Genomic DNA, 144,179 nt, shown 5'->3' on the forward strand with positions numbered 1-144,179 from the left:
CTTCATAGAATATGATATTTATTTAACATCCTAAATATTTTTGGCATTTTCTGTGCTACTTATGACTGGTTTTGTCAGGGTCACATATGTAGAATCACGTTCTTCTCATTGTCTCAGTTTGTAAAAGACAAGATGCAAAAGCATCCCGTAAACCGTGGGCTGATTCACCACGCTCTTTCAAAAAGGCAGATTCAGTCCCATTTTGACACGTCTGACTGTTTGACTATATATTTCTCTGTGTGTCCTGTGCAGGGATCATAGCTGAAACCTTTAGTGACCTCCACAGCGGCCACAACAACAGCAGCCCTGCAGGACACTCTCCTCCATAACATCTGCTTCTAATATTGCTCATATCATCCTTTCATTCACTTGCTTTCGCCAAGGTCCATCTGGACACACGGGAGTGTGGGATTGGGCTTGTTGCATAACACTTTGTGTGTGGTTTTCAAAGGTCCCCTCGTCCATCGACCTCACCCATGTTTAAAGTTAATTATTTTCTTAACTGAAAAGGCAAAAAGTGGATCATTGAGACATAAAAAAATTTAATGAGACAAAGTGCATAAAATATCAAATTTCTTTTGCATAATATATAAAACAAGTCTTCAAAATATCGATTTGCGTTCTAATACGATTTAGGTTACAAACAAAAATAACATTCATACACTACAGATATTGACATATTTACAACTGGGTAAAGGAATTAAGGTGTTTACTTGACAAATATTTACAGATTTTGGGAAATTAAATCCAATATATTATAATGTACACTGCTTTAACTCTATAATGGTGATTTTGAAAAAACACACATCACCATCAGTTTAGAATATCTAAAACGATTTGTTAAAGGGTGAAAGTAAATGAAGTTTTATGTGAAAATCAGAAATAGCCTAAAGTACAATAGTTTTACATTTATTTAACTGCTGGAACAATTAAATACATCATAATGTATAATGAACCTGCATGAGGTGTTGTGGTCCAATTGGAAAGTGACCATCTACCGGTCAAACCCCTCTATAAAGACACATGACTCATAGCAGACGTTGCTTTACTCAGGCACCAGGCTGCATCTTTGTGACACTCCTGGAGGCATTCTTGAAGAAGCAAAGGCAGATTGTGTTTCACCTTTAACCTTTGACCTGTTCCATTTAGGTGAAAGGTCAAACAAGTAAGAACAGGATTAGGATGAGACTTAAATATAACAATTAGAGAAATGCATCGGTCATTCTTAATGCATAGCCTGATAGATCACAAGTTAACATTTTCGATAAGACCGTGTCTTTTGATCGTTGACATTTTCAGATAAATCACTTTTTTTCACCCATTTTTCCCTCTTTGGGAATGTACTGTACTTATCTTTATGCACCGAGAGCGGGTAAAGAACACATGGAAATACTGTGTTCAACCACACAAACTACAATTGAAGAAATCAATAAAACAAATTATATAGAGTCTGTCATCAACTGCTCCATTTTTGTGCACTGGACTTGCTTATTCACCATTGCCAGAGACAGCCCACATAAGGCTGTCAGGCCGTGCCAGTTCCACTGAATATCTCACACCCACACTGGAAAGACAACACACATTTACCTAGTGAAATTCTTGGGACGTACATCCAAAAAGGAAATCCAAGATGGGAGAACTCTAGATTACACCAACACTCAAAATGCAGATGGACTCAGACACAAATGACAGCGAAACTCTAACATTCTGTGACTCTATAGTGTGTCAGAAATCTCACATTACCCATAAGCACTCAGCTCTCCCACAACAGAGCAGATGGAATCAGCATCTATCTCCTTCTGCTCAATGATTTATTACAGGGGTTCAGAGAGAAAGTACTTGGAGACTTTCTGGAGTTTTAATTATGTTTCTAGAATTGCTAATGTGATCCGCTTTGGATTGAAGCTTGTCATACAAGCAAACATTGAGAGTGGTCAAACAATAATTTAAAACCAGGCTGTTTAGACTTTACAAATCTTACGATTTTAACATGGTGGACAGCTGCTGTGCTCGGCGAGGGTGCCAGAACAGGCGGGGGAAAGCAAAGGGTAAATAAATGTATCCCGAATCCCCGACAGTCAGGTTAAGACAGGTTAACTGCAATAAAACGTGCTAACTAACTTATCGCTATCTCTTTCTCTATGTCGATATGCTGCCAAATCCTAAATAAGACACGAGAGAAGCACTCGCCTTGTCCCGCTGTGCAATCGCAGTGGGCTCCTAACACAACCCCATCGTGTCTGACCACCACCCATGGCTTCAATGGAGGCTATTTTGTTTTTTTGGGGAATGTTTAACCTGCAAGATCACTGATATACTGTATGTACAGTATGTATATATGTGTGTGGGTGTAGGTGTGCATGTGTGGAAGCATCATGGAGAGAGAGTACTGTAGTTTGGGACTCGAAACCTGTCACTCAGCAATCTGTGTCCCTTTCTGCAAATTACAGGGTTGAGTGGTGTGAACACAAACACACAAACACACCGCACCACTGGCACACCGCAGGCACACACTTAGGTCACTTTCCAGTCAATTTCAACTTTTTTTCCTGGAACTCTGTGTTATGATACTTATACATCCTAGGGGTTTTTACACAGAGCGGGGTCCAGAAGTCTGACGCTTGAAATTGCTAGTATTTTCCATTCCTTTCTTTATATTTGCATTATATTTTAGTATAAATATTGAAATATAAAGTTTAATTTAAAAAATTACATAAATTAAGAGTTTCTTACCGTTTGATATTTTCCCCTTTTGCTTACATTATTTGTTTAAATTTCCATTGCACTTTTCACAACGTAGCATTTTTACAAAATGTAAAATAAATGTAGGCCTATTAAAATCCAGACATATGTAAAAACACAATGAGGTAAAAGTAAAAAAAAAGTGATCAGGGTCAAAGTCACAAACTATGTAACCTATAAGTTGGCTATTTGTTACCCTGTCTGCGAAATACAGGATACAGGATACACTCAACTTCCAAGGTTCTTGATAGCCATTTTGTTCCAAAAAGAACCTTAAACACCACATTTTCGTGGTGAAAAAAATGTCTTCAGATTATATAAAGTAAGAAAGAGACGGTTCTTTGTGGAACCATAAATGTTTCTTCTTTGGCATCGCTGTGAAGAACCTTTTAAGCATCTTTATTGTAGTCTAATCTAATTATGATATTAGGTGAATCGAGGTTGCCATAGCAAAGTTTTTTGCCTTAAATTATAATGTATATGTTGGATTTTGGTAATACATTTTTACTTACTTAGTATAGATATTTAGGTGCCCTTACACACAACAACATTTTGTGTATTTGTTTGAGCAGTCAAACATGCATAACATCATCATAAAATGTTTGTTTAATTTCCAGCTTTAAATAGTAAAAAACACAGTATTTAAAGAGGGTTTTTTCAAACATCCCACAAACACATCTAAGGCGACACATGTAGTCACATCACGCAGTGCTTGTTCTCAGTCAGTGAGGTGTCTCTCCTCAGTGCCCTTAACATTAAGTTGAGTTGACCTCCCATTAGGACTCTGGACACTGAGTTATGACTGTGGTAATGGTGTAAGCAGCATTTAACCGCTTCCTTCACTGCGCACTATATTTACTGACCATTCTCATGGGTCACACAGTGAGGGGAGTGACCGAGTACAAAGGGGAAAAGTACAGCAAGAAATAACAGTGAATGAAAACAAGAATGGAAATGAATGAAGGGAGGATTAGAGATAATGAAAGTGAGTGAGAAGCAATTGAGTGATTGTGAAGGTAGATGGTGTATTTTTAATTGGGTTTCAGGCCAGCACAGTCCACAGTACTTGAATGGGGGAAGGCAGATATTTTTTAATGGCTGCCTAAAATCACAATTAAACAGCATTTTTCAAACCTGACATGAACTGAGCCATAACTTTGGTTTGCTACACCTAAATTGAGCTATTTATCCCCCTTTTCGAGGTCACTTCATCTACTGCATACTACTGGCTCGTGTTACTGGAAGGTGGGACTTCCTTCGCTAGAACGGCCATATTGAGCGTCGCATTTCTCCCCATTCATTGTAATAAAAGAGTGCTGCATCTTATATCTTTGATGTAAGGTTTTGAAGATTCTTGCGAAGCTTTTCTTTAGTTAACCTTTGTTGCTTTTTCACTGCATTGTCTATATACTTATATATATATTCAGCATCAATAAAAGTTCAAATGAACAAACAGTACAAATTACCTAAATGTTTGTTAAACATCGCATTTGAGCTTCATTAGTAAATCAATTCCCGACTACATATTTGTGTGGCAGTAATTTTTTTGAGAAGGAAATGACAAAAAAACAATGATGCTCAATAAAGAAAAATTTTACTGGATATATAAGTGGATTATTAAGAAACACTTTTCTTGAGTTTGCGGGGGTATAAAAATGGAAGTGCACAGGCAAATCATCACTTTCTGTCAAGATCACAGGGGTGAGACACGTACAGAGGACCCAGGTGCAGACAGCAGGTAAGGGGTTTTAACAGAAGACTTTAATAATAATAATAATAATAATAATAATAGTACAAAACAAACATCCACAAGGGGGTAACAGAACAAAACAGGGATGGATACAATAACATGACAGGACTAAGACTAACTACACTTAAACAAGACTAAAAACTCATTACAAGAACTACAAATACACTTAACTAGACTAACAAGTCACATGGACTCACCACACAACCACAATGAACCATCACAAGACAGAAGAGACAAGGGCATTAAATAAGGGACCAAATCAAGAGGGGAACAGGTGTATTGCATGAATCAATAATGAGGAAACGAGAGGATGGGAACAGAGATGAGACCGGAGAGAGCATATGGCAAGCCAAATAAACAATAGTCGCCTCTCTCCACATTAAACATGAGGTTCTGTCATGATCCTGCCACTAGACCAATAGAAACATGACATGATGTGGCAGAATCATGCCCAATGCCATTCAAAGTTCTACATAAAAAATACGTTTTTATTTGGCTACATGTTTTCAGGCAATAACTCACACTATATAGTAATAAACAGACTAAGGATGACAAATGATACTCTGTGTTCTTTTGGTTAGATATAAACATGACCGCTGCTTTTAAATGTTCAGGTCTTGACATCAGTGGAATTTACTGTAAGCCGCGGTTAGCACGAGCCCCCACTGTTCTCACACAAGGTACATTCTCAGATGTGACCGCAACTACAAAACTGTGGTACGTGGCTCAAGACACGCGAAATGGCACAGACACCTTGAGAACCTAAAGGTCACAAGACAGGAGAGAGGCAAACCAAAACTTTTGGTGTGTGAAGACACGAGGGGAATTTAGATGTGCGAGACAACGTTTCTATCTATAAAAATTATGATGCTGAGTTGAGGTCACACATTTTGCGTTAGTCAATTGTCAACAACATGGCTAAAGTCAATTCACTGAATGACAAACTGTGGCAAAAATTAAGCAAATACAAGCAAAACACTGGGAAATATGACAAATTATGTTTAGAAAAGCATTATTTTTAGGATTTCAGTTGAAATTTGTAAAGTAGATGTGGTCCCCAAGAGATTGTCCCAGTGGAGTTCCCCAGGGATCAATCCTTGGACCTCTACTCTTTAGTTTGTATATAATTGACCTGCCAGAGGTCTGTCCTGATGCACATACTCCCTAAGCGACGCCATTCGATGTTCCCTACATAATTTCATGTATCAACAAACAGTTCGTCTTCGCCATGGTACCATATACAGTTTTTGTTGTTTAATTTATTTTCTAGAATTGTTGGCATCTTTCTTGTTTCCCGTTCAGACTCAAAATGTGTTTTCTAGCTTGAAGCCATGTTGTTTGCCGTAAAACGAAACGGCTGTCCACTACCGTACTCTTGCTAAGTGCTGCGAAAGTTCCTTTGCGCCAAGTTGTGTACATGTCTAAACCGCACTTCGATAATGGGACTAAAATAGGAGTACTCTACCCGTCTTAATTCGGTTTGTGTTTACTACGATTATCAGTGTAGACGGATTAAGCTAATCAAAAAGCTCTGTTTACATGGTCCATTCTTAATCAGAGTATTGTCTTAATCGTGTTAATATTGGATTGTTGTTGTCCATGTAAACGTGGTTTATGGCGGCCCAACGCCGTCTAATTGGTTTCGCCATAGTTTCAAAACGAACTGAACATCTTTTGCACTTTTTATAATAACACAGCGATCTCTAACGTTGTTTGTGGTGTTGTTTCTGGATCTGATTCTGCAAAGCATACATCTGTCATTCATCTGCCTCTTGTCACGGGTTCTCATACACACACAGGTAGGCACAAACCAGTGGTGCAGTGTTTAGACAATTTTTTCCTTCAGAGAGCGATGGGGACCAGCGTCATTTTGCGTCAGATCTTTCTGCGTCTTCTCCTTTCATTTCCTAACAGCAGCTTAAAGTTACTTGTAAGTGAATAAATGAATGATTACAAAACCGCGGGTACAAGTACCTGTCATTGTCACTGACTGGACATGAACATTTGTCTGTAATTATTATTTTATGTCTTAAAACAGAAACATAAAATATGTAAACGACTTCGGCTTTATCGGGTTCAAAGAAAGCATGTACGTTGCGATGACATCACATACATGCTAATTGGCACGTAATATCACATTGCACCATAGTGACGGGTAAAATAGATTATGGCCTAATCTATCTATAAAATAAATAGAGCCTGTTCTTAAAAATGACGGACGATGAAAAAGTCTAGCATAACCTCTGGGTGGCACTAAAATTAACTTACATACTGCTTGTTTGCATTTTACAACTAAAAAGGACAAGGTCTTACCAGATCTTTTAGTAAAAGTCGACAAACTGCAAATTGTACAGGATATCTTGGAGTAATCAATCAACACTCGCATCTTAAAACAATAGTTAGTGTGTTGTCACTTCAACTTAGAAATTGTAAATGTATATGGAATCAATTAACCACAAATGCTGTAAAGGTGTTTCTGCATTCTTTAATCTTTTCTCATTTTCCTTATTGTGTTACAACATGGTCACAAGCGGGGAAATGAGTACTGAAACCATTGCATAGTTTGTAAAAAAAAATTACTTTTGACAATTTTATTATGTTTCACAAAGTATAAAATTGTATAATCTTGCACCCTCTTCTCTGAATAAATTTGTCTCCTAACATGATATAAATGTGAGAAAAACATGAGCTCCGTCAAGACGCGACTGTGTAGGATAGAGGTACTAACTTTGTTCGTTCTGTAAGAGCTGCTGTCAGCTGGAACAGCCTACCAATTAATAAGACAATGTCCTACTTTTGCACAATTTAAGCTTAACTCAACTTAACTAAACTTAAAACTATGGTTATGAGCGAAGTATGTGATCATTGAACATAGATTTTAATGTGTTTTTAATATGGCTTTAATGAATATATTTTTTTACAAATAATATATGCTGAATATATAAGCTTTATACGATAACTTCCAATTACATTGTTCTGGGTTGTCTGGTGTATTTGGGGACTTTTTCTTACGGAAGGATGTTTGTTATAGCTGCAATTTGTATTCGATGTCCCGCCCAGGGACTACGGATGAAATCGAGCTCTCTAGCTAATTATTGGGCGGTCATTGACTGTCCATGTCCCTGTTAAATAAAAATACATACAAAATTAATATAATAGTACTATAAAAGACAAACACAACTATCTAAATCATAAAATTATAATGACTCCTTTTATATACGAGGCAAGTTCACCTACTATAGGTTTAGAGTAACTCTTGGCTCCAGACAGAGGCAATTAGCATTCTTTTGGCTCCAGTGTTGATGTGGTTTAAGAGCCTAAGAGCCAATAGAACTAATGTGGTGGAGATGTATGCAGTGGGAGGTTAGTGTCTAAGTAAGAGTTGAGAGGAAATTGGCCTATTTAGAAGAAACTGTGTGTGCTGTAAAACCAGTTGGCCCTAAGAATATTCAGCCCCACATTGTGACCCCAACACACAAATGCGCACACACTACTCTTGCACAACTCCATTAAGAGTAGAATTTATTTTCACATAAACGCTAGCCGCACTTCAAACTTCTCACAAGAATGACTATAACCAAAGAAAGTCCAAAGCTTTCACCACCATAGTTTATGGAGGCCAAAGTATTTTGATCATAAACAATGGCTCCAGCTAAGAAAAAATCTGAGTGGTTAACCGGAAATATGTAGATGTTGAAACTACAGAAAAAATTACATCCGTACACAAGCCCACCCAGTATTTATTTAGAATATCTTACAAAAGGATTGCAGTTGTTGTTATGGATTCTTTGTATGTGCGTTTTAACCCAGTGCACACACCAACAGCCTAGATCACATATCACAAACTGCAATTCATTTAGGCGGTGAATAAATGTCAATGTCTACCTCTAACAAAATTATGATGTAGAAAACCTGACATAATAATGTTTCACTAAGAACAGGCCTGATGTTATTCCATAACTTTACATCACAAGGCACCAAAGGATGCTTTAGGTCTCAATCTACATTCTTTCAGTCATACACAAAGACACACATTGCCTTTTGTGTGCTACTGCCAAACTATTGTTTGAAGGCAATTCTAAATTAATTTACTTGTAAATTTACGGTAGGAAATTAAATTATCTTCCCGGAACATGATCTTTACTTAATATCCTAATGATTTTTGTAATAACAGAAAATCAAAAATCATTTTGACCCATACAATGTATTGTTCGCTATTGCTACAAATACTGTAATACCTGTGCTACTTATGGCTGGTTTTGTGCCCCAGGGTCACATATGACATAAATACAGTACAGTAGGGGGACATTTTTATATACAACACAGCTGACAAAGCTTTGGAAAAATAAGTAGTAATTTAAGAGTAGTAATGAGAAATATTAAACTGTATTTTGGCTATAGCTTTATGTTAAACAGGTGAACATACAAAACAACACAAGGTACAATCCTTCACTCACGATATAATGAAGGTACAGTGTAACAAAAAATAAAACTTCAGCCATAGCATGCGACAGCCAAATACTGTAGTTAATTCAAAAAATTTTAACTTAGATTTAATGAAGAAGAATTTTTTATGTATTTTCCCAGTAAATGGACATTGTTGTTTACCTTACTGATATATTCACATTTTAAGAAAGGATTTAATGTGTGGGCCTATATCAACACAACAAACGTTTGATGTATGATAAATTGCTCAAATTTAAATGGTGACTTACACCTACCTAATATTTTCAATATGATATTAGGACAAAAGATACCGTGTTGATTTTTTTATTTGATCTGAACATTCGATTGCCCAGTTCCTGAAGCAAGACTCGACATCCACATTAGGTCATTTGAATCAAATCAGTTTTGAAAGAAAAGTTCTGGAAATACACAGGTCATTCCTAAAAGTCTGTTGGCGTTAATAAATAATAACAAAATATTAATAAATAGGGCACAGGCCTGTAAAGAAAGATTGTATTCTTATCACATGTAGCTTTGTACACTGCTGGTGTATATGATTTTGATATTTGCACCCCTCAAAATCCCACACAGAGCCCCGACACACAACAAATCACAATTTAACCCTTGTTAAGGGAGGCCCTTATATGGGATACCATAACCGAATAATCCTAAGAAGTCTCAAAAATTCATGTAAAGCATTCAACCCAACCTTCCACCTTTTTTATCTACCCTTTAATCTTCCCTCTGCCAGCTCCTTCATGCCATTTCTTTCTGTGACCCATCTGCTTAACCTTCGTACTAAATCACTCCTCTCAGGACAGATCTGTAGGATGCTTCAGAACTGGCCCACTGGCTCAATGTACATAGTAAGGTTGAATGAGCCCTAAGCATGTGATGTGGGGCCATGTCCAAGATGTGAACCAAGATATGATGGTACTAAGAGCATCAACATTTAAACAGACAGGCATGACAAGAGAAAGCTTCTAACCAGTATTTACAGCATATGAACCATGGAAGGGCCTCATCACAGCGTGAACATCATGGAAAGAAAACAGAGATCTCAGCATTGCAGTGTTGGCTAAGCTCAGGCTCTGCTTACTGTTTGGATGCAATGGAGCTCAGCCAGGGCGTGAAAATATAGGAAACAGCACATATGGCCAAAGGTTTGATCACTGTTTGAAGCTTAAACACAAAGCAGGCTTGGAAGTAGTGACTGCATTCATTCAAAGTCCCAAAGCTGGTTGGACATTACTAAAGAGTTTGCCCATTGGAAAGGAAAGTCAAATAAGAGTTCTCTTTATTATATCAATTGTTTCTACTAGCCAAGAATGATGCTAAGTGGAAATGTTTGCTTAGACCTCCTGCTTTTCATAGTTTACTACTGACACTGAGAACCTAGTAATCTCATGTGGCTCTTTAGGAACAAAACTAAACGTCTCAAACTGTGGTCAGATTTGCCAGCATATCTGGAATGATATGTCACATTTAAGAGCAGTAAAAGAGGAGACGCTAAGCAACCAAAATGTCATCTATGTAGATACATGTGAACAGAGCTCAGTTAAATAGTTCTAAAGGAAATATTCAGGGTGACGTTTTCACATCTGGAAGCTACTTGTGTCCCTAAATCCTGTGTCCCCAAACATGTGAGACTGCAGATGTTGTTATGGCTGCAATGCCAGCACATAAAGCTCACGTTCCCTCAGGCACTGAAAACATGCAATATTGCATAACGCGTAAAATAAAACTGACATCACACCGTTGAGACTGACAGAAATGGATAATATCACTGGTGCGCTAAGACGTGCTGACATGATTCAGAACATTAAATGCACTATAATGTTAACACAACTCTTACGATCTCATTTAAGTTTCCAAAACACAGAGCTACCGATGAACATATGGCAACCACTTGCTCTCAAAAAACAAAGATGAAGCATAAGAGAAAGTTCAGTTTTACATACATATATGACAGCCGTGGAGACGACTGTAAACCATTGTCTGTCTTTCATCCTCCGTATCCCTCTGTAACCTGGAGACTTTTGACCTCCACTCCGACCCCTGAGTTCTGGTGTTGCACAACCGTGTCTAAACTTTGAAGGTTACCGTATGGAGCATCTGGCAGTGTGCTCCCAGCCCTCCTTCAAAAAACTTAAGGCTGGATTGCTGGTCAGGTTGGTGTTGACCATTTTCAAGAGTTTTTGAAGACCAGCTAAACCATCTCAATGCCAGCTGGGACTAAGTCAAGAATTTAGTGTGTTGTTTATATGTCTATGTGTTGTTGACTTTCTTTCTTCTGCAGAACATAAAATAAGAGATGTTTTGAATAACCAAACAACGGCGGTACCCATTAGCTTAAATGTTGGTATCAAAACATAAGTGGCCCTCATTGACTTGCATTGACTGTTGACTGTTGAATGTTTATTCAAGATATCTTATTTTATATTCCGCAGAAGAAAGAAAGTTATATAGGTTTGAAAACGCTAGAGGATGGTTAATTTGTGACAATTTATATTTATGGGTGAACAAACCCTTTATATCCTTTAAGGCAAACCATAAGTGACTTTAAATTCAGTGATATTATTACTTATTAACATTAATTGACTTACCTATTTTCAACTTTTCTGGATAAAGAGTCAGTTCAAAATTGAAGAGAAAAAGCAAAAGAAGAAAAGCTTGGGGAGAAGTTTGGCATGACATTCTTATGACTCATAGAAAAAGATGAATGAAGATAATAAAACAAATGTTTTGCTGGATATGGGAGCAGCGAGGGTACGAGAAGGACATGACTCGTACTTTTGTTGTATGCGTGAGTAAGATGAGAAGCAGATGTTAGCGAACGTGAGCTGGAGAAACATGACGTCCATGAGACAAGACTTCCCAATCGCACAATGACGTGCAGGAGGCCCTGCAGACAACATCGTAAAGTCAGACGTGCATCACTCCTCCACAGTTCGTGATGCAGAAATTGGGAAAAAAACAAGGTTAAAATCACCTTTCAATTGGTATTCGTAAGCTATTGCTCAGCAACATCCTGCTCAAAAGCTTGGCATAAGTTTACATGCTGGCAAAGACTGGTGGATGCAGGTTAGTGCTTGTTTGGAGCTGGCTCATAAGTATTGTGCCTTTAAAACTGGAATACCAGACAAGAACAGAACCGACACTCAAACTTCAATAAAGTCTCGATAAATCCCTGATTTTGGTGAGCCACACATTCACATGCAAGTTTGAAGTGGTAGCTAACAAACAAAAACAGTCTCTAGCGTGATTTATGATTATTTGCCCGGGTCTTGATTTGACTGTCGTCAATGGAGAAGCAACGTTTCATTACTGTGAAACTGGCAGAATTTTACTAAAGGAAAATTTTGATTACAAATGTCATTAAGCGGCTGCATGCAAACATGTCATATTAAAAATCAAAGACTACAGATTTTGGCTCATAAGAATCTTTAAGCATTCTCAAAATTGGGCTCAGACAACCAAGACGGCAGAGAAAGCAATGCATGATTATTTTTCTTTTGACAACATTTGGTGGCTTCCACTGCCAACGATGAGTACAAACATTCAGTGAGATGAATGCAAGTAAATGTCAAGTTTATAAATCAAGTGATAAGTTCCGTGTTTACGGAAGATGATTGTGTTCTCCAAATGAAGCAAATATTTCACTTGTGTGGTGTTTTGTTTTTTCTCTCTATTTAAATATATTTCGAAATCTGACATCATGAGGTTAAACTATTTGATACTTTTAGCAAAAAGAGATTGAGCAGTCACCAGGAATTTCAAAGTTCATGAGAACATTCTTTATCATACTTATCCAAAAACGAACCAAAAAAACAACAAGCCATTTCATATAATTTGCTCGTTCAGTGGAAATCTTATTTGTGTGAAAAAGAGGCGTGAAGCCAAAGTGTCAGCCAGCCATTGTGCATGAGATTGTGTGTGGGAAGATGAGAAAATGGGCCTTGGTTAACTTTTTGCCCTTTTCTGAGGCAGGGGAATGCTGGGAAAATTTGCGGACAGAAAGTGTGTTTTGTTCCAGGCCACCCCAAAGCAGGCGTGAAATTTGGTGTGAAAAGTATGAGCCACCGTCCACAGTCATCTCCTATGGAACCACAGTGAATCATGACAGTCACAATTCAACACACAGCGGTCGGATTAATACTTTTAGGGTAAAACGTTAAATAATTGTGCCGAATTGACCTTCTGTGGAATTGAAGAGGTTGAAAGAAAACCTCCAACAATCTTTTTGGCACATCAGAAACCACCTACACACATTTGACATGCTATTTTCTACTTGGTGTGTTTTGTCTGCACCCGCTAACTTGTTGAAATACTAGTCATAACTAGTCTTTTTTACCACTTTGTGGCCTGCCTTTGAAAGTAGAATTTGCATGGATAAGCTTTGCATGTCAACACACGCAAACGCAAACTTTTAAATAATCTTTTTGAAATGGTGGGATGGTTGTGGTCAAGCGGGACTGGCGTTCCTGTAAATGGATCTGCCGTAACTGATGGGTTTCATCCATCGGCTTACTCAACAAAATGAACATCAGAATCCGTACTTTTGTATCCATATCACTGCACGTAAGTAATCTTACTTAATGAAGATATTTTTTACAGAATATTAAGCCATTCTACAGCTGGCATGTTTTGATTTATCTGTGTCTAAATCCAGCCAGAACAATGAGATCAGCTTTGGCTGGCTCAAACCAGAGAGGGGAAGAGAGAGCACCGGCATCAGTAAAACGCCAATGACTCAGTGAATTTTAGACCGTTCACTCCTCTGTAAATCATTACCTAAGTTGGAGGGCATCACAGAGCTCACCTTACAACACAACAAAGATAGGCGAGCAATAAATAAGCTCTGACTTTAACAGTAAGTTCACATGACAATGATGGAGTATAACTTGCAAAAGGTCAGACAGACATATTTTTTAAACAATGGATGCTTTATAAAAGACCACGTTGACCATGTGCAGCTCACCCCTGAAACTGAATTGTTTGCATTACCTCCTTTGCAGCAAAGCAGTTTAATATTTACTTGAGTACCAACATAAATGTGTTGCTTGGTCTGTGGTGTAAAAGACGCCAAACACCAATGTCTACTTAACTTTATCATCTCCCTCTGTTGTGATTACATCCAACTGCCATTTCACATGCATGATTCTAGTCATCATATGCATTAAATTATGCATCTGTGTTGACTTTGATAGAAATAATTTAATATGCGATTATTGACTGTTTTATGACCATTCTTGTTATCACTCTAAGCTGTGACAAGAACTATTGACTCAATGATACATTTCACATTGACAGTATCGAACAAAACACAAACTGGCTCATAAAACTGCTGAGATCATTGTTAAGAGTGGTTGAGAGAGCTATTACCACACTGCTATATCTTTTCAACCTTTCTCAACAAATCTTTCTACAGTAAACACTATGATTGAAATGGTGACTGACATAAATTGGGAGAGAAGATTGAAAAAATAAGAACGTGAACATGTGTAAGACATGCAGGAGGGGAATGGTGCAGGCCGCACAGGGTGAAAGGGAAAGCAAATGAGGAGGGACAGAGAACATCACCAGATGAAGAAGGATGGATGAGTGTGTATGTTGTTAACATGGGGGAGTGGAGCTACTCTGATGCCATCTGACCTATGATACAGTCAACACGTGTTCCATATACAAATAAATCCAGCACTCTATTTATCATGCTAACGCTGAGAACTTTTACAGCGGTTAGCAATCTGAAGGTCTGAGACCTTGGGATTTGAAATGTAACATGTCATGTGTCATATAAAGTTTTAAAATAAGTGTAATACAAAGAATAAAGCTGAAGAACGCACGATAACCTCAACATTCTGAAATCTCGCTGGTGTAACACAAAACGTGTGGATGTGTCAGCACAAATGTGTGATGCGCATTAAATCTAAATGGTGACATTCTCAGGTCCACTTTGCACTCAAATTAGGCAGATAACCTAAATGCATTAGAAGAAAACTGCAAAACAGAAGCATTTTACCAAGTTTTGCCAACTACGCATACCAACAAGAATTTATCATGTACTCTCGTACACATACGCGCACAAAACAAGACTTCGTATGACCTCACCTTGATGTAATTCACTAGTAAAAGCTAGATGTAGACAAACCCATTTGTCTCATTTATAGGAGTCTTCCTAGCTGTCTGGTGTTGATGTGTTCCAGATTGACTCTACAGTACGTAATTCTGCCTGTGTGAGATAGGACACAGGTGTCCACCAGTATCCATGCATGCGTATATACCCATTCGTTCACATCACGCAAAGAATCATCCTCACAACACCATTAGTCACAGATTCCAAACGTGCTTCATCTTATTACTGGAAACTGAATAATGTTCTGTCTTTAAGGGAATCGGACACAGTACAGAGATGGATTTGGATCACCTCCCAATTATGGCTAATGCACCATGAATGAGAATTCTGACCGGCTGGATGACGACCATTCCACTTCTCACGAGGAAGCAATATCTCCTGACTGAGATTTTGCAACAAACAAAAGCAAACCAAAAGTGGAAACATCGCAAAACAGCTCGGCGCCACCAAATTTCTAGTGCAACATAAACAAATTCAGAAATATTTAAAAAAGACGTTGAAAGCTAAAACAAACCATATGCTTGTATAACCTGCCTCAGTTTTGACTCATTTAAACTAATGTTTTTCTAAACTCAGGGTAGTTTTTAAAACAGGTTTTAATCATGTTATGAGACATTCAACTATTTAATTAAAAACATACATCATTGTTAGCATTTGCATTGTTGTTGTTTGTGTTAGCGTGTGTCAAGATTTTAAACATAGCTTTGTGTAGCCTACTATACCTATTGTAAGCTCTTTCTGACAGACCACTGAATGCATTAAATAAAAGCATGGGCTTAATGAATACATTTATTTGTATTATAAATGTATTATAAGGCCTGATTTACATTTTTCACGATTTTACGTATGCCTTTTGTATATTTGTGAAAGTTTATTAAATTATTGTTAATTATATTAAATACTGTTATTACACGTAACACACGTAATACACGTAAATATGTTAGTTTACTTTTTCTGGCATTTTTTTTATGTAGGCTACACACTTGAGATGATGAATGTTTTTATATTTTATTGTGCTATTAAAAAGTAGTTTTCATATGCGTGTAAGCATTCATCCATTTAGCTATTATTATGCTAACTAATGTAAAAGCGGCAGCAGTTCTTTTTTATGTTATGTTATGGTATTTACCTCAGGAATGTTTACGGCTGCACCACATAGGGGAAAAAAGCAAGATGAGACCAACACACATCTTCACATTGTTGACCAAATGAAATAAAATAAAAATAAACAAGAGTTAAGATTATATTCGTTGGATACATAATACGTGTTATGTTTATTACATTTATTTTAAATCTAAAAGTAAAGTTACAATATTTATTTATATTATAATCTGCTCAACAATGCTGTTGCCTTTCTAAGAGTGCCACATGGTTTCCAATCAACGTTTTTGCATTCGCCAGTTCCGTCAGCTTAATAAACAATTCGCGCGGGGAAGCATTTACAGCGACATTATTTACAACACTGGTAACAGACATTTGCGCTTATCAACCACATGTGGAAACCCTTGAGCAAAAGTTCTATTGTGTCGCTTTAACCTCATGAAAAAGAAAAGTGTAGGCCTACTTTAAGAAACTGCAATTTTATTTTTCAAACAGAGATGGCGATAGAGATGAAAAAGTTATAAATGGTCGTTTTAAATTGATTGAAGATTAAAGAAAGGGTTAGGTAGTTTAAATAAGTATATTTGACTACATTTACTAGGAAGAAATCATAGAAAACATGTTGATCTGGAAATGAGCTACTTTGCAAACCATGGTCGTCGTTGTATATTTTTTATGCATCCAAATTAGCGTAAAATAAAAACTAGGCTAAACTCGTAATATTCTTTGATTTGAATTGTAGTAGAAGATGTGTTCTAAAATACTTTATCACTTCATATGACTTTGGGTCCCAGTTCCTGGCATCAATCAAACAACCAAAGGACTTCAGCCGAGAGTTGAATCCACCTCAGATATGTGAGTCTTTCAACATGCTATGTCCATGTGATGATCCGATGAATCCCAGACGCACACAGATCAGACGGAAAAGGAAGGCCGTCTACTTACAGAAGATCTTCAAAGTTTCAAACAGCTCTCCGCATACATTTAACTTTTGGTCATTTCGCAGACGCTTTTATCCAAAGCGACTTACGGAGAGTTCAGGCAGCGATAAAGCGATATGTAATACAGGTGCAATAATTCAAAAGGTGCTAATAAAAAGTTACTAATTTCAACAAAAAACAGACCAATACCCGTTGAAAGAAAGAGAGAGGGTTGAGAGAGAGACCAAGGTCCAGGCAACAAATTAAAGTCAGTTTACATTCATCACATAAGAACTTACATTACTGTTGCGCCATTGGTAGTCTAAGAGTTTTATTCAATCTCATCTCTAATGGTGTGACATAAACAGCGAGACACTAAAAGCATGTAGATCGACGACGGATGTTCGGTACTGTAAACCAGAATTGCATTTAGCCTATTCAAGTGTAGCAATAACAATAAACAAGCTTTTCATTTTATTTTTGTATGTTTTCCTGAACATTGCAGTTCAAGTGTCCCAGTGAACAGTATTCATGCCTAAAAACTAATCAGAACTTTGGGAATGAAAACATTTTGGGGAAATTTGTTTTTTAGGTATTCATTTCTAGAGATATTAGCTAAAATCTTTAATTTCTGAGCAGCTAGAATAATTGTTTAATAATCTTAACTGAATAATGACCAGTAGTAATTTATAATAATATCTTAAAATATTTCAGTGTCATTGTTTTGTGAAACCGGGTCAAATGGTTTTATTTCTTTAATGGCTTTGCAAGACTTAGCAAAAAAAAGCTTTTGGCAGTAAAATGTTTGTGTGTGCAGTCATAACCCTGCTGTGTTGATCTGCTTAACCCATCTTAAGTGTGATGCATTTGCGTAGATTCCTTAACACAAAGTTAAATTTCACACACACACATTTCAACATCAGCACTTGACACGTGTTTCTTAACAAAGAAAAAACGCTTTTACTTTTTCCAGCAACATGACATGTTGTATTTAGCGATATGTATTAAAAGGATTTACGCAACACAAAATTCTAATAAAATCCAGGCATACAGCAGGAAGTATGAACACAGAGCCTATTAAGCAATAGATGACACATTTACCTGTTACTAAGAACACAGTGTACATATGATAAATTCATCAACCCACCCCCATCTGGCCTAAACCATACACACGACTCGGTGTACACATTGGTAATTGTTCGAAGCAACAAACACACACTTGTGCCCATTTCTCACCGACTGTTTATGATTTTCTGATTAATATGAACCTTAGAATGTAGTCATGCTTGTTTTAATACCAGCTCGTGTGGCAAAGTGTTCTGGATACATAAACCACATGGACTTCCACTCAAAAGCTGATCATTTGTCTACTGTATGTTTATAGTGAACATCTTTGAGGATATGAACCATTACATTTGACTTATTGCCCCAGGCCCATCCTCACCGGTTCAAACAGGATACGTTTGGAAAGCCAAGCAGACGGAAAATGACAAAAACATCTTAAATGCTGTTTTAGGGCGAACAATATGAAATCAGATTAAGTTAAATTAAAAAGTAAATAAAGATGTTTACTTTTACATTCACAATACATGAGCAACGTCTTTTTTATGTCTGATTTCCCAGCAAACCCCAACATAACCCTACATAACAAAAACCGAGGACAGCCTAAAGTGGGCCGGTTCTGTCTTTTGCAATTAAAAGGATGTTCTTCGGATTGCTTTCGAATTATACCTAAAGTCAACCGGATATTCTGGGATATTGTTTTAATGCTGCAAATCGGACAAAATTCAAATTGAGCCGTAGGATAATCTCTTAGAAGTCTGAGTTTGATTAATTCCTGTAAGACCCACCTACACATGCAGAGGCACATAGAGATGTGAGAAGGTAACAGTAGTTATAAATGCTGCTGTGCATGGATTAGAATTTGACATTATTGCCACTGTATATAATGGATTTACCACCCCCATCCACACACACAGCCCTTTCATCTTATATGAAAAGATCAAGGCTGGTTGTCACATTTTTTATCCGCTGAATATTGACATAAACCCGTTCTGTTTCTGTATGCCTTGCCTGATAGACCTATCCACCATTTGAACAAGTATGAAAAACTAGATAATTTAGGTGACAGCAAAAAAATCACAAAATTTCAAAGGTGCCTAGTTGCAATTCTTTTGAGGATCTATTGACAGAAATGCAATATAATGTACATTACTATATCTTCAGAGGTGTATAAAGACTTTACATTTAAATGCATGTGAATGCGGCAGAACAGAACCACAAGCTTTTTGGGGGGAAAGAGTGTTTCCCTGCACTCCGAATGTGTGCAAAAACATTATTTATAAATTTGTTTCGGGTTGGTGCCCATATACGCAGGGCGCTGTCTACATTTTGCATTCTACAGATCTAGTGTGACTGTAGAACTATATAGCAGACATACTGTATGTCTGAATCTTTGCTAGGATGACTTCATTTATCGTAAAGGTTTAAGGGGATCCAAATTAGTTCATAATTTACAAGTGTCATTGCAAAGTTGTTTGGTTTTATTCTGTCGAACACAAAAGAAGATATTTTGAAGTGCAGTATGTTGGTAACCAAACAACATTGGACCCCTTTAACTTCCATAGTGTGGAGAAATTTCTTAAAATATCTTCTTTTGTGTTTCACAGAGGAAAGCGTCACATACAGATTTTGAACTATGTGAGCATGAATAAACCTATAATCAGATGACATTACAATGAATAAATGAATGTACAGTACAGTAATGTACAGTAATATAACTTAATCCTGACAGTTCCTGGTATTTGGCCCTGTGACAACAATATTAAGCAATGGTTTAAGAAGACACTTAAAGTTGACACATTGCAGGCATGCCATCATCGTTCACTTATTCATTCAACTTTGACATCTTTGTTAGATGTGCAGATAAAAACGACCCCAACCTCTTTTCCCCCCGTGTGATTATACCTGTGCATTTCTAAGGTTTGATTCAGGAATGCGCTCCATTTCCCTAGGAAGTGGAAAGCGGAACCCAGCCCTGCCGCCCCTCCTCACGTTGGGCCGCGGAGTGAAAAGAGGCTCTGAGCCCTCGGACATCCTTCCTTAGGGGTCCGCCCTTCGATTCCCATCCACACCACAGCGGCTCGTGATTGGACAGCAGCTCCATAATTGACAGTACAGGTACAGTGCTCCTCTTGTACCTATGAGCCATTTTATGGTATACAGTGTGGTTTTACCATGTGCCAAGGGTCCCATAAAGCCTTCCACATACAGAACCTATAAATCAATTAAATGCAAGTAGAAACAGTGCATGTGCAATGTTCAACATTGATGTTGATTTTACAGAAATATCAGGTCAGCACAAGTATTTGCCTGATACTCATAAACCCAAATGACTGATTATTTAATTGAAAGCTGAATGTAATATGTAAAAGCAGTGAAATTGAAAAGGAATGAAACATACTTGCTACTAAATCAATTAATTAAAAGGGAGTATAATGGTCAGGACAACAAAAACTTTCCCGCACAACTTCTAGACGGCCTGCAATCTGTTTCTGTTTGCTGTGTGGACCAACCTCCGGATATTAACTTTGCCTAAGCTACCACTCTCTTTCTTCATTTGGTCATTTACATTTAGCAGACACTTTTATCCAAAGCCACTTACAAAGAGTTTGGGGAGCAATAAGCGATATGTCAGAGAAGAGCAATAGTACATTAGGTGCTAATACAAAGTTACTAGTGGTCAGGGTTCGGCCAGAGGCTTGACAGCCCGCTGTTTCAATGACTCTGTTAAATAAAGCTGTTTTGCATTATTCTGCTCTTGGGTCCTCTCTCTCTATAGAATCTGACAATAAAATACCTGATTTTCAAAGTCAGCAGTGAACACTAATGGCTGGCATAAATGCACAGCCTGAAGGGAAAACCCAGTTGGGTATTATAGTCCAAGCTTTTTTGATGACCACAGGTTACATATATTTTCAGTTTTGAATGACAAAGAATGTTATGTTTTTGTTGAAAACAAAAGAAAATAAAAAAGGTTTTCTTTTTGGATTTATGTGTCAAAACAGGAAAAACTGGTGAATATAACACATTCATAAGAGCATATGATTAAACAAAGCGATACTAATGTTTTTCACGTGTATGTTAGGATCAAACATTTATGTATGATGGAATAAACCAGATTTTTTTCTAAACTTCTATGCATCTTTGCATTCTCTCAGACTTTAGGTGACGTTTTATGTCAGTCCTGAGGTTTGTATCTGATGGAATTGCAACAATACATGCAGAAATGCTGATTAAGGTAAAACTAGACTGGTGTTTTAATTTTTGAAGGGCGGTGTACTCATGTATGAATGGTTGATAATATCCAAGTTAAAATTTACTGTTGAAAAATTAATTTCACACCAAAGACTTTACCAGGATACACAGCAGGAACCAAAATTGATATTATGTACAATATTTATTCTTAATGTCCGTCAGGTTAGAGTCAAGCCTAAAATATAAAGTGCGTGTTTTAGAATGGACAAAACACTCAACTTTTAAGGTGCAAGGTAGTTGTTAGGTTTAGGTATTGGGTAGGATTAGGGGTGTAGAATATGGTAATGCAGAATATGTGCTTAATAAGTACTAATAAACAGCCAATATGCCAATAATATGCATGTTAATAAACAACTAGTCAATAGTGAGAATGCTTTTGAAAGACAAAGTAATTGTGGAGTGGTCTCTTCATTTTTTGCACACTAGTTTCTGTGTAAACATTTCCATTTGTCATCAAAAATGTGTTTATAGCAGCTGACTACAATATAATCTACTTACAGATGTACATAAAAGTATAAGTTACTTGGGCAACATTTCTGTCTGAGCTGTTCTAAAGTGATGGTCCATTTAAGAATCAGGACTTATTTTGGTGGCTTGGATGGCACTCCATCTCCGGTGAAATGTAGTATGGATGCCAACATACTGTAAAAGTCCCACATGGGGTGGTAAGAGATCCCCCCTGTGCCTGCGGCAAGAGAAACCCAACCGTACTCAAGTTTTGTAAGACATGTCTTTTGTAAGACACGAAGTTGCCCAACTGTCATCCCGGAGCCAAACATGACCACAGAAACATCAGCTTCTTCTAGAATTACTCTCGATGGAGCCACGGCAATCCATCAAGAGCTCAGCAACACTGGCCTGAACCTATAGCCACAATTCAACACACACCAACCTGTGCAGTCATTTTACAGATTTTCCTGTAAAAAAGGTTGTTTGCATTTAATAACGAATTGTAGAGATGGCTAGAAATCTCAGGGTGGCTTTTACTTGGAATGTAATGTTTTACTAATATAGTTTACCCGAAAAATTTAAAACAATATTTACTAAACCTCATGACCCAACAGTACAGTTTCTAAATCATCACAATAAGCTTAATCGGGGTAAGATAAGGAGCTTTAACAGTCGTGGTCATTAAAAAATGCGTTAAAAAAAGATTCTTCAAATATTATTTTGTGTACATGGAAATTGCAGCATACAGCTTTGGAATGACATTGAGGGCGAGTAAACAAAGACGAAAAGTTCATTTTTGTGCGAACCATCCCTTTTATGCTGAATAGACGTTTACAATGGAGAATGTGACCACCGTCATAGGCCAAAACTAAAAACAATGATCATGGCGACTGCACGCGGCCAGAATATGAAGTCATAGTTTTGTTAGGAAAACAACATGGACACCCACCCATGATTGAAACATTCTGACAGTACTAACAATGAATTATTCCTTTCCAGGACGTTCTCTTCATCTTTCTCTCCCTTTTATCTTCCGTACTAAAGTAAGTAATATAAAATGCCTCATATAAACTTTCCTTTTGAAACTTTGATATCCTCGCAGAACATTTGGAGAATGGCGCATAGATAGCAATAAAGAACCTTACAATAAGACAAATTTACATAAAGAAAGCAAACAAGTTTTGTTTATAATGAGCTTTTATTTAATAAACACATGTATTAGAGTACATTTAGCAGGAAAACATTTGCTATTATTTCTTTGTACAAAATGAGACAATACAAAAATACTAAGTGAATTTTGATACAATTGTATGTGTTTATTCAACAGTTATTAAAAACTTACTATCACAAATCTACAATATTTTAGTTACCTAAATACAAAAATCTGTCAATCAATGCTCGTAAAAGCAGCACTTTGTAAATAACACAGGTCATGACACATTGCTTTTTAGATTCATAGTGGATATATCTAAAAATGTTGAGAAATCATATTTTACATAGTTAATTTTAGTGATTTATACATTATTTATATATTTCTGAGAGAGAAATAAAACTGTCTGTTGAAATGATAGGACGGACTATACATTGGGAGGGATGTGCAATACATTTGGAGCTTTAGTTGCGTTTTATGGATGTGTTTTCTGGAATAATCCGGCAGTTCTGTACAGTCTGTTAGTGGGAACAGTAGACATGATCAAGAAACGAACATAAAGGCTAAGAATAGGCATTTCGAAAAAGTCCACAGTTTTCTTAAGTTCAATATTTCTTCACATGGAAACGGTCGGCTGCACCTGGACCAGGTGCGGAAACAGCGACTCAAACACGCTCACAGGCTCACACGGACACGGACAAACACATGGGATAGAATACATCTGTGGAGGGACCCAGCATTCCCGTCCCCCACCAACAAATGCTGGGGTGTGGGTAGCTTGACTCATGCCAGGATAGGCAGAGGGCACAGGTGGCATTATGGGTCAATCATGCAGTAACAAGGGATAGAGATCGTACCAGCCAGCGGAAGATGCTCAGTCCCTATTTCAAAAAGAAAAAAATGTGCCAGTGGGAGTCAACCCCAACGACTGGGGTGACCTTACGCCATGCTCCCCAACTTCTAACCCCGCCCCTGCTTTAGCGCTGACCAATCAGAAGACAGCGAGGATGCATGGCTCAGCTATGCCTCCAGAATTTAGGTGGAGACTGGTGGTGGCCATCGTGAAATCGTCCTTCAAAATCTAATTTCAAATCAGCTAACTCACCCAACCACCCACCCCCTAAACCCTGTTACTATGCTTCTTCCCATAGAGTTTGGCCAGGATCAGCATTGTATATCAAACTAACTTCAGGGGTATATACTTAGGGGTGTCATTTTACTTCCCATTCTTAAAGGGGAGGCACAATACCATATTGTAGGAGCTTAGTGGCACGCAAATGGCCATCTCGTCTGTAACCCATACCTAAGCTCCACTTCTCATATAGTGGTGACATTAAACAATGAACTTGGATATAGTGCTATAAGTTATTCTTTATATTGTTAATATATCTGTGCTAATTACATCGCAGGTAAAAAAAAGAATCTTTCCTATTAATAAGGAATTTGTTGTCCTATATTGTTGAAAGGCCACAGAGTCAAAGGACCAGAGGATAACAGGACCAGAAAAGAGCTGTCCTGGTCACGTGACCAGCCTCACATTCGGTCTCTCCTTAAGTTGTCGTTTATCTACGCTGTTGTATATAAATTCATAACTTTTTGTTCCCCAAGTTCTATCAGCTGGGGTGGTTTACCCGCGCTCGAAAAAATCCCCCCAAAATTCACAAACCTGATCCACGTTCTTTTAAAAAAAACATAAAAATCGAATACGTTTTGTTTGATTGTTTTCTTAGTTTTGTGTGTCCGTTTTGCTTTCATTGGGCTCAAGGATCGTGAGGTCATAATAAAGAGTCATCGGGATTGTCTCTGTTCCTACATTCTACTGTCAGATGAGAGAGAGAAGCTATCAGCTAAGCTGGAGCTTCTCTGTCACAGGTGGCTGTTCTGGTTCTTCAGGGGAATGGGGAGGTGAGGGAGGGTGAGATTACAAACAGATCTACCCGGCTCCCTCACCTACACAATGTTGTGGTGGTTGTTCCTCTCTATGATGTCAGAAGAGGGGAGGAGCTCTTTCTTGATTGGCGACGGTGGTGGAGTGGCAGTCTTGGCTTTGGGTTTGAAGAGGTCTGATACATAGAAGACCTAGGAGAGGAAAAAGAACATGAACGTTAGATGATTCATTTGCGAGCCAAATACGATTACAATAAAGCAAAACAGACTTTAAAAAAAAGATAATTTGAAATGGTACCATTCACCAGCCTTTATAATATGCCTTGACACTTGTGTCATTTATTGATAAGAAAAGTCAACATCCGACACGCCTTTAAAAACAGTGAGTCAGGAGAGAAGATAAGAAAGTCCTTTAATTCTTCAGCTTTTGTCCTTCTCAAGGGCGTGAGGTCACTTTGAATGGTCTCACATGGCGTGGGAAGAACTCTGTAGGAGGCAAAGACGCCTGGCAACCCTCTCTCTAGGTCCTAATGACATCACTGGCAAAACAGGAAACAAGGGAGGGGGAGACGGGAAGTGCACCCATGGCATCAGGCTAGGCCTCTATCCAATGACTTGCAAATAGCCAAAAATAAGTCTGAGTCACAGAAAGAAGGTCTGAATGGTTTTACGGTAATACGGGCATAGGTGAGCCATCTACATGCTAGGAATATATCCGAGGCATGGAGAACAGCTGAGCTTTTCAACAGCAGTGTGGAATCACAGATTCCAGAAAGCCCGCCAATGCGTAAATACATACTCACACACTCTCTATTTATACGTGTGTGAAGAGTATGAGTCCAGTGTGTGACAGGAAAAGAGGTCAGTGTTTGGGGTAGCAAACAGCTAAATTGTCCTGACACGTTTCCGACGCTGCTGTCAGCCGTGGCACCCTGGAGCTTAGGTGCTGCCCTTGGGCGATGCCAAAGGGAAAATAGCCCTGTATATGTAAGCGCACACAGATTTACATACAGAGCAAAAAAAAACATACTGTATAAGTACCTTTCCTATTTGGTTCTGTGAGGGACAAGCGTGATGTAAGGAAGCTGTAAAATGGGTCTAATGGGACGTAAAATGATGAATTGAAATGGCTAAAAATGATATTGAAGATATTTTCGTTCACGGGTACTGTTATTTCGAACATACAGTCTTGTTTTAGGAAAGATTCTAAATGTAAGAAAGTATAACAGTTATGACATGTTTTCCATATTCTGTTCATTAAAAAAAGACATTTAAATGAATAGTTATATTGACTTGCATACATTTGATAGAAAACATTATAATATTTAAAATGCAACAGACAGAAACTTGAGTGAATAATTGACTATTAAATTGAGTCGGAACGGACAATTCAAATTAATCTCAAAATGTTAATATTTATATACTGTAATAATAATATTTTACACACTTTATAAATATATAAACAGTGATATTTAATAATACTATTAACATGTTTATAAGTGCTATGTTTGTGTGTATAAAGAGAGAAAAGTGATCCGCCTTTGGGTGATCCATAACTTTCTGGAAATATCTGTCCTGCAGCTGTTTCTTCAATATCTACTTAGTAAAAGAAGTGACGCTTAAACACAAAGAGCGCTTTATGCGAAGGTTACAGAAGATGAGTTCATTCAATAGGCCCCCGAGTGAGTATCTTCTGCCCACGAGTGGAAGTGCGCCACAAAGGATCATGACATTTCCAGACTGACCTTTATATTAAATGGCAATGACATCAAGGACCAAGAACCCCCGTACCTCATGCTTGTTGATAATTATAAATACATTTACGGTAATTCCAAGTGAGTCAGTGAATATATGACCAGCAACTGCATATAGCTTGCGAGAATCTGAGGGAATTTTGGGAATGTGATCATGAGCCTGCTAACATGTGCTATCGCAATGTGGCATCAGGCCGGCATTACGTCCAACGTGACTCAGTCCGACGATTTTCAAGTTTTCTCACAATAGGCTACTTGATGCACTACAACCTTTGACCTATAATCACAGGCCGCTAATGGTCCTCTGTCATGGGGTGAGCTCTTCCTGTGTCGTCACCCTACGTCTGAAAGTGCTCTTCTACAACAAACTCGCTCCATTGTGTTTAAATGCTCAGTCAGCACCAGGAAGCCGTTTTATGTGTTCATTTAAGCATGTGTGCGTTTTGACCTTATCGCCGTTCTGTTAACAGTGTATTAAGGAACATGCATCTTAAGGTTCTGTGGCGGCCCCTATGTCGTACGGATTAATTCAGAGACTTAAAGGGGATGCACTGCCATTCAAGTTTTGAAACACTTCACTCAATTGTTTCTCATGATCTTTTAATGGGAAGTTGTGTGTTTAAATGGTTGAAATGACCAAATGGTTGTTTGGTTGGTGTGCCAACTTATTAATTTTTATTAGAAAACAAATTTATTTTGGACCAAATAGTGGAGAAAAAGCAGCTAATAGAGCCCATGAAAATTCCTTAAATACTTTTTACAGGTAGGTGTGACCTCATGAAACGTTTTTGGCAAATTCTTATTTTTGTTTTCTTTTGGTTGCTTTTATATTTTAATAATATTTAGATTTTCTTTTATTCCTAGATACAGTTGTGTTAGTATATAGTTTTTATGAGTGTACTATTATTAAAAAATGTGGACAACAATATAAATAAAGGATAAATGTTTCAAAACTTTTGAATGGTTGAGTATATTATTTACTTTTTGTATAATGTAAATATTTTATGTTTTCTCCAAAACATTTATTTAATTTTATGTGAACATTTCCCACCACCTTGCCCCCTAAAATCATAAGATAGAAAACTGTTTGATTTTACTGCTGTATCTTTAAGAAACCTATGTGATATTGCAATGTTTATTATTTTGTATATATTGTTTTATATCATTTTCCGATAAATGATCTGTGTGGATTTGTAAACGCTAATGTGCTTTTGCGGTCTCCATCTCAACGTGATTTTTTATTATGATGTTGACATCATCTAGGTGGCAAGCTACCACCACCAAAGCAACCCTCCTCCCACACATTTTTCAGACAGGAAATTACATCAATAATTTGTCACCATCCATTGATTGTGCCTGAGTGTCAAGGATTACAACATAATGGTCTACTTGGCTTTCAGAACTGGGAGGGGACACCAATTCTATCCAAACTTTATAAAACGAACTTCACTGAACCTCTGTTCTTTCACTGATGGCAGTATTGGATACAACTGAACTGTGAACAGGTTCATACAAAATCCATCTGCGTGTATTCACATGTGTGTGGTCTTCCACTGGCCTGGGTGTGCCCAATCCTCAAAGTGCCAAACACAGCATATGATTATGTGCCAGAGTGTTTTGTTTACGTTATACTGTACATGTGTCTTAAACTGCAGCTCAAGTATTCTGCCACATCTGCATAATAATCGTGGAGACCTGGTAATGTTTTGGCTGCTCTCTCAGCTGTGTAACATTAGTAACGTTTTAATACCACTGTTAAACCACACTATTTCTGGTTAGAGGCAGCCTCCATTACCACGGCGACACACAGAGGACCAAGGCAGCCAATGGAGAAAAATAACCTAGCCCAGGCCTGATATATAGGAAGACGTGATAGGCTATCAGGACACCATCTTTGCATCCAATCCAGACCAGAAGCACTTTGGGCCATTATCTCAGAGAGAACTGGAGACCGTAACACCAACATGACCCCGGGTGCTCCCAAGGAATGGTGGTATACTGCTTGCCAGGAACTGTTTTGGAAAAACTGTTTAAGCAGTTTCCAGCTGTTTCCAGCACGGCGCTGCATTCTGCCGGAAACACCTCTGCAACCAAACGGCAACCAGGAGCCGATCTCTCACACGCTCTCCATCCATGTCAGCGGCTTGGAAAGTGGGCCGTCTTCGATTACATGAACAAACATCCCATGCCACTCTCCAACAGGAAGTACTGGAGGAAACGCCGTGGCTGCAGCCGAAGGAGAGTTTTGTTGAAACTTGAATCTCAGGGGTAATTCTGGTTCTGCATCTGGCATTTCAACACATGCCATGCTGCTTGCCTTCAGCAATCATAGCAGCGATAGTGAATCCCTCTTAAAGTTTGGATATAAACCAGACGCTATGTAAGAAACCGTGTATAGCATCACAGACTTCAGAAGTCTCATTTTCGAGGTTCCAAGAAACGGATGGCCTAGTAAAGCTCGCTCTTCTCGTTTTTTGATTCTCATTGGCATGCTGACATGAATTGCAGAGATCAGTGCTTTCTAGACATCACAGTTCAAGAGCAGCATACACGCTGATGTTCTTTAATATGGAACATGCATTAAGTCAGTAATCAGTTTTTGAAAGACGGCCAAAACTCACCGAGACCCATAACTTTCCACATCTCTTAAAACCCAGCCAGTTGGACACCACCCCAGAGCGCTTACAATCTTAAAACGTCTTTAAACACAACCCCTTCAGGCAGTAATCAGCACCTTAAGCCAAGCTTAGAAGAAACGCTACTTCTCTACACCGTGAATTTCCGGAGACGGCTTGCTGAGAGGAGTGAAGTGAGTTCTGAAGGCTTTGGTGCCAGCCAATGTGTGATGTATGGGGACATAACTTTGGCATCTCACCATGAGTTGAAGTTATGTACCTTGCATTACCTCTGTGGGCTTCATGTGAGCTTCGGTTATTAGAGATACTCTAATTGGGCCTCTAAAGCGTTCACAGATGTGCGTGTTACAGCACAGGGGGAAAGACTCCAAATGTGGGCTTGTTAAACACAAGTACATGTGCGCTTTGATTCGCTGTGGTGTGGATCTCGTTTCTGTTCTTTCTTATTGTACTTATCTGCAAATAGACTACTATTTTATATAGGAGAGAAGCTGTGTTAGAGACATCAACCTATACAAAGGGGTCAATGATGATCAAGAGGATGAGATTAAGAATGGATATATAATAAAGAAAAATAAGATAAAATGACTAAAGATGTTGATCTTAATGAGGTCATAAAAAGATTGGTGCGTGCCTATATTACTCTTGGAAGAAATACTGTTGGGTCTACATGTTTAAGAACTGAAATGAAATGTTGAAGAAGATTATGATATGAGTGGAGAAAGATGTTTGGCCAACATCTGCGTACCATCAAAAGTATGGCCCTGTCACAACCAATTAGACTAAAGGAAGACATCAGCAGATCTCCTTTCTAGGGCATTCTGGGAATTGTAGTGTACGACAAATAGGACACGACATAATCCCTAATCAAATTGGAAGAATGGGGGTACATCTCGTTTCTCCAATTGCATGGTCCGTAAACCCTTTTGTCTCCCCCTGCTTGTGCAGATAAAACAGATACAACGCAAATAAATTTTCTTCCAAACAAAATCGTTTTCTCGTCTCTCTCTCTGTTCTTAGACTAAGTATTCCCAGGCATGATCCAGCATACCAAAAATCTGGCACCAACTGGAGTGACATGTGCCACAATTATGAAGTGTAAAATAGCTTTTTCCGCTACCATCCCCCTTCAATTTTCATTTGAGGATGGATAATGGTGCAATCCAGGCAATATGCTCCTCATTAGCCAAAAACAGATTGTGGATCATTTTGTGGATAAAGGTGAAAATGAGAGAGAGGGTGGGGTTCTGAGAATTCCTCTATCTTTACTTCATTCCAAAGACCTCAGATTAAATCTGTTTCTACTGGTTCCAATGGGAAAGGAATCTAAAGAAAATCTGGCTCAAAAAAACCTCTAATATAAAGGACTACTGCTTAACCATACTGAAAACAGTTAAAGAACATCTAATGTTTTCAAGAAAACATTTTGTAATTCTAAAGAGAAAACAAAAACAAATTTGCGACAGGAACATTCAGTTCTGCTAATGTCTCCATAATGTGTTAAGCGTTTGTTCACCAATATTAGTTAAATACTTATATTACTACTAGTAACTTTGTATTAGCACCTAATGTTCTATTGCTCTTTTATGACATATTGCTTATTGCTCCCCGAACTCTGTGTGAGTCGCTTTGGATAAAAGTGTCTGCTAAATTACTAAATGTAAATGTAAGATCATTTATGGTATAGCATTAACAGAATGCACTGTATTTAAGAGGCTTTAAGGGATGGTTCACCTTCAAAATAAAGATTCTGTCATCATTTACTTACCTTGTTGTCATTCTAAACCTGTGTGATTTTCTTTCTTCTGCAAAACACAAGAGAAGAAATTACAAAAAATGTTGGAAACAAAAAACCGTCGGTCTCCAAATGGACCAAACGGTTTTCTGTTACCAACATTTTTCAAAATATCTCCTGTGTGTTCTGAAAGAAAGAAAGTCATACAGGTTTATCGGGCATGTAAATAATGACAGGATTGTCATTTTGAACATGATCTATTCCTTTAGTATACTGCTATATTGTATGCAGGTTCTGTAAATGTCTGCGCTTTGAAATGACAGGAAATCGTATTTAAAACATCCTGGAATAGATCAGATTAATGAGGACTTACTATGCAGTATGCCACCAATGCTCCCTGGACGAAACCAGCCAGGACATCAGTGGGGTGGTGCTTGTGATCGGAGACGCGTGATAGGCCAGTGTAGAAGGCCATCATCAGCAGGGTGAACTGGAGGAGAGGCCTCAGAAGACGAGCTCCTCGCCACGTGAACCGAGACTGCAGGTAGAACTATAGGAAGAGAGAGAAAAAGCAAGTGAACAAAGGAAAAATAATAAAATTTGATGCTAATAATGCATGTTGTTAGATAAACGGTAAAGTCGTCCTCAAAAACGCATAATAATTAAATGAATATCTTTTTGAGTGAAATATAACAGGGACATTTTTTGTCATTGAGATTCCCCCTATTAATAAATAAAAAAATCCCCTCCTGCAACCCAGAGTTTCTTGTATAGTTGCTTTCTGGGAACAGGAAGACTCATTAGGGTAAGAAAACAACTGAAGTGACGGTTAGAGAGATGAGCGGAGGATGGGGGTCACAAGGACAGACTGTTGTCGACGGTCCGACAACACATCACGTCCTGAAATCTCTCAAAGCGGGTCAGTCAAGGACCTGCCGTTCATCACCCACCCTTAATCATCCATCACCACAACAGGAAGAAAACTTCCTGCTCAAAACCGCAGCAGACGACAGCGAACTCTGAACGCACTCATACAGATAAACACCCCCACAGACGAGGCCCAAATCGATCTGTTAGACAAAACAAGCAATAGCCATCTTGAGCTTTGAGCTCCCCAGTGAAGGTGCGTACAAGGTCATTGACTGCTTTCCTGAACAGCTCTCTCAGCACTCTGAAGGCATTGTGTGCGTACAGAGGAAGGAATCCCTCCCTGAGGATGTTTGGGAGTTGGAGTTTCCTTACTGGACAAAGTTTACAGATGATGTGAGGTTGGGCGCGCCTTTCTTAAGCGGATTGACAGATCTTCAAGTCTTGACAAGGAAGTACATGCGTCCCTTTTGATGAATAACTGGAATTAAATTGATGAAAATCAATAAATTGGTTCGATTTCTACCGCTGGTTTTTTATGACCCTGACACCTCCCGTCCCTCAAACAATCGCTAGATACGTTCACACTCATTCATTTACAGTATGTCTGTCTGCCCTCTTCACAATTTCAGCTGATTTTATCTGGCAAAACACCCCACAAGAACGGAAAGCTGATAAGCATCTTTGTGCCTCAATCTGATCAGAATCACATGCACGACCTGCTGTCTCATTATTTATATTTACATTGTTGCTCGAACACAGGAAGCCTGTGGAAACGTTCGCGTAATTCTGCAATGTATTCTCACTGTGAGGTTATTGCAAATGAGCTGCTGAAATCAAGACTTTTGCTTGAGGTAAAAAATATCAAATCATTGTTCTATATGCTTCAGCTTGGCCTCGGTTTTGGCAACAAGACAGCAGTGAGAAAATTGCTAACCTTAAGAAACTGTGGCCATTTCAGCCACAGAGTGCTATAAATGTGCCGTTCCTGTGGACAACTTACAAACATGTCAATAATGTCTTTACGCCTAGTAAATGGAATGAGATGTTCTTTAACCAAAGCATGAGCTTATTGAGTCAGAGGTCTGGCTGAGTATACTGTCTCTTTCTGACTCTCACTCACTCGACTGTAAAAGCGCATCTCAATTATGATTATATTGTAATGACACACAGCTATATACAGTTTTCCAGTATATTTACTGTAACTGATTCTCTGTAAACAAAATGATATTTTAATGAAGGGATCTTTTTCCGTTCAGTCTTATTCTGAATGTGCTTGCTCATTTTTATTGCCTAATGATTCACAATGTTTCTCCTACTTGTCAGACAAGACAAATGGTGAACAATATTTTGTTATAGTTCTCATTGTTTCCGAAGCCTTGCGATATGTCTTCTCACAGCAGATTTCTGGCAATGCAGCAGGTTTCTTGATACTGACTTTTCAAAATAGAAAATTCTGTCATTCTTGCTCAGCGGGAGACTTCTGATATTAGGTTAGCTTAGGCTTCTGTAAATCCCATTAACATTGCTTTATTAGAATGGTATTACTCTTTCTATACCATGTACTGTATTGTATTTGACCTTTTCCTGTATTTTTTCTTTTTGTTTAGTTTTCTCCCATAAAGCTGGCTTGAAACAATCCAGCGTTGTAGCGGTATATTAATTAAATGGAATTGCATTGATGAACACAGAGAAAGATATTTAGAAGAATGCTTGTAACAAAACCACCATTGACTACCATAGTAGGTCAAATTACTATGTTTGTCAAAAGTGCCGCGGAACTGTTTGCTTTCGTACATTTGACAAAATATATTTATTGTGTTCAACAGAACAAAGACATTTATAAAGCAATTTTGGTAGTCAATGGTGGTTTGGTTACAAGCATTCTTCTAAATATCTTTCTCTGTGTTCATTAGAACAAATAAATGCATACAGACTGACCACTACATGATGCCACACAATGCAAGGAATGCTATTGTTGTTTTCCTTCGAACAAGTGACCACAACACAGACGGCACAACGACATTTACGCTTGCAAGGAAAACAAAACGAAACAACCTCTCAACCTGCGATGGTGTGTTTTGTGAACTAAACTCTTATGTTTATGAATCCTCTTCTTCATTTAACAGCTTCAAAAGCATGATGTTTACATTTTTCTCATGTTTTGAAAACTCGTTATTCAATAAATACTAATAATAACAGGAACAGAAACATATATCCAAAAACCAAAAACTGCTAATAAAATGTCAAAATATTTTATACATAATACTGAAATATCTGAAATCCTCAAACCTAAAAATGCAAAGTTAATTACGACTGAACTAGAGAAGACTAAAAGGAGACAAAGGGAGTTCTAGTCTATGTTGGACTGTGAGGGGTCACAGAAGGGTGACGTCTGACACATAAGAAGCCTTTCTGCTGCTGCGAGCTCTTAAGCTGCAAGCCAGCAAGTCTGTGGCTGGAGATGTGGAGATTCTCCAGACTCTTAAAGTGGCTTTATTCCTCATGGGCTCTCCACACATAGACATCCAAGAGCTGATAAAAACAGCAGAGCCCGAGGACACTCAGAGCTCAGATAGATGCCTCTCAGCGTCTCGCTATCAGGGGTTAGATAAGCCAATCGTGATGCAGACGTTGCCATCGCAGTGGTGTGTAGGTGTCTCTCTCATCTCTGTGCTTTGTGAGGTGGTGTGTGAGTGGTAGACGCTGTGTTCTTAGATATTCCAGTGTCTTCCGAACCCAAAACACATACACACCCTCTATATGCCCACATGAGACGCAACACACCCCTGTGCAGATAACATCCTCTGTCATGCTGAGTGTCTCCATCCATTCCCTCCCTGCAGGCAACCTGTGTTGTCCCAGCAGATGTGATAGAGTGGTATCAGATGGGACAATGGCAAAGGTCTTGGCAGAGTATTCGCCATTAGGATCTTAAGGGTATATGGTCGACCACGTAATGACCTGGAACGCATTTGTATTATGATCCTGGATCAGAACTTTTTGTTGGTCCTAAAAACAAATTGCCAATCTATTAAAATCGGGGGAAACAAAACATATTTAACAGGAAAACAGGAATTCAGCATTTCCCTTGTCATACGCACCATGTAAGGCTTTCTGCCGTAGAACACAAAAGAAGATATTTTAAAGAATGTTGGTTACCAGGAAACACAGGCCCCCATTGACTTCCACTGTATGGACATAAAACCACTCAGACATTTCTCAAAATATCTTCTTAGTGTTCTACAGAGAAAAGAGTAATATACAGATTTTGTATGACATGAGGGAGAATAAATCATGACAAAATTTTTGTTTTTGGGTGAACTATTCATTTAAAAATGATTTGCACAAACCCCACAAAGTTTAAATGCAACCCTACCTGACCGTCTTTTCAACGTTTTGATGAGAGAGGTAGCTCCCTTCCATATCACTCTTCATGGTTTTGTGCGTATTTCTAAAGTGTTTGCACTATAATCTTGCCAAATTTGGCAGCAAACAGATTTACCACAAAAGACTTGCATTCCCTGACATCAGATCCCAAAAAACACCCAAGTCACTATAGTGCCGCCACATGTCAATGGCCACAACATGCTGTGAAAAAAAAGAAAAAGATTAACCCCATCACTAAACCTCTCTCATCGTAACAATTTTGCACACTTTAAATAGTTCCGCTGGTTTCACTACGCTTGTGGCCTTGTATAATTTTAGCGCCTGTTCTCTGGTCACTATGGAGAACTTGGAGGAGCAGCCTCATGTGTAAAAGTGCGGTCTGAGAGGCGCGGTAATGTCTCAAGGCCAAATTCGAAATTATGAGTGTGGAGGTCAGAAAGAGGCTAGAAAATACCCAAATTGCTACCCACAAAAACTCAAATACACTTGACCTCCAAAACAAACACCTACACCATTCCAACTCATTGAGAAATGTGTGTCCCACCAATATATTGTTGAGCTGCATGGACGATGAGTCACTAGTGCATGGACCGTGTTTTCAAACATCTGGTACATAGATGGGCTTTTACACCACCCCTAGGTGCTTTTATGGGTCTTGTGCCACATTGCAGAAGGTATGCCCTATTGTTCTTCAATGTACAAGTAAACTTTACTACAGTAACAAAGTGTGGTTTTCAGCAAAAGGTCACTGGGCAATAAGTAAACTGTGCTTGCGTCATCGTGACAGTCTCATTTACTGGCTTCTCTGCAGGATGCAGCTGGCAGAAATAATTCAATGAAAAAGAAAAGTGTGTGTAATGGGTTGCGGCCCAGCTTTGACCTTGATCCTCCACTATTTTTCTTGGATCTAAATATGAATATGACCCCAGTCCCTGAGATATAATATTATATACAGCCACAGAGCAAATTACCAATTGTAAATAGACAGGAAGCGGGCCATATGGACCCCCCCCGAAAAAATAAAACATGTATTCAAATTCCTTCTATGTTATTTCTAAACAAAATTGAATGAGTTGAATGTGTTTAAGTGGGTTGTTTATTTGGCATAAACTGTAAAAGGTGAACGTATTTAAGTTTACTGGCCATTGCACAGATCATGTTTGATGCATTATTAAATAAGCAACAGCAAATCTTGGACAAACTGCATAAACCAGGGTTGCCAGGTATGTGTAAACAAAATCATTTGCCAATTAAAACTAGCCCAATGACCACCTAGTCACTGTTATGCATTACATAAAATTTCTTCTTGAAAATATCTGTATAGTAGAAGCACAGTTCATATTCACAAATAACTCTCTCTAACCTTAATAATGACAGCTAATGAACAAAATCCCTCCACCTTTACGGATTAAAATAATTCTGGGGAAATAAAAACAGACCTGGCAACCCTAACATGAACTATGATCAAATGTGTATAAAACAAAACCTAACAACCAACACTGGTGTGATTGAGTCTACCCAGACAACTTTCTTAATAATTCTCTTTTCTCTGACGTTAATTCTGTTTATTCTCTGTGCTTCAATATCTCAGTGTGTTCTATTAGTCTATTTGCTTTTCTCTGAAGGTCAAAGCAAACAGAAATGATCACACAGACAAACACCCTGTCTATTAACATAATAGTCTTTTCGCACACTTTTTTTCTGAAGAAACCAGTCTAAATACGTGACATAATTGTATAATGCTGATTCAATAGCGTTGGCAAGTGCAGGCAGCACCGTCTGAGAGATGTCTGGCCAGGGTTTCTGATAACATCGGAGGGAGATGATGAACAATTTGCCCGTCAGCATTGGAGAGAGACAGCCAGAGACAAAGCCAGGTTCTAAAATGAAGATGGATATTCAAACCTAAAAATCCCCAAACACCAAGTGACTAAGACATATTTAAACGTCTTGTTTAACAACCTTTGAAACAACTTGGGGAATTTAGCTTTTAGGGACTTGTTTTTCTGGACAGTATTTTAAGCTTGAGTAACACTGTGTAACACTGGCTGACATCGACTTTGCCTTGTGGCTAATCAAAATGGTTAAAATACAGCGGGTCTTCGTGTAAAAAATAATCTCTTTGGTCACAAAACACTCAGCAAGACTGGCCGGGGGTCTGGTTCTTAACATACTGTTTCCTCTGGTGAAGGAAGTGTTAAGACAGTTTTTTGGGCTTTAGGCCTAGACGTCAAAGTCACACATTCATTTTATTGCCGTTTTGAGAATTGAGAAAGAAACCAGCGTGATTTTTAACAGATTGGGTTTCACTGGTCACGGACAAACTTTTAAATCGTTTTACTTTGTGAGCGTTGAAATCATCCTTCTGTCTTTCTCCTCTCTCAAAAAAATCTCTCAAAATACACAGCGAGAACATCTGGCCTCCTCCATGAGTAAAGCGGCCATACCACCGGCCCCCTGAGAAGGTCTGAGGTGGAGGGGCCCCTTGAGATGTTGATGATTGAGATTCGGGAAGAAGGGATTAGAAAGAAAGGAGACGGGAGGGAGGAGCCAAGGGCCTTGCGCATGAAAAGGAGAAAGTTTGAAGCCTTTCAAAGGGGCTTTACATACAGTGAAGCTGCAGGGCGCTATGCAAAAACTGTCTTTGTGTCCGTGGCTATAATGGCGATTCTGCATAATCAGTGCAAGAAGAGTGAGACCCTTTCAAACGGAGAAGAAAAATAAAGCATGAGCGAGAAATGAGGGAAAAAACTTCAGAAAGAAAGGATGTCTATACAGCTGCACAAATAAAAACAGGTCGAGTGTGTCCATCCGGGAGATGGACAGGGAAAATAACAGTGACCCACATATTTTCACAGAGAGGGGTGAGGGGTGATAATGTCCCTGTCTCCAAATGACCAAACACAACAGTCAAAAAGTCAAAAACCGAACATGAATAAAACATCAACAGCCTGAGAGCCCCAGTGTATGTGTGTAGTTGACAAAGTTCTTACCGCCAGGTACAGCATGGTGTACATTGAGAATGAAGCATGTCCAGAAAAGAAGGATTTCCTGCAGAGAGAAACAGACATTTTTTAAAATGTTTAAAATTTTAAAAAAATTTTTTTGAAATAATCTGAATTATTGCTGTGAGATTTAAGATGATTATGTTTACTAACTAAAAGTCTATTCACTCAGAATGTTCAGTCAGCTGTTCAGTTTGCGTCTCATCACACAGCTCTTTGGAATTCTTGACTCCGATTGGTCAATTATGGCGTTTTGCTGTCAAGTATGTAAACTGTGATGCTAAACTATATAACTGACGGTTGACCAAGACAAATGATTCCCTACATATGACATCAGATAATAATTTCTACCTCAAGGCAACATTTTACGTCAATTAAATTAGCTTATTGGTTTGTAATAGCTGTATTCGGTAACTTTTGCCTCTCTATCGCCACCTCAGTATATAACTTAGAATTGCAGGCTACTGTACATGTCTTTTTACGGGATTAGATCAAATAACTACATTGATAACTGACAATTACCGCAAAACCGTACCTGACATCTCGAATTATAAAGCATTATTACACTGACAAGAAATCATAAATTTCAGGTGGCTAAGCGGTAAGTGAAACTAAGTTATATGTTTTGTTGGCAACAGCCATGTACGTGCATAATGTAAACAACATGAAATTATAGTGAAACAACAGTTATGCAGGGATAATGCGATGATGTATTGCGTGCTCGTACGCATCCAGGAGCTTGACTTTTTCCAGAAATAACCGTAGGCTACAGCTTTTATAAATATGATCAAACTAAAGACTCATCGAATGTACGAAGTATGCAATACTACTCTATAGGTACTCAATATTTATATGAGATTTGCAGAAACTGCGTGTGTTACCTCATCTTTAAGTTGTTTTTTAACAGTGTATAGACTTATTAGAAGTCGTAAAGTCTTGAAAGTTGATTTTTAAGTACTGCTCAATAACTGATTTCTGTTTATATTGAACAAAAAAGTGACAGATTGCTGTAAGTATTAAAGGGTTGCTAACCAACTATACACAAACACAACTATATTTTACATTTTACTCATACACATTGATTTTGTGTTCCAGACATTTGAATCGCAAACACATAACGAAAGGCAAGCATTAAATGTGCTTTTAAGATCATCTCACCTGGCCTCCTGAACTTTGCTGTCATCTCCACGGCATGAGTAGTTGGTAATATATCCCAGAGAGCAGTTGATGGTGGAAAAGTCCGGATTGCACACATCTATGAAATGTGGCCTCATGCGCCCAACCGAAACCTTGGCGATGTCAGTAAACGATTGGCTGACGGCACATCCGAAGATGAACACGCCCACTTGTCTATAGAGGATGGAGACATATGGGTTTCCCAGAAATGACTTGGAGCCCTGGTTCAGGTAATGGATCCTGTAGCATTCGCCAATCACGATCTAGAGAACAGTTGATTTGTAAAACAATGACTTTTAGTTTTGAATAAAACGGCATGTGCTCTGTTTCAAAGTAGCGAGCTGCCTGTGGATTGCTAAACATAATCTAAGATCATTCAATATTTTAAATATTCAATATTATGAACCAGTTTAGCTTCAAATTAATTATTTTTCCCAATATTTGAGTTTTTGTTTGCTTATGGCAGTATTGCACTGCTAGTTTAGCGTCATGCTAACGTACTACTATAGAAATCAATTGCCAGATGTACAGATTAGCTGCCTACATAGGGCATCTCAAATGAATTACTTCTTCAATTTCATGACGGGATGCTGACAAACAGCTAAGGAAGCAACAGGCAGCTAACTCGATTCTGAAACAGAGTTTTAAAGTCAACAACAACATAATGTGATGCTAAATCAAATCTCAAACATGAATGCGTTAAGTTTGATTACATATTTGGTGTGGTCAGGTCAGAAACATGCAGGGTGAGGTTAGTGATACATGCCGATCATGTAGAAGTTAAAAAAGCACAACGCAAGACAGAAACGAAGGAAAGAGTAAAAATTATGAAGAGAAAAAACAAGATGTTTGAGTTTACGACTGAGCATGGCCTGCTCATTTTGAATGACGTTTTAGTGATATGGAACATATGATGTTCTTGAAGGGTATATGGGCTTTTATGTGAGCAGTTTTGAGCGGTCTGCATCACTTGAAACCACCAGGACGAAAATTAGATGAGAGAGGCTCTGGGTCATGGAGTATATAAACCATGCCTAATGAGATATTTGCTATATCTTGCTGTCTGTTTTTTGTCTCTGTTAAAGCTGTTGATGAGGGCCGTTGTGGAGGCAGTTCGTTCCCCGAGGCCTAACCAAACTGAGACCGGAGACACTGCTAATTAAATGGAGTTGTGTGAGGATTGCCAACACACGCACACACACACATGCGTACACAATCCTTGTTTTAATCAGGAGATTTGCTGAGCATGGGAACACGTCTATCCCAGACAGTGAGGCAAGCATGTCTCCATACGGGATCTCCACGGAGTCATGGTTTGGTTCTATTCCAGCGTTTAGGGGCTTGCGCTTTGAGACCACTTCCCTCATCTCCTCAACTTTATTCCACATGGTCTTTCAAGTCAAGTTTTTTGCTTGGAGACAGTGTTCCACAACAGCTCAAAGTTTTGATCTTCTTTGGTTCTCGACTTACTTATCGTGGGGCAGCTGTCACAGAGGCTGAATTAAAAACCTCGAATGCAACATTCAGCAGTGGGGTTATGTGACCTCCCATTCAGATCTTTGCAGAATTAGATTGAATTTGGTTGAGGGTTTTTAAAAAAGTTCAAAGAAGTGTGATATTTCGTTATATTTGCTATTTTTATATGTTAAATTGACTACATGATTTCAGTCATATTGCCCCATTCCTATAATTTCATTATTGTAATGAAAATTTGTGAGGAGCAATATGTCTAATTATCCTTAAATAATTATTTGAAGAACATTTTCACGTGATCACATGTGAAATGCATTTGGCTTTTCCGTAAAGGATTTAAAAGCAAAATGATGTCATTTTTGACTCATCCTCTTGTCATTTCAAATCTGTATGACTTTGTTTCTTCCGCAGAACATAACAGAAGATATTTCTGAGAATGTTGGTAACCGAACAACAGCAGTAGCCATTCACTTCTATTGTTAAAACAAAAACAATGGGTATGGTCATTGTTCGGTTACCAACATTCTTCAAAAAATATTCATCTGTGTTCTAGAGAAGACAGTCACCCAGGTATGAAATGTCAAAATGGTGATTCAATGATGACAGAATAATTTTTGGGTGAACTATCTAACCCCAACATTAAAACAATTAAAATATTTGTTTTCATTATGCAAAATGTTTTTCTTCTTTCTGAACACTGTTGTCATACTATTTATGATTATTATTATATTATGTTACCATCAAACTGAATTTTTCATTTGACTTTTATATAAGTAACAACAAACACAAAAAAACAACACAACACACAAACACAGCAATTTATGAAAACACATGCAAACATAAGACACCAGAGCAAAAAGAAATACAGAAGAAAGAGAGAGAAAAAGAGAGAGTCAGCCCTGACCACGATTAACCCCTTGATATGAGTCGACTGGGTTACTTTAGATATATTAAATGGAGAGATGAGATGGGGAGAGCTGGTTAATGGATTTAAGGGATCATGAGTATGATTTTGTAATTATTTATTTCTACATTTATTCCATATTATACGAATCTCTACACTTTAATGGGGGATGAAGGGTATGGATTGGAGGTTTATAGGAATAAGTGGTATATATAAATATATATATATAAGAGAGTAACTTACAGACAGGATGGCAATTAGAATGCCAGCAGCACAGAGCACGGCATCGCTTATGGTGTCCCCGTTTTTATATGGGTACTTGATGGACTGGTCGCTGCAGTAAAACCCGCGATGGTACGGCTTGATTGTGCTAGTTTCAATTATCAGGAAAGGCAGGCCAGCTACAGCGACACACGCACACACAGAGAGATAGAGAGAGAGAGAGAGAGAGAGAGGGGGGGCGAGAAAGAGAGAGAGTTTAGGCCAGTCACAGAAAGACACACGCAGGTAGCAGCATAGCACAGCACAGCACAGCACAGCACACGGCAGCCGAGGATTATGGGAAATACCAGGCACGGGAGGGGGTGTGACATGGTACTTTGGTTTCGGAGAGAGTGTACTACCACACATAACTATCGTCTGTCTATGACTGGCATAAGGGACTATAATTAAAAAGCAGTCTCCATTATATCACGTCTATAAACGTGTATGAAATGTCTCTGCGTAACACTATAAAAACTCTCTCAGAAGACTTTATTTCCCATGCAATGGCCCCGCTCGCCTGGCCCCATGTCCCCTGTCTGAGGCCCCTCTGTGGGGCACTTACGCTGGCAACGGGCAGGAGGAGGCCCACAGCTGTCAGCACAGAAGACGGCACAGTGCTGTTTTTAAAGGTGAAGCGGATAGTGTCGTCTGAGCAGTAGAACCCACGCTGGTATGGCTGCACTGTCGATTTATGCAACACCATCGAGGGCAGCATGACTACGCAAAAAACACACACATACCGGCAATGGGTGTCAGGATACACACTCACCTGAGAGGGTAGGACTGTTTAACATTACTTTGGTTTGCAAAACAAAAAGACTTCAAGCGTTAAAGACCCTGTGAAATCAATTAGTTCTAGAGAGCAAATGATTGGACAAAAACCTGTGTAGTGCAAGATGAGTCATCAATTGTTTTACACTGTTTCCCTCTAAAATAAATGCTAAATACTCTTAAAAGTAGTTCATATTCAATGTTCAGACATATGCTAGCATATACATCAAAGCAAACTGTTTTAATAATCTAAATTTTTTATTTCATAGGGTCTTTAAGGGAAATGGAAGGAATTGCGCAATGACAATTGAAGACATTGTTGAAAGACATTGTATTGTTCACTTATCCCGCAAACAGGCTAAACATAAAGTCATTTGTTCTTTATCTAATGTTTAAACAAAACACTACCTTAAAGTGCTGCTGCTACTACAAGAGTGGAGTACACAAAACCCCCACACAGCGCACAAAATGTATTGTGTATCCAATAAACATAGAATTCAAATAACAGTTTGCACGTTTGCCACTTAAGTAATTTGCGCAAGCAACAACGTAGCAAGAGAAGCTCCCCTTTCCCTTCAGCCTTGGTTTAGGGCCATTGTCAGTGCAAAGTAGCTTACAGCTAAAGACAATGCAGCAAAGCTTTTTTGCATACAACACTGTATAATCAGATTATTTAACAAAGAAGAGACCTTGTATTGAACATCAAACATATCAATAGGTTCAGTGTAGTTCTTAGTGACACAGAGGCAACATAGCATCACATTGCCTACCATCTTGTCCAATTGGAGGTGCACCTAAAATGTTGTTTTGGTGGACAGCTTACTGTGTGTTGGAATGGAGCTACAGAATGTGGCTTTTTGGAGACAATGTGGAGTTTTCACTGGTGCTTTAACCAAAAAACTTTCACCATTCTTTTGTAAGTGTGGGCCTTTCTGTTTTAGGTAACACGATGGAGAAACTTCATGGTTCAAAGACAAAAACCACACACACACACGTATACTGTGAAGGTTTTCCTGTGTATAAATAATCCACGAACTACACATACATCAGTTGTATATATATATCGAAAGTTCGAAGCCAGTGTATTTTTGTGGAATAAATGGGTAGATGCCAGGCTGGGAGCTCAGCCCAAAATGGCCGACTCATTAAAATGTCACACCTCCTGCAAAACGCACATCAACTGTCAACGTCCAGCCAACAGCAGGAAAAATAAATACATATTTCTGAATCAAAGCAAACTAAACATCAGACTGAAACTTGTGGTGGGACTTTGAAAAGTTCCCCTTGAAGGATTGTAAAATGTGCGAATAGCTAGAAAAACAAAGCTTCGCTTACGCTGACCACCCAAATTTCTGGAACGTTGTTTGGAGCAAAAAAAGAAGGAAGGGGCGTTGGGTTTTTGTGGTTAGTGTGAGCGAGACGACAGCAGTCTCGATAACTGGTGCCTTTTTTACACGCCTACATGCATGCAGTTAACCAAACCTTTAAGATGTAAGATCAGACAAGCTTTGGGAACCAGCACAATGTGTAAAACAACGTTCCTTGGTCTACCCTCAGGACCTCTTGGCTTTTCTTCTGCAACAAAAATCTACATCTGTAACCTCAAAAACTACATGACAATGCACTTAGGTAGAGTGCAAAATAACATTCAAACATGCTGAAAAGAAAATGTTGTGGTTTCAAGAGACAAAGTGGTGTACAATGTCAAGTGCTACACCTCACAAGATCAAAACGTTTTCTACAGCTGTACCCCAACTGGTAAAGCACAGTGCAGACAACTGCAAGGTCGTTGGTTTGATTCCCAGGGAATCACATGAACTGATAAATGTATCCTGAATGCAATATGCAAATGGCAGTTCCAGAATTAAAGACATTAGACACTTTCCACACCTGCACAAATAAAGACGCAAGGCTTCGGGCTGTAAGAGTTTGTGGGGTTTTCTCACAGGTGCTTGAGCGGCGGATGTTATAATCAAACGCTATATGAAACATTAAGTAGGCTTAGCCAATTCAAACCCACGTTATGAGAATGTGTGGAGGGAACCCATGAACCTAGGTTACACCGTCTGGAAACGCACACAGACGCAGACGCACATTCCTCCCCGGCGCTGCTTGTGATCTTTTCAGACCCACTTTGACCACAAGGTCAAATATACCTAGCGGGTCTGGAAAAAACGAATCAAATTTCATCACATGTGCATGCATGTTCGTGATTAGACAGCAGATGTGCGAATTCATTTCTGTTAAGGTGTGTGTGTGTATGTGCCATGTGTATAAAGAGAATGGTAAACAAGCCTAAATCATGGGGTGTTTACCGGAGCAAAATTGGCCCAGTTTTGGTGGTCACCATAATATAAACTCCTTAAACCTAAACAAGTCTGAAATTTTCACGCGGGTATGTGTGTGTGGATCTAAACATTGCTTCCATCTTTTTGTGAAAGGACGTCTGTCTGTGCCCAATGATGTTGGCCGAGAGCCCTCATCACGCCAGCGAGCTGTTGTTTCTACTGCCCATGTCATCACCATGAGAGTGGTCTGGTATGCCGGCCTCAGCCCATTCTTCTGTCGCCCTCTCTTTCTCATTCTACAGCTTTTTGGATCCATTATAATGGGCATCTTTGTGGCAACTTCTACAAAGAATCTGAAGCACAGTTTTACTTAAAACACTTCTCAGTTTTGAGTGAGAATTCACTGGATTCTAGAACTTAACGCTCTTGCCACAGACATTTTAAGCTGTGATGCTCATGGGGTAGACTCAGGTTTGAATCATATGTCATGCATCGCTCCCTCTATAAAACAAATAAATTATACCCAAACATATAAGTTCAATAATTATTTAAGAACCCTCATGTTCCAAATTCATATTAACTATAGAATTTTCATTTTTAGGTAAACTTATTCATACACCATTATAAGGTAACTAACAGTTCCACTAACTGTGACAGAAAAAACAAACAGAGCGAGAGAGAGAGGAAATGGGAGGAAAACACAAGTCGGTTGTCTTTGAAAAGTTAATTAAATAGAAATAAATTCTTATTTACGATGGACCCACGGCCATACCTAAAGACTCACAGCTACAGAGTGATGACTTGCAAACACAAAGAGAGAGTAGTCCAAAGTTAAACAGCTCTTTATCCTTGCGGAAAGGAGCCATGTGTAAAATCCTGTAACTGTATGTAAAACAGCAGCATGAATATTATTATTTTTTGCAAAAACAAGTTTGTAATACAATGAAAAAAAGCCTTTAACAGTCAGAAAGGTGTCAGTGTTGAGAGGCGCTGGGTTCAATGTGAACGAACTCTCTATTCGGCCCCTGACTTAACGCTCAATAAAAGCCTAATGAAAAACAACCAGGGGCCAAAATGGAGCACCGCACACATACAGAAAATCTGTCAAAGCTGGGTAACCGTGTGCTGCATTGTGGGGGAAATTTTTCTATTTGCGTTATCAGATGTGGGCATGCATCCTTTTCGGTCTCGCACGGCGAATGGCCAGATGCCAGTTAGTTGCTACAGGCAACCTGATGCTCATAGAGGAGAATGGAAATCTGTTCTAAAAACTGGACGATTGTTATCGGGCCCAATCTACCGTGGATGCAGGCATGTAGCCTGAAGGATAAAATTTGTCTGTTCATTATCACATTTATGTACATGTGCTTGTGTGAATATGTGTAAAATGTGTTTTTCTGGGTTAGTTTCATTCAACTGGGTCACGGCACCCAGTTAAAGCCATTCATTCTTTTTTTATCCAGTCTGACGAAAGCAAATTTCAAGATTAAAGGAGTCATCGCCACAACACCACAAAGAAATACACATCGGTTTATACTTATATTTAAGCTAAGAAAAGTTGTTGATATATCTAGAATATCTAACCACCGACAACACATTAACCTAAACATTTGACCTTTCTTTCAAAGCTCCTAGACGATACAGCTATAAAGGAAGTTGTGGTATTGACTGTGTGAGGGAGTGAAAGTAAATTGCATTGAAAGCAGAAGCTCTCAGAGACAATTAAATACTGAATGTTGGAAAAAGATACGACCGAAGAAGTCAAAAAGCCTTGTTAAAAGATGTGTATAGAGGAAAGGTCTTCCTGTCAGGGGCCGTGGCCCTGTGGACATTGAATGCACCGAGAGGATGATACAAAGGTCAAACTCTCCTTCTGAATGAATGGTGCCTACGCACACTAAAATAAACAAAGACAGCATACTAGAGAACCTCTTAAAGACAAAGATTTTCATATAAAAATATATATTTACTTAAAGGTCCAGTGTACGTAAATTACCTGCCTCTAGTGGTGAAGTTGCGAATTGCAAACAACGGCTTTCTCCACTCCTCCCTTTAGAAGCACTACGGCAAATGAGACAGGAGTAAGACGTCATCAGGTGCTGCTTTGTCGAAGGAGATTCGTATTTACGAAACGCACTCTGTAGAGCAATTCGTCCGTTTAGGGCTAATGTAGAAAATACATGGTGAATTCCATGCAAGGGGACCTGCACTGAATGTAGATAGAAATAGCTCCCTTAAGGTTATAAAAGCATAATGCTTGGTTATGTAAGGTCTTTATACACCTCTGAAGACATAGTTATGTATATTCTTTTTAATTTCTGTCAATAGATGCCCCTAAAAAGTACACACTGGACCTTTACTATTGGGTAATACTGATACTGCAGCTAACCCTGGCACAGATGACAACTCATTTAAAGGTTATAGCGTGACTGTGTCTGTGCAGTGGAGATCTGAGGTAAGCGTGCGCCGATTACGAAGACAGAAATGCGTCAGAGTGTCTTTCGTTTCCCCCATCAGCAAACGCACACATGCATGCTAAGGTAACTTCTCTGAACTAGAAACCACAATTGTACATGAGCCACGTGCCAGATGAAAGGCATGGTGGTTGTGTCAGTTAAAATGACAGCTAGCATCTTCTGGAGTTGCTCAGAGGGTCGTACGGTGTGTCCACGGTTTAGGCATCGTTGCTCTTACAGACATACTTAAATGACAGTGAAAACTGTTCTTGTAGCTTGACTGGTAAATGACTAGGTCAGCAGCGCAAAGGTTATGGGTTTGATGCCCAAAAAACACAAATGCTAATACCTTAAATGCACTTTATGTCACTTTGAATAAGATTATCTGCCAATTGCATGAATGTAAATAGAAACTATTAATTTAGTGCAAGGTAAGCGCCTCTACTGTATATGAGGGGCTTGCACCCCACCGCGCACCTTTTACACAACATCCTAAATGAATTTAGTGATACAACGAAGGAAATGATTTCCGATAGGGTGTACAGGAAGGCATCAGTGAATGACTCAAGTACTGGATATTTGTTTCACTTGTACAGTAGGTGCCTGTCATGCCTTTGTTCTCTTGTTTCTAACTGCACAGCGTTTTGTGACTCTTGGCTGGAGAACATGTTGGTCACAAACCCTTCAACAACCTCAAAGTGCAACCTGAGCCCCAACAGGACACAATGAGTCTGGGGTAAACTCGATATGAGGCAAGACCTTTCCAACTGTTCATAATCCACAATGGCAGCAGTCAGGACTACACCTTCAGGTAACAATGCACGCATGGCAGTACCCAATAATAGAATCAATTTAGTGTAGCATGTTGGCGGTCAGGGATACAATTATGTCCTCGGAGGCCATTGGGGGTATGTTGTTTAGCGCTCAGATCCATTGATGGCTTTATCATTGGTGATCTGCCGAGGGCTTGTGGCCAAGACCTTCACACAATGTGAGAGCATGTGGAGGATGCCGAGTGAGAGAGAATGGGCATGCAGCCCCTGTGGGAATGGCTCTGTTACCAATGAGTGGCTCATTGCCAGCTCTCATGAGACTCTCATTGGTTGAAACACTGAAGGCCAAAACAAAAGAGAGAGCCACCCCCGCTGGGAACAGGGGAACCGTTAGTAGAGGGCTTCATTAATTACTGGGAGAAAGGTAAATGGAGGAATGGAGATGAGGACTGGAGGAGAGAGTGTGTGCCTCTTGAAATGCAAAGGAGCGTCACAATAGGAAGCTTTATATTTAGATTACTGTGTGTTTATGGGTGTGTGCGTGTTTGTTGTAAATCAGAGAAGTGTTTAACCGGGTAATCGATCCTGTGAGTTTGGTGTAACTAACGGCATGTTTTACGATACAGAAAGCATTGGTAAGTAAACTGGGAAACAGTGTCACCAATTCTGAATCAGTCAATTCATCGAATCAATCCATTCTGATGGTATCTTTTCATCCTCGTATCGTTGAAAACCTGCATATGACTCTTGCTTCTGTGGAACACAAATTAAGATATTTTGAGAAATGTCCCAGAGGTTTTGTGTCCATACAATGGAAATCAATGAGGGTCCGTTTTGTTTGGCTATCAATATTCATTAAAATATTTTCATTTGTGTTCTGCAGAAGAAACTCATACATGCAAATGACATGCGGGTCAGTAAATAATAAAAGATTTGTCGTTTTGGGTGAACTTTCCCTTAAATTTTCATTTTTTAATTTACAACCCACTGTTGCCTAATAAATGTTGGAAACATGTTTTTTTGCATACCTCTTGTGGTTGTGCCATTTATAAAAGTTTATGCACTTCCTGACCGGAATGATACCGCTCTGTTTGGGATTCCTCCCAAGTCAGAGGTGTATTTCGAACTTGATTGACATTTCCAAACAGACACACAGGTCCATTCTGGCAGCCAGACACATAATCTACAAAACTCACACAGACTAAACAGTAAAACACACACATGCACATACACACACAAAGAAGATTAACGTTCTCCATGACCTCTGACCTATGAACTGTGACCTCTGGAATGTGTGGTCTCTGTGGCACTCTGCTATCTACTGCCCACATTGGGCACAGAGGCACTGACCCACATGCTAAACCCAAACACATGATCGATCATTTACAGCTTTTCATGTTAGAAAGAGACCAATACTCATGAACACAATGGCCTTGACCAATGTGGGTCAACCCAAGCCTAATGACCCCTTTCTGTTCTGACCTTCCCAGTCCCTCAAATCAATACTCTCTTTCTAGGGCACATGTTCAACTAGGGCACATGTTCAACTAGGGCACATGTTCAACAAGACGGCAACTTTTTGAGCATCAAGTAATTTGTATGATGTCGACAATGGCCGGATGCTGTCGCAAAGTGAAGCAGCTGCAGTCAGTCAGAACAGGTTTGATGTATGTAGAAATGTGAGCCAATGATATTCCCCTATGGGTGGGGCACCAATCAAAACGTGAAATATTAAGCAAACAACAAACAAAATGTCTGAGAAAATATTAGACATCTTCATGGCCTAGATATTTTATTGTTTTTAGTACTGTGTGGCTAAAAAGACCCCTGCTGGCACATCTGTTTCTCTCTCTGTATCGTTCCATTAGCTTTGTCTGTGCAAGCTGCTGAAGTCAGCATAGCTGTGCACTTTGGCCACCCTACCTTTCTCACTCTCTCTGAATACATCAGATAGGCTCTGCGACCGGGCCCCAGGTCAAAACATGTGCTTACGCTCAGCAATTTTTACTTGCCGTAGCCAGAGCAGTGCCCTTTTACACGGGCATCTGAGTGGGCAGCCTGTTGTCTTGATACCACAAACCTCATCATCATGCGAAAGAAATGCCATTATTAAAATTCACTATTACTTTACTGTCAGTGTACTGCATGTAACACCTCTTGAGGTAGGTTCTTCCTGGCATTCGTCTGCTCTTTTCTTTGACCAATGAAATTAAAAAAGCTTTAAGAACTTACAATGAAATCTGAGGCCACACTACTTCTTATCTCATATATTATTTGGAATAGATAGTAACTGTGAACCTCACATGTCCCAAACATGTCAAAAGTGTTTACTACAGGAGAATTATTAACAAAGCATCTGTTCATACGGTCCTCTTAGAGTTTAACAAACATTCCCGACTGAAATGTTTATTAAAAAATAAACATATCATTGCATAATAGAAACGTGTCAAAGCTGTTCTGTTATTTTACCTTAAAGATTGCATCCCCACCCACTCCACACAGCCTAGTAAATTATATATTACACCAGAAGAAGATTTGAGAGCACATGAATGAGATTTACAGCGGTTTCTTTAAAGAAAACAAGTGTTTCGGCATTTATTTAAATCATGCAGTAAATGGGCTCAACATGTCAAAATAAGAATCCAGAGATTTCAATAAATCAAGCAGCAAAAAGTCGTAATGCGCCAAGTGTGTCACGTTCATTGCTGGGTTTGCTTGTTTTGCCTTTAGGCGAGGAAATGTTGATCGTACTGTACAACTGCTACCTAGTTCTCCAGGTTCAAAGGTCAATCTCAGTCTATTTCTTCCCACGGAACAGTGCATTTAAAAAAATGAACAACATCTCCTCTCTGCTTCTTAGTATTTCGTCAACAATAAATCGCTGAAATCCCTGTAGCTTTGGAAGAGAATCCTTTTTGGACAGAAAAAATGTCCTTTTCTGTCCATCAATCTTTCCGTCCCTCCGCCCACTTCCTAAGTCAGTCAAACCCTGGAGGTGCATAAGTTTAGGGGTTGACCACCGACCTGCCTTTGAGCATCTTCAGTAGGGTAAAGACTGCTCCTTTCTCCCACCCTGCCCTGAAGCCAATGAGAAGCAGACGGTCATGGAGTTAGCACTATAACTAAATATTCTTCACGTAGCAATCAACACTTCACCAGAGAGCTGCATTTAGATTTGTCTTTTTCTGTGGTGTGTCTGTGTGAGAGCAGGACTTCATGGAAATGCATGCGATTTTGTGTGTCCATTACAGCATTCTAATTTGAGATTTGTTTTATCAGTGTGAAGTGTGTACGTATACAGTAGGCTATATAAAATATGGTTGTGTGGACCGAAGCTGTTATTGTATCTTGCTTGGCATTGAATTTTGAGCTTTATCGTATTAAGGTTCAGCCCCCATTTAAGGTTCATTGAACAGTGTTTCATCTAAGTATTATCCAGTACATTAGAATATTAGCTTTAGTGACACAGGCCTTATTAGCATATGAATGACCAGAGAGTGACTGCCCTTTAGGGGCCAGCTAGGCTTACAACGAGGAATGCCGAGCACCCTGGACTTAATCCATATGACCCAGAAAAAGTTAAAAGAGAGAGAGAGAGAGAGAGAGAGAGAGAGAGAGAGAGAGAGAGAGAAAGAGAGAGAGTGAGGTTTGTGTGTGAGGGTGGCAAGGTCATCCTTGGTCATTGGGCTTTTGGTTCTAGATAAGGTTTAACACATGCCCACAGGATTTTTATAAATCCCATTGCAGAAAACACATGCATGCTTTTGAACACAGACACATTCCAGAAAAAGTCACATTCCTGTGAACACCCTGGAATTACAATCAAGTTGTGTGTGCCGAGGATGAACGTTCTGTGGTGTGGATTAGAAGAGCTATGGCGCTAACAGCTTCTGCCGTTGACTAGCTGATACTCGTACACACACAATGCCTCATTTGCCGAAACAATGGCTGACAGGATACAATATAGACCAGCGAGAGGAAATAGACTACAATTACACAGAGAATAAACAAACACATCATTTGTGTGTTTACCGTGAAGAAAAGCATACAGAAACAGCAGGGGTCCTTCAAACTTCGTTCCATGCTTGCGGAGATCTTGCGCTATTGTTACCACATTTAAGACTATACCAATCACAATACTGAAGTGTGGTAACCATGGTTTTTGGTGTATTGTTTAAAATTCTGGTAAATAAAAATGATCAAATTAGCGGTTACAAATAAAACCAAAAACAATGGTGACTATAACCATAATTGTTATAATGGTAATGTTCTCCTGATAAATAATACCCATTGCGGTGAATACCTCCCAGACATGAAGATAAGGATATCTACTACACCCTACACTTAAAGGCAAAGTTCACCCAAAATAAAAAAATATGTCATGGTTTATTTACCCTCCCGTCATTCCAAAATATTTCGAAAAATGTAAGTAGCGTAACAACATGCCTATTGACTTCCATTCTATAGACAAAACCAGACATTTCTCAAAATATCTTCTTTTGTGTTCCACAGGCAAAAAAGTTGTACACAGGTTTTGAATGGCATGAGGGTGAATAAAGAACCTAACCACCCTAAACCTAACCTGCACAGAAACATGTTTCCATTATTAGCAAATAAGGACGATCTCGCTCATTTTTGAGTTCTTCAAACAGGGAGGACTAAAAACTAAGAACCTCCTTACAAATCAGCATTATGTTTCGCTTCATTTGTGTGGACGTTTTCAAAGTATTAGGTTGAAGTATGGAGAACACCGCCAACACACACACACACACACACACACACACACACACAGTCTAAACAGCCAAATGATGGTCACCCATGCTCATGTCTGCCTGTGTAATTGCTACCTAAAGCAGGCCACTTTGTCATATAAACTCTTCAAGCATATAATTAACCCACATGGCATACAACCTCAGAAACCAGCCTCTCTTACATACACACACACGCACTTAGACATACACAAACACCCTGACAGGTTCTTGTACAAATATTCAGACACATGCTGCCCTCACAAAAATGTGCCCTTATACCAACACAAACACACAGCTTGGGCACTATGTTTTGACAGCATCGTCATTACTAGTGGTGAGGTCGAGACAGTGTATTCTATGACTGCGTCTGAGCCCCAGACAACTCTACTGTACACTGAGAGCACTCATATGGAACACATTCCTACGTCATATTGTAACCCCTCCAGCCCTAATGCTGACTATTCGAAAAATACAGCTCCCTCCGGGTCTGAGCGACTCTTTACATCACTTTCCAGAGATTTGCGGAGGTGCGGCAGCCATTAGCAGCTTCTGAGTAACTTTGGAAACCCTGTGTCAGGTTTCAAAGAACACAGCTTGACTTTACGTTAGAGGCAATGTAGGCTTTTTTGTATCATCTTATGTGGCAAATCATTATGTAATGGGCTTGAAAATGTACCATTTACCAGTTAAAATGATATTGTTGTTTTTCAACATGATTCTCAAACACTTCCTACATCTGCCCTAAAGGCCTGCTCTAAACTTGAGGCACATTTGGTAGGTCAAGATGCTCAAAGGAACCGAGCAATGTTTGGTCAAAGCCACAGCATTTAGAGTTCCGGAAATGATCCTTACTATCAAACAACTTTCCACATGATGGGACAGGAAATTACACTTTACCATCAAGTTGCCATTGGACCCATGGCTTAGTGGGTAGCGAACATGCTCCAACACATTGGCTGTTATGGTCAAAACTCAGGTTACGCTACTTTGAATATCTGCTCTAGAAAATATAGGATGTCAGATATACAAAACTTGTTCAAATAGATGTCTGTCAACTGAAGCATCTTTAGAAAAAGTTCATCCAGTGGAGTGTCTAATGTACAAAATAGCTGCTTCAAGAAAGTACAGCTGTGTAGACATCAGGGAGTCACAACAGAAGAAGATAATGTACTATTACATCAAAATGACTTTATCAGCCTGTCTGACTGACAGCTACAGCCAGTCAAAGTCTTTCCTGAACAGACGGTCAACTTCAATTACACCCTGTGAATGACAGAAAAAGGGAGGGTTTGGGACTCTGGGAAATGGCCTAGAAAAAGAGGGGAGATTACATTTCACAGCACAGCTGGCCACACCTAGACGAAAGAGTTGGAGGAAGGTAGGAAAACGGGAGAGGGGTCTAGCGAGACTACCTTTTCCTCTTCCCTCCCTTTCCTGAGCTTACCCCGCATACATGCCGACTGCAAATTATGCCAGATGTCACTTCAGTGGAGGCCGCCCTTGGTCGGCGATGAAGAATTCGAGAAATTCTGGAAAATATTTATAGAGGTGGGCCAGACCTTCTCAGCTTCAGAGGTGGAGGTTAATGCAGTCCGACCCAAACGAGAGAGACTCCCAAAGGGTTTTCTGGCACTCCATAACTCTACCATCGCCCTCTTGGAATGCCATGGATGAAGGAGAAGTTAAAAGCGGCTAAAAACAGCCAGATTTCATGCGAGCCGAACCATTTCCTCAGCTTTGATCTTCTCACGAGGTTAGTTAGATGACAAATATTGAGAGACTTAGGGCCAGGTAGTTCTCGCAGAGGTGAGTTTAGACAGTGGTGATATCTTGTAGTGTGAAGTTCTCTTTTCCATCCCAGCATGTAAACAAGAAAACTCTTTTAGAAACTGAAGCCTCCCAGGAGAGGCTTCAGGAAGCAGCCTGGCCGAATCTTTCAGACCAGCTGAAACTGTATTAAATGTCACGAGCAAGTCGTGATGTATGCTTTGCATCTGTGGAGTTTAAACAATGAGCCAATGAACACGCATCTAATTCCATTACTAACATCCTAAAACTTATAGGATGCGTATTAGGTTGAATCTCACAGTTCATGTAAGAAACATGTCCAGTTATAATTTAATTACAAAAAACATATTTTTCATACATTTTACACAAAAAGCCTGTTTTAGGATTTTTTACATTATTTTAATGCCAATTGAACCACCTGGCAAAATCTCATTACTGTAATTTAAAGAACATATCCTTGTGAAATTGTGAATTACATATGAAGAGTTTGGTTCCAAAATTATATAGTCATGTTTTTTTACGGCGCATTCCAATTAATATAAATCAAACTGCGGTCGGTTTGTTTTGATTTAAGCCATAATAACTAATAACAAATACAGCTAACAAAATTTTTGTTATCTCATTTTGGAACCAAACTCTTCATATATATGTACTGTTTACATATACAATTGGAAAATATCAATACTAAAACATGGCAAAAAATGTTCTCCTGAGATTCACACATGAATAAAAAGTCAATTTGAATCACAACTATTTACACAAGCCAACCACTGACATCCCAAAAGCAAACTTAAGTAAAAACAGCTTCTCAGCCACCCACAAAGAATAAAAGAGAGGGTGAGAGAAAAGCCTGGGTGGGTGTTTGTATCTGTATGTTAAGTATTTCAGCTATCAGTGGCATGGGCAGGAATGCGGGCGACCCGCAACCCCAGACACCCTCAGGGGGGAGTGACATAAGGGGACACGCCTCCTTTGCGTTACTATAACTACTGTATGCAAATGAGCTGGGCTACAGCTTCTCTGCTTAATCTCAACAGGAGACAACGCTAAACATACTACGATCCGTCTGGCTGCTCTCTTAGGGTTCATTAACATTCATAATGCATTAGGCACACTGCGGATACAATGCCCATAGTGATAAACTACCAATGAGAAGGAACAAAGCATCTTTGGTCTCAGTGAGAATGTATCGCATGTGTAAAGACTAATGTTGTAGTAAATTCCTGCAATAAAGCGGTAACTGAGAGCCGGCTCTGAGGTGGTTATCAGACATCATAGAGACAGACTTTGATAACACGCAGATCCCCAAAACAGATGGAACCTGAAGTGGCTGATCTCTGGATGGGCCGTATCGACACCGCTAACAAAGCCCATTCAGTAACAGACATTCTTCACCCATCCTTTTCAAATCCCTCCAAATGCGACTCCACTCTTTCACATGCACCCCCCACCCCAAAGCCCCACAAAACAGACCAAGCCCTGTCTTAAACATGACATGTCGGATTATGTCTTTCTAGATGCAAATAATTTGATCCAACAGGAGGAATTTTGTTCTTAGGTTATTAGTTCCATATGCAGTGCATGTTTATGTGTCTACATCAAAGCCACATATGACTGCACGTCTCATTTTGGTTGCGCTTTAAAAAGGGCTGCAAAACACGCACAGGAATCCCTGGGTGTTCATTTTCATTAAGCAGCGGCTTTATTGTACAGAAAAGGGAAGTTATTAGCACAGAACTTGCATTAAACGTCTAATTTGGGAGCGCAAGTTCAAAGAAATGCTTTTAAACACCCTTGGTTGCCATCGTATCGTATGACATCGCTCAGCGATATTTCCCTGCTTCTATTCCCACCTGCTGCAACGTGTCATCTCTTTCTAAAAGCACGACAACCGTAGTTCAGTTGCCGTCAAAGGTTTGCGGGCGTTTTAAGCCTAAGACTCTAATTGCTTACAAAAGCTTTAGCATGTTTCCCTAAAGCGGCATGTTTAAGCCATTCGAACCCGCATTCTTGGGAACAAAAGGACCGGGACTTGTTCTGCCTCCAAAATCGTGAGAGAAAGTTGATATGATGCCGTGGCCAGAGTTAAATGAGGCATATGCCAGCTGGGGGGGGGGGCTTGGTGGTTGGTGAGAGGGTTGGAGGGTCTCACTGAAAGAATGTGTAAAATTGAGAGCTGAAGTTTGTTAATCCCATCATTCTGAAGGAGGGTTTGAACTGACAGGCTTTGAGGAAAGATGAGAACCCGATGCTGTGATTGTTTCCAGGCATCTGAACGAAAAGCCGTTCACCAAGAAACAAAATTAATATTAACGTTTATATTGGTCAAGTGTCTTGCTCGAGAGCTCAGATGATCAACATCTGCGATTTGAACCTACAACCTTTGGTTTCCAGTCTAGAATTGTAACCACCGCACATCATAACATAACACTGTGCCCCCAACGTACACCTAATTTTCCAAATTCTCAATGCCGTGCGAAAGACGATAAACTTAAATCTTAAGGGGGAGCACAATAAACACTTGACCAGATTAAAGCATGTGTCTGTTTCTCTTTAAATGACTTCGTTTTTGTGCCAAGAACAAAGATGCACAAGCACATGGGAGCGATTTACATATATCACAGTCAGAATAAACCTCACAGCTGTGAGGATTCAAAAGAAAAAACAGCCCAGAAATCAGTTACATCACGACTGTAAAAAGCTGTGAACACGAAGGCATGTTTACAGAACTTGTTTTGACTACAGATTATTCGGTTACGTGCAAGTGATTGGTTAACCATAATAAGCATGTTCTTATGCCACTTCAAAAGATGTCAAATAGATGCAAAGGACCCAATGTTCACATCAACCCCTCGCGTAATCTCAAGAGTGAGAAAGCATTCATTAAAACTTCTTAAAATGTTGTTTCTTGCAAAAATGATGGATCATAAACAAGGGAAAACAAAAAGAAACTGGAAAAATGCCAACTTTTGTCTGAGATAAGACTGTTTTAACCGTTATTGTTCTGTCTGCCAAGATAACAATGCCGTTACAAAAAACCCCACTGTTGCATCATTATCTCAAAGCATTATTTTAATCATTCCTGTATGTTATTTCCCCAATACATCACCAGAATAACATCATCTGGACTACATTTCTCCATCCGAGGCACATTGTTGAACATGCCATGCATGCATTATATGCAATATATATCATTTGAACTGAATTGCATTTTGTGCATGTCCATTTGCCCTTCTTTAAAAAATAAACAGACAATAATGCACAGAGTGTAGAACTAAGCCATTTGTAACTGCAGTTACTATAAAAATCAATCATATTTTGCCATGTTGTAGCTCAATTTGTTTTTGTCTTTCGTACAATAAATATAACTTTGAATTGACTCTGACAAATGTAAAAATAAGGGAAGAGTGTGTAACTGTTGCAAACTCAATCTCCTTAACAATCTGTAACTGTGCAGTTGTGCATCGATGTTTTCCCATAGTTTCAACTTTACTCTGTGAAGGACTTACCCAGGATAAGGCAGACGATATCTAGCACTATTAAAAGTTTCCTCTTGTTGTTGTCAACGCCGTTGTTATTTAACGTAGATGTCCCTCCGTTTCTTGTTTCGGGTGCCATCGCCTTCTCATACATATAGTTTTGCATTTGAAAGATCCTCCTTATTTCTTTGTCTTTACAATCCGAGTCCGGGCAAACACGGAGATCAGATATCGTTATAGTGGTCTTGTCAATAAGAACGTTAAAGCTCCCAGTAAATGGAAAAGAAATCCTGAAAAGTCAATAAAAACAATGAGATGCGCCTGCAACAACCAAGTCCATTCAACTTTCTACAAGGGAACCGCAGTGTTACAATGTACCTTCTCTGTCTGACGAGTCGTCGTTTGTTTGTAAATTAGTGGCTTGTGAGCTACCTCTACGCTACTTTAAGGCTTGAACGGAGAGCGGCGTTTTTAAAACTAGGAGATCAACTCCTGTTTTTATGAATCCTCCGTTTGGTCTCCACCTCCTTCGCTTCGCCGAGCGCTCAGCCCCCTTCTCCTCTCCAGACACACGCCGCTCAATGAAGCCCGCACTCCAGTATCATCACTCTCGAGTCACAAACACGGCGATCTGTGGCGCTCCAAGCGGCCGCCGCTAAAAGATCAGTTTTGTATTTCACTACGGTAAAGACCACCAGCTGAACCTGTTGTCTACATTATGCATTGCATTTGTGTGATTTTTCAATGTTGAAAAATACTGTGCGAGAACATTTGTGTGCAAATGATCATTCTAATGTTAGTACAGTAAATGAAAGATAAAGAACATCAGATCTACGTAAAGCGTATAAAGTAACGCAAAATGCCACAATATTTATAATGCAATGACTGTTTTTTTAGTTATAACTCGATGGAGTGGATTGCACGTATGAGAATACAAAAAAACCGAACCAAATTCTTATATTAGAAGAAAAAAAACGTGAAGGGATTTGCAGAAAAATAGTTTGTTTACAGCTCGGTGAAAGCGGAACAACGATCCAATATGAGACAGGGTCAAAAAACCGTAACATTTGAGTGGCTTCAGAACAAAGAGGTGAATAGCCCGCAATGGCCCAGCAAGCGCTGACCCCATCCGAATAAGGATCTGGGAAATTTTTCGAAAGTAACGGCAGCAGCATCTCTAAAATCAAGTTATTATTTTTTGTGATCATATTTTAATATTATAATGTATTGTTTTCATCAAAAAAAGCAGCTATTATTTAAAATGACCAAATTTTGTATTTTGCATTCCAATAAATTTCAATCAAATTGCAGTTGGTTTGTTTAGATTTAAGCCATAATCACTCTAAAACGCAGCTAACTAACACAATAAAAACACGATATCATCATAAAAATTTATAACATTTTAGATTTTTAGAGTTATTTCATTTTGAAACTATTCAAGTATTAATGTATTGATTGTATCACCCTTGCCTGGACACATTATTAGTATTATTATTAGTAGTAGTAGTAGTCGTGTAACAGTTTTATTGTAATGTCAGATGCGTGTTTTGGCAGCGCATTTAACCTTCCACAAATTCCAACTACAAAATATCTAATACATTACTGCCATCTAGCGGTAAAGGCGTGTGTAACACACACGCGTTATGAATGAGATAATCCAGCAACAAGATTTTTTTACAGTTACAATGCAATTCATTGTTATACAAGTTAGTAAATCAGTTGGCAATTGTCGTATATGCTGAAAGAAAGCAAAAAAAATGTTTTTACTATCTATACACTGTATACACATAATTGTATGTAAGAAAGAAATCATGGTGCCAAAGTCAGCACTTTTTATCAACTTGTAACACCCAATATACAGAACCGATAAACAGAAATTAGCCTTTTCGGATATTTCGCAATGTCACACAAGTTGGAATCATTCCCATATGTGCCAATAAATCGCGGGTAAGTCACTTACAGTGCATTATCAGTCATCAGGCTTGGGCTTGTTTACACTAACGACCCCGCCCCCATTTTCCATCGGTTACCGTTTTATCACTGATCCAGGACCAGGAGCTGCGTGTTTGTGTGCGGTTTACGTGTTTTTTCCTGAAGCTGAATTCAGATCCGCAGTTACCCAGGGGGTTTAGCAAAGTCCTATCTAAATGTGCTCACGCCCGCCTACTGTAAGGCAGCCGAAGGATCTCACATAGTAAAATGGCTGAAAAGCAGAAACACGAAGGCAGGGTAAAAATCGGACACTACATCCTCGGAGACACCCTTGGAGTCGGAACATTTGGAAAAGTGAAGAGTTAAGTCTATCCGTTTTCTTTGAGTGTGCAAACGTTGCATGGAATTCATGTGTTTTCGGGATTGTTAGTGCAGAACTTGCCGGCGGACGTATTGTACGTAGCAATAACTACGCAGCGTGAACCACCGTCCGCGTCCGCCAGGCGTAGAGACTGCGTATGTTGTTAGAGAATACAACGCAGAGCTGGCTATTCTTCCAGCGCCACTGTCCCCGACGTGCACTTGTAATCTTATTTGTAAAGGTTTACCTTCACAAAATGTTGGGATGGCTTTACTCTCAAATGGTTATAATTGCATTGTCATCCATCACGTTTGATCAGTCGTTATTAGCGTAAAATGCGTTCCCTCAGACCGTTATACACCGTGTACGTCGACCTTACGTGCGCGCAATTGCCGCAACAGAAGATAATGTTTGTATTTGCACGTTTTACCTGCGGCGCTGCTTTGACCTTGCGGTCGTTTTCTATTCTAAGCGTGAGTGGAAATGACATTGACCTTTCACACGGGCGTGTCACAATTTGTGCGTAAGCTTTCCTGAATCTGACCAGAAAAACAGACTTGCGATCCACGCTGTCGTTATTACTGTGCCCCGGTCTGTGCTCGTGTGCTATAACACGGTAATAAACTCTTTACCACGTGCGTTGACTCTCTCTTATTATCATACGTGTGCCCCAGGTGATAACTGTTCTCACCTTAGGACAAATGATAAAAAGTGCATAACGTAGACAGCATTTGTCTAGTCTCAAGCGTGTGAATCATTTGTTTTACTGTAAAGGCAACTACGATCGCCCAAAATGCTTTCTACGTAGGGCGCTCACTGGGTTTTGAGACACAGCCAATTGGCTAGTTGACATTCTTCTGACAAACGGCAAAGCATCATGATGAGGTCAGCAGTTTGACGTGACATTGACCAGCAGAGCAGATGACCTTGAAGAAGATCATTTTATCGAGAATATAACAGGCACTACGTGAGATCTCATGACTGGGATTTAAACGCACTCAAGTGGCGCAAACGTGCCAAGAAACTCATGCCGGCTAGATCAAAGTTTACATGAAAGTGAAAGTGAAAGTGAAAGTGACCTATTTGTCAGTTATGGAGAACCATACCTGAAATTTGCCCTCTGCATTTAACCCATCCAGAGAGTAGTGAACACACGCACAGCAAGTGGTGAACACACGTACACCCGGAGCAGTGGGCAGCTATCACTGCAGCGCCCGGGGAGCAAGTAGGGGTAAGATGCCTTGCTCAAGGGCACCTCAGTCGTTACCTGCCGGCCCTGAGGATCGAACTGGCAACCTTCTGGTCATGAGTCCGACTCTCTAACCATTAGGCCACGACTGCCCCACGACTGCTTAATTCCTTCATGTGTTTTATTATGAACACTAAAACATTATGCAAATACGCTGCATAGTTTGATCTAATCTCTTAATGTTCATGCGTAGGTCGCTGAGAGGTGCGTCGTATGAATATAGTTCCACCGACTTCCTCCACTTCACATACTTAGGGTGTCATTGGACTTAAATATCCACAGCACATTTGTTTGCAAGTGACCCAACTGTCGCAAGACATTTATAGACGCATGTTACTTTGCATGGGTGCAGCTCTTTTTATGAAAATGTATCATGTTTCATGTCGACATTTTTTGTTCACAAATTTAAAATAATTCAGCCTAAAGAACGTCGTAAAGGGTGACTAACAATAATGATTTATGGCAAAAAAATGATAATTTTTATACGCTCTTTCTTAAAAAATATACAAATACAATTCTAATATTCTCACAAAAACAGTTAAAAAAATCGATTTCGTGAAAGTGCTTAAAATATGAATGGACCAAATAGCGTGATATGAAAATGACAAGTGACCCTAAAGGTGTAACGTTTATTAGAATTCATTTAACAACAAAATAGTCTAAATATATGGGAATACCCCACATTCCCCTTCTCTATCGAGGTATTGTAGAAATGTGTGCTTTGCTTGTTACAACTAAACGCAGAACTGATAATAGATCAAACCAAACAAATCTGTCCATTTTATTTACACATTTTGCTCAAAATGAGATACTTAATACTACTTAAGCAATAGTCAGGCTAGTATGTGAAATTCCAAACTCAGAGTATATCGGGTTTTGTTTGTTTGAATGGAGAACTCAGACCATGAAAAAGAAAGTCTTCTCTCGTCTTTGTTTTCTTAGAAGGTTTGTTTTGAACAGGGTCACTGCCCTGCAGCGCTGATGCTTGCTTTCTTTGGAATAAAACGTATATTTCATCAGCTGTGTTTACCGTACCAATCTGCTGGTGATGGCATTTCAGCTTTTTTCAGCCCTTATTGATGTGTGTGTGTTCGGCCAACAGTTGGGGAGCACCAGTTGACGGGACATAAAGTTGCTGTGAAGATCCTAAATCGACAGAAGATCCGCAGTCTCGATGTTGTGGGGAAAATCAAACGTGAAATTCAGAACCTGAAACTCTTCAGACATCCACACATTATCAAGCTGTGAGTCCTTAACAAACAGACCAAAAAGAAAAATAACATATATTAAAAACGTATAGTGTTCATTGACGTCCAAAACCTATGAATGGAATAGTTCACTTAATTCCTTCATCCTTTATTCATCCCTATATCATTTAAAACCTGTACATTGACACAAAATGAGATATTTTGAGAAATGTCTCGTTGGTTTTGTGTCAATGTGATGTCCTGTAGTGTTTGGTCACCAACATTATTCAAAATATCTGCTTTTGTGCTCTACCGAAGAAAACATCTTTTTATTTTAGGTTTACATTGCATTAAATCTGTCATGGTAACTTATAACCAGGCTCAAACACATTCTGCTTACTATATTGTGGTAATATTTAATAAATGAACGAAGCAGATGTGTTTTATTTGATTGATGTGTGTTCAACTTTGATGGCTTGTAGAATTTTTAGAGGCCTGTTTATAGACCATAGAGCATTGCAAGGACCATTAAACAACCTAATACTATGTGTTTGATGTGTGTAAGGCTTTTAGTTTAGATTTCATCGTGTTTATTAAACCTCTTGTCACTACACATATACTTAAGCTATAGTTGATTTGATTAAAGATGACAGTTTAATTAAAGTCTTTTTTGTTTTCTGTGCTTGGCCATTTAAAAGTATTGGTTTGAATGAGGGCGGCAGCCCAACTACAAAGACAAACAGAGACCAGGTTCAGGGTGATTACTACTGGTCAGGATTGGTGGGACAATGACAACTATTCTGTTCTTCCAGTAAAACCAGAATGACGTGAATAACTTGTGATAACTTTGCTGTGAAGGCATTTACGCTGAATGAGGTGCATAGGAGCTGACAGCAAACCTGCAGCTTGCAGAAAAGACTGTACTGATGTTTTATTGGTAAATGTTCCCCTTCAGAGTCTTTTGGATTTGTGTAAAGCGGCAAAAATCTTAAAAAATATATTTAAACAAACATTTGGAGAAGACTAAATAAGAAATGTCTAAACATGAAAAAGGAATGACGGTGGTATGGCACTTACCACACAGGAGCAAAAATGTAAGGTCAAAAGTTCAGAACCTGGGACGTGCGGGTTAGCAGACACCATACTGAGTAAGACATGTATCCCTGTTTGACTCAGAGCTCACTGCTTTTAATTCAATGTATGTCTTGATGATAATATGTGACCCTGGACAACAAATCCAATCTTGGTAAATCTTTTCAATATTGACCAAGACTGGCTTTTTTCAAATTTTTTCCTCTACATTTTATATATCAATCATAAGCTCACTAAATAAGCTTTCTATTGATGTATTGTTAGGATAGGACAACATTTGGCAGAGATATAACTATTTTAAACCCTGGAGTCTGTGGGTGCAAAATAAGTTTATATATTTAAGGTTGGAAATTCACAAATGATCCTCATGGAACATGATCTTTTAATATCCTAATGATATTGGGCATAAAATAAAATGTACGTTCGTTTACATAACCGAGAATCCAATCACACGAGCATCAGAAACATTTATGTAATTGATCCAATATCTCTATCTGTGCTCATTTTAACAACAGTAGTGCAGACACACAGAGGATGTAAATAGACACACAATAAACAAAATGCAGCAACTTTTACATTTATTATAACAAGCTTCAAATATTAATTTCAAGCATTCTGTCATGGAACGTGATGGGAGAACCCAAGTGCAGGCAGACACGGATGAAGGGGTTAACAAAAACGTTTAATTATAAATAACAAGAACAAAACAAAAACCCACGAGGGGGTAAAACAAGACAGGATAAATAATAATGACACTAGGACACGGACTAACTAGACTGAGGAAAATAAACACTAGGAAAAAACTCAACACAACTAGACTCACTAAACACGAGGGAACAAGAATTTGACAAAAGCACGGTAGTATCGAAATCCAACTTACAGACTGGGTAAGGCATATAACATACAATGAACGAGCACAGGACAATGAACACGAGGATGTTTTAAAGGAGAAACAAACACAGGATAATTACTAAGGGGCAGGTGCGGGTACTGAAACACTCAGGGAAGGTTAACGAGACAAAAGGGCGGGAAACACCGACGAGACACGAGAAAGCACATGGCAAGTCAGAATCAAAACAAAGCCATGACTTTCTCACACAACTTAAGGCTATGCCATGACTCCGCTGCAAGACAAAGAATAAACATGACATGATAGCGGAATCATGACATAAGCCCCCCCTTAAATGAACACCTCCAGGTGTTCATCAAGGGGTAGACTGACAAGACAAGGCAGACTGGGACACCGACAAGAAAAGGCAAAACATAGTAAACAATAACAAGGGCAGACAGGCATATATTAGAAAAGGGTTGGGGTGACATAATAAAAATAACAAACAAGGGAGGGGGGCAGGGGAAAAACAGAGTTCATGGGGGGAACAAAAGAGTCCATGGGGGGAAGTCCCAAGGGGTTGGGACAAGGGGGAACAGTCTTTGTCCCTGGCGCTCGAGAGTGCGGAGTCCCAGAGGTTCTGGGAGGGACTGGCTGGAAGGCCGGCAGGGCCGGACTAGGGACCACCGGACTTGACGGGATCACCGGACTTCGAGCCGCCCTCCGTTGCCTCTTCTTCTTAAGCCGAGCCACCCGCCTGGTGGCCGGCTGAAGGAAGGACGTGAATGGGGCGGGCGGCTCGGTATTGGAGGCCTCGGACGAGGACCCCCAGGATTCTCGCCTTCCCCTCTTGCCACAAAGGCTGACTGCAGGTGGGGAGACTGTAGGAGGTGGTGCGGTGGACGAGGTGGAGGTCGCAGAGGGTGAGGAGAGGCCCACAACCCCAACCCGAACAACACAACCCCCTGAACAGGGGGACGCATTCCCCAGCACAGCAGAACAAGGGGCAAGATCAGCGTCGGAGGGGCTTGCAGACACCGTCCCTGAATCTCTCCTCCCCCACCCGCCGCGGATGCTACCAGAAGAAGCAGGAACCCCGGAGCTCGAGCCGGAAGGCGCCGAGCCCCCCAGGGCGGACTCAGTCAGGATGCAATCCTCCGGGACGCTAGCCAACGGAACAGATGCCACGACCGGAACTCTGACATCGTCCCGGTTGATCACATACCTGACCATGTCATCAAACCCCAGGGGCTCAAGCAACTTCCTCTCCGATGGCCGGAGGCGGTTGGTGAGGCAGCCATCAAAGATGACCTTTAATTCTGCGTCACCAAACTCTGTCTACCGCGCCACCGAAGAGAATGCCTTGGCGAACTCCTGGGTCCCATGCCCTCCCTGACGGAACCCAAACAGCAGGCGAGCTTGGAGAGACCGTCGGGACACTGCATTGTCCATAAAGCTGCCTACTGGGTTCAGTTCTGGCTCGTTCATTCTGTCACGATCGGTGGATGGAGAACCCAAGTGCAGGCAGCCAAAACAGGGATGACGGGGTTAACAGAGATTTTAATAAATAATAAAACAGGAAACAAAAACCCACGAGGGGGTATCAAGACAATACACAATAACTACAACGATAAACTGAAAACTAAACACTCAACAAGAACTCTACTGTAAAACACTAAGACTAGAACGGACACTCACAAAGACTAAATATATTTAAACGTATCAGGCAAGACAAGACTATTTAGGATGATGTAACAAGGTACCGAAAACAATGAACGAGCACAGGACAATGAACACGAGGATGTTTTATAGGGGAACAAACACAGGATAATTAACAAGGGGCAGGTGTAGGTAATGAAACACTCAGGGAAGGTTAACGAGGAAACGAGATGGCGGGAAACACTGACGAGACACGAGAAAGAACATGGCAAGTCTACATTTCATAACAAAGCCATGCCTTTCTCACACAAAACCTAAGGCTATGCCATGACTCCGCTGCAAGACCAAGAATAAACATGACATGATAGCGGAGTCATGACACCTTTACTATTTATCTATAAATGTTTCTTTATACAAAAAAAGTATTGCAAATTCAAGTTTAGAAAGGGATCCTCACAAAAGGTTCATCTTATTTGGGGGTCCTTGGCATCATAAAGTTTGAAAACCCCTGGTCTAGATTAATTAATGAAAAAGGAACAGAAAGAGTCGTTACATTTTGGTGAAAGATTGCCAAAACAAAGTATTTTTTGTTTGGAATAACATACACTGATGAATTATGTACAATAAGACCAGATACATTACAAAGAAACTGCATAAAAAATATATTTTGTATTGTCTTTAAGGCCTGTCTCAATGCAATGAATATGTCTGCTGCATTTAGGCTTCTGTCAGTGCACAATTATTTTACTTATATGAACAAAATTTATGCAGAACACAGCAATGATATCTCCCCATGGCTTTGTCAGGCCAGCTTGTCGGATTTGTTATCGCCTGCCATTATTTTCACTGGTCTTACCACAATCAAAGGTATACAAGGTTTTGCAATAATAGCCTCACATTGTATAGTATTGCTGAAACCTACATTATTGTATTTATTGAAAGCATCCAAATCCCCGTGATCAGTATTAACACATCTTGTTGTGGTTTTTGTGGTTTCAGGTATCAGGTTATCAGCACTCCTACAGATTTCTTCATGGTGATGGAGTATGTGTCTGGCGGGGAACTCTTTGACTATATTTGTAAGCATGGAAGGGTAAGAATAATGTGTCGAGCTCTCGCTAAAAATGTCATCAGCAGGCCAACAGACTATTAGAATAATGGGAAGGGCCATTGACCTTCTCGCTTTGTGTCTAAAGTTGCATGTAGCAAATTCTTTGTGTCTGTAAATCGAACAGCAGTTAATAGACGTTTTGTTTCTGATAAAATAATGAACAAATGATTCATTCCAAAGGCAGTGTTCTTCTACATAAATATCAGATAAAACCTCTCATTAAAACAAATGTGGCTTAGTATTTTATATTAGTCATTTACCTTAAAGTTGTTTATGAGCCACGGGCCATTTAACGTGGTTTTGTGGCATGTCATTTTTTTTTGAGCATGGATTAACCTTTGAGTTCTCCAAACCTGTTGGGGTTTTGGGGATCCATTTTATCCAAACTGCGACTGATCTAGTGAACCATTTATAGGCAGGGTCAGGGAGTTCATGCTGAAGGTTCAGTTTGTGTGGTATCGGATTGCCTACGACAGAACTGTGTGATGGTTCATGTTGCCGGATGTTGTTCCTTTGAATACACAATGCAGATGGATTGACTGGTGAAATTAATGATCTCGATCGTCACCTTGATGTCTGAGAATGAGCCAATTTTCCTGAATTTATATATTGATATAATTATAATAGTATAACAATATTAAGAACAAAGTTTAAAGCATCATAAGACATAATGCAGTTGCCCAAATGTTTTTGAAATGGGCCATGTTTAATATGAGCTAAGGTTTTTATTATGTTTGAATTAACTACATTTATACCAAGTAGCATTTAAAAAATAAAGCACATGTGAAAATGATTTTCTAAAAAAGCATTAACATTGTAAATGATAGAATAACACTTCAAGTACTGTTTCCGATAAAGCTTTTACAACATATTTGAACACTTTCTGGTTGTCAGACCAGTGGAATATATCCATGGATAAATGTGTACATTACTTTGCTAGTACACCTGTTCAAACTGTACACTCTTAATACGAATGTGTAGAAAAATTACACAAACTATGTGTAGCACGCCGCTTTACTCCTTTTGTGTCAATATTAATTAAAATTGTGTTGAAAGGGTTTATCTGTTTTACACAGTAGTTATGTGTAGGTTACAATTAACACATCTTATTCATTTGTCACACCATTCAACACACTTTGTGTAGACTGATCTGCTTAACACACGTTCAGTGTAGCTTTTTCAGATATTTAATTTTAGTAAAATTTCCTGAACAGCAGCCGTTTTATCCTGTTTTATTCACTTCATAATCAAACTCTAATAAATGGTCAAATTATATTTTTGTGTGAATCGTTAATTTAATGCGCTTCCCCTTTATATCGCTGGTGCTCTGCTCGTCAAAAAACGCCTTTTGCCTGGGAGAAGACGGTCACAAGTAATTCTGAGGTAAGTTACACTTGAACCGTTTCTAAACTTATATTCACACACGAAAGACAACGTTTTGTGACAGAAATGTTAGATATTTTACACTATATTAATGTAATGTTGTTTTGTGTAATTTTGTGTTATGTCTAAATGTTAACATTCATTTTTTTATTACACAGCAAATGGAACCATTTGGTAATGATCTTCCAGTGACTTCTGGGTCATTGGCTACTGGACTAAAGCTGTACTTGTTAGCATCTTCAAAGACAAGACCGAAACTTTAAATGTATATGTTGTTATACATTGACTTGTTATAAATTGTTGTAAAACAAAATTGTTTTGTAAAGGATTGATGTTAATAAATGTATTGAAGTTAAGTTTTTTGTGTCAAATGAAAATTATAGTTTTTTGTAAGAATTTAGATGTATTCTTAATACAATGTGTGTAGCCAAGGGCAGCACATAATGTGTAAATATAACACATGTTTACACATCTTTGTGTTAACCTTCCCGACACACTTACTGTGTTAAAATCATTAACACAGTAAATGTGTAAAAAATAGCACAACACGCGTTGTCCCAGAACTCACCCATAGATGTGTCAGAATTTAACATGGTTTGTGTCGGTTTTAACACATCCTTTCTAAGAGTGTAGAAAGTTCATACGTCCATAAAATGAGATGTTGATGATCAAGACAATTAAAGAAAAATGCTACTCGAATGAAATTCATATAATTTTCTTCTGGATTTAAGGGTGCAAAATTGTCAAAAATATGTTTTGAGTCCACTATAGTAATAAAGCATTATAGCAAACTCTCTTTTTACGCTGCATAAATAGTATTGTTGTTTAGTATTGTGTTGTTAAAGTACATATTTGACTTGTATTTGACATTAAATTTCTGTGTAGGTGGAGGACACGGAGGCCAGACGTCTTTTCCAGCAGATCATCTCAGCGGTAGATTACTGCCACAGACACATGGTGGTGCACCGAGACCTCAAGCCAGAAAATGTACTGCTGGACGGCAACCGGAATGCCAAGATCGCTGACTTTGGTACACAGTCATAATCTTTATACATCTAGGTTATTTCAAGGTATAAATGAAAGAAATATCACATCATCAGTATGGCCACAGATTTAGATCTGTCCTGATATAAATAGTTTATTCTATTGTATGAGCTCGCCATGGCCAATTTGGGATGGGCACGAGTACTCGGAAACGACAGCGACGATTGATGAAAATAATGATCGTTTGGGTCTATAAATATTATTTTTAAATACAAGTATTTTCTTTCTTTCTGATTGGTTGTGCTGGCAATTCGGGTGGTACCCAGAGATTTAATAGTTTGAGTTGCGAGAGTTCGCGGTCCATGTCCAGAGCACATAAAAAAGCATAGTGAAAGCGCACAATGATGCCTGGTTTCACTTTGATAAACTTGACGAAAATACAGTGCAAAATGTGCAGCGCCAAACTTCACACAAAACATACAAATCTACAAGTTTGATTTGTTATCATTGTACATTGTAGTGTCTTTGCGCGGCATCCAGTGGGCACAGCATTTCTGTTTATAACGGTTTCTATTCATGACTTAATTTCCTGTCCCTCCGAAATCCGATCCGGTGTTGTGCCGGATTTGGACTCCCAGACAGATTACGACTCCCCTCATTTAAACTGCTGCGGGATTAGCTAATCCTAACCCCTTCCCCACACCTAGTCGTTTTTCGGGCACCTCATTTTGCAGATCCGTCCATATATTTAATTTAAACCACGTATAATAATTCTAACAGCAATAACAATTTTACTAGTTTATTTCCCATAATGAACAAGCTGTCAAATTGCTGGAATATTGTGTGCGCGTAAGGCAGTGTGGCACAATCGCTTGAACTGGTAAGGCAGTAACAATCTAAAAAACTCTTTGATGATTTATGCTCGAACAGATGAGTACGTCATTTAATACTGTAAAGTTAACTAGTCCGCTTTTAGCTAGTCGTGTACACATTTGGACCAAAACAGTATGCGCCCTGTCATCTCCTATTTGTGGAGCGCTGTGCCCCACAAACTGAACCAAATTTGAAGGGAACTTGTCGTGATGGACACTTCAGAGAGAAATTTGTGTTTTTTGGATAAATGCCGTGAAAAGACGCACAAGAACTGATTAAATACGAGGCATCCTGCACCCGCAGGTGTAATTTAAGTTTAACGTCAAACTTCTGAATTACAAACACATGTTGAGGGCTGTGTTTTATTTGTTTACATGCACCAATATTCATAACATCATTGTTATGACAATAAACAGTTTCCATCACTTAAACACGCATTTGAACGTCACGTTAAATTTCTTTGATAATTCTGAGATTATGTTTCCATTTATGCTTCTTAATGCGCATTTTCAATACATCTGAATAGTTAGATAGAAAAACCTTCAGATTCCACATTCCGTTACTTCTCCCCACCCCACTAATTATTTTTCGGATCTGCCATGCCCCCTTATTCCGGCATTTACAAATTAAGCACTGGTCCCATTCCCATCGAAGCTGAGCTAGCGTAGCACTCGTGAAGCAAAACAATCTGGCCCAGATCCACCGTAAATTCTGGGCCAGATCTGCACAACGGACTTGGGCCGGTGTCTTTTAGCACAATGGTCCAAAACCGGCACACATCCGTTTTTCCTCCTCTGGGCCAGCTACAGACCAGCTCAGGATCAGATACAGATCCTTTTGTTGATTTGGTCTGGGCCAGTTTTTTTCTGGATCTGATCCAAAACCCTGCCAGATCTGGACTGCTCATTTTGTAGACACACACGTTCATTTTTCATGTTTTTGCTTAACATATGATGATTTCTTTACTGTAAAAACTGCATAATCTATACACTGACCCTCCCCCTAAACCTAACCCTCACTTTAAAAAATATTGAGCATTTTTACAAACCTTCAAATAAACAATTTTATTTCGTTCCCATGGGACAAAAATATACCCATTGAATCTAGTGTTAGCACTAACTCAGCAGACACTGTTTCACTGTAAACAAACATTCAAAATAAAACTTGATATTACAGTAAATTAAACACATTCAATGACCTTGTGTTAAGCATATAAAACATTTCACAAAACAATGCAAAAACATATACATTTTAAAGTATCAGCTTGCTATGCTTACTGACCGTCACTGACCTTAAAATAGTGCTACAAAAATAGTTAAACAATCTCATCACTTTTATCAATGCATATTTGAGCAAAACAGCAGTAGAGAGGTGTGTTGAATTACATTTAAAAGATTTCATTTGATGAATTTAAAACATTTAAAACACAAACCAAACAGGACAGGTTAAAATCCCATTAGGAACTTGCAAATAAAAGAGCACAAAAGGTTGTTGAGAGAAGAAAGGCCTTTCTCTCCTGCCTAAATTAGTGTAAATGAATCCAGAGCTGTATACTAGAGGTCTTCACGGGTCCACTTAGATCCGAAAACCCGAGGTCCGGCCCGAGACCCGAGCGGGTTCGGGTCTAAAAGATTCACGGGAGCTTCGGACACGGGTCGGGTATATTATTAGTGTCTTCGGGTCTCGGGTAATATAAAGTAAAAATTGTTTTGCTTAATTGACCCGAGGAAGACCCGAACTATCCTGTACAATAACAGCGCGTCAATTGTGTGTGTGCGCGTGTAGTTACCAACTCTCCTCCAACCCTCAGCCGATCGGTTGAAAGCCACGCAAATCTTCCGAAAGTCGCGGTGATCTGAAATCACCTTAGAATTGAAATCCCGAAGTTTCCAACGCTGCAGGGGTTTGCACTCGATGTAGTTACAATCGTATTCAGGAAAAACATACTTCCACCAGGCGACCAGTAGTAGATATTAAAAGACGCGCACATTTCAGTCCTACGCGGTTTGGGACACATTGTTGAGACAGAATGTTCGCGCGAGTGGTTGCCATGTCGTCACTTATTTAGATTTGATTCACAACCCATTTAGCCTCAGTTTGCGCAATTTGCCAGAGCAAAACAAGAGGATCAACGTGTTCATTGCCATATCAATTTCATTAATACACGTCGGTTTACATTCAGTTCTAGTCGGGTTTAAAAAACATATACGATGGGTCGGACTCGGGTCTAACGTTATCGGGTCTGTCTCGGGTCGAGGCTTTAAAATAAAAACGTTATCGGGTCTGTCTCGGGTTCGGGTAAAAAGTGATTCGGGTCATTTCGGGTCGGGTAAAGATATTTGGACCCGAGAAGACCTCTACTCTATGCACTAGGGAGAGAACATTTATTTTGCATATTTAGGGAGAACGGGGTGTATTTTGACTTGACTCGCCCCCTCTAATGCCCCACCCCCAATGAATCGAGTACTCGTTTTTCAAACCTGTCCAGTACTCGAAATGAAATGTGATCAAAAATGCCCATCCCTATGGCCACTCAAATCGTCTGTACTCATTGTGGTCGTCTGGTGCTGTTGGTCAGGTCTGTCAAACATGATGTCAGATGGAGAGTTCCTGAGAACGAGCTGCGGATCACCAAACTATGCTGCACCAGAGGTCATCTCAGGAAGGTGAGAAGTCATGAGGTCGATCCAACAAACCAACGAATACGTGACATCATGTTAAATCCTAGTCCATCAAAGGAAACAACATGTACTACACTGCCAATAAACACAAGTGTGGCTTGCAGAAGCACTAGTTCAACAAACCCTGGCTAGCTGATTCCTTTGCATTGTGGACTGCATCTATACACTACACACAAATATTATATCAGGCCTGCATACAGTTATACAGATTATTTTCCTTATGCTCGATATTCCTGGAAACTTTTATCTTAATGAGAGACTGCCAGGCATCCAAACACAATAGTGTACATACACAATAACATGTATGTTGTGTCTCAGACTGTATGCTGGTCCAGAGGTGGACATCTGGAGCTGTGGCGTCATTCTCTATGCACTGCTGTGTGGGACTCTGCCGTTCGACGATGAGCACGTGCCCACCCTCTTTAAAAAGATCCGTGGAGGGGTCTTCTACATGCCAGAATACCTCAACCGTTCAGTGGCCAATCTGCTTATGCTCATGCTACAGGTGGACCCACTGAAGAGAGCTTCCATCAAAGACATCAGGTTGCGTGTGGTTAATTCTGTTGACGGGGGGGTTTGCATTTACAACACGTTCGTCTAAACGGCCAAAGCGTCCGTTACCAGCCCCAAACGATAGCGGCCCACCGGGAAACTGCCCGATATGCATAATGGCCAGTCCGCACCCTGTCACTCACCAACAGCTTCAATGGTGTAGTGAGTAAGACACGCTTGACTAATAAATTTGAGTTACTTGTAAGTAAATAAATGAACGATTACAAAACAGCATTTACAAGCACCTGTCATTGATACTGACTCGACATATGAACATAAACCTTCGTCTGTAATTATTATTTTATGTCTGACAACAGAAACAATAAAAATGAAAACGACTGCCTGTGTACGATCCGTGATCGTTTTCCACTCCCCTTAATATAAATATTTGATAACATTCCTGAACATTTACATTGCTAATTTCTGCATATATTTTGGCTCATGTCATGGACATAATTCTCTCCAATTCATACAGAGAGCATGAGTGGTTTAAACAGGACCTGACAGGCTACCTCTTCCCCGAGGACCCCTCATATGACGCCACCGTCATAGACGAAGAAGCTGTGCGGGAGGTGTGCGAGAAGTTTGAATGCACTGACGCCGAAGTTCTGAGCAGCCTCTACAGCGGCGACCCTCAAGACCAGCTGGCCGTGGCGTACCACCTCATCATCGACAACCGGCGAATCATGAACCAGGCCAGTGAGTTCTACCTAGCCTCCAGTCCACCGACCGGATCCTTTATGGATGAGGGCATGCCCCTGCCACCAGGGTTCAAACCTCACCCCGAGAGGATGCCCCCGCTCATGGCCGACAGCCCCAAGGCTCGGTGCCCCCTGGATGCCCTTAACACCACCCGCCCCAAACCACTGGCGGTGAAGAAATCCAAATGGCACTTGGGCATACGGAGCCAGAGCAAACCGTATGACATCATGGCTGAGGTTTATCGCGCCATTAAACAGCTGGAATACGAGTGGAAGGTAAGTGGCTGTTTACGTTCTCAGAAAACAAACAGAAATATTCAAACTGAATGGCGTTAAGTAAGAATATACATTTTTCAATCTCTTGGCTGTTGTAGGTAGTTAACCCCTATCACCTGAGGGTACGTAGGAAGAACCCTGTCACAGGAAATTTTGTGAAGATGAGCCTACAGCTATACCAGGTGGACAATCGAAGTTACCTGCTCGACTTCAAGAGCATTGATGGTAAATTTTAATCTATCAAACATCAAGTAGTTCTAAAAATAAGGTACCTTAAGTTATCTACAGTGTTTCAAAGTGTTCTCAATAACAATACTGTTTGCATGTTCATTATCACGTTTTATTGAATATCGGCATGTCTAATTGTAGATGATATAATCGAGCACAAGTCAGGCTCATCCACACCGCAACGCTCTGGATCTACTGCCGGTCTCCATCGGCCACGTCTCAGCATCGATTCTGCAACTGTGGCGGTTGAAATGCCCCAGCTCAGCAGCTCTTTGCCGGGATCGCTCAGCGGGAACACACCCATGCTGGCACCGCGACAGGGCAGCCACACCATGGACTTCTTCGAAATGTGCGCCAGCCTCATCACAACATTGGCTCGCTAGGTTTTTAGCCGCTTCACACCCATACGCAATGTACACGTCAAGCAAACACCATTGCCTGGTGGTGTTTAACCCTGACCCCTAACCAGTCCAAAGGTGATTTCTAGAGCCAGATGTACAATCGTACAGTTTTCAATAATGGTCCTATCTCATACAGAAGCCCTAAATAGTGTTTGAACACCTAAGACCCTATTATAAATGCATGACTGTCCTTGTGATGGATAACAACACATCAAGCCAAGCGTCATCTGCAAACCAAAATGAGTTTTTAAAGCTAACTTGACCTATATAAGCCATTTTTGCATACAACGTAGTCTCGAGAATATTTTAAGAATTCATAAACGTTGTCCTTATTTTACACACATTAATAATATGTCATTTACGCACACAAAAATGATTATCTTTGATTATTTGAAACCTTTCAGACCTCTTTTATAATTTTTTGGGTAGGTGTACAAATACTATTTTGGAGCCACATTATAAGTTACTCCCATCTTCATTGGGTTGAAACAAAAACATTTCTGGTTTTATATATACATTTCTTTTGATAATGCTGGTTATTCATGTGTATAATATAATATATTTATATTCTCATATCCATCACTTGAGTTGTATAGTTTAGTTAAGAATAATTGATCTGCAATGACATACCAAAAAAGTTATATACATAAAGTGCAAAGATGATCTTTATTTAATGATTTTAGAGATACTTGTTTATTTTACTAAGACATAGTGCCTATGTGCATTATTTTGTTTAGGCATTCACTATAGAGCAAAGAACTTACGTTGAGTGTTGTCGACTTGGCTTGCAGTCCATTGAGAACATTTACCAAGCAGCAATGTAAATACTGTTGGGGAATGTGAAGCTAAACGGATACACACCATCGCTTCTATCCGCAGATGTAAAGTATGCAGACCTGACCGTGACTTTCAAGTTTTGTCTCAGAGGCCTTGCTTGCATCACGGACTCTACTGCTGCCAGACAAAAACAAATATGCTGGACAAGGGCAAACAGATCGCTTAAGCATAGACTTTGTGCCTTGATGTGGCTAAAAGTTAATTCAAGAGGAGAGATGAATGCGGAAAAAAATCCTTGGTTGGATGAATGCGCCTTAAATTTTTCATATTACAGCCGGAGAGAGATTTTTAGAACGTTGTCCTTGAGTTGCACGTTCACATTATTTCTGTCAGCGCTTTTTAACCGCTTTCCCATCAGGACCTAGATTTTATCTGAAAATAAGTGAACGAATACACAAAGCTGCCACTTATATTTATCGTACAAAAATATCCTCGAAAATGAACATCGAAACTCTTCCAAGATTTCCCATATTTCGATGTGTTTTCTTCTACATCGTATAGTTTTGTTCATGGTTAGTTTACTGTTTGTCAATTTTGGCAAGCTTCTACCAGGTTATGGTTGAACCTGCAGGTAAATTGGCACGGACATTAAATATGTCATATTATTAATATTACATTTATGTAAACGTATATGTCAAACAAAGGAGGTGGTGTGTAACAAAAGACGACTCAAGCCAAGAGCCTTTAGAAAAGAAAGCCGCGTTATCTTCCCGTGGGATGCCTTAAATACATACTTTGTATACTTTGTTTTAATCAAAAATGAGATTTTTCTTCTGGGTGCAGTTGTTTGTGGAGCAGATCCCGTCTATTTATTAGCTGCATATATTTATTCTTTATTTAAAAAACTTCTTTAGTGTTTTGTGAACAAACGACACTAGGTTCAGTGGGGTTTCAGGAAAGACATTTGTCGCTGCTGTATTTGTGCCAACGTGTATCATTGTAGAATTTTAACATTTGATTATTAAAAAGAGAGAGTAAATAACACAAATGTTTGGAAATAAGAAGACATAATGTAATGAAACAGGACAACCAAAAAAGTAGCAGATTTGACGAATCACAAAGTCTAACCGCTTCACATTTAAGTAAAACTCCACCCAAAAATTATGTCATCATTTACTCGACCTCAGGTTGTTCCAGATCTGTATAAATGTCTTGTTTTGGTTGGACACAAATAAAGAAATTTGGAAGAATGTCAGCAACAGACAGTTCTGACTGCAATAGTAGAAAACAAATATATACAAATTTTCTTCCGTAGAACACAAAATAAGATATTTTGAGCAATTTAGGAAAACAAATAGTTTTAACCATTTTAATTTGTTTATACCATGGTAGTCAATGATGTCCCAGAAGTGTCGGGTGCTATCATTTTTCCGAGTATCTTTTTGTATTCAACAGAACTAAGATTTGGAACAACTTAATAATGAAGTAAATCATGACAGAACTGAACAATCCCTTTACCCGAACTGAACTTTATTTTGAACTATGTACATGGTCAGATCGCTTTATTTTCATCCATCAATCTAGCTGGCTCACAACTCCAAGCGTTGTAAGTGATGTTTGCTATCTTGCTGAATCTACCCCACTTGTCTTGTACTGTACAGAATGGTTGAATGGCTACCGTTGTGTGCATGGAGTAGAGTGCTTAGCAGTATGTAGCAGTATTTGTATGATACACACCTGCAGTTTCAATGTACCAATTGAATGTATGAGGAAAAGTTTTTCATGCAAATCACTGAACAGTTAGCAAAACTGTCATGTATAAAATGCATTACTTTTCATGCCTCCAGAAAGTCAGATTTTAGACTATTGCTTTCAGTTAAAAGAAAATGTTTTGTATAAGAAAATGAGACCGAGTTAGTTTGTCAGAATTGGTTTGTTCGGCAGAATTTGATTAGCATTCTTAGCATTTTCCTTTTAATCCAAGTTTCACACAACCTCAGGCCGCCTTGAGGATTTGTGCACTTTTCTCGAGGAATAAAGCGAAAACTACTGATGTATTGCTTGAGAAAATAGTCTAGGCAATTTTCTGCCCCCTGCTGCTGGACAATTGTCATTGCATTGCATAGAAGGTTATAGTGCTCATGGTTGACACTCTTGCAGGGCCCATATTAGGAATTTTCTGCACCTGTAGTCCCATAGAATCGCTCCCAACCCCTGAAGTGTCTGATGTGTCATTTAGGGGCCAGGTGGTCCACATGTCACTTTAGTTTATGTTAGCTTTATGGTTGAAGTTCTGTTTTGTTGTAAAGTGTTCATCTTTGGTCAAGAGCGTTTATGACCCCTACAAGTTTATTGGGGGCTTTAATGTGTTTGTCCCTGCTTCAGCTCATGTTTAGTGTTTTGCCCTGTCTCTCTCTTTCTCCAGTGTAGTGTTATATAAATGTGAACAGCTTCCTGGCAGTGAACAATCTGTTTTCTGCCAGTTTTTTGAGCTCCACTGGGAGAAATGACCTCTGTCTGTCACTGTTTGTCTACATATCGCTGTTATACTGTGTACGTGTCACTTCCTTTCAGTGTGAGGCTTGTGTTTTTACAAAGTTACGCACTGCATGGTGTTGTTGTTCTGATTTGCACTTTAATTTTTATTGGTAAAAAATAAAGGGGAAATAAAGATAGTATATATATATATATGCATTTTCTAGTTTGCCTAATTATTTCAACATTTTTAGTGATATGCATTGACATTGGCACTTTGGAGCAACAGAAGGTGCAACTAGAAGTGACCGCAAAACTTGCAAAAGTCTTTTGAAAAATGCAAAAGAAGCTGTGGTATTTTAGTATGACTTTACATACAATAGAAATACATATACAAATGCAAAACACAAAGACTACAAGCATGAACGTATTTCCCTAATGTGTTTCCCTAATTCCAAGACTGGGAATACTTTAACACAAAGAATTGTCTGCAAAGCCGAAGATATAATACCAAGTAATCTCATAAAAACAAAGACTATGGTATTATAGACCTTAAAGTTGCAATCCTAAATCTGTAAGGAATTGCATCTGTATGTGTGTACAATGAGTCTACGTGGCTATATTGTCTCAAAACCTTCCCAAAGCACTTTGGTTTAACAAGCCATAATTTGCTTTAACGGGCATACGATCTTAAACATTCAATTGTTTATGTATTTCATGTGTTCAGATATGACTTTCAGCACAGACATTAACTGCTTAATATCTGTCCCAGGACCGATTATGTACAGCACACAAGGAACAGATCCAGGATATGTAGCCGAATGTAAAAAAAAAGCAGATTAAATAATACTTACTGTAGGTGCAGTATGAAAAAAACAAGATCTCGTATTACCACACCGAGCGCTTTTTACATAGAATGAACAACATGAGGAAACAGATCTTGCCTGTAGCCACTAGCTCGCTTAGATACATTTACAGATTTACAAACAGTCACAAACATCGTTTTGACACGTCATTTTAGCAAGTGAGATGGTCATTTCCCGTGGTTTTATCGAACCACACAGCTCACAAGGGACGTGTTGCATTATATTTTGGTTTTGATGGACCTAGAATAGAAAAACATGGTACAATGTTAGTATGACCAGTGCAAACTTTGTTACATTACACTCCAAAAAAACATGTTTTTATTATATTTTATAGTGTTATTAAGCTGTATTTATTATTATTATTTTATTAAATTTAGTATTACATATTTAAAACAACCCAACTGCAGTTTTTTTAACTCTTTTATTATGATGATTATTATTGAATAGTTATGTGTATTTGTTTTTTAACAAGATTGTGTACATAGCGATGGCTAAAAGCTCAGACACAACTTGAAATAAAACAGTAACAACAAAATAAAAGTATTTTTTAAAGAGATTAAATCCTGTTACACTGATCAATTCCGGTGTACCTTATCCGTACGAATCTACTATGAATGACAGTCAAAGTGTCATTTTTTTAGATTATTGAATATTAACTGTATGTATAATAAATGGAAGAAGTTATCATATTGGTATTTATTGGTAAATTGTCTAAAAATATCAGAAAATAATCTATAGATCAAATTTTTCTTTAGATTTATTGATTCATCGAAATGACGATGTTTACGTTGGGTTAATTCATCTCATACGTACTTGCTGTAAATTGGAACAGAATCGCCAGTGATGATGTCAGCATACAGATCTGGAGGAGGAAGTACATGGAAGACAGGGATGTCTATATCTTCGTCCTCTTGATTTCTGGAAAGAAATGATTAAAACATAATAACAGATACTAAGTTATCAAGGCCAAAGGGAATGAGACAGGCTTTCAGAGAACCATCTCAGATATTCATGAAAAACCAGTCCGATCACATGCTACAGCAGAGGAAAGTCAACTCATGAATCACGTGTGAGAACTTCCACATATGCATGGAAATAATTATTCGTTGTGAATACTTACAAGGAGCCAGGATAGTCTTTGTGTGCAAACAGACGAAACCAAAAGTGGGGTAAAGAAAAAGAAAACAAAAGTGAGTGTGGGTAAATGAAATTCTTTATAAAATGAAAAGACGACAGATGCAAAACATACCTGCTTTAGGCATTTCCATTTTTGGTGGACTAAAAACCCATTGTGAAAAAAGAAAACATGATTATTTGCAGTCCGATAACCTTCAAGCTGCACTATGAACGCTTTGGACTCTCTTATCAACATTTGTGACATTAGTTTTACATGTGATCAGTAAATAGAAATAAAGTCTTTACAAGATATGGATTTAAAAAATAAAAGATATGACATCTGAGTGAGTACGTACATCTACTGTATGTACATCTGCTGCATTTTCTTTTTGTTTACAGAATGATGGAAGTCTTAAAATCTCATAGCGCAACTTGAACATGTGAAGTCAAACACAGAATAGGAAAACGTTGACAGTAATGTCCTACATTGGTGCTTTGCTTATCGGCGGAGGCTGAAAGGGCGTCATGGGTTGTGTGAAGAATGTGGATAGTTTCTGAAGGGCTTCATGTTTTGCGCTGCAATGCACAACACACACGTATTCATTCCCTTGTTTTTTGGGGGGAAACATTTTATGTTAGACAGTTTAGAGTGACTCTTACTGCACGTTTGTGTAATTTCCATCCGTCTGTATTTGGTCGACGGGACCTGGTACACTCACTTAGACAAGCGAATACATACATTATTCAATGCATTTCAACATGAGTCAAATTATTAAGGATTAAAAAGGCAGTTCACAAAATAATGGTATAATTTTGTCATTATGTTACTTTCTTTATTCAGGTCATTTTGCTACACGGGAAAAAACATTTCATATGGATTTGGAATAATGTGAGGGTGAGTAAAAATTAGCAAAATGTAGAGAAAATTGAATTATAAATTTCCGTATAAAAAGCAATATTGTAAAAAAAGCTATGAGCAGGTGAATGTTGAACGTAGTTCAGTGTTTTTATATCTGTCGTGGCTCTCCCTGTGAAAATGTTTCGATCGTGTCTCATCCTGAATCATGACTCACCTCTCATTGGTGTGGCTGGTGTCTGTTTCGTGCCTCTGAAACATTAACATACATGACTTGTAAAAACACGAGCCGAACCGTCATGCTTATTTGCCAAGTTGCAAAAGGCCAAACGCACACAAAGATTGGAGGCGATACTTACATGTCTGCCCCTTTATTGAGTGAGCTGTACGTGGGGTCATCATCATCTCCTGTCCATTCCTCGCTGTTATCTGAGACTGAGAAAATAAACACAGGAATATGAAATGACTACATTAAATCACGGTTTAAATACAGTATGTGATGTAAAAAGTGGAAGGCTTCGCAGTCCAACATCTGATGAGACTGCATAGCTGTACACTGTATGAATAGCATTTAAAATGAATAATAAATATATTTGTGTATGGCAAATAATGTGTTGTGTTATTGCATTACAGCACATATAAGGACTGTTAAGAGCATCCTATTTCCACTACACGATTATTATAGCCAAAATAATTCATGATAATAACATTACTGCGGTATCTAAATGAATCAAAATTACGTATCATATGAATTATGTTGTGTTTTCTCTTATTATTATGTGTGACCGATTAATCACACTCAAAATGTATTGGGATACATAAATAGTTTGTAGCCATTGTGGCTCTTAAGGCAAAATGTTCAATAGGTGCCTTCCGCAATTTTGAAGAGTCAAGCAGATACTGGTGCTGAAGTATTTATGCTATTACTATGTGAATCATAAACACTACATCAATAATCACAATTATTAATATAATGATTATTGTCAATGTCGGTGTATTGGGAGCACAACGGATGGCACTGTATGATGTCAGATGGCAACTTTGACTTTGTTGCTTTATGATGTTTCAACCAACTATGGTGGTTTCATAGGAATTTGTACAATGTGAATTGTAAAACATATGATTAAAAAAGAAACAATGGAACTCCACCCGTAACCTCACCCTTACACCTAACCATCACTGGAGTGAGACAGATTTGACTTAAATGTATGAATGGGAATTCATACGATGAATTCACAAAAATGAAATAGGCATAGATAAAATAGTTATGAATTGCCCTACGATGGTTTTAACATGGTATTCCGAGGTCCAAAAGAACTTGATAACACTATAGTATTTGTAGGGGGTTTACACAAGGCCGGGTCTATGGGAGGACAATTTTCTCGGGCCTCCCCGCAAAAAAAATAATCTGACAATAAAAAGTATTAAAAAAAATGAAATACGTAGTTTTCAAAAAAATGATCTGTCAATTTAATCACAGAAAAAATATAAATATTATGCATGCAATGAACTATTATTATATATCTGCCCAACCAGCCTAGTACCGGACCTGGGTTTAATATAATTCTATTGCACCTCATGATACAAATGAACCCCACTGCTATCCCAAGTGAGTAAAAAAAGGTTCTTACAGCTTTCATTGTTCGTGGCGTAATGATCCGGGTTTCTAAACACACATGCGGACAGAAAAAGAATGGGTTAACTGCGTTACACACGGCACGTAATATTACAGTATTACTATGACATTCCGCCTGTAGACGTTTCCATGGCTACCTGCTGCCTGTACTGGTGTGTTCCCCATCCCTGACACCATTGCCAATGGGTCTGTTGGTCGCTGTTGTTTTCTTCCCCAGCTCCTTAATTCCATCGATGTTCAAATCCATGTTCTTTACTGGGACATAACCGTCTGAAAAAAAACACACAGCACATTGCCACTCCACATTCCAGTCCAACCATCTGAAAAATGAGATAAGCTCTTACATGCACAGTGCAACAGATAAGCCAGAGCTCAAGGACTAATTTAAGTCCTTGGTTAGCGGCAGATCTATTCAGGCATTATGGCCTTATCAAGGAAAATTCATACAGCAATGTTTGTTTTCTTTGCCTATTCATCTGTAATTATAATTTAACAGTAACGCTAATCATTCGTGACTTACGGTAGCCGAGAATTAATGTATGTGTGAGCGTAGATTGTTGTGATTTGTTGTGGTTAGCTTACATCTGTTGCTGCTGTCCTTGGCAAGCCATTTCCCTTTAGGGCAGCTGGTGGTACGAATAATGCTAAAAGTTTCTCCAACTTTTACCGGCAGGTCATTTTTGCGGCCCTTAAAGTCTTCCATCGCTTTAACGTGATAAATGGGTTCCTCCTGTCCCGTGATCTACATCAGAAAGCAACACACGCAGACAGTTAAATGAATGTGCGCATCACTTAGCTGACCTTGCCGCATGCATTAAAAACAGGACTTTTACTGTTAGCGAGAAATTGAAAAGTACGGCTCATTTGCCGATTGATTGGAAAGCACAGCTTTAGTCATGGTAATTGCAGTTTTTGATTTGCTGAAGGAGTGGGATGTGGATTGTAATAAGTAACAGAATGGATTGTGGGTGCTTCATAAGCAGTAATCTTGCCAAATTATCGATGCAAAACCTTCAGTGTCTCTTACAGATTATTAGCTTTCTCAGTAATGCTGTTCTTCTTCTGAATCGTCTTTATTGCTAAATGAAACTAAATAATGTTAAACACTTTAAAGATAAAATGAGTACTTTCTTTCCCGATGTTATGGGTCGGATAACACGACAAACCATTGGTTGAGCCAACGCAACCTCTGTTAGATTTAGGGGTGGGGCTTCTTTCTCGATTTTTCCCCGAATATTCACATTATACAAATAACCATCTTATTAAAAGTAGTTTTTCTGTCAGATCAGATGTAAATGATATAAAAATTTATGATTCTTGAAGCCCCATATTGAAGCCCCTCCCCTAACGCCACCCCATCCTAACATCAGTGGCATTAAAGCAAATCGTAACAAAATGTACAAACAAGTTTAAACTATTTTTATACAGGTATAATAGTTAGGTAGAATTCCTGTGAGCAATGTCTTGCCATTGTTACACTTTTCCGCCGATTTTATATTCTAACATCAAAATACATACGTAATTCTTTTAAAAATTACCTTAAATTTCTTCTTTGTTTCATTATCTTTCTTTTCCTTTTCCTTCTGCTCCTTTCTCTTTCTTTCTTTCTCTTTCTCCTTTTCCTTCTCCCGTTGTTTCTCCTTCTTCTTTAGTTCTTTTTCATCAGCCACCTTTGCAGAGTTTTTTCTGTGGATACAAAGAGACTTATAAAAGAACTGCTCCAGCTACAGTAGTTTAAATCAATAGCGAGAACCTAAGAAAAACGTAAGAAGAAAATAGCTACAAACCTGGAGAACAAGCCTTTCTTGGGAGTCTCCTCCGCCTGAAAACGTTTGGGTGAATAGTGGACAGTTAATGAAAGACAACGTGTTTAAACAGGCGATCATATACAAAAAGATCATAATGTACAAAAGCTGCAATTTCAACATTGATCATATCGTACATGAAAATAAGACATTTTCTACTAACTTTTAAAGCATAAACAAACCTTATAAAAGTAAAAAAAGTACTTACGGGGGTAGCTGCTGCAGCGTATGGATCTGAGTGACAACAAAAAGAAAACTGTCAGTGGCAAGAATTATTTTGCAGATAAATGAGAATCTAGATCAAATTAAACTTGTTTATCATGTCTGTGGGTCAAAAGTTTATCAGAGATGAGATGAGAGTGTGAAAACTACAGTTTGACTTCCTGAAACTACACACTTTTCAACAGCATACTTAAGTACTTCTTCCTCTTACTTTTTGGACCTCCTTTCTGTTTCTTGTTCTTCGCCATTTTACCAATTGATAGGTCTTCATATACATTGTCACTGTATTCAAGAAAAAATGACAAAATGTCAATAATGCTGAATATCGAAAACAAGACAAAAACATTTGGAAATATTTTTTTCCATTTGGTCCTTGCTGAATCATTATGGGCCTTATGGCTTACCTTGATGGAGACAAGAACCCTTGACTGACAGGGGAGCTTCGCACATGATCTTGAAGTAAAGAGGCGTGTGTGCCTGTCGGTGGAGTGCTAGAGTTCACAGATCTGAAATCTACTTCTCCATTGTCTCTGTAATCGGGGTTTGGAAGCATCTCCCGGAAGGCTTTATCATGAACTGATGTTGGTCTTCCGAAACCTGACACTACTGGAGATACTGGCCTAAAGTCCGGAACAGGTGGAGTTTCGAAAACTTCGGTATCTTCAGAAGATTCATCAAAGGAGTTGTCATATGGCTGCTCGTCTGAAAAAAAACAGAAGCAAGAATAGCTTATCTGGAATATTTCATTTGACATATATTAAGAAACACTCAAAATATATGCAATGAGATAGGTGAACCATTTTTATTTTGTTTGACAAATAATTCGTTTTTGTATTGGACAACGGTTTTGAGACTATTAAAGGATTATAAAATGTCTCTTAAGAATCTTTGACTTAATGGTCCTTTGGGAAACCAAAAATCGTTACTGTGTAGTTCCTTTAAAAGTGAAGTAAATAGTTTCTGATATTTGGGGATTGATTCTTACCATATGACTCAAGATGTTGAGTTGGAGTGGTAGGAATCTGAAAGTGTTCAGAAGGAGGCTTTCGTTTCTCAGGTGGGGTCTCTACGACAGGTGTGGCCGGCAGAGGCTTCCGGATTGGTGGGGTCGGTGGAGTCGCTGGCTTTACCACTGTCACAAACCCTGGTGAAAGTTTCCCTGCAGCAACATGAACATTTTTACTAGAATGGTCCACCACACTTCTCAACATAACAGTCTTGAAACTATAATTTATAAAGCCATTTTAGAGAAAGTTCACCCAAAGTTATGATTTGATAATTTTTTGCTTTCATTCAACAAAAAGCATTGGCCTATTGACTTAAGTATTGTATGGACACAAAACCTCAAATTATAAAATAGGAGGAAGTGATGTTTGATCTGTTAAGAGGTTTTGAATAAGAAACTGGTGAATAATTGATGACAGAATATTTATTTTTGGGTGAACTATTATTGTAACTTTTTAAATATAACCAAATATAATAGCAAGGTCAAGTAGACCTAGCTGGCAGAACAGGAATATGGAATGAAAGTGAAGTAAGTTTCGTGTTTCCAACAAGTACAGTGTGATCATGTGACAACATTTGCAAAAAGTATTTGAAATATTCCCCATTTAAAATGATACACCCTGGCAACATAATTTATATTCAATGTCATTTTGAATCTAGGTTAAAGGAATAGTTTCCCAAAATGAAATTGTTATCATTATTTACTCTTGTCATTTCAAACCTGTTTGACTTTTCGTTTCTTGAGCAGAACACAAAATTCTTTGAATTCAATGTAAGTCGCTTTGGATAAAAGCGTCTGCTAAATGACATGTGAATGTAAATCTTCAACCATGTTTTAAAAACTAAAGGAAAGCAGAAATGGCTGCTCTGTTTACAACAGCTATCAGGTAGCTCTAGTGATGGGAATACTGTATGTAAATCCAAAATGACATACTGTTCTCAAAGTAACAAGATCAAAATAGTTTAACTTGAACAAGTATTTCCTTAAGACAAAATACTCCCCCGCCTCTTCGTCATTCTGACTATGTAAGACATGTTGCCAAACAAAACTTACAAAATAGACATTTCTTGCATACCAACCCTCCCTGAAGTATGGAATCCACCCACCTTTTCTCAATTAAAAAACACAGTTTTTACACAGCTAAATGGTTGTGGATTTTTGTAAGAGTAAATATGGATACGTCATGTCAACTATAGATTCAAATACATTTTTAAGATATCAGGAAACATGTTTTCTTTCATTCCCCAATTGTTGCCTAGACAGATACTTGAACAATTACTTACTGTGATCATAGCCATTAACCTCTGGAGTTTCAGGTAGATAAGATTTGGGTGGCACATGAGCATGATCCGCATACTCAACAGGAGGGAATTCCAATGTTTCTGGCACAGTCAAGGCTTCCTTGGGTATGGCTGTGGGTATCTGTGGTAAGGCTTTTTCAGTTGGCCTTAGATCAGGTTGGGCCATGTCAGGGGTCAAAGTATCATACAGAGCTACTGTAGGTGCATCCATCTTATATGGGGATGTATTTTCATGTGTGCTAGCCAGCTGGCTCGAGTTGGACATCTTCTTTGCTCTTTCTAGTAGGTTCAACACACGGTTGTCAAGCGGTGCGGTCCGTTTAACTGGAGACATCTCCTCGGCTCTCGCCAAGAATGAAAGTGGTGACTTGGATGAGGTCTGGTTTTCCTTGTTGATTTTATCAATAAGGGCTTTTTCACTATCCGGTAGGACTGTTGGAAGGGGGCTGGGAGTGGTAACTGAGCCTGGACGAGATGTATAGTTCTTCAGCAAAAGCTCTGGAGATATGGTTGAACTAGTGGGTGGGGCAGGGGAGGATGTCCTGGAGACAGTCGGACTAATAAACGCAGGGACTCTTGATCTAGGAATGGCTTGATCAGAAAATACTTCATCTAGAAAATCCTCATCAGGTAGAATTGGAGGAGGAATATCAGTGAATTCCAGAGGAGGGCTTTCTTGTGGTGGAGGAAATACCTCGGATAAACTGAGCAAATTTATATTTAGTTTAGGAGGTGTTTCTGTCGGAGTAACCGCTGGCTTACGAATAGTTTGAGAACGAATGGCTGGTTTTGGAATGGCTTGCTCAGGAATCTTAGGCTGAAGGCTGGGAGAGGTTGGAATGCGTGGTGCTGGAATACTTGAGGCAGAAATTCTGGGGACGGGATGCTCTCCAGCTGAATTCTGAGGAGGCATAAGAGCCTGAGGGACTATGGGTACACTCTCATAAGGGGCAGTAGCTGTTAGAGATGGGTTAGCAGGAGCCGGGCGACTTTGAGGTGAATAGTCAAAAGTACGAAGAGCTGGTTTTGGGTTATCCACAGTATCTGTTTCAGCATTTATAGTGTTTAATATGAATGTCTTGGGTGTGGACACTCTGGCTGGTGAAACAGACCTTGGTAGAAGTGGACTGTGCTCAGCAGATGATGTCAGGTTTACAACGTCATTGCCAGTTTTTGTAGGATTAAATACAAATTTCTTAGGAGTGGACACTGTGGCTGGTGAAACAGACCTTGGTAAAAGTGGACTATGCTCAGTAGATGATGTCAGGTTTACAACGTCATTGCTAGTTTTAGTAGGGTTAAATACAAATTTCTTGGGAGTGGACACTGTGGCTGGTAAAACAGTGCTGGTTTTCAGCACAGGGCTTTTAGCTTTTATTGGAGGCACTGGCAGAACCCGTGGAAGATTGCTATATTTGTTAGGCTTTTTGGGAATGTCGCCTTCCCTCTTCTGGTTGTTATCCAGCAGTTCTGAATTACTGGCAGGTTGTTGCTCATTGCCCTTTGACCCCCATGTTGGAGAGAGCTGGTGGTTGAGATTTTTATCATCTTTGAAGACCACACGTGGAGCGTGAAGCGTGCCCTTTTTCACGGCACTATTAATGGAGCTGATCAGGTTGTTGCTGACTTTCCCCGGCAAAGGAGGGACACTTTTGGGTTTCTGTGGTATGATAGGTTTGGTGGGGATATTCAAATTATTTTCACCCTGAAACCGGGCCTTCAGGGACTTAAAGTCTAATGACTCATTCTGAAATGTAAAACATAGGAAAGCAGTGTTTAAGTAATATGTAAATGCATTATGCATTTCTAGAATGCACATTAGATTAGATTCAACTTTATTGTCATTACACATATACAAGTACAGTGTAACGAAATGTAGTTTAGGTCTAACCAGAAGTGCAGTTAGCAAGTGCAGGATATACAGTTAGAAATATCTTTACATGATGGACTGTATTGGTAATATCTCAGAACTTAACTCATAAACTGTGTTGGATCATATCACACAGGAAGAAATATACAACCTTTTAATGCTTGTATCTATGGAATATCTTTATTGGCAGTTTAACTTGCTTCAGTCTATTTTGATACTTGGGTGTTCTGGGAGTGGAGCTGGAAGCCAGGTGATGACTTGTCATTGACCAAATACCATGCGTTCAATAGTCGAAACAACAAAAGTAAATCTCACAGTCTATAACAACATTGACTAAAGCTGGCATAAATCTATAGGCTAAGGCGTAAGTATGTCATCCACAATTTTAGATCTATATTAACTTGAGCTAATAAAGTGTCAAATAGATAAAAAGATTTTTGGAGTGGGTAACTCATTTAGTAATGAGGTGGAAGTACAAGTACGATCAAGGTACAAATTATTTTACACAATAATTTACTTAAATTACCATTTTACTATATAAATACAATACTCATGTATCATGAGCTTATAAAAAACCTCCTGTTAGCAAAACTCACATCTGAAGTTTAAAAACCCCATTGCAAAAAATGGAAACTGTGTCATGAACAAATGAAAAAAAAATGTTTCTCACCTGTTCCATCATTCTGCCTTGAAGGCTTACAGCAGTTCTCCAAAAAGATCCACTTCTTTCTCATCAACTCCTCATAATTAATAATCCATTGAGTTCTTCCTTCCCGATTCAAAAGGATCCAGCATGTGTGAATGTTGTGTCGCAGTTGCTAGAGAATAAATAGCACACAGACTTATATCTCGCCCATTGGCCTTCAGACTGGAATGAAGTTGGATGAGCGCTAATGACGAATTTAAAGAATGTCCCGTCAAACGAGTCACTTCACTGAACGGCAGCGAATGAGTGCTTTCATTCCACAAGAATGCAGTCAGGCGAGATGCGCATAAATCTATGAAGGCACAGTGTCTATTGTCAACCTAAATCCAACTCTCATTACGTCTCACTCCAGGAAATAATCCACACCTCTTTTGATTACGTTCAGAGAGGATGTGTTTTACTCAGAGGAGGAATTTATCAAATTTAGAGCAAACATAGTTAGTTAGATGTACAATTCTACGTAAGCTCTTTTTATTTGATCAAGTTAGTGTAGGTCGAGGCTAAAATAAATAAAGTTAAACAACTTCTGTATGGTATAAAATGGGTGGGCCTTAAGGGGTCCTGTCCCCATTTAACAACTTTATAAATATCATTATATTTATTTACCACATTAACTTATTAAGGAGTAAACGTAGTCTATTTTCGTTTATTGTTTTTAGAAGTCACAACAGTGGACAGGTATTTAAAAAGCCATTTGTACACTGTAATTTTTTTGCCGTAGTTATGCAATCTAGTAGCCAGTAACTTAACCGTAGATTTATATTGATCTAATATTTGGGCAACAGTTTGTTAAAAGATAAATGAAGATTAAACATTAACAAGTCTTTATCTTTACAGTAACTCCAAGATTTTTTTAATAACAGCCTCATGCAAAGCATTCTGGGAACCAGAAATCCTCATCACCCTTCTTCTCTTTTCCCCCCAATTTTGGTTCCCAGAATGCTTTGCATGAGGCTGTTATTTTTTTCTGTGAAGATAAAGACACTTGATCAAACTGTTGCCAGTAAATTACATAAATGTAAATATATAGTAAATAAACTACAAAACTGTTGCCAGTAAATTACATAAGTGTAAATATGCAGTCGATTACTGGAAAACCGCTGCCAATAAGTAATGGTGTATTTTCTACAGATTTTTTTACAGTGTATATATACATGGTTTTTGACAGCATACTTGCACATCAACCGCTACAGGGGACACTAGTGCATCATCCTGTACATTGTCATGTCTTTCAAGTGAAACGTGAAATAAGTTGAAATCTTGTTTTCAAGCCTAAAGTATTACAACAAAAATAACATCCATGAAAGAGGTTTTCAAAATTCAAGCGTAAAAGGGTTCAAATGTTGTTGTTGTAGTGTGTCAGATGACTTCAATAAAATAGATCAAATTGCAGTTAATGACAAATTCATAAAAGAACCGATCAACTATACGACCAGTGGGCTTGTAACATATCAGACCTTATTTTCCCCATGAGCAAGCAAGTGTGAATTTGAGGTTGTAATGAACAATTATGTCTAAATATGCTTTTTTAATCTGGTTCCAGTTCAGAGATTGCATTTCCTCTGAATCATATTTAGATTGTGTGGCTGCATAATTTAATCAAATGTTTTTACTTCCACAATGTTCTCTCTTCCAAATGTAATACATTCATCATAGGATAAAGAAAGAAGATTAATAGTTCATTTGCTTGTTACTTTGAAATCTTTTTTTTTTACAATTGTAGGAAAGAAATCAAGCACACGGCCAAAGTCTACATGGTTTGTAACATTTTAAGATGGCCTGTGCCATCGTAACTCCTGGAGTTGAGTTGCATATATCTATAGGTTGTGGGACTTTGGACTGCATGTCAGTATTAGATGTCGTCGCTGTCCTTTTAAACCTTGGATATCCAAATGTAGTTTTTCAGGAAAAGGAAAAAACACTGTACTTTTTAAACGATTAAACACGGTCATGTCAAAGTTGACGTGCTTTATATTGGTTAGATATTTCCAAAACCCGGTGACAAACATAAAGGGTGACTGATAATAATGATTTACTAATAATCATGAAATATGGATATGGATGGATATACGAGGTCAGAAGGAAAGACTGACATATGCAACACATACAAAGAGGCTGTAAGGGCATATATAATATGAAACATCTTAAACAGTGCACTTTAAATACATTGTACAGTGGTACTTTGTTGCTAAATCACAGACGCACAGCACATTTTGGGATGTGTTTATTGGTAACAGTATTACATGGTGGGTTACGTAAATCAAGAGAAAAGAAAAATGTCTAAAAATCCACTGTATAATGTCATTATCATCAAGATAAAAATAGGGTTTCCTTTCACATTACCAAACCATTAGCTGAGGTAAAGTCAAAATAGAAATGTACTCAAATCGTGAGGTTTCCCATTCCGTATATTTTACCTTTGCCTTCTTAATTTCCAAAATGTAGATTTTGAAGGTTCAAAGGACTTTCAAATTAAAACAGGACTTTGGCCATAAAATAGGAGGAAGAAGTTGTCATCACAGTAATGGAATACTCTGATGTATTCAGATGTAATGAATGTCATTATTGGTGATATAACCTATTTGAAGGTTAAATTTCAGACTGATGTTTGATTTAAAGCCATTTAATGTTGTTATAAAAGGGCGTTCAAATGAACATTAAACATGATTTAGGCCTGTAAACACAGTTATATATTTGACATATTTGAATGAAAAGTAAAAAAAAGAAAAATGTATGTTTTTTTTCCAGTAGGCGTTCCATATTAAAGGAATAGTTCACTTCCAAATGTGCCCCGTTGACTTTCCATAGTAGGTATAAAAATGACTATGGAAAGTGAATGGGGCAAATTCGGAAGTGAACTACTCCTTTAAAAGGGAGCTGGAACCGAATGTGTGATGTTTGCAGTTACCACACACTTCTATCTCAAATCCATCAATATTTCCATAACCTTCATAACATTATTGTTAACTGACATTTAGTTATTATGATAGCTAGGTTAGGCTAAGCCAAGATGTGACAGCTGAAATTGAAAATATATAAAAATGTAATATATAAAAAATAAACATATGTATGAACCATGAACGTGTTTAAAAATTGTAAAACAGGTTATTGTTGTAATGTTGTCTTGATAAGGTCCGGTTAAACTTTGTCACAGTTATCAGCTTCCTCTTGACAACAGATCAGATGAGAGACCGCGGACCAGACGGCACATATGACACTGTTAATGTAAGATTGGACCCTTTCTACCATTAAAAACATTGAGGGAAACCTCAAGAAATCCAGTGTCCTGTCCTGCTAAAATCAAGACTCGCAACACGCTTTGACTGTGGGACAACAATGTAAACCGCTTGGGAATATGGGACACAAGTTAATATTGCTTGGGTTTAATGAGGAGTTTGCATCACTATAAGGCGAGCCTATTTTATGGCACAAAAGTCCACAGGATGGAATGAACACTGTTATAGTCAGAACCATTGTTTTTCATCGTCAATATTATTTGTCATTGTCATCATCATTATTATTATCAATAATAATAATTATTTTTATTTACAAAATGAGTTTGGCAAACCAACAATTGGATTTTAAAGCCATGTTTACCCCTAAAACACATCTAAAGTTGACTTCAAGGGCTTAACCGACTTATAAAATAAAAATTCCATTTCAATGTCGTGTTGTTTTCTTATTAGTATTGTACAAAAGCAATTGAGAAGGAATAGTTCAATCACAGATTCAGTTTGTTTTTACAACGTTCGGACCCTCAGATCCCCCCACCGGGCTGTTGCGAAATCTTGAAACTCGAATTTGGCAAAAGTCGCTCCTCGCGTCTGTTCTCCATCGGAAGGGTCCACAGAGAGAACGTTTGTGTTTTTTATTTCTGCATAGCTTTCTAGCAGCAGAATCTCGAATACATGAGCAAGGGGAACTCAACAAACCCAGATGGATGAATCGTACATTTCATAGAGGAATCTGCACGGATTACTCTGTGATCGATTACTGTGGTCTGATCTACATGTGGGGGTGACGGTGTAGGATGGTGACATTTCTCTCTTTTGCACGTGTGTGTCACCTTTCATGAGTTCTTTATCGTGTGGTCTCTATACAGAGTCTTGGAGTGGGGATTTAAGAGAGACAGGAAGTTGGACAAAAAGAGGGAATGATTGGACGACAGAGCGGGATTCATAAGGCTATGAGGAGTTCAAAGTTAAAATCGCCCACAATGCAGCTGTGGCTGATGCCCCACTTTCAGTCCTTGTACAGGAAACACAGTGAGAAACGAATAGAGAGACAAAGTCAGTCCTTCTCATTCCTTGCGGGAGGGTAGAAACGGAGGAAGTCATGTTGCTCTGGGAACGTCCAGAGAGGCGTACAGGGCTTCGTGAAGGCTGGGTCAGGCCTCGCTGCATTGGGCTGCTTGGAGAAGAGGACCAGTGAGGCTGGAGTGACCAGTCACAGCTGGGCCCTGAAGATCACGCTCATACAAACACGCACAAACACGCTTCCACACTTGTGCACACTCACACACGAACGGATGCATTTATTCACACACGCACACACAGGGCAGAGAGTTGAACTCCAGTGTTTTGGTCTCCTGCTCCCCCAGCGCCGGTCCTGTCTGTGCAGAGTTCCCATGATCCTTCACTTCTTCCCCTTGTTGATCTGGGCGTAGAGAGGGTCCTTCCCCTGTACACAAACAGACCAGGGTTAGTTTAACGTCAACAACAAAACATTTTCAGTCAGTTGCAGATGAGAAACCCACTTGGACTCTGGTCATCCGGTCTTTTGTTACATATAGAGCTTTTTCTACTCAAAATTGCTTTGAAAAACATACCAAATATGAGCATAATAGAAAAAAAGGCGTTGAACGCCTAAACAAATAATGAAAAGATGCTGGCAAAATCATGATTAATATTATATAGGAAAAAGAAGCTAAAGGTGAGCATTGCAATGTGGGCTAAAGACGTATCCAAATTAACACTCTGGGTCATTTTCGACCCTGCATTGGGCACAAATCATTGTTTTAAATATTATGTTTAAACCAACAATGGGCCCAACATTTTGAATTAAAACAATCTAGCAGAGAGGTTGGGTTGTCCCTTTTTGACCCAATACTGGGTTCAAATATATTGTATATAAGTGTATTACAGTAGGTCATCTGGGAATACAAAGCACTATCCATACCGTGTACAACAGAAACTGTATACGGGTGAAATATTAGTGTCCTATAATAAACATAGGCATCAGTCAAACACACATACTTCCCAACAAACAACACCAGGTGGCAACAGAGATCTTTTAGAGAAACGCTGTTGTCTCAAACCAGAAAGGAACAACACGGCTAAAAAGCTCAAATGGGGATAAAAAACGGGGGTAAACACCTAAAATAACCCAACACCTTTCTCTAGCCTTCTCTACCAATGGATGTGTTTGGACCTACCACAAACCTCATATGATTCTTTATATTCTGTGAGTCATCAGACCTCTTTCCTCAGGCTAACGCCCTGTGAATGTCCTACATAAACGTCCTTTTAAAAAGGTTAAGTATAAGGAACACATAGAGACAGGCTTAGATAAGAAACAATAGGGATGTCAGTCAGTGCCTGTCCAGACCGATTCCTGCGGTTTAAAACCAGAACCTCCAATTCTGAATGCACACAGCAATTACCACTCACTTACAGACCTTTCCACCCACTACAGGAGCTCATATGCACACATGGCCGACAGATGACAGGATAAGTGTTTCAGAGAGCATGGGGGCGAATGAGAGAAAGTGAAGATGAATAGAGGGCACATAGAATGGTAACGGATGAAGAAATATATCACGTAGGTGTGATGAACAACATTTTGCTTGCTCACTCATACCTTAAGAGATTGAATAAAGTTCTCAGGGTTTCTCTTAAACGGACAGTTCAACCAAAAACCATCATTTACTTGGCCTCAAGTTGTTTTCGAACCGGTAAACATTTCACTGTTTCACTGGACACGAAAGAAGATATTTGGAAGAATGTAACGGAACAGTTCTGGGCCACCATTGACCTCCATAGTAGGAAACAAAACTACTACGGTAGTCAACGGTGCTCCAGAACGGTTTGGTTTTCAACATTATTCTAAATATCTTCTTTTGTGTTTAACAGAACAAAGAGATTCATACAGATTTGTAACAACACGAGAATTTGTGAATGATGACAGAATGTTCATTTTTGGGTGAACTGTCACTTCAAGTATTGAAACAGATTAGTCGATGCTGCTGAGAGAGTGGAAGAGAGAAAAAATGGGCAAATGGGAAAGTGATAGTGATTTCTTTCTACAGCTGTAATACAAGGCAGTGAACAATTGACCAAGAGAAGGCCACTGACAGTAAGCAAGCTTACCGAACCTGAACAATGCCATGCGGACAGCAGAAACCACAGCACCATCCTTCTGTATTATAATCCCACAACTGCAAGACTGTGCCCGCTGCAGAAACCAACACAGCTGCAATGCTTCAAGCACAGTAAACCACATCAAAAAATGTGCAATAGGGAGGACAAACCAACACATTGCATTTAAAATACAGATAAACACGTAGATCTTGTGTCATTTTATTGCCCTGATGCCTCCTGTACAGTATGACCCCTATGAAACCAGGTTACCCATAAACAATCCCATTTAGACAAGTTATTGTGTGGCCAAATGACATAGTGGTGCAGCCAAAAATAGAGTTGACCTAATTGTTCTTATAATGGAGACACACATCTGGTGCACAGTCTGTGTTTACAGGGGGTGGACGTAGGTGTGTGAATATTTAACAGGGGATCAGGGGATCATTTTTCATTAGGCTGGTACAGATGAGACGGATTCATTCGTCTTCCTAAAGTCGGAGAAACAGGCCTCTGGCTCCAGGAGCCCTTCATTAATGATTCATCCTGATGAGCTCATGTCTCCTCCAGAAAGATAGCACAGAGTGATCACTCGCTTTCCCTCAACCACACCAAAAGCATTTCGATTCAAGTCTAAAGCCTAAACAGAAATTGAGGTGCGACTTTGGGTCATCCTGTGGGCGCAGGGACTGGGTTCTGTACAGGATCCAAAATGAAAGAGATGGTTCACCAAAAAATGAAAATCCTGTCATCATTTTCTTACTCTCAGGTTGGTCCAAACCTTTTTGTATACATGCTTGGAAGAATCTCAGTAACCGAACAGATCTCTTCCCCGGTTTACTGATATAGTAGGGAAAATAAACACCATGGGAGTCAATGGCGATGAGATATATTTGGTTACTGACATTCTTCCAAATATCTTCCTTTGTGTTTAGCAGTATATACAGGTTTGGAACAACTCAAGGGTGAATAAATGATGACAAAACTTTTATTTGTGAGCAAATAGTTTACCCTTAACGTACAGATGTTATTTTTGTGTTTATTTATTCATGTTTAGGGTTGTGTTTATATAAGTTATAGGGAAAACATGTTTAAATGTTACAAGTTATTTTTTACATTGGTGAGGCCCAAACCATCCTTTCGTCATTCTTTATAAATCTATAAAATCTTTATCAATTTGGTCATATAACACTTTGTCAAGTATTAATTTCAGACCTTGGTTGTATAACTTCCACCACATGTGAATAGAACGAAAAGGGAGTTTCATGTTAAAACAAAACCAATATGGGTGCGTCTGGTTCGTTTATTCAAAAGTCACCCAAACAAAAGAGCAGACGTTCTTTCCAAATGTGCTTCCGCGCCAGTACAATTTAGGAATTGTGTCACGATGACAGCCATCAAACGTAAACAAGGATCTGTCAAAGCAACCTGCCTGACAAAACTTGTGTTTGACTTCAGTTCATAGTCCAGTGTGTGTGCATTGCTGTGAAAAGTGAAAATATAAAAACATTCATGACCCAATTTTAAATATCATGAAGTGACAGCGCAACGCAGTTACTTTGATGTGGTGTGTTCATGATGTTTATGGTATGCCATGCAACGCTGCTGTTTTTTAAAATTCATAAAAACTTAAAAATCTCAGGAAGCTTTTTGGGATTACACACACACACACACACACACACACACACACACACACACACACATTCACTCAAATTCTGTCTACAAAAGCATGTAAACCATATTCCCATGAGGCGCATACTGTACCATCAGATTGATCGTAGCAGCAGGCAGGGGCGGCGAGATGAAAAACAGTGTGAGAGCAAGAGAGATAGAGAGAGATATAAGGCTACGATCACACAGCAGCAGAACATAGTCCTGTTTGGAGCTTTTTATACACAGTTTGGTTCGTTCTTAGAGGGACAAATACATTCTGTAAGTGTGTGACTCTGGGACACAAAACTGAATTTTGAGAATAAATTCCACAGCCAAGGACTAGATGTTTGCATCATTGACAGACATAGCAAAAGGCTTGTATCGCAAGTTATTCTATGCTGTCAATCACTGTTAATGATGTGAAAAATAGCTGTACTGTAAAGCAAAACAAATCTTTTGGAGCAAAGTAGAAATTTTAAAGTAGCAATGTGGAGATTTTAGCGGCATCTAGCGGTGAGGTTGTGAATTGCAACCCGTGGCTCGCTCCACCGCTCAAACCATCCTTACATAGTGCTAGAGCTAAGTCCCGCAGGAAAATTATGTTGCGATGTTTTTGCTGAAGGAGATAACGTACTTACGAAATGCACTCTGTAGAGCAGTTTGCCCATTTAGGGCTACTGTAGAAACACATGGTAAATTCAATGAAAGGGGACCCACGGTGTATGTGGGAAATAGCTCATTCTAAGGTAATAAAAACATAACGCTTCATTATGAAGTGTCTTTATACACCTCTGATCACATATTTATAATGTATATTATATTGCATTTCTCGGAAAAATTACACAAAGCACCTTTAAAGCTGCGATCTGTAACCTTTGCCTCTCTACTGCCATCTCTGTTTGAAACATACAATTGCGGGTTACTTTACACTTAACTCTTTGTGTGGGTTGAAGTCAGATGATGTCAAACTGAAATTTCCCATTAAGTCTCACGCGAGAGCTTAGATGATACATTTGTTTAATAATTTAAATATAACTATTTTAAATGTACCAGTTTTAACATTGACGTACGTCTATGCTTTGTTCCTTTTTAACCAACATAGATTTAAGTTTTACTGGATTTATTATATACCAAACTATATCTGCTAAAAATACACACATCTTAATAAATTAAAATGAGGTTGCAACAGTAATATTACCAACTCTGTATTTTATAATACCTACTGTGAGTTAGAGATTTTATTCATGGTGGTCATATCTAACTGCTTTTGCATAAATTATTGCTATTGCACAAATAGTACAATTCGATTTCACGCCTGTTAATAAATATGGAAGTCAATCCCAAACACTGTGTGAACGTAGCATGAGATAGATCAAGCAGATCAAGAAAAAGAGAGAGAAAGAGCACCACAACACACGGCCACGATGTCTGGGTCTATGTAATGGTGGTGAAGACGGGTGAAGGCATGTTGACGTCGTTCGGAGCAGGCCGACACGCAAGAGGAAAGAAAAGAGGACAGATACCTACCCTGACCTGCCGCTATCTAGCTACCGACCTGAGGACTGTCCGACTCTGAGCTCTCGGGCTCTGCTCGAGGCTCGCTCGCCCCCGGAGACTGCTGAGAGTCTCCAGCCTGAAAATAGAGAGAGACAGAGGGAGGGAGGGAGAGGGTGGAAGAAAGAAGATAGCAGTTTTAGAAAAAAGGAACAAATAAAAGAAGTTGTGAGTGATGTATTAGGAAACAGGAGGGTAGGGTGACAAGAGAGAAAAAGAGGACAAGATCAGGAAATATAGTTGCAGAGAAAGTGTCACCCTGTTTGTGCTATTCAGTCTAAAGTCTCATAATCTAAACAAGATTTTTAGCATCAAAGTAGTCGAACCCCAAAATGACAAAAGTAAACATTTGTGTTTACTTATTTAGATTATACAATAGATTTGGAGATTTGGAGAAATAATTGTTTTAAATAGTGAAATTATCAATTTTATCAACATGCAAATATATCAAGGTAATTTACTGAATGTTCTACACATCACGTAGAATGATTTTACATAGAAAACATATCGATACATCACAGAAAAAACATAGATTTCTGCATAATTTGATCTGACCTAATACAAAACACAGTGCAGAATTCTTAATGCTAAAGCATGTCAAGCGGAATCGTTGACTCCTAAATGAAGAATTAAGGCATTTTTACGCCTGATTTAAATTGAGTCTCACATTGTACACATTTTGGGTTAAACCATGACACACAATGCATGTTTATTTGTTTATTTAATACAATTATAATACGATAAATAAGAATTTAAATGAATATAAACATTAATTCGATAAAATATAAATAGTTAGTTGTAGTATTAAACACTTGCCAGCGCGATAAACAAACACAGACCGGAAGTTAAATGCAGTCCAGACTCACGTGTCCGATGAAACGGTTTATAGACAGACCTGTAGCGGAGAATATCATTATACTATAATACATGCGAGCAGGAGTGTGCAAACTTTTTTTGCGATTTACGACAGATTGCATTCATTTTAACTGCAAACTGTACCGGGATTCACGAGAACCATACCCGTATTGTTTTGACTTCAAATTTTATAACCACTTTATGCAGAAATCTATGGTAAATCCAAGGGTTTGCATATTTTTACAGAGACTGTAAGTACATTAGGCAGTGGTGCAAATGTGCAGAGATAGAGAGAGAGCAAGAGTGTCCAGCCGTCCATCTATTCATTCATACATATTTTAATCCACCTTCATCCACCCACACACGCATACATTCATCAAATGTCACACACACATGCCCATTAACGGCAGTGAATCCCTCCCTGTATTATGCTTTGGAGTAAAAGGATTTGGACTAAAGCATTTTGGATTTTCATGAATATTCCCTCTCGCGCTGCACTTTTAACACCTCATCAGAGCGTGCGGGGAGTCTCTGAGCGAGCGTGCAACCCAATGCCATTTCAGCGAGACACACACACTTACAAACTAATTAAACTTTTTGTTCGGCTGAAATATAAGAGCGGGTTGAAAGAGCACTAGTCGGGTTTCCATGGCACTTTTTGATGAGTCATATCTGACAGAAGGATCCGGAGAGAGTGTGCTAGCATGAAACACAGTGAAAGTCATCATTGATGTGGTTACACTGCCTCTCAGACAAAAGTTCACACTAAAGTAAAAATTCTGTCATTTGCTAAAAGATTATCGGTGAAGAGTAGTTATATACAATTTCTCACACAAAGCGATTCTTGGGGCTTCAGTATCCGTGCATTATGTTCTAGGTGCTTCATTTTTGAACCCCGACAGCCTTGAACCTCACTATACTGAAAAATACGATTCTATGATATTCCATGTAAGAAAGAAAATAATACAGGTTTGGACACGATAGTGAATAAATGGTGACAGAATTTTCATTTTGGCTGAATGATATCTTATTCATGTTAACTTGAGGTCTTTTTGAGGAACCTTACATTCTTTATAAGGTGGTGATGTAAATGATGAAATATAAATATTAAAAGCACTACGGGATATTCAGACTCACTTTCAATCCTTTAATTTTCATTAGGTTATGTAATAGACATTAAAAATGTATGAAAATTATTCATGGAGGTCTACAATGTGCCTGATCTTTGAGAAGTATCTTGGTGCGATTAATAAGGTCTTAATGATCATTTTGAAAGTTCCTCGAGCTAATTTATTGGTCCCTTGTAGGACCCTAATGTTGGTCAGGTGTGGAAGAACATATATAAAGAGGCTAACCAATTAATGATTAGCTCTTTTCTAAGGCAATACATCAATATTATCTCAATAAAGCAAAAGATCATCATTTTTTCCCCTGTGACCTCAAGAAATGTTGAAGCTCATATTTAATGCTTCTTAAAATGAAGGTCTACTGCTGTACACAAAAGACCTATACCACACTAAAACTTTATACTGACTGTAGCTAAATATCGACTGAAATTCAAAGACATTTTTTTTTTAAATATTTGTGTTAATATTTAAATATTTGCATTTGTGTTTTCTGAGACTCGATCAAATCAGAGCAGACTGCATTTTTCCATCTAACACAATTTTAATATAATTTATATATTAAAATACTTTTTTATGCAGATTTTATGAACTTTTTTATGGTTATATTAAATATTTATACTTAAAAAAATCATTCACACTGCGGTAAATGTAATACTAACTATTGCAGGTATATTCGCTGATATATTTATGTTAATTTTAACGTAAAATCTTAACAATGAAAAAAGGACACTTTATGCACTGACTACCATATTTTAAATATATATTATGTATTATACAACCCATTCCATGAACGCCATATCAGAATGAATTGTAGTGTTACAGTTGAGCTTGCAAAAATGTAGTGAAAAATGTAGTACATCTTGGATGTAGAGCCTGTGAACAAAACCCACAAAGCCGTTCGGGATTACTTACAGCGTCCTCTTCCCCGCTCCGACTAGGGCTGCCCTCTGCTTCACCAAAAGAGTCATCGGTGGGTGGGTCACTGGCATGGGATGAGGACTTTGACGGAGAACTCTGCCGTGGGGCTGGGGTGGGTGCTAAACGAAGAAAGAATATGTAAAAGATCTGCAGTTTATGGATGTAAATATGAAGCCGTATTCCAAAACCTAGCAAGTACCTACGGAAGAAGGATTTTAAGGGTTGAGGTGAAGGCAGTTCTAAAACTCACTACTGTATTACGTTGCCTCCTAAGATGCCTTTCTTAACCAAATTTTAAGGCATCGTCCTAAACTGAGAGGAAATGTTGTAGGTGAAATATAATTGTAAAATTAGAAATCGAGGCAACCCCCTTCCATATTATTCACTTATACAGTTCTATGTTATTATGCTGAGTCGGAAAGCGACTCTTTTTTTGTGAAGTAGGCAGCTTAGTAGGTTTTGGAGATGCCATTGTCTGACAGCATCACTGAGAAAACATTACATACATAATCATTGAAAAGAAGGTCATAGCTTTAGTAACCTCAGCTCAGAGCATCGGCTATGGCCAAAGTAAATCTTAAACTTGTTTATGACGTTAGCAGATTAAAGGTGTCGCAAGTGCTCTTGAGAAATGCTAAATTACAAAAATGTTTTTCATCCACCGGGTAAAAATGTTTCAGTCTGACAGTAAGTGCGCTGACATTTTTTTCACTTACATTAAATAGGAGACTCATTTGCTATCAATAATACATGAAAACAATGTTCCTTTTTGGGCTCATGCCACCTTAAATAGCCTCACACAGTTGACACACATATAGTGCAGCGCACACTCGGTTACCCCATTCCGGCACAGAAAGGTCCTTAGGTATCATTTAATATCACGCCATTTAAGTTTTGTTTGGAAAATCTAATTTTAACATTTAAATCTAATGCTTTTGGAAGACCATTTACTCTAGAGATTTGCAGTAGATTCCAAATATTAGTTTTCAGGCTTTTTTTTGCTCCCTAACCAGGGATAAACTAATTGGGAAAATTGCACAGTCAATGCTTACATTTATTAGAAAGTTTTGGGTTAAAATTACATTTCCTGCCAGTGGGAGTAAATTTAAGGTAGTTTTGCACAGTTAGGTTTGGACCCCTGAGCAGCTTTTTTGGACCGCCCAAGTGGCGGTCTTGTTTTATTCTGTGTCATGTTTAAAAGTTGTTGATGGCAAAAGTCATGGACATTGCACCCGAATTCTGACAAAACGTGTCCTTTGTGTATCAAAAGTCCTCATTGTCACCTAATAAATAGTGTCACTCTCACGCAGCGTTTCACAGAGGGACCACTTGTGTGCAAATGCGCTGCGTTCCATTGCAGCAATAATTAGCAATACAGGAGCAAAAGGATCCAAACAGGCCCAACACACGGCGCACGGCTCCCCGGAGATCAGTGATAATTACACTGCTCACCAGCAGCACAGCTGGGCCCGTGACTGACTCTGTCTCTCCCCGCTGTCATTCCCCACCGCAGTACTAATTGTCATTTTCACGCTGACTAAAGACAATGCCTTCTGGGCATCGGCATCATAGCCCACCTAACATCCGAGTGAAATAAGAGGTGCTGATGAAAGGCTGGATGAGGTGCGAGTTTGAATTTCCGCGGAAGGTGGCGAAAAAACCTGTCCGGCTGTGTCAGCATCGCTAAAGGTTTGAGATGAAAGGGCTGAACGGAAGAAAGCAATATGGTATGATACCACGTTTTTCAAATGCTTTTTGTTTGTTTATTTAAGTATTTAAGGTCATCAGGACTAAAGTGGGATACAAGAGCGCAAACATTATTGGGCTCAATAATATCACTCAAATATCTACCACTAACCTTTACCATTACAACCCCCTACAATAATATTGTAAACCCAAAACCTGATTGGTTGACTGGAATATTGGATTTAGACCAATGAGGATTTAGATGTTGGATAATGTTAACTAAGAATTTTTACCTTTTTAGGGGCCTAAATGGGAAAATATATTGACAAATAAACCATTAATGTGTCCTATGGTGTGTGACAGCAAACATTTAGAAAACAAACTGTTAATAATATATTATTATTTAATATTATTATTATGTATAAGTGATATGTTTATGATAGATTTAATAGCATAAAATAGATTTATTTTCATAATTCGTTTTTTAAATCGAAAGGTTTTGCTGTCGCAACATCTGTCAACTACCCGTTTATATATGAACATGTACAGCTAAGGGTGTTTTTACATCTGGCACGTCCGAAGCATTTGTTCAAAACCTGGTGCGTTTTATCATACTCACGTGAGTTTGTGGAGGGCGTGGTGGAGGTCATGGGTGTGAGGTTCATCTGCGATATGTCAAAGTCGTCACAGTCGTCTGTATCTTGTGCCATTCCAACTCTGCTGAAGTAGCTGGTAAAAGCGTCCGTGGTGCAGGTCAGATTAGGTTGCTCACTTTTCCTCGAAGGCATGGCTGGCGGCTTTGCCATCTGAAAGTCCTTAAACATCTCCTTGCTCATCTTTGCCTGTCTCTGCAACGTGCGCTCTCCGTGCTGCGGACTGGAGGCCGTGGAGGCGGAGGTTCCCGCCACGGCTCCGCCCATGGCCGCTGTTGGCGTCTCGCAGGATGCGTGCACCGCCATGGGAGCCAGTGTCTGAAACATGGCGGCAGGAAGGGGCCCTACCGTCTGGGCAGGCATGAAAGCGGCAGGCGAAAAGTGGGCTCCTGCCATTGCGGCCCACTGCTGCTGGGTGGCAGGAAAGAGGTTGGCCTGGCCCCAAATCAGAGGCTGAGCACCCGGTAAGACCTGGGCAACTTGCACTGGGGACTGGACGCCAAACGCTAATGGAGCCTGAGCGGCAAACTGTTGCTGCGCCCACGCGGGTGGCACGGCTCCCATCGTCACGTAACCTGATGAATAGCAGAACAAATAAAAACAAATGAGAGATGAACTCATCCGTGGTCTTTCAGCCAACAAATCCATCTGTACTTTACCAGACACTTTCTATCGCAATCGATCGGTAAGAGCGAGCTCTTGCTACTAACAAATAAAATAATCCACGTATACCTGAAGGATTACACAAAAACATACACCTCATAATGGGTTTTGCAGTAACCTCTAACACTCAGTTAAGGACTTTCAGGCTGTAACCATACGTCTCTTGATGATTGCGGTAAAATGACCTAGATTTTCATAATAAAAATGGCCTTTTATGGCTCGAATGAACTATTGTAATTACTGCTCACAATAGGCTCGGGCTAAATGAATAGCAACGCCCTTTCAAGAGACCATTTATAGCAGTCTCACTAATGTACCATTGAGGCTTATTTCATTATGCATCTTGCTCAATAAATACCAAAAGATCTTATCTTTGCAACATGCGTGTCTGCAGTATTCCACTGGGGTAATGAGATCAATTGCAGCCTGCTCACACAGTAGAAGGTTGTGAGGTTTCCTTTACCAAGCTTGGAAATGAGTTCCATACACAATGACACACAGAAGGTCTAGAATACCTGAAGAGAGCTATCGGTTAGCAGTCCCGTCTGAAGATAAGATGGTGTCTCAGCCCATCTTTGTCACAGGAACACGGTCAAATTGTTTATCTATCGCCGCTTTCATGTCCAAATTTGCAGTTATTCGGAAAATGGAGAAGCAGTGTACTTTTTGAATGATTACTTACTGTGTCGTCAAAGTTGACAAGCACTTTTTAATGCTGTTTATTGGTCAGAAATTTGCAAAACCCAGTGACAATCATAAAGGGTGACTAATATTGATTTATGGCAAAAAATTCTAATCAAGAAATATGGAGATACAAAGTTTCAGAAGGACAACAGTGCTAAAACAATTCGTTATTTCAGAAACACACGACTCAGATTAAAATGATTTAATAAAAATCTAACAAACTAAATGAACGAAACTTAAAAATTACACCTAGCTTAAAGGAGTATTAATAGTATATGTTGGTAACTAAAGACCGTTGGTTCCCTTTGACTTTCATTGTATAGACATAAAACCAATGCAAGTCATTGGGGACCTGTGGTTTTCTGTTACAAACATTCTTCAAAATATCTTTTGTGTTCTGCGGAAGAAAGAAACTCACACAGGTTTGAAATTACGAGAGGTGCATTGTTGCCGCATGCTATTTTGAGGAACTGAAAACTTAGTCTAAAGTGAATGGCGCAATATTTTTAGTTATTTAAAAAACGCCTTAGGAGTATTCGGCTAAAGGCGGGTGCACAGCGCTCGTACATTTCGCTCATTACACACAGAGGAACGTACAGAAACACACAATAATTCCAAATATTTATGAAAATGAATTACAATGTTAAAGATTATTATTGTGGACATAAAGATACAAATCCGGCTTGTCGCTCAAATATCTTGCGCGGTTAATTCCGAATTCCGCCGAGTAAATAGCAAATCCGCCATGGCGCGAGCGCAACTGGCTCTAAAGATGACACTCTGATTGGTTTTTTGCACGTTACACCCAAAAAACACCCATTACTCATTACGAGAATCAGGACAACCCGTTTAGACCATGCGCCCAGGCATGCCGAGCGTTTTCCCGCCGCTAAACTAGCAAAAGTGGATTCGGACACGCCCTGAGGGTACCTGTGCTCTGCGCTTTAAACCATGCGCAAAACTTTCACCTAAACTAAGCGACTTACCCCTAAAGCACTTTGGGGAAACATGTTTAATATCTAGCCAAAATGATTCCACAACCTGAAGTGTTGAGGTGAGAAATGTTGCTCATGTTATCATAACTGAACTGTGAGAATCCCACCAGGACAGGTGTGGTAAAGTCAAGCCTGGTGTTAATGAATTTACAACACAGAGGGGAGTTTGGAAGGGAAAGAATTGAAGACAGATGGGACAGATGATACACTACTTGATTCCACACATATCAATGTTGTACTGTTTACTCTTTCAGAGGAAGTCAATCTGGCTGGAACATATGTCCCAGAGAGAGGCACGAAATCACTACACAAAGGCTATTTGTTTTTAAGCACTGGATAAGATTTCATAATGAGTGCTACCGGTGGATTTAAATTGCCACTACATAGTATAGGTTACTTATAATATGAATTATATTTAAATATAATTAACCACAATATAACAATACCAACGCACAGTAATTACATGTGGACATAGATATTACTCATTCTTAATAACAATGTAACATGAAACAGTGGAACCTTTGCAATAAAGGGGTCAAATCATACAATATTTACATAGAGGTCTTGAAGGCGAAGTAGACAAATAAAAAGATTTTAATTAAAGAATCATAGATTAAAATGGTCATTAAAAAGTGTTTACGGAGTAATATTATATCCGTCCAAAAATGAATACTGTATGATGTTTCCCCTAAAACAGACATGCATGGGCATCATAACCGCACACGATCAAAAAGCTGTGTTCTCCGCAAGGCATTTATCATGCAGATCAGTACAGCGGCCAGTAATGAGAGCATTCATATTCTACAGCAGGACGACGGGACACCTTTATTAGCCAGAACTAGACAGACACATTATTTCATTTACCTCTGCCCGGTTCACTCCCACCTCCAGCTACCCACCACTCTCTCCCCCTCGCTGTCTCTTTAATCTATTTTCAAGGTATTATTCTCTTCGGTACACACCACAACAACAGCCAAATACATTTATCCTACCTGAGGGTACAGAGGCAGGGTTAAAGTGGGTGAACAGTTCGGACGGAGGCTGGTGGGCCAGTGTAGGGTCCAGGGTATTAGCCGGAGATGCTGGGGTCTGCGGAAAACAAAAAGCATACAGTCTAATGCTTTCTAATAAAGAAAAAGCAATAGTTGATCAGCCTGCCTTTTTATGTACGCTCTGAAATTCACAAATGACTTCGACTTGCATACTGAACTGCTTAACTTGTGTTGAGTTATTTAGCAAAACATTCATTTGTACATCTGTGTAATAGATTTCCGAGCATTAGCATTGTGTTGTTTTAAGATTAATATGAATTAGGGTCTGTACAATATTTGTATTGTTTTGACCAAATTAAGAACTAGGAAAAACGTTGTTTAGTTCACAGAATGAAACAAAATTATAATTTTACTCACATACGTATATTTGACTACAGATATAACTAGTTTACGGTATAGTATAGAGTTGGTATATTATATATAATATATACTGACGGTTCCATTGCTATGCACCCTTAGTACATAATGCCATGTTTTACGGTCACGTGGGTTCACTCACCGAAGGGGAGGTGATATCAGGAGGGGTAGACATGTCTCCAAACAACTCTAACTGGTTGATATTCTGTAGATGAGGAGGATGAAGAATTCCACGTTAACATTCACTGCAGTGCCAGTCTAATCTTTGCCACAGACGTGTGGCACCTACCTTGGACAAACAGTGGTTTCGATACGCGAGGTGAATTATGGGAATGAGAGTGGGGTTCTTGAGGAGAATTGATAATGATGAATGGAGAAAAGCCTTATGGGTAGTTGTGAATGACAAGCTGGTAAAGTTTTAGAACAGGGATTTTAAATTTGTTTATTTAAAATAAATAAACAACAAAACATAAATTAAGTGTTTTGAGAGTGACTTCATTTGGGCCTTTCATATGGGCCGATGGATTTGCATTTGCACATCATAGACTATTTTCTACTGTATGAAAACAATCAATGCATTTCAATTGAACATATTACATATTCAGGGTTACTTTTGGTAACATTTATGGGCAGGATGTGTGACCGTTTCACACTTTCTTTTATCTTAAAATGCACCAGACAGCGTAATGTAAGCAATTCTAAAATGACAGAAAAGCTATTTTACACAGCTTCCAAATGGGCTGTCCGTTTGCCTAAAAACATAAGAGCAAATTTATCACCTAGGCAACATCTAAAAGGGGTTATAATGACGTATGTAGAGTAACAAACAAAATCCTCGCTAATGTTATGCTGGCATTTACTGTCTCCGCAAATTTACCAAAATAAAGAGCACACGAAATAACATGACTATGTGAGTGACCTTTGAGACCACCGTAGAAGTTTTGTGCAAGCGGTCACAGAGGCGGAAGCGTGCCACGGTTGGCATGGAAACACAACAACCTACTCAACGGGTCAGTCTGGGGTCATCTATAAGAGCTAAGCTATTTGACTGTGTTAAAGAAAGGTCATGTGTGAGTAAGTAGACTTCTTACAGGTCACGTGGCGACTACTGGAATAGGTAGAAAGCAAGCGATTGGGGATTTAGGGGGGATATAAACTGTACATAGCGGGTAGTGTGACAACTACTTTCCTGTACGGAGACTCCAGTGAAGTCTAGAGTAGGCCATAGTGCATCAGTCATTACTTTATAGTTAGATTAAAGCTAGCCCTCATATTCTAAGACATAAGATTATCAACATTTAATAAAAACTACAGTACAGTAACTACATTACATAAAAAAAAACCAAGGGCAGGTTTGGAGAATCTTCTGCCAATCATTGTTCACCTTACCTTGGTGACCAGCAACAGATCAGTGTCTAGATCCATAAGATCAATCTGTTCTCTATGTTTGTTCTGCAATGATAATATGGTGTTAGATGAGAAATGATATTTATGGGATTTAAACACACACATAGCAGGGATTGGACAAATGAAGGTACAAAGAAGTTTTTTTTGGGAAGATGAAGATGGATTAGATGGGATTGATGGAGTTTACACCTGCATTATCTCAATACCTCACATATCCGTTCATGGCCTCTGCGTGTTACCACATCATCTCTCAAGAGCGCAACAGGCTGGAGCCGAACGCGGCAACATATCCAACGGTATTTGTCTTCAGTTACCCACATCCCACCCCATAGTCCCTAAGACTGTAATTGGTGAAAGATGAAATCAAACAAAAATTATTTTGAACCATCTGCCAGCAGGCTTTAATGGGAAAATAATGCACTCATATGGGCGTCTTGTGAGATCACGTGGGAAGAGCAAAAGACCATGAACAACAGATGCTCCTCTCTCATTTTTGTGCTGCTGAAAAGCAACACAGGGAAGGAGAAGACAACGGGGCTCAAAATAGAAACAGAAAATGGCACAGTATGTCAACATGCCTAACTTGGTTAGCAGGATAAATTTAATAGAATATAACATTCTTAATAACAAATTAGGAAAACAATGTACATTATCCATGCGACTTCTCGAATTCTAAAAGTAATCCAGCTAACAAAGTGAGACCTGTTTGAGGGAATTGACCTAAAATGAACACTGACAAGATGCACAAACATCCGAAACAATACGAAGAAACATAAACATGCGATAAATCAAGTGAAAACTGACTCTAGGTCAGTGGTTTGGGTTGCAGAAGCAGGTGACACCTGAGATGGAAGTCTGAACGCCTCTCTGAGTTAGCGCTCGCCATTCTTTATTAGCGCTTAGTCTTGAGAACGAAAGAATGTTTCAGACACGGAGGCAATTAAACAAAGTCGTCTGAGAGAGATAAGCAGAAAACAAGCCGCTGCTAGTGACATTTTATATATGGTAATGCTGTGTACATGAATGAAGGAGCAAACGTGACAGAATGTAAGAAAGAAAGAGGGATGTGGTGACAAAGTGATCGAAAGGTAAAAATATGTTTGCTTTGTGTAGCTTTCTCCACTTGCAAATCTCGACGATAAAATCTATTATCTATAGGCATTATTAAAATATATATCTATACATATATATATATATATATATATATATAAGCTGCAGATCTTAAGGAACAAAACACGTCATTTACAGGACGCAGAATGGATTTCAGTAAAAGAATTCTAAACTAAGATTACGATTCTCAATGTATCAGAAAAGAGTTTTGTGTAAGAATGTTTTAACAAACAATTTACGCAGAAATGTGAAATGTAAAGGGATAGTTCACTTAAAAATGAAAATACGTTCATCATTTACTCACCGTCATGTCATTCCAAACCTGTCTGACTTTCTTCTGCAGAACACAAAAGATGATATTTTGAAAAATGGTTGAGCACTGGTTGAGTTCCATTGTATTGGCACTGATTTTCTCAAAATATTTTCTTAATTTGTGTTCCACATAAAAGTCATAGTAAAGGTTTTAAACAACAAGGGTGAATAAACCATTTTATTTTAGGTGAACTATCCCTTAAATAAAAATCTGATTGAGTTTGACATGAATCATAGCATGCGTGCCAATTTGTTCTGCCTGTGTTCCATGAATGAGGTTAGACGACTGTTCAGTCTCATTCATGAAACACAGGCAGATTTTTTTGTTTCTGTCATATGTGTTGCCATGGTGACGGTGTTCATCCCCTCGGCTTGATTTTGAAGGTCACTGAGCTAAACCTGACCCTCCGTACTGGACCCAACAGCCGAATTAAATGGCAGTTATATTACCAGTCCAAGAGATGCCATCAAATCAATCTCTTTCCACACCCTTAGGGATCACCATTGAGGATAATGGGAAAGATGAGAGTTGGGCCCCATAGCGATGAACTGTGTCAGTCAAAGCACCCTGAATGCGACTGACACCTTATTACTGATCGCTATCACGAGTGCTGATAACCACCTCTTTATCTGTTATTACTGTATAACAAGCTGCCTCTCTTACTGAAAACTATGCCTCACATGATGTCATTCCAAACGCTGACTGTTTACACCGAACAGTCTCCATGGCAACATAAAACACAATGCCGGGTTAAAAATGAATCTTTTGTGTAGCTGTGTTCATTTCAAAGGCTTTTGACTTATTTTCCCACAACCCATCAGCCTTCACCGCAACCGACCATCAATTAACAGTCCCCCTAGGAGAAAATCACAATGTTCCTTGAGCTTTTAAAGTGCTGCCCGTTTCATTAAGGCCTTAATTTGATTGGCTTATCGTCTGGCTGATCGTATAATCACAGGCATCAGATCAGCAGAGAACCACATCTACGAGGATGTTGGAAAATGGAGATACTCTTTAGGCTAAAGTGATAGGACACCGGAAAATGACAATTCTTTACTTAACCTCTTGTTATTTTAAACCTGTTTGACTGTCTTCTGCAGAACATAAAATAAGGTGTTTTAAAGAATGTTGGTAACCAAATAACGGCGGTACCCATTGACTTGCATTGGTTTTTGTCCATATAGAAGTGAATAGGTATGGCAGTTTTTGGGTTACCAACATTCTTCAATTTATCTTATTTGTGTTCTACAGGAGAAAGAAAGTCACACAGGTTTGAAATGACAAGAGGTTGAGTTAAGGATGACGGAATACATTTTTTTGCTGAACTATCTCTTTAGAGGGATGGAATGCACTAGACAAAGAACAACCCTCAAGATGACAAAGATTGTTGCATCAGCAAATGCTTTTTATATCGACATGTTCTGGATTTTACTAATTCAACGATTCACTGAAATGAAAGGAGTCTGCTGTAAGCATTGTTTACTGTCTTTTACTCTCTGGTGTAGATCGATTGGTAGTGCATTGCCTTAGCAGCATCATTGGTTCTACACCCAGAGAACACAAGTAATGCAAAAAAGTGCTATACAAATCTTTCCGATATATTTCAGAAGACACAACACGAAACAGATTTACAGCTTTTTTTAGAGCCAATTCGGTAGAGCTAAAAGAGTCATTTTATGGGTGGCAGCTGTGCAGATTTTACAGGAAGTAAAGAGCAAATAAAGGCTGGAACAAGAGGCCACAGAACTGGTTGATAGAAAGAAGACTGAAAGCGTGTGAGAAAGGAGGACAGAAAAGAGTGAGTAGGTGTTTGAAAGCATGATGAATGAAGGTGATGCCAGACAGCTTCACAGGGTGATGCGAGGGCTGGGAAAATACATCCGAGCTGAAACATTGTTTTTCAGGTCTGGTGAGGGCTAAAGAACCAAATAGTGAGAACTGCATTAGACTAAGAGGGGCATTATTGCCGTTGTGTGTCTTGGGGACTAAAATGTTGAGAGTGTGCTGTAAACTGAATGAACAGAGCAGCTATAACACAAGAGAGGTACAGACAGCAGAGACACTGGCCTTCATATGAAAATATCAGCCATTTTTATATCAGAACATAAAGGTTAAGGACAAGCGGTTGACGTTCGCCATTTAAAGAGAGACAGCACAATTCGAAATCAAAATGTAACATCATATATACCAATTGCAACCATGTAAGCTCTGTCACACACATTTTTGTAAAATATGTCTCATTTTAAGTAGGTTCTACTACTTAAGCGAAGAAACAAAGTATCTTATGGACCCAAATGTAAGCGAATACCTTTAAAACAGATTCAAAAGGTTCCCAAAAATGTAGTAGCGCGGTCCTTGAATGTTGAAAGTTTGCTATCTCTCATTTAAATGACTCAGCCCATAAAAACTGCACATATAACTTTGACTTTTATTGTAGATCATGCATGATTCAAACGGACACATTCATAGTTTGGAATGAACTTCAGATCCACAAAGCAATGCCATCGTGAATGTTCCAGCTGCCCGTATCATGATGTGAAGGAAAGCGTACAACATGCAAAACCAACCAATCACGGAACCCCATGAACAACCCACTAGATTCTCACAGAGTAAATGATCAGCCATAAAGACACGAACACAAATCACATCACACATATACACAACCAGCCAAACAACAAAAACCAACAATTAAGAGAGCACAGTCGAACGACAGGGAATGGGTGCTTTTAGACCCCACACAGAACTTCAAGACAGAGAGGGGGGCATGCTTGTATTTTCTGAAAGGTTTGCCATAAAGAGGCCAAGGAGAGTCACATAAACACACACAGGTCCACTCACTGGATGTCGCTTTGGGACGTCATAAACTCCCTCCTTTTGTTGGCTGGTGGGGACCTGGTGTGGACAGCGAGTCCAGCCAAATACACAGTTTGACATGACAGATTACCGTTAGTTCAGATTTCAGCAGATATTAGATATTACTTGAAAGATATGTGTACAATGTGCTGTGTTTTAAATTCAGATTTCGAAATTCTAAATGAAAAATATAATTCATATAGAAACTTAATATCAATATAGACATAATATTAATATTGAAATTAATAATGTTAATATAAAAAGAAACAGAAACCAGAAATTACAGAATATCTTTATATATATACTGTTTACATATTTAAATTTAAGCACACCTTGTTGTATTTTATATTTATTATTTGCTTTTATACATTTAATGTTTGTTTTGTGTATTTCTTTATTTTTTATTGAAATTAATTGTATTTATTGAAGCATTTCTTAATTGAGATTTTGTTGACCTTTTTTAATGTATCTTGCTTAGTCATTGGGTACCATAATGCATTTCCCTCCACAAATTATAGGGTTGGTGAAGACGCCCATCCTTTCTTTGTTATTGTCGCGTCTTTCCTCTCAAATTTGCCATTATTCCTCTTTCCCCTCTTCCTAAGGAAGAGACCGATTGCTCCTGTGTTTTTACTTGATCGTACACTTGAAGTGATCTTTCCACTTCAGTCACTCAAAGATCACAGAGAAACTACAATTATTAAGCATTCTTACGATTTAATTTGGAGAAAGGGCAAACGACAGACCTGATGCTTAGTCTCACAACAGAGCAATTCCTCGGCAAGACAGACCACAGGAGGTCAAGGATTCGGTTGATACATTGCAGCTAGTCATATTGGTTATTTTGCAATGAAATGGTGCACACTGATGTTTAATACAGGTTTTTTAGGATAACATTAATTTAACTTATAACTTGTATAAACTCAAATTTGAAATATCAAAAGGCGTGTGTGCTTTCTTTTTAAATAACCTATAATATATTTCTTTTACATCACAATCTCATTCTAGACAGCATTTCGTGAACATAAAATTGTGTGAAATACTCAAATTAGTTTTTTAAGAAGCCAAAAAGAGAACACATACACACTCTTAAAAATAAAGATGCTTCTCGATGCCATGGAAGAACCTTTTTTGTCTTTGTGGTTCCATAGAGAACTTTTAACATCTGAAGGGCTATTCTATTTCACAAAAGGTTCTTTGTGGTGAAAAAGGGTTCTTCAGATTATATAAAAGGTAAGAAAGAGATGGTTCTTTAAAGAACCTATGACCCTAGCAGGCCCGTAGCCGGGGGGGGGGGGGTTCGAACGACCCACCCTTGCTGTCAAAGGTCCAGAAAGTCAGTTTATTACGAATTTTTGTGATGAGATTAAATAACTGCCAATATAATTACGATCATGAGTGTTTGAAGCAAATTAATATGAGTGCATAAACAACAATACTTCATCAAGATCTTCTATGTCGCAGCGATTAAGACATATGACAAGTGCTATTAGTTTCGACGCTATCGACCAGGTTTGAATCCACCTTTCGCCAAACTAACTATTTTCACATCACATATCATATCGTACAGGCATTTCTTTTTCAACAACGTACAGGAACATTTTCGTTTTTATTTTGATCATGTTCTCAAAGCTTGCCATTGTCAAGTTTAGTTGTATAAAATAATTTCCCAAAAACTAAATCGGTGACAGTGAAAATACTGGGTGGCTAGTGTTACAGGGACCGTGCTGTGCGAGTAAAGCAGAGTCCGCTACAAAGAACCACCCCTTCCACAAGGCTGGCTACGGCCCTGCGAAGGGTTCTCCGTGGAACCAAAAATGTATTTTATGGCATTGAACCTTTTAAGCACCTTTATTTAACCAAGTGTACAGACCACAAAAATCTCTTGTATTTGTTCAGTTGTAACTCTTACTGTATAATGCTGTTAGCAAAGATCAAAAGTGATGTTCAATTGACTCGGCCAATCTATTTGTTTAATATTGATAAAAAGTGTTTTATTGAGGTGACAGCGAGCAGATGTCTGATGTCACCAACAAGTGAAAGTTTGGGATGTGTCAGGAGAGATCTTTGAGGGTATAATTCGTTCCCTGGTGGTGTTTCAAGCTTTGAACACAGTGAGGCAAAGTCTATTACTGATGTGTTTATTGTGTCTCTTCTGACTTGACCCACAGGTGACAAAACAAAACTGCACCTGAGGATTCAACACCTGCTGTTGTCATGGTCATGGCGTTCGGAGCACGAAACATTGCCGGGTGTAAATCTTCGAAAGGGCCGTCACGCTGAATTAGTGTGGCTTGGCGTTGCCCTCTGTTCTAATTCACAGGTGGGACTTTGGCAGCTACACAGCGGAGCTGTCAGTTCATGTGCCATCAAAACCTGGGTTTGTTCTTAAGTGTCATTAAAAGAAGAATGAAAATGTATTCAGAGACTCTCAATTTTCTGATTACTATTAAAAACCTGAGTGTAGATCCTTGATGGCTTTAAAGGAGTCGTTCAAAATTCCTATTCTGTCATCATTTACTTTTCAAACCTGTATGACTTTCTTTCTTCTGCAGAACACAAGATGAGATATTTTAAAGAATGTTGTTTACAGCCCCCCTTCACTTGCATTGGATACAATAGAAGTGAATGAAGGTGTGTGTTGTTCTGCTACCAACATTAGCAACATTTGTAATTGATGTAAATCAATAACAGTTAGAATTTTAACAACATTTTAAGTGTAATTTATGAATTTGTTCTATTTTGAATCTAATCTTTCTTTGTAAAAGGCATCAAATTGATAAACGCACATAAGCAGCCAGCACATCTGACGGTAAATATCTAATAGAAAACCTACTATCACTTCTAAAACATATTAAAATACGAATGATTTGCATAACTCTACTGAGTTTTGTTTATTTCCCCAAAATAAAGGATTAAGTGTTCATTTTTGTCACTACCGAAACAATGATACCCAGTGATACGTTATTGAATGCTTTTGGTTTTACTTTTGGTTTGCAAGCACAATTCTTTACAGATGTTCACAAATAAAAACGAAATTTTATGGAATGACAACCCAAAAAAGTTAGCTTGAATGCAGAAAAAGATGTTTGGTAGTGACATTCCTTAAAGTTACAAAAATGTAGGCGTGTGGCATGAAGAAAAAGTTTAATCATTTTAAATAAAATATAAATCTTTTTGAACTTCAATTTATTTTTGAAGTTTTAAAAAAAGTGAAGTTGAAATTTTGTGGTTTGGGTTCAGGTTGGGACACCCATCTCACAATTGAAAGGACCCAATAAATGATTATTTGATATATATTAGGCTCACTGATATTATAAATGTTATTGTGGGTTTCAATAGATCATAGAAGCATCTAAGTAAATAACGAAGATCTGAGTACTTGAAAGTTTTTTAAATGTGTTTTTTTATGTGGGACGGCAGTTTCCACGAGTTCTGTAGAATGGCCCATATGTAGCTACACATTTATTTACATTTCATTTTTACACTTGGTTCTTGTTTAAAATCCTCAAAACGAAATGACTTGAGAACACACTGTAGTTTTTTGCCTAACTTACTGTCTATGTTTCTTTTTTATTAATTCAAGCTGTCACCATTAAGAACACAAGGGAGGGATTTGTTTGTGTACCTGATATATGCTCTCCTCTGATTGGTCACGGATGGGCTCGTGTCCCGCCTCAAATACAATGTACTATAACATCGGCAGCAGAGAAAGATAAAAAGGTAAAGGTAAAAAAGGGGACAGGAAAGAGGAAGACAAGGAAGTAGACTGATTGATCACACAGAATCAACTTTGGTCCGGCCCCAAGAGCACAGCAGTGAGGGACAGCGACCTGCTTCTCCACTGCAGTATGTTCTATCGTGGTTACCATCTTGACCCTCAACAGCATGCACTTGTCTGGCAAAGCTTTAATTTCTCTTGCTATAATATTTCAAAAAAGAAAATGTACTCTCTTCACTCGTGACAGCTTACAATGCATAATAACAAGTAAAAACATCAAGGGTGGCAGAATTGCGAGATGCTTTTTCTGATCTGTGTCTCATGCATATATTCCTGCCTTTAAAATTTCATGATTACCATTTTATATGTTGATTTATGCCCCTGTTTCTGTACCTGCTAAAAGGACGATGGTATAAATTTTACAACATTAGGAGGAATAAATCACAGCCCAAACGCTTCATGTTTTTTAATAAGGGATGTTCTTCTCTACTGGTTTGAAAACATCTTAAACAGACCAAAGATTTTTTTTGTAGGTTTTGGTCACACTGGGTCAAACCAGCACCAAACCAGCTGAAGACCACCTTACTGGGAGATCAGCTAGCTTTGGCTGGTTTAAATAGGGATGTTAGCATTCATAACTGCTTTAACGTTGGAAGCTGGCCACTGAGCTGAGGAACTGTTTATGGACCGTGAGACCCGTTCACCTCCGTATCGGTGATATACTCCTCCATAATGCAAGAACAACACAAAGACAAGATAGCAATTTTGGCAAGCAGCATTCTAGCTAATTGCTAATTCCTCTCTATTGTAGACCACGTTAATGCTAATGGCACGATTGTCGCTAATTTTGGTGACATTAGAACAAACGGCTTTGGTCTTTTCAATTTACAAATAAAACGTCACCATAGGCTAATACATTTTGTACCACGGTTGTAGTCATTGGCTAATTCTTCTCCTTTCTAGTACTCAGAAAAACAAATTGATAATGCTTATCAGGTCGACACCACACAAGTAATGATTGATTCTTTTGCATGGAGTGTACAACTGATACACCTCGGAGCAGTGTTTCTCATTTCTCCATTACTTTGTAGTTAATGACTAAAGGACATTCAGTCTTACCATTCAATGGGACACCAATTGATATATATATATCCTACAACCCTAACGCATACGGGATTATTTGTCAGATAAATTCCTGTAAGTCTGTAAAGTATTAGACATCTTGCACATTCAATAGACTTAGTATATATATATTCTCTGAGTGTACCGCAAAAGGCGGTTGTTGCTTTTTTTGAATGGGGTAGATTCCTATTATTTTCTATACGGCGCACAATGGACAATACAGAAAGGCAATGCAAGGCACGTAAACACGCACACGCACACACACACACGCAGCCCAGATGGGATGTGTTAAAGCTGTCTGTTTTCAGTACAAAACTATAGGGAGGCTCCCAGGACAAAACCTGCAGGCCAGTTTCTTCCAAAACATTTTAAGGTTAACAACCCATTACAGCAATGATTTACTGTTTACTTATACATACAAACGATGAAATAACAAGATCTATTAATTCAGGAAGAGTGAAGAAAGAGCAAAGAAAATGGAGGGGAATTATTTATTTCTATAAATGAGATTAAAGGCACATTACTGAGTAGGGCGTCCCGTTTATCGTGACAGTGCGAGGCAGACTAATTTGACAGCGCACGATCAAGCAGACACAATGATTAACGGTTTGTTTCAAAGCGTTACCTGATACACGGGATCTTCCACGTCTTCCTCCAGAATGGTCTGCGGGTATGATTGGACGGAGCGGGCGATTGGAGTAAAGAAGATAGAGAGGGTGGAAAATGTAAGAGGAGAAGATTTTTTTCTCATTTGATTAAAAACACAGAGAAAAAGCATATTTTGACTGCTAGCAATAATAACAGGTAGGGGACGGGGACATGCACAGGCTGATTTAGCCACAGTTGATAAAGAAATGTGAGGAAAATCATATCGCAAATGTGAATCTTGGTATTAGAGAGAGAGAGAGAGAGAGAGAGGGGGGGGGTTGAAAAGAGCTGCCTTGGGCCAAATGCAATTGAATGACTGAATACCGTACTTTCACTGCCTTAGACAAATTATACACAAACTGGAAGTCTTTTTCGGGTCTTTTAATGACTTCTAACTGACTTGACAGATTTAGGACATTTTGACAATGAATGTCTGAGATTTTTTGTCGCAGTGTTAAAGGGACCGTTCACTCAAAAATTGAAATTCTGTCATCATTTACTTAGCCTCAAGTTGTATCAAACCGGTATACATTTTATCGTTTCGCTGGTCACGAACGAAGTTATTTGGAAGAATGTACAGTTCTGGGCCACCATTCACCTCCATAGTAGGAAACATGGTTTGGTTTTCAACATTATTTTAAATACTGTATCTTCTTTTGTGTTCAACAGAACAAAGAGATTCATACAGATTTGAAACAACATGAAAACGAGTAAATGATGACAGAATTTTCATTTTGGGGTAAACTATGCTTTTAATGCTGTATGTGCATTGTGGATGAGAGTACTATGCTTTAAAAATGGCTTCATAGTTGCTCTCAGCAATAAGATGTCCAGAAATTCCTCTTTCGTCCAGCATCAACAAACTTTTTCAGGCGAAACGCTTACTTTGAATGGAACGGGTTCATTGGGTTTGTAAAGCTTCAGTAAAATGAAGACCAAGGTCTTGAGAATTTATTTAAAGATTTCTTCTATGCAAGATCCCCCCGGGGTCATATTGTACAATGCGGCACACAACAACCGTAAAGTAGAGAAAAACAGCACAGTGCGTGTGAACCTAATCATGTTATGCTCTGAGATAAATAATAAATATGTCCTCTCGGAAATGCCTTTGTTTTCTATTTTTTCATGCATTAGTCTTCTATATTTCATCAGTTTTGATGTTGTTTATGGTTTCTACAATTCTCACTTGCCTGCTGACTTGAAAGCCGGTGTATTTATGACAGCGCAATAAAGTTGCGTTCGAAATTGCATATTCTTCTTTGGGATTTCGTGTTTATCCGAGTGCGAAGGTTTGGTGCCAGCGCGTTACCTGATAAACGGCTTGTTCGCACTGCTTGTCCTTCTGAGCCTTTTTCTCGATCTCTTCCCTCTGCTTAATCTCATAAATCAACTGGAAAAGGTCGCGGAGATCGAGGATCACTGGTTCAGCCTGAGAATGCAGACGGAGAGAACGACGGACATAATTACAGAGAGACAAAGAGGAAGAGAAATGGAGAAAACAGGGCAACAAGTATTGCTTGTACATTACATTAAACATTCAGTATATTAAAATGAACGGGAACCTCTTGACCCTTTATTTCATTGCTTTTCATTTGAAAAGCCTGGGTCAGATCAAACTTCAGATGAAAGCTCCATGTTAAAGACGAGGGGATTGAAAATGCAAAGTGAATGTTTGTCCTTAAAAATAATCCTGGGTATTTTTTTACGACTGTTCACACCACAGGGAAAGGCAATGTGAACGGTCTTGGGGTTGCAGGATGGGAAAAAAAAAAAATATATATATATATATATACACTATATTTAACATACAAAAACAACATTGATACTACAATGCTTTAGGATATGGTATCATGGTAATACCAATGTATTTGAGGAACTTTTTAAATACAATGAAACATGAATATGTTAGTCATTCATTTTAACGATATAACATTTCAGACATATGTTCTTTAACAACTGGGAGTTTTGCCTTGACCCTTGAAAAAAACTTGAGGTTAGGAAAATAAATAACAAGAACTAAAGTCTCAGTAGGTATGAATATGGGAAAATAAGGGTGTGGGTCATTGCTTTATCCTCCTGCGATGCAGAACGCCAGGTCACCTGTAGTTCAGACCCACAGAGCCACTGGATGGGGAGGGAGAGAGGACAACACATACTCATCGACCCACTATGGAAATCGATTGAGCAACAGCCACTGCACCACAGTACTGCAGACCAGAGCAATGTAATGACAAAGAACAGTATCACAGGGCCATAGAGAGAGAGACAACCACGAGACAATGAACATAAGGCAGAAGAAGTGTCAAGATCTGATACAGTATGAGCTGTGGATTGAGAAGGGGTGTGGCAAGCTTCTTTCTATGTGTATGTTTTGACAAAGCACACACCTGGTCCATATTTCTATTCTTATACTCTCGTGAAATATATGTATACTTACAGATTGAGACGTTTTGATGGCCACAAACCGATGGTTTCCCTCTTTTCCACAAACATAACCAAAGGCTCTGTGGTCTGTGATGTCCTTGGCGATGTAGGAAATCTCATGGACTGCATGGTGGTGCTGAAGAACCTGAGGACAAAAGCCATAGTAAGTTCAGAGCTTTACAAATATATAAATCATATATATTTCCTAACTATTGGTGAACAAAAACTTGTGTAATGACTAAATATTCTTTGCAGATTGCATTTAACCAAAAACTGGTTTAAACACCCCGTGTTGAAGCATTATCGAATGTAATCTTTAATCGACTGTTTCCTAAGCTATTGCTGTTGCATACTAAAGAACATTGATATTGACAAGATGCTGCAGGTTTATTATTACGAATTGACAAAATTTGTCGTGGTTGTTCTAGCCCCGGAAGTGCCACCTGGCCTTTTGAGTGAGATAGAGTTCAGTCTTCCTCCATCCAAGTAGATAGGACTTGGTCTTGGATGACCGAATTAGCTTATTTCATGCATACTCAGAAGTGCTTCACAGAACATTCTTCAGTGAAATGTGCACATAAAGTGGTCAAATTGGTAGGATTGGTCAGTAATTGCTTCAAGATGGGACTTTGGGACAGTTCACACTAAACTTCTATTTAAATGAATAGAAATCAACACTCAAGTCCTTGAATGGCTGCATGGACATTTACATGCAGGGAGGCATTAACCTAGAGGGGTGATCGGAGGGCAGAAACAGGCCAAGAGCTCAGATGGAGTCGTCCTCCATACTGAATCACCAGGGCTCATCGCTAGTGTCGGCCTCCCCTGCCGCTGAAGAGCAATCATCTACTGAAATCTACGGCAAGTGGCAATCTTCCCCTCACCACCCACTTCATCTGGAGTCATTAAAACATCACTAACACAATACACACGCCGCAAGCTCGGGGGGATGGAGAGACGCACCCCACGGGCATGGCAGTTAACTCGAGAGCGGATGACATCTTATGACAACCCATCTGACTGCTAGGTGCTATTTTCCCCGCTAAAATATGAAGTGTTGTCAGTTATGTGTTAAACAAACTTTGTGATGGAGGTTTTCTTTGTTGAAAAAGTTTCGAATGAAGTAAGCAGCTTTCGTTAGGCAAACTATGGTGCCGTGTGCCCACACAAATGTAATCAATGCACATTTAACGTTGATCAACCGAGCACGGTGATTGTGGATTTTGCTGAAGTGCAGCGATATTCAACTCTTTATTTCCAACAGCGTTGATGAGTGACAAACTGAAAGTAGCAGTGACGGTTAAGGTGAAGGGTGTAATTTTATGTTCAAATACTTTCTAATTATCCTGCTTTGTTAATAAGACATTTGCAATTAACCTCAAGTTATAAGCACCGCAACATCCCAAGGCTAACATTGTAATACCGGCTTACACCGTGTCCACACTGGAAGCGAGTCACGCGACTGGGGTGTCATGACACGACAAAAAACGCATTAGAACCCATTATAATTTTACATTCTGTCCATACTGGATGCGGCATGGTGCGGTGCGACAAACCCATAAAGAACAAGCAGGTTGCCATCGCGCCTGTCGTGTCCGGTGTAGACACGGTGTTATCCAAAGGAGTAAGTTTGGGGCGGGACTATTTGTTTGTGAGGCCAATAGCAGATGAGGGAGTAGTCTAGAAACCCGTTACAGAAGTTCTTGTTTACTCTGTTGGTTAATGCTATCTGCATTAATAACATACTTTCCCTAGAATCTTTAAAATAATGTGACAAATGTTCAGCTGTGTGCTCTGGCTTTCCCAAAAAGATTTCTCCCTAACAGGATACGGTGAAGCATGCTAAAATGCAACTGTTTTTAGTCACAATATTTTAGCATGTAGCTTTCCAGCCCAGCAAGCTAAATATTCATTTGTTCCATCCTAGACAGTCTCTAACTCCTAAGTAGCATTGAAATTCATTCTAAATTGGTTTGTTTAGACTGTTCATTCCAACGCAAAATCATTTCACTTTATTTTTCTGCAGAACTGGTTTCATGATTGGAAACATAAGTCAGTCTTCAGCTTTTTGTTTTCACACAGAATGAAATTCAATTTGCTATTATATTAACTTGAAGGAAAATGTGTGGCTTCCCAGAAAATGAATTGCTTTCTTTTTCAGAAATGCTGTTTGTAATACAAAATGAAACAGTCCCACCAATTGCAAGCGTTAATCTTTCTAGTGCTTTTCAGGGTTTTTAGATGCAAAATCTTGTGTTCCCATTCCTTCTGAGCAGGTCAAAATTGGAAGCATAGAAAATCCTTGAAAGATTAATTACTTGTGTGCCTATTTAATGACAGGCTTTATTTAACTAGTTCACAGAATGCAATGTTTGCATTTCAAATCCTGTGTTATCGCGGCACATGAACGGCTTTCCATCCTACTGACCCATAATCTACAGGTCCTTTAGACACCCAAATGTTGGGTTTCATTGTTTACTGGGGACTTTCCATAGACATAATGATTCTGGCAAATGATGCATCCTTTTCTTGACTTTGGATCATCAGACTAACTCTAAAGCCTCAGAGACCACCCTATTGCATTTATAATGACTCTGTTACCATGATGACTTCTTATAAAACCTAGGTACAGTAACTGCCCTACCGGGACAGCATTTTTTTAGGATTGGTTGTGTTCTTAGGAAATTATGCTTCCTTCTTGACATCTTGCTTTGCCCAAAATCAAAAAATGATTGCATGTATCATTTGCCGAGAAGGCTATTCCAGTTTATACGGCAATGAATACAAAAAATCATTTTAAAATACACTAAAATGTGAGGTGTGCCATTTTCTTGGCACTTTAAATGCAGCAGCAAAAAGTGATGACTGCATTCAAACAGGATTTCTGAACCTTCTTCTAATCAATCAAACAGATTGTCCCATCCCAAACTGACCCCACAGGTTTAGAAATGTGGCTTAAGGCAAAGGCATAAAGATATCATGCTTACACTTTATAGGGAAATACTGGGAAAAACACTTTCTTATTCACTGACAAGGTGTTTTCTTTTCAAGAAGAAAGATTCTTAAGAAGGAACCTGCCTGTGTGGAAGGTGGAAAACAAGGCTGCTCAGTAAATTTTTAAACAGAGCCAACCTATGGCCAATATGATACAAAGGCATATGATGTAGGTTATTTACACGTATTAAAGCATAAATACTAAAACAAAAACAGAAAGGCTTTGCCATTTAATCAATCCCTGAGGGAACGCACATACTGTACATAATGAGGTTTTAGTGACTGGGGTTGTGTCCAACACTGGTGATGGGTATGTGTGTGCTTATCTGAGGATGCTGCTGTGACGAGAGGGCAAACGCGGAAAGGGAAGACTGGTGTTACCCGAGATAATGAGGATCTAGAGTCCGGCTCTAAGCCCTTCAAAACCTCACATTCACAGCTAATTAACCATCCGCTTGACTCCCGCACGCGCACACACACACATACACACATTAGCCACGGCTTTATTAGGTTCTTGTGTACCTATGGGGCACTAGTTGGAGATAAATGGCACATTTTACCCCTTGTTTCAAATCACTTAGGAGGCGGGTATTTGTAAGTCTTGCCGATGGCTCACGGCAGCCGAGACAAATGAAAGAAAAAAGACAAATGTCCCAAAACATGACAGATGAGGGACAGCAATCCCAGAATCCCCATTGTTTGCCATAGAGCAGAGTGGGATTATGCAAGAACTATCAGGGTTTTGCAAATGAGTTCGTCCAGCAGAACAATTCTTTTAATTCCCTCTCTTTCTCACTTGGACTTGTTCGACATGCTACTGAACGAATGACTTTATCTTCTTGGTCTTGCAACCCAACGGAGTCTTTTTCTGTTCAATAGTGTCCTCTCCCTGAACGCACAAGATCATGAGTGTTTGAGCGTGTAGGTGTTAAGAGGCGGAACTATCAATACACGGCCTGCCCAGAGGGAGGGCAGCCGGTACGACGGTTACAACTCTCTGTCGTGAGAAACGGACTCTGTTTCAGGACAATAAACGTTTGTTAATGACATCTATTCAAAGTGACGGGCCACTTCAGATCCGCATCTAAGCACACAGCTGTGAGAACAAAACACAGCACGGTACAACAAGTTATTGTCCCCCAAAGCCATTCAGAATTAAATGTGAATATAACATGAAATGAGAGGATACTGTTAACAAAAAAATTATGAAATGGATTGCATTATTGTGCTACTCCCAAAAGAGTTATGTTGCATTTGCTACTTTTCATGGGAACATTTGTGTAACTTTTTAATGTCAAAAGCCTGAGGTTCTCTTTCATTCTAAACAGAATTACTATGGTCCTGCCTCTTCTTGACATGATTTTCTAGTCCCACGAGTTTAGTGTTGGAGAGAGACATGGAATGGTTTGTTTTGGCATTGGCCCCGCCCCATTTTCCTCCTTTAGCTTCCCGCCTGTGTCTCATTACCCACACCTGCCCATTGTTATCTTCCTTGTTAGGTCCCTTATTTAATGCCATGGTGTCTTCTGTCTTGTGCGTTAGTTTAGCATAAAACCTTGTTCATGTTTCCGGAAAGCCGTATTCGTATTCGTATTCGTATTCGTATTCGTATTCGTATTCGTATTCGTATTCGTATTCGTATTCGTATTCGTATTCGTATTCGTATTCGTATTCGTATTCGTATTCGTATTCGTATTAAAACCCTTGTGGGTTTTGTTTTGTGTTTATTGTAATATTTTAAAGTCCTATTTTGTTAACCATTTCACTGTCTGAGCTTGGGTTCTGTCTAAATTCCTGACAATGATAGAATGGGAAGAATATAGAGAAGACTCCAAGATATATGAATGTGAAACTGACATCAGTGAGGGTCTGTGAAAGGAGAGGTCCCACCCAAAGAGCCAATAACTTTGAGTTTGCTTTCTATAGCAAGCACAAGCATATTGACAGAATGGGCGTGTAAAACACGAAAGCACTGTGTTGTGAATCAGAGCGCCAGCGTCCAATATGGGCAAGCCCCTTCGGCGTTCGCCACACAAACCTAATATGCATGCATCAAAGTGCTCTTGTCCAAGAAGAAGGTGAAGTGCTCTCGTGAACGTGCGCCATACACTGACAAGACAGAAGAGAATATATCGCTTACATATTTTGGTTTGTTTTTCGCAAATAAAGCATTCTATGAATATATAGCATTCATATTCAATTGAGCCACTATCCACAGATGGACCAATTTAACAATGTCTTTAGGACTATTCTGGACCTTGGTAAAAACCTAGTCTTCAAACACTTGGTAAAAACTGATACCGTGATATCTATGACGAGGCCTGGAAATCTCTGGATGTCAAATATCTTCATTTGTGCTCCGAAGACGCCGGACGTCCTCTAAACATGTTTACCGTCATGTGGGTGAATAGAAAAGCTGAGAAAGACTTTTCATATTACATAATGCAAACTTGTAATGCATAACCCCCAACAGCCTTTAACAAGGTGTACAGTGAAGAAACTTTACATTCATATTCTGTACTGTAAACCACCAAGTTTGCACTAAGCAAGAAACGATTCTGCTTTAAGGTCCCTCTGTTTTATGTGAGTGACATGAAGGGAACAAACTAGAAATAAAGTGCGACAGAAAGAGATAGAAGGTGAGAAGAAATCTCCATGCAGTATACAACGTGACAGTGGTTCATATACAGTAGGAATGTGACAGAGCTCTAATTGTTAAACATTTCATTCTCCAAACAGTCTAACATCTGCTGCTTTGAAGCCTGTCCAAAAAGTCACACCACAGAAAAGTGCCTCGCCATCCATTTATAATGAGAGCGTGAGGGAGAGGAGGAGGGATAACATATTGTTCGGCCTCCTTTACTTGTTAAGATGTGAAAACAGGATCAGACAGAAAAAAAGATTAATAGAATGCAAAGTTTCGTTCCAGCAGAGCACAGAAAAGGCAAACAATTTTTAGCCATTCTTGTTTGGTTACCGAACCAAACAACAATTTCTTCAAAATATATTTTTTATGTTCTGCAGAATAAAAACTATCAAACAGGTTTGGAATGACATGAGGGTGATGCCTAAACTGTTCCCTTTAAAGAGTGAATTCAAAGCAGTCAGTTCAACAGAGAACAGAGCAGAGCCTTAAACTGCAGTAAAATCCCTGTGCCATCCAAAAAAGCGATGAACGGTGTTAATACATGAACCTGTACCTTCAGAGAGAGTGGGACGTGGCAATGGATTTACGTGTGTGTGCTCTGCTGTAAATCACAGAGCTCAATTTCAGGTGTGCCACCGTGCGGTGAATTGATGTCTGAGGTGCTGGGAAGCATCCGACCTTAACAACACACGCTTTTCTATCATGCTACGGGATATCTGTATGATTGTTTCTGTACTAAGCAGAGCTGTAGAGTTCTATAAAACCCTCACAAGGCATTTTTGCAATTTACCTAAACATTATTTATTATGTTTTTATGTCCGTGTGTGCATTCCCAGTTGGCTACCCCCCCCCACCACAGTGATTGTGATTTAGGTTTTACTGTCGACGTGGGGACATTTGGTCTATATAATGTCGGCAAAACCTTAGTCTCACATAGCCGTAACTAAAGACTGCGGCAAATGTCTGCCGCTTTCTTGCAGCTTACTAGATCAAGGATGTCCACTGATACAGAAAAAGCCTTCTGACTGACATTTCAAGCCATGAATCACGGTTGTTTTATGTGTCACTTAATTTTATGTGTCATTTTAGAGATATATTATACCACAACAACAGACCGGTGAGAAAAAAAAATGTATGAACATTGTGTGGCGCTCTCTGCGAGTGACCTTATAGAAAACACACTGTAAAATAACAAAAAAGATGCACTCTAGGCAAAGTGTTTTCAAAAACTCTTTACAATATTAATCAATGTAATTTTGCTGAACATATTTGTGTCTGAGGAAGTATGTGTACATTTACGTTTCTGCAGCCGCTCTGGCAGAAGATATGTCTATAGTAGATCCAGAGCTTTCAACCCTTTAACCTTCATATTTCTCGGCAGCCACTGTTATCTCATTAATGAGTTTAGCATGATTTATCACCTTTCAACATATATCTCTCACTGTTCTTCTGCATTCAATATACTCCCATCTCATATACATTCTGCCTCCTTCTCAAACATGCTATTATGTTCTCTGTTTTAACAGCTTTTCAAACCCACAAACCTACTGTGGTAGTCAATAGTGCCCCCGGATTGTCTGGATATTAGCATTTTCACTATCGGGTGAATCCCTTTAAGCACATGCAGATTTTTTTGCTCTGTTGTAAGCTATCGTTTGAATCAGGTTGACCAAGATGATCTTCAACAGTGGTTGTAAAACGTTTTTCTTGCAGGGCCCCCTTTGTGTAGAGTGCATCGCTTTGCGCCCCCCAAATAAAAATGTATAATGTTAAACTTAGAATTTTGGTTGGTGGTCTTATTTTTGGTTTGATTGCATAAAATGTATGCTTAATGTCTATATTTAATACAATACCACAAAATCTGTGGCCCCCCTGGATCCATCTTGGGGCCCCCATCTACAAGACGAGGTGAATGGTTTTGATACTTTATCGTAAGCGGTTAATTTATATTTACTGTAACGATCACAAGAAAAAACAATAGCCAGTACTACGAGAAATGTTTTTTATTTCCACCTCATACTTCCATTAACAAATTTTGGTGGCTCTTGGGACAGATCTAAATTTGGGAATCCCTGAAGTTGACTGACAGAAGAACATCCAGTTTAAGACCTGTTCCGATCTCCCAAAAACCATACGAGACAAGCCATCAGAAACTGAATTTCAAGATGAATGTCAAGAACAAGCTTTTCTTATAGTTTGGTCTGCAGTGTTTAAATAGTCACGTGAGCTAAAATCTTCCGATCTTTTCATCACATCACGCCCGATAACATTCAAGTGGTGATTCAAATCACTTTGCCTCAACTCAAGCCCACATATATATAAACCTGTCTGAAACAAAATATAAGATTGTGTGAAGTTATTCCTCAAGTTTCACAGTATGTCAGCGTGTAGGAGTCCTATCATTATATTAAACCCCACAAACACGCTTGGCACCGGAGTGTGTGTCCATATTTAATCATCTCAGTGTAGGAGCTAGACAAGGAGACACGATGTCATTATTCCCATCGACCAACCCTGGCTTGCCACCTCCTCTACCCCACTGCTGTTGCCACGGCGCCAGGTATCCACTAATTAGCAGCTGCCATAGCAATGATGCCTGTTCCAGGTCTTTGATTACAGAGAAACACCAGAAAGAGAGAGAGAGAATTCACACAACTATATAGCAATTGGACCTGAGAGGGGGGTAATTAGTAAGAGGAGAAGTGAATTTAATCAAAAATGCCACCGGTGCCAACTCATGTTACGCACACACCCACGCCCACACAAACAAACCCCCGCGCTCGATCAAAGGTGGACATGCTAGCGGGTGGGCAGCCAAAATGACTCCTCTGAGAGCAGGACTGGAAAGGAACTTTTGAAATGAGCCGCCCATGGGCGCCTCTGGGGAAAACGCAGCATATGGGCAGAAGAGAAGAGAAAGACACCGGGTGCCTGGAGTGTACAAAAAAGACTAATAGCTCTTGACAGCTCAAAAATGAACTAAGAGGCTTGAAATGCCATACCAAAAAAGAATTTCATGCTATCGGTGCCAATCTGCTGCGCTGTACCACACTGCGCTTTGGGAGTGATTTTGGCCAAATCTGTCTTTAACACTTCGATAAATGATTACACTTTTTGGGACCGATTTTGAAAAAAAATCCCACTTGGAACACTTACAGTAAGCGAACTCTCTCGCTCGCGTCCACATGCACTATAGCTCACTCATTCTGTCTAATGATTTTAGAGTAAGAGGATAAGATATAAGCTGCTTCTGAATTCGCTTCACTCATTCACTATTCCCTATATAGTCCACTATATGGGGAAGAAGTGAATGAAAATGAGTGAACAATTTCGGACACTGATGTAATTTATCCTGCGTCTGACAGTACTGTCTTGGACATTTATCATCATGCTTATATTACACCTGCGTGGCTTTATGGATTGTTTTGTAAAATGGTAACGTTCATTTACATTATTTGTCACGTTTGTTGTATTAGTTTTAAATAAAGAGAACAAACCAAATGTTTGACACATTTAATACAATTACTTAATATAGTTCAAATAAAACACTGCTATATATGTGATTAGTTTAATAAAAATAACTGTCAACAAGACACAAAATGTGTGGCATTAACGCTGATTCTGATCCGACGGTTGATTTGCGTTGTCTCATGGGAAATATGAGTGAGCGGGTGTACGTCGGATATACACTCAAAATCAGAATGCATTCTGGGTAAAATGTAGTCAATTGTAGGGAATTAGTTGTTTACTCAGAATTCGAACAACATTACAAAATGGTAGCGGTATAGGAGATAGGGGACCAATTCAGGCACCTACATTCATTTACGTCAACAACTGCTTTCTGCGTGCATTAGATTGCTTTATTGAATGGGTCACATTTCATTTCCATGCAAATCAGTGGGTAAGGGAATCAAGCATGACTCTCCCTGAATGCTAGTTGTGACTTACGGATCTATATGTATATGTTGATTTAATATGGTAACCGTATTGGACCTTAGATGAATTAGATATGACTGAGGCTGGAAAATCATTCTTGATAATTAATCTATGTTTACTAAATCTGTCGCTGAGGGCTTTTAGGGGAGAAGGGGGACATTTGCGTGTATCTTTAACATATAAAGCAAACAATTTATAACACTAAATAATAAATGTATGATGAGAGAAAGGTGCATTACAAACATAATTCATTCAATAGAAGAAAAAATATGGGTGCAACTTAATCCCCACCAAAAAATATTTGGCAAAATATGGTGTTTTCTAAAGTATTTCGTAATTAACTCAGCCTCATGTTATTTCAACCCTATATGACTTTCTTCAGCAAAACACCAAATAATTTGAGGAACTTTGGTAACCAGACAACATTGGCCCGCATTGACTTCCATTGTATGAACACAATATATATATATATTTATTTGGGTGAACTATCTCTTTAATGCCTGTTTGGGTATGCACATAGCTGTCAATCCATTAACTTTGTCACGTTTCATTCTCATACAACTGCAGAGTGATTAGTCACATGACATTTATGGTTGAGGCTCAAAACGTTTCTCTAAGGTCCCATGGAGCAAAATGGCAGCACTGAGGTTGTGCACCTCCTATGTGCGCCACCATGCATGTGCTAGCCAAGCAACTGCCATCGAGATGAATGGTAATGCTAATTGATAGCTTTCTCCATCTATTATTGACCTCTATGCTTCGAACACCCCTGCAATATTAATTGAGAAGGTTTAAGCTGGAGGTGGCAGCAGGCCGTGGTTCTCCCTCTTTGTGGAAGTTAATAATGCAAGTGCCTGATCTTGGCAGCCCTTCAAACAGCAGGACAACAATGCGATTAGCCGAGTCACAGTGCGGCACGCGGCTGTCCACTGAGTCACCATAATGAAATCAGGAAGGCGCTCCTCTTCATCAGACGGAGGCCTGGAGGGGAGTGCCAATGCCAGGAAGGAAATAAGTGGGGGAGGAATTGAAGGGTGGACTGGCAGGAACAACTACACAAACCGGAAGGAGACAGACAGTGAGGAGTGCTGTTGAATCTTAAAAAGGCAGTACAGTGCCCTCTTTCACACTCTCTCTCTCTCTCTGACACACACACACACACACACGCTCGGCCTGTCTGTTCTCAGTTCACGCAGCAGCATTTTTGTGGTACAGCCTCTGTGTATGTGATGGTCCTTATGGTTTAACAAATGGGATCTGTTAAAAAAATGACATACAAAGATATTTGCAAGTACGTTTGTAACCAAATGGTTCAGGGTCGCTATCGACTACCATACTAGGAAAAGAAACTACTATGGTAGTCAAAGGTGACGAAGAACTGTTTGGTTACACACATTCTTCCAAATATCCTTCTTTGTGTTCAGCATAACAATAACATTTTTACAGGTTTGAAACAACTTGAGGCCGAGTAAATGATGACACGATTTTCAATTTTGGATGAACTATCCCTTTTAACATCGTTGATCAGCAACATCCAAAACAACGGCACAATCTGAATCTGATAGTCATACATTTGCTCAGAAAAGAGAGCGAAGGTCTGGATGTTAATAGATCAGATGCATCAGTGACAGATTAAACCCTTGTCATGTGAGGTCACCTCCTGGCTCCATGACAACATAGCACGCTGTGCTCACACAGTAACCCCTCATTTATCACTGGCCCTCATCAGGACAGCACTGCACCCTGAACACCAATTCATTTGTGCTGCCTAATTCACACAAGCCGCTCACTATAAATCAATATCAAGGTAGTGCGTATATTCCTCAGCAACGAAACATTTTCTTTAAAAGCATTAGAATCAGGACACTGCAAATACATGTTTTAAGACATAGATTACTGATTTTTCCGACGATGCCTGTAACAAATCGCATTCTTATGTATTAACTTTCTTGTTTTTTTTCTATTCAAGTTGATTTTGTAGACAGCAAGTATTGTATTCGCACTGGAAATATCAACAACAAGGGCACTTCGAATACTGAATGATGCATCTACACTATTTAACCGAAAATGGTAACAGTTTTGCTAATAGGGCTGCAGTTTGCAGAATTAAATTTTTGGTTTACACAATATGTTGGTTTGCTGTGTATACACACACATATATGTATATTTTTAGGACAAATGTATTTAGATATTACATATAATATAAATTAAAATACAACTGTAAATATTTCTTAAATATATACATGCATGTGTGTGTATTTATATATGAATTATTATACACAGTACAGACGCAAACATTATGTAAACTAAAACTTTTAATCTGCAAATGAGTGGCATTGATCCTTGTATGATGCATACTGTACAGTATGTCACTATTTGCAAACTATCTGCCTTAAATAGTAAATTAAAATGAGTATGTCCCAAATCCTTCCTAAAGTATTCCTAAAGTTCCCGAGATGGTCTACTATTTTGGGTGAAAATTGTAGATCCATGGACACTCAAACGGCGAATATTGTTATGTATTTGAATTTAAACCATCACATTGTCGTCTAAACAGAGGTTTCATCTTTTAAAGATGTACCAAGAGGTAGTTAAGCAAAAATAAACAACATTTACATGATATTCTCAAAAACAAACAATCACAACTATTAAAATGATAAATGATGGTGTTTGCACCTCTGCGAAATGCTGTAAATAAGAGTGTTATAAATCACAGCGTTAGTTTTAATGATCTCAAACACACTCTGTGGGATTTGCTTTTATTTGATTTATGTCTATTTAAAGAAAATGTCAAAACCAGCCAAGCAAAAAGAGCTCAATGGCACTTATCAACGAGCTTGAGAGAAAGTATCAAATTAATAACCGCCACAAACTGAAACTCTTTCGATCTCTCCTTACGTGGAACTGTGCCTAGGCGTGTGTAATGTGGTGAGATACTTCATAAAAAAATATGCATTGTTTCGTCCATCTATAACAAGCTCAGGTGTGATGGATTCAGTAGCTATTATTGCCATTTACTCTTCAGCGAGATGGAATAAAGCCCCGCAGATAGGCCTTGTAAAGCTATAGTTGTTCTCATCTAAGAAGTCTGTTCAATTAGGCCCCTCTGATTTCCCTGGAGAGAGCTCTTCTCTTTAAAACGCATCATTAACACAGGCTTACCTCTCTCAGAGGATCGCCTCACCCCCCCGCCCGGCATACAGCAGACTCATGTCTGCTTAGAGCAACCAACAAAACCTAATATGCAGCAACCACATCTTTTTCAATCAGTGGGAGACACAATGTTCTCTCCCTAGCCTGAGAATAGATAGGACGATGAAGGGAATGTTGATGATGTTTTTTTGTTTAGGAACATCACCTGCTGGTTGTCTCACCAATAATCCGCCTACTGTCTACTTACTTGACTTGGCAAGCATATTCTCAGTTTGGCAAGCTGTGCTCTCATTGGCTGGCTTTGCATATCTGTGCACGTTTTTTTTTTCAATTTCATCTGTGACACTACACTCCGATATAATGCTGGGTTATTTTCAACCCAATGTTCAAAGGGGACAAACCCAACCGTTGGGGCTTAAATGAATGTACTTCATGCCGAGTTGTTTTATCCCATTGTTAGGTCAAATGTACTGTAAATATTTTCTGGGTTGATTTTACACAACAGCTGAGTTTGTCCCTTTTTGACCCAATGTTTTGTTGAAAATAACCCAGCATTTTGGAATGTACAATTCTCTTTTGAGACACCACCAGTAAATAGCCACCGAATGAACGAATACATGAATTAATTATGTAATGGGTTATCATCGATTTCCAATAAAACTACACTTTTTGTAAGACTAAAATATTGGTGACCCCACATAACTTTTTTAGTCAATCTGGGGGCGTATTCACAAAACATTCTTAAGAGCATTCTTAACTGCCATATTTTTTCTTAAATTCCAATTTAAGAAAAAAGTTAGGAATGTTTGTAGTCCCGAAAAAACTTCTTAGGATATTTCTTAATTTTTTTCAAGAATATAATTTTATTCTTATGATGTTCCAATATTTGATGACTTTTTAAGAAGGAACATATTCTTATGAGCTTCCTATGATTTATCTTAAAAACAATCTTAGATTTTGTCTTAAGAACCGTTATGCATCGGGTTACTAAAAAAAGTCTTTGCTGCAGCCTCGCCAGTTATTTTTTTAAATAACTCACTGTTATTTTATTGTTTTCATAAACCTCAAAGGATCAAATGAAATGTGAAATCAGTGTTGACCTAGACCAGCACCAACAAGTTTCAACCAGCTAGATCTTTTCTGCAGGGTTAGTTTTGCCATAGCATTGAGGTTATTACTGATGGTCACTGTAGCCCCTTTCTAAAAATAATCTGACAATGATAGGAGGAAATGGTTATGAGCAACAACTTCTCCACAGTACGAACATTCAAACGAAACAAAAGTATTTTTGCTAGCAGAAACCAGGTTGAACATCCGAGGACTTGTATTTGTGGCTCAGGACTGTATGTGTCTTGCTTCAAAGGATCACGGGTAGTAATGATTTGGACAAAACTCCATATGTCCTCCACCACCTCACACGCTCCCAAACACTCGAAACCCTCTGACTTACCCCCGACTTTTCATCGAAAATCTTGATCCCTCCAAAGGAAACAGTGAGGAAAACTTTCTGTTTGTGTTCTCCTTTAGACCGTGCAGAGGCTGCGATCCCCTGCAGAAGAGAAGATGAAAACAGAAACATGAGAAAATGAAGCAAAAAGGTAAGACAGAAGAAGCTACTTGCTGCAGTCTGTTGGGAGTATAAGTGGTTAGGTAAAGCAATTGGATCTCTCAATGCTATTGGCTGGGAGGTTCTAGTATGAAGTCTATTTTCGTCAATTGTTTTGTATAACTGGTACAAAATTTTATAAATTCATAAACTTGACAATGATTACCTCTGTGAACAGTATGTTATTACACCAATATGTGGTGGTAGGTTGATGAATGCATCATTTTCATTTTAGTGACATGGAGATCACGAGCACAAACTCTGACATTTCAAACTCTGAATAGTGCTTGGGTCTTGGACTGTTTTCCAAACGATGGAAGATTGTAAAAATGTCTAGGAATCCTGGTTGAAATCATTTCTTTTCAGTTGGATTCTATTTGGTGACAATATTGGAGAAAAACACACTGTAGCTTTAAGCATGTTTTTACAGCACTGCATGGGCTTATCTGGGGTTTATCCGACAAGACTCTCTGAAACTTCCCTTCCAAACAGTGTGATGAACTGGGAACAATAGAAAAGTGAGAAATAAGAGATTAAAATGATAACATTGGACTGGATTTGTTTGCTAAGGAGTGGAGGAGTGTGAGAATATGACTATAGATTATGTGTCTGGGTGAGTGAGGGCTAAACACCTCCGATCTATAACAGTCTGGACGTTCCAATCAGACAAACATGCAAATAAGATGGTGTATTCACCCTCTCTATCGAACACACAGAGAAGAAACCAGATTAACGGGTAAAAGTGAAAAAACGCTAAGATTGACGAAAACACTACAAAAACACTAATGGTGGCCTAATGGTTAGAGCGTTGGGCTTGTGATCAGAAGGTTGCCGGTTCTAATCTCAGTGCCAGCAGGTCATGACTGAAGGGCCCTTGAGCAAGGCACCTTACCCCTGATTGCTCTGCAGTAATGTGCCACTGTATCAAAACTACTTGTAAGTAGCTTTGGATAAAAGCGTCTGCCAAATGAATAAATGTAAATGTTGATGAGATGCAGTCCTTCAGCACGGACCATATGACAGTCAGTCGATGTAAAACTCCGGACATGTCTTCTTGTACGAGTCTGTTTTAAGAAGTCTTTATTTTTGTACATTATGACAACTAAGATTCCAAAGTGACATAACTTTTAGCTGGGATCATGTTCGTGCAGTTTGAAGGCCAGTAACAATGGCAAATTACTTATTAAAACCGCATAATGTGCAACCGGTTAAACTCTAAGCTTTGATTGTCGGACAATATGGCGGATAGCAACAGGGGGCGCATAATTTCAGCGTTATTTAGCGTACTTTAGTCATTTAGCAGACGCGTTTATCCAAAGCGACTTACACAGAGTTCAGGGAGCAATAAAGCGATATGTCATACAGGAGCAATAATACATTAGGTGATAATAACAAGTTTCAACAAAAGCTATAACAATATGTGTTGAGAGAAAGAGAGAGGCGTTATGATTGGTCAGGTCACCGGTCAATCAAACACCAGTCAATTGGTTAGCTCATTGCTTGTCGAGGTTGCTATGGTGCCGCACATGATTACAATAGATCATCACTTTGAACAGGAACTTTCACAAACACATTATCAACCACAACTTTATAAAAATCAACCGACACATACCTTAAGTTTCATCATTGAGTCCTGACAAAGCTTGTCTCCTCGTGCAGCGGTGACCTCATCTATGCCAATGATCTTGGCCTTGTATCGAACACCATCCCCCTTAAAACGCTTTATCAGAGCTGCCTCACTGCGGTCCTGCCCTAGAGGGAGAAAAGGAGAAGATGAAGCATAGAGTCATTCGATGAATTTTACATATCTGCAGCAATTCGTCTCCTCCCTCCATCAACCATCATTTCAAAATGCCATTACTTTTTCCATATTCAGCAAAAATCTGGACCTGGCAGCTGACAAAATTACCAAGCGATATCCTAATACACTCTATTTTACCCAGTATATCCTTATATCTCTTATATTTAGTTATATTCAAGCAGTTAGATCTTTGATCCAGTGTGGTCTGTCTGGTTGTTGAGTGATGAGCCTGTGGGGTTGATCACAGCCAGGGGCTTTAAAATCAACCCAGGGCTCTGAAAACCCTCTCCAACTTCCAGATGCCTGATGCTATACAGCTCAGAATGAAGGTCAAGTCAGTGGCTTGTGTTTGGCTGTAATTGCAGGTGTGTCAAGCCTGGGGCATGAGAGGAAGATGTTGGTTTCTAAGTAACGGCTCTGTGTCCAGGTCTGGTTTGAGGTGATAGGAGCGATGAAAGCTGAATATTTCTTTGAGCTCTCACATCAAAGTGGACATGTATGGGCCAACTGCGACTTAGAAAGATCTGGTGGCCCCTCCCACACCTTCATCGCAAAGCCTATAACTGGATAACAGGCCCGGCCAATCGATAAACCTCCAAGGATATATACCAATTAACTGGCTCATGCTCAGTAAAGCAAAGACAAACAGACCCAATTAGGTCTGAGCCTAGGTCTGAGGCAAAGGCAAATAGACATTTACCAGGATACACAAACTAAAACACACGCTTTCAGGGTCAGTGATAGCATACACATTAGGAAAGGTAAAAGGGCAAAAGGATTCTACAATAATTACAAAGAAACCCCAATAATATAATAATAGATAATAAAGGAGTTGAAAAAAGAGCACTGAATATAATAAGCATGTTATTAATAATCATTTAAGTAAGTTATTATTAATTGACAAAAAAAATAGTAATTACAAATGCATCAATAACAACAAAACAATAGGTCATATTAATCATCATTTAAAGACAAAAACAATCGCAAAAAACTCATGACGCTGACATTACACTTTGCACAAATCTGTAACTAAAATCTGGCTAGTGATACCAGTGATGTCATTTGAAGCTTGTTATTTACATTGGTGAGTGACACTGGCTTTTGTCTTCTCCTTTACTTATCAATGCTGCGATGTCCAACCTCTTCCATAGAACCTTAACATTCACCATACTGTATAGACTTGAAAGGAGTCAGATACTGAAGTGAGGTAGGCGGGACGAGAGCCGGGATCCGAGGCTGGTATCACGTATCACGGAGCAGATCGGGAGCATAAGAGGATGAGCGACTGGACTCATCAGGGAGAGAGGACCAGGCCTCGTTTTTAGTAATGGTTTGCGTGTGGTGTTTATATTTATATATTAAAGATGTCAAATTTTTGCCGGTTCCTGCCTCCTTCCTTCCTTTTATGGATCTTTGTAACATTGGTGCTGAAACCCGGGAGGAAGGAGAGACATGCTGTCGGAGAGCCCTCGCTGCCGAGGGTGATCGTGGTGCTGAGGAGTTCAAGCAGTGCGGACGAGGGAAGTCCACAAGTGGCTCCCCGAGGCATCGGTGCTCGATCCACTATCCGGATGGGACGAAGACCTCGCAGCTTTCCTGAAGGGGCGGGACTCTTCGGATTCTAAAGCGGATTTGATTGGACGAGAACTTTGACGGCTGAAGTGTAATGTGATGTCATGGATCTTGGTTTTAGCGCACGTGTCAGTTTTGAACGCTTATATCTTCAAAATGGGAATTTTGTCAGCGCGTAGGAGTATTTAAGTTAATTGACGTCCATATTTTTTAATAAAAGGGAAAACAACTTTCACCTTGATTTCACTGGGGCTTTAAGCTTAATTTAAAAAGTTAGGGTAACATGATCTTCTTTAAATGATAATAGGAATAGAAAAAAAGTCGTAAATAGCTGGGTTTCTATCACCCTGGTCTAAGAAACTGCACTATTTGATTTTTGCATAAGCTTGAGTCACTTTGGGTGGAATCCAGTCTAGTAAGACGTATTGTGACCTGGGGCAGTTTATGGATTATGGAGACTGCATCTATATTTTAGAGCAAATCTATGCAGACTATTCAAATCAAAAAGCACTGGAACTTGAAAAAGGACTGAAACTGCTTGTGTAAGATTAAATCAATAAATCAGTCCAGGCCCACCACCCCTTTTGTATTTCTGCCTCACCTTTACCAGCTTGACATTTCTCTCTCTCTTTCGATCTTTCTGTCACTCTGAGCTTTAGTAATTGTAGTATCTGTGGTATCTTATGTTGATCTTGATTCTACAGTAAATACTTTTCCATGTTTCTTAATGCTATGGATGGTGTTTATACTGTATACGACTGAAAACGTATACTTGTCACATATATCTTTACAGTTTTTGAAAGGATATAAAAATCAATTAAGGGGTTTCATGACAATGAAAAGCTTATGATAAACACAAATATAGTACATACAGTCCTTAAAATAGACTTCAAAGCAGAATGATTCTATTGTACCATTAAAATGGTTTCCCCAGAAAGTGGCACCCTTATGTATAGTTTCATTTTTAAAGATTTGAATCTGAAATAGGTTTTCGGCCACTAGCATTGTGTGCGGTGCCAAATATGATCCAGAAAAGCTCTCATTTCATTTATCTCATATCATTAATCTACAGCAGTGGTGAGGAAAACAGCTCTGCGCTTCTGCAACATATATCAATAGCACTGAGACAATGTGGCATTCGGCTAAAGTAAGAGACAAGGCATAATGAATATCAGTCTCTCCTTCACATTCACACACATACATTAAGCAGCTGATGAAGAGGAGCGGACGATTCATCAAAGCTCATTTGACACTGAATGAACTCATTGAAGGTCACCGCACGCGTGATGGAAAGAATTCGCTCATCATTCTTAACAATCAGCCTGCTTTGTCATCAATAATGCGCTTGTAGTGTTGTTTGTTTATGCATGCAGGGGTATGTCGATTCTGTTTTGATTCAGAGAATCAACAATTTACAATGTGTCACTCTGTAAAAAAACATTGGTTGGTTGGTGCAAACACTGCTGAAATAATACATAAACAATTACACACGCACATTAAAGATCTTCTACTTTCTTTTCCATAAAAGAAAAATGTAGCCTATGATTTGTTGCGCTTACAGATACGTCCATAATTTGAGAATGAATCTGTGAATGGACTGAACCCTCATATACCCACACACATGTGGGTCACTCTTTAACCCATGCTCTGACTCAACTGGTTTCTGGACAGCTCCATGATATGACTGAACACTTTAGCTGTCCCCCAGTGCCAGGTCTGGGAAGGATAAACACTAATTTATTTCCCCAGTTCAGACCACTGCACCTGTAAAGCTGCCAATTATTACTGCCACCTCGGGGACTGAACTTTGATGGTAAAGAACTGACTGTATGACCATGTGGGTGTCCGTAAACGTGCCTGAAGCCTGCCAACCACACTGTCCACGTGGCGACGTCTTTAAATGAGCTCCAGCTCTCTACCCTGCAGGACTCCAGAGTCCTCATTCCGGCTGAGGACAGCATGCTGTTTCTTGGAGAGAAGTCTGGATCTCACCCACTCCCATGGCCCTTCAATATGAGGGAACTCTGGCAGCAAGCTGTAATGAGCTGATGATCGTTGACACATGTTCTAATTGAAGGAGGACAGAAGACCTTGAGCCATGCACTTTTGACTGCCACCTGGTGATCAGCGAGGGTAGGACACATAGAAACGTGCATTTAAGTGCATTCAAAATGGCCTTACTCGTCTTATGAAGTTATTGCAATGCCCAAAAATAAATTTCAGAGAATGAAGTTCTTTCTGTTCGTTATCATAGTTGAAAACCATACACATAAATGATATTTCCGGATACAGTTAAGATGTTTATGTTTTTTTTTGTAGGCTACTTTAACAATCCTACTCCTAGTGGTAGTAGTGTTATAGTCGAGACCACCTTACCCGAGACCAAGACCGAGACCAGCACTCATCTAAAAGAGCCACATAACCCTAAAAAGTCCAAATAAAATTATAAAAAATTATAAGTCAATGCGTTGATTTATTGAGCAGAACTTGTGTTGAACATTTCTATTGGGACACTAGGGAGATTAAATTGACGTAATATTAAATACTTATGCGTTATGTATCTTCAACAATATAATATTCAACAATTAAATGCAGAAAACCTGTAAATACCCAACATATACTATTGAAGTCTGTGAACTTTTTCAATGAAACGATAATAAACCGGTCTTAAATACTACAACACTAGATCATAGTATGCTAAATGCTAACAGGTGCTAGCAGGCTCCAGTGTTTGCCGTCATAAACCTTTCGATTTATTTACTCTTCAAGACCAAAATGGAAATGAATGAATGCTCCTTCCGAGATAAGACTGGATAGCGGTGTCGCCGTTTGAAGTTGTTTAAAAATGTTGAGTTTGTTAGACTTCAAAGAATCACACAGTTTAATCCCCCCATCGAATTGAAATCTGATAGATCTTAAATCCCCTCAAGTGAGATGCGGTCGAGTGACAACACGAGAAGTAGGAGACGCAGAGGGACTTGCACACCAATTTGCACGCGTGCACGCACACGTGTTTGAATATTTTACTGGATATTGATGTAGATCGCTCGTTGCGGTACAATTTGCTCTCAACACGCATGCCAATCCGACGGACTCTACACAGCATATAAAACAGAATACAGCTTCACCTATCGATCCCTGAGTTTATAAAGACCTTATTTTCGAACGCTGTTTGATGTCTCTCATTTTAGGAGTGAGAAGCTGCTGGTAATCTTATTAGATTGATGGATAAAAAACATCAAAGGGTGTGAGATTTCTATCGGTGTGCATGTGAGCACATCTAATCATCCTTCTGCAGAGTGGACAAAATGGGCAAGTTCTCCGTCGGCTTTATTGTCTGCAAACAATACAAGCACCACATTTGGAAAAGAAGTGTGTGTACGTTCCTGCTTAACAATTCTTTTGGGAAATAATCTGTCCCGAAGTTTCGTTGTAAACCATGTTTTTATAATATGAACAATTTAGATTTTTATTAATTTAAGGGAATCTTTTTTTTAGGGTTAGACTATTGTAGTTATAGTTATTATTGTATACTATTTGTATAAACCCCTTTTGGTGAATATTTAGCTTTTTAAAATTTGTATTTACATACTAATGTATTTACATTTTTATTTATATTTAAATAGGTGTCTAAATGTGTGTTTATTTTTAGGATCAACACTTTGTTCATGTGTCCTTGAACTTAATGATAAAATGACAGAATCGTGCAATAATGAAACTTCATTCAATTTTTTTATGTTTGTACAATTTGTTGTATAAAAAGTTGTGACGTACA

At 39.0% G+C, this 144,179-nt stretch overlaps 4 protein-coding genes across 10 annotated transcripts in view; 1 reads left to right on the forward strand and 3 right to left on the reverse strand.

Annotated features, from left to right (window-relative positions):
- Nucleotides 1-23,045: 23,045 nt before the first annotated feature.
- Nucleotides 23,046-59,060, reverse strand: plpp3 (phospholipid phosphatase 3). 4 transcript variants are annotated; one of them, XM_079474008.1, is made up of 7 exons: nucleotides 58,788-59,060; nucleotides 58,440-58,699; nucleotides 42,083-42,240; nucleotides 39,445-39,725; nucleotides 38,275-38,332; nucleotides 31,398-31,574; nucleotides 23,046-25,091 (listed from the first exon to the last, which is right to left on the reverse strand). In XM_079474008.1, exons 2-7 carry the CDS (start codon nucleotides 58,573-58,575, stop codon nucleotides 24,963-24,965), a joined length of 939 nt encoding a protein of 312 aa, XP_079330134.1. In that variant the 5' UTR covers nucleotides 58,576-58,699; nucleotides 58,788-59,060; the 3' UTR covers nucleotides 23,046-24,962. The 4 variants fall into 4 exon arrangements, with proteins under 4 accessions (XP_079330134.1, XP_079330136.1, XP_079330135.1 ...); XM_079474010.1 differs by lacking the exon at nucleotides 42,083-42,240 and adding an exon at nucleotides 42,666-42,820 and having other exon boundaries at nucleotides 58,788-59,028; XM_079474009.1 differs by lacking the exon at nucleotides 42,083-42,240 and adding an exon at nucleotides 42,666-42,820 and having other exon boundaries at nucleotides 58,440-58,999.
- Nucleotides 59,061-60,433: 1,373 nt separating this feature from the next.
- Nucleotides 60,434-77,939, forward strand: prkaa2 (protein kinase, AMP-activated, alpha 2 catalytic subunit). Of its 2 annotated transcripts, none has more exons than XM_079475097.1 (9): nucleotides 60,434-60,702; nucleotides 63,054-63,195; nucleotides 67,718-67,811; nucleotides 70,098-70,242; nucleotides 73,648-73,735; nucleotides 74,069-74,293; nucleotides 74,778-75,279; nucleotides 75,378-75,504; nucleotides 75,649-77,939. In XM_079475097.1, the coding sequence occupies exons 1-9, from the start codon at nucleotides 60,609-60,611 to the stop codon at nucleotides 75,888-75,890; spliced, it is 1,659 nt and encodes a 552-aa protein (XP_079331223.1). In that variant the 5' UTR covers nucleotides 60,434-60,608; the 3' UTR covers nucleotides 75,891-77,939. The 2 variants fall into 2 exon arrangements, with proteins under 2 accessions (XP_079331223.1, XP_079331224.1); XM_079475098.1 differs by having other exon boundaries at nucleotides 60,464-60,702; nucleotides 67,718-67,797; nucleotides 75,649-76,574.
- Nucleotides 77,940-79,302: 1,363 nt separating this feature from the next.
- LOC306904897 (uncharacterized protein) lies at nucleotides 79,303-90,708 on the reverse strand. Its single transcript, XM_079475096.1, has 18 exons — nucleotides 90,509-90,708; nucleotides 87,951-89,715; nucleotides 86,647-86,820; nucleotides 86,066-86,363; nucleotides 85,873-85,943; nucleotides 85,648-85,673; nucleotides 85,422-85,456; nucleotides 85,173-85,320; nucleotides 84,217-84,376; nucleotides 83,772-83,904; nucleotides 83,630-83,664; nucleotides 82,358-82,433; nucleotides 82,216-82,250; nucleotides 81,803-81,860; nucleotides 81,629-81,718; nucleotides 81,261-81,304; nucleotides 80,840-80,944; nucleotides 79,303-80,266 (listed from the first exon to the last, which is right to left on the reverse strand). Coding segments are annotated over exons 1-17 (3,162 nt in total). The 5' UTR covers nucleotides 90,521-90,708; the 3' UTR covers nucleotides 79,303-80,266; nucleotides 80,840-80,942.
- Nucleotides 90,709-92,756: 2,048 nt separating this feature from the next.
- The window catches only part of dab1a (DAB adaptor protein 1a), a 64,918-nt gene continuing 13,495 nt past the window's right edge, over nucleotides 92,757-144,179 (reverse strand). The window contains exons 2-12 of one of the 3 annotated variants that reach the window (XM_079474188.1): nucleotides 138,644-138,783; nucleotides 136,876-136,974; nucleotides 122,709-122,840; nucleotides 121,581-121,700; nucleotides 114,766-114,819; nucleotides 110,487-110,549; nucleotides 109,240-109,302; nucleotides 108,681-108,777; nucleotides 105,313-105,921; nucleotides 103,002-103,126; nucleotides 92,757-95,224 (exon numbers count right to left, since the gene is read on the reverse strand). In XM_079474188.1, coding sequence (XP_079330314.1) covers nucleotides 95,180-95,224; nucleotides 103,002-103,126; nucleotides 105,313-105,921; nucleotides 108,681-108,777; nucleotides 109,240-109,302; nucleotides 110,487-110,549; nucleotides 114,766-114,819; nucleotides 121,581-121,700; nucleotides 122,709-122,840; nucleotides 136,876-136,974; nucleotides 138,644-138,783 — 1,547 coding nt within the window. In that variant the 3' untranslated portion in view covers nucleotides 92,757-95,179. Of the gene's footprint in view, nucleotides 95,225-99,790; nucleotides 100,187-103,001; nucleotides 103,127-105,312; nucleotides 105,922-108,680; nucleotides 108,778-109,239; nucleotides 109,303-110,486; nucleotides 110,550-114,765; nucleotides 114,820-121,580; nucleotides 121,701-122,708; nucleotides 122,841-136,875; nucleotides 136,975-138,643; nucleotides 138,784-144,179 lie in introns of those variants that run through there. The other 2 variants (XM_079474187.1, XM_079474189.1) reach the window with 2 other exon arrangements.

The sequence above is a fragment of the Barbatula barbatula genome, assembly GCF_947034865.1.
Source record: "Barbatula barbatula genome assembly, chromosome: 15".
Lineage (NCBI taxonomy): Eukaryota > Metazoa > Chordata > Actinopteri > Cypriniformes > Nemacheilidae > Barbatula > Barbatula barbatula.

Excerpts from the sequence above, each read along its gene's own strand:
- plpp3 (XM_079474008.1), bottom strand. The coding sequence starts at position 58,575 with ATGCAAAACTATATGTATGAGAAGGCGATGGCACCCGAAACAAGAAAC. Across the intron at positions 39,726-42,082 it reads TTCTAATTGCCATCCTGTCT|ATCGTGATTGGCGAATGCTA; the intron begins GTAAGTTACTCT and ends ACTGTTCTCTAG. Across the intron at positions 25,092-31,397 it reads CATTGGTGGCATACTGCATA|GTCTTCTATGTATCAGACCT; the intron begins GTAAGTCCTCAT and ends TTCCTCTCCTAG.
- prkaa2 (XM_079475097.1), top strand. The coding sequence starts at position 60,609 with ATGGCTGAAAAGCAGAAACACGAAGGCAGGGTAAAAATCGGACACTAC. Across the intron at positions 63,196-67,717 it reads CATCCACACATTATCAAGCT|GTATCAGGTTATCAGCACTC; the intron begins GTGAGTCCTTAA and ends TTGTGGTTTCAG. Across the intron at positions 70,243-73,647 it reads TGCCAAGATCGCTGACTTTG|GTCTGTCAAACATGATGTCA; the intron begins GTACACAGTCAT and ends GCTGTTGGTCAG.
- LOC306904897 (XM_079475096.1), bottom strand. Across the intron at positions 86,364-86,646 it reads TCAACATCTTGAGTCATATG|ACGAGCAGCCATATGACAAC; the intron begins GTAAGAATCAAT and ends GTTTTTTTTCAG. Across the intron at positions 85,321-85,421 it reads AAGAAAGGCTTGTTCTCCAG|AAAAAACTCTGCAAAGGTGG; the intron begins GTTTGTAGCTAT and ends TTGTATCCACAG.